This window comes from Eutrigla gurnardus, assembly GCF_963514095.1.
Source record: "Eutrigla gurnardus genome assembly, chromosome: 1".
Classification (NCBI taxonomy): Eukaryota; Metazoa; Chordata; class Actinopteri; order Perciformes; family Triglidae; genus Eutrigla; species Eutrigla gurnardus.
In genome coordinates, this window is record NC_139915.1 from 23,367,591 (window position 1) to 23,511,769 (window position 144,179).

At 41.7% G+C, this 144,179-nt stretch overlaps 7 protein-coding genes across 7 annotated transcripts in view; 2 read left to right on the forward strand and 5 right to left on the reverse strand.

Annotated features, from left to right (window-relative positions):
- The window catches only part of LOC311016538 (alpha-protein kinase 3-like), a 10,207-nt gene extending 1,101 nt beyond the window's left edge, over positions 1 to 9,106 (reverse strand). Inside the window, exons 1-12 of the mRNA XM_084014286.1 lie at positions 9,040 to 9,106; positions 8,619 to 8,854; positions 7,099 to 7,220; positions 6,669 to 6,786; positions 5,127 to 6,375; positions 1,528 to 3,577; positions 1,232 to 1,379; positions 1,020 to 1,147; positions 881 to 916; positions 521 to 795; positions 266 to 354; positions 1 to 168 (exon numbers count right to left, since the gene is read on the reverse strand). The exon at positions 1 to 168 is cut by the window's left edge and continues 50 nt beyond it. Coding sequence (XP_083870412.1) covers positions 1 to 168; positions 266 to 354; positions 521 to 795; positions 881 to 916; positions 1,020 to 1,147; positions 1,232 to 1,379; positions 1,528 to 3,577; positions 5,127 to 6,375; positions 6,669 to 6,786; positions 7,099 to 7,220; positions 8,619 to 8,746 — 4,511 coding nt within the window. The 5' untranslated portion in view covers positions 8,747 to 8,854; positions 9,040 to 9,106. The remainder of the gene's footprint in view (positions 169 to 265; positions 355 to 520; positions 796 to 880; positions 917 to 1,019; positions 1,148 to 1,231; positions 1,380 to 1,527; positions 3,578 to 5,126; positions 6,376 to 6,668; positions 6,787 to 7,098; positions 7,221 to 8,618; positions 8,855 to 9,039) is intronic.
- A 4,129-nt stretch (positions 9,107 to 13,235) lies between these two features.
- On the reverse strand, positions 13,236 to 17,953 carry cry5 (cryptochrome circadian regulator 5). The gene is made up of 12 exons (XM_084011841.1): positions 17,881 to 17,953; positions 17,338 to 17,562; positions 17,044 to 17,238; positions 16,819 to 16,937; positions 16,557 to 16,711; positions 16,244 to 16,384; positions 15,834 to 16,001; positions 15,586 to 15,726; positions 15,009 to 15,160; positions 14,810 to 14,920; positions 13,586 to 13,707; positions 13,236 to 13,484 (listed from the first exon to the last, which is right to left on the reverse strand). The coding sequence occupies exons 2-12, from the start codon at positions 17,550 to 17,552 to the stop codon at positions 13,423 to 13,425; spliced, it is 1,581 nt and encodes a 526-aa protein (XP_083867967.1). The 5' UTR covers positions 17,553 to 17,562; positions 17,881 to 17,953; the 3' UTR covers positions 13,236 to 13,422.
- A 1,818-nt stretch (positions 17,954 to 19,771) lies between these two features.
- Positions 19,772 to 73,737, forward strand: LOC311015445 (FERM domain-containing protein 5-like; the record flags this gene model as incomplete). The annotated part of the gene is made up of 14 exons (XM_084012686.1): positions 19,772 to 20,141; positions 58,833 to 58,937; positions 60,047 to 60,089; positions 60,457 to 60,535; positions 63,736 to 63,833; positions 66,250 to 66,373; positions 68,673 to 68,760; positions 68,976 to 69,064; positions 69,507 to 69,570; positions 69,739 to 69,830; positions 69,927 to 70,001; positions 70,172 to 70,240; positions 70,330 to 70,436; positions 73,133 to 73,737. Exons 1-14 carry the CDS (start codon positions 20,040 to 20,042, stop codon positions 73,735 to 73,737), a joined length of 1,740 nt encoding a protein of 579 aa, XP_083868812.1. The 5' UTR covers positions 19,772 to 20,039.
- A 3,805-nt stretch (positions 73,738 to 77,542) lies between these two features.
- Positions 77,543 to 87,356, reverse strand: ctsh (cathepsin H; the record flags this gene model as incomplete). Its single annotated transcript, XM_084012204.1, has 26 exons — positions 86,857 to 87,356; positions 86,055 to 86,086; positions 85,826 to 85,931; positions 85,630 to 85,700; positions 85,429 to 85,533; positions 84,878 to 84,964; positions 84,602 to 84,657; positions 84,399 to 84,480; positions 84,238 to 84,306; positions 83,931 to 84,037; positions 83,080 to 83,208; positions 82,918 to 82,987; positions 81,496 to 81,582; positions 80,998 to 81,066; positions 80,757 to 80,843; positions 80,246 to 80,304; positions 79,836 to 79,959; positions 79,628 to 79,729; positions 79,457 to 79,497; positions 79,153 to 79,306; positions 78,707 to 78,865; positions 78,475 to 78,590; positions 78,286 to 78,384; positions 78,029 to 78,181; positions 77,882 to 77,935; positions 77,543 to 77,798 (listed from the first exon to the last, which is right to left on the reverse strand). Exons 1-26 carry the CDS (start codon positions 86,927 to 86,929, stop codon positions 77,543 to 77,545), a joined length of 2,547 nt encoding a protein of 848 aa, XP_083868330.1. The 5' UTR covers positions 86,930 to 87,356.
- Positions 87,357 to 88,313: 957 nt separating this feature from the next.
- LOC311016058 (ras-specific guanine nucleotide-releasing factor 1-like) lies at positions 88,314 to 118,077 on the reverse strand. Its single transcript, XM_084013547.1, has 27 exons — positions 117,508 to 118,077; positions 111,957 to 112,063; positions 108,315 to 108,462; positions 107,448 to 107,540; positions 106,256 to 106,509; positions 106,047 to 106,126; positions 105,311 to 105,504; positions 104,257 to 104,366; positions 103,934 to 104,052; positions 103,145 to 103,305; positions 102,776 to 102,839; positions 101,803 to 101,945; positions 101,450 to 101,532; positions 98,909 to 99,157; positions 96,497 to 96,870; positions 95,930 to 96,046; positions 94,131 to 94,301; positions 93,538 to 93,644; positions 93,312 to 93,424; positions 92,767 to 92,827; positions 92,535 to 92,641; positions 92,344 to 92,428; positions 92,065 to 92,262; positions 91,434 to 91,513; positions 91,218 to 91,335; positions 91,062 to 91,130; positions 88,314 to 90,638 (listed from the first exon to the last, which is right to left on the reverse strand). The coding sequence occupies exons 1-27, from the start codon at positions 117,781 to 117,783 to the stop codon at positions 90,546 to 90,548; spliced, it is 3,774 nt and encodes a 1,257-aa protein (XP_083869673.1). The 5' UTR covers positions 117,784 to 118,077; the 3' UTR covers positions 88,314 to 90,545.
- Positions 118,078 to 139,667: 21,590 nt separating this feature from the next.
- Positions 139,668 to 143,439, reverse strand: LOC311012894 (retinol dehydrogenase 13-like). Its single transcript, XM_084008697.1, has 7 exons — positions 143,171 to 143,439; positions 142,812 to 142,952; positions 142,459 to 142,650; positions 142,003 to 142,164; positions 141,718 to 141,834; positions 141,247 to 141,451; positions 139,668 to 141,044 (listed from the first exon to the last, which is right to left on the reverse strand). The coding sequence occupies exons 1-7, from the start codon at positions 143,244 to 143,246 to the stop codon at positions 140,948 to 140,950; spliced, it is 990 nt and encodes a 329-aa protein (XP_083864823.1). The 5' UTR covers positions 143,247 to 143,439; the 3' UTR covers positions 139,668 to 140,947.
- Positions 143,440 to 143,960: 521 nt separating this feature from the next.
- tmed3 (transmembrane p24 trafficking protein 3) overlaps positions 143,961 to 144,179 on the forward strand; it is a 2,636-nt gene continuing 2,417 nt past the window's right edge. The window contains exon 1 of the mRNA XM_084008344.1: positions 143,961 to 144,167. Coding sequence (XP_083864470.1) covers positions 144,024 to 144,167 — 144 coding nt within the window. The 5' untranslated portion in view covers positions 143,961 to 144,023. The remainder of the gene's footprint in view (positions 144,168 to 144,179) is intronic.

Genomic DNA, 144,179 nt, shown 5'->3' on the forward strand with positions numbered 1-144,179 from the left:
TGCTGCAGGGCACAGCACTTCTGCTCCACCTCAGATCCAGACCTCGTGTCCATTCTGCCTTTATCATCCAGGACGGAGTATTTCTGATAGACTCCCGTCAGATCCGTCTCCACTGTCGCATAAGGGACAGTGTTTGCAGGTCGGTACATCAGGTAGACGGGGATCACCCTGTGGGACAAATATCATGTGATTGACGAGGCTGAGTTGTCCGTGCACTGTAAATGATACTCAAGAGAACGTTTGAAGGGGGAGTGATTGTACTCACTCGAGTGAGGGGCCAAAGTTTTCGATCCCTCTTGCTTCCGCAGAGAAGATTTTGCAGTATTCACGAGCCAAGTTCTGAATTTTACACTCCTGTGTGCAGAACATTGGAGTATAGCCAATAAAGATAAGCTCAACCTACGTCAGTCTTCATTTGATTAGTGCCTCAGTAATCTCACGTGGGTGGCAAAAATTGACTTTTTCATTTATTGAATAATATGTATAAATATAATTACAAAATCAAACCTTTCTGACGTACCTGCTTGACAATTTCCAGGTTCCTGTCTATAAGACAGCTGTCCGCTTTGCCTCCATAGGCGATCGGGTTGCGTGCTTTGATAATACACATGTTTCCAGACTCGAACACAGGCTCCAGACCATAGATGACCTTTGCCCTCCAGACCTTATGAGAACAGCCATCGCCAATATGAGATTCCTGTATCATTATACGGCCAAAGAATGCGTTGCCCCAGACGCCAGAATCGGCCACGCCCTTATTGAAGATCAGGGGTGTCATTTCAATTTCTTCTCCAACTGCAGACAGAAGAATGCAAGAATGGCAGTCAGAAAAACATGTTAAAAAACAAACATGATATCAACATGTAAAGCACCATCTCACCACCAAGGTCCTCGCGTATGGACATTCCAGCCAAGACTGCAACACAGTGAGAGAGAAGACAAGATGAGACTTGTTGAGGCCCATTCAAAAAAGGAAACATGTTGATTTTATGCCAAAAATAAGGTCAAAGAGTACATACTATCTGCACTAAGAAGACAGTCTGTTGAGTCACTCCCATATTCATTGGTGATCGTGCATCCGTAAACACCGGCGTCTTTACACGACGCCTGAACAACGGCGAGGTTGACCTGAGTTTCATCCCCTGCACTGAAAGATGAACAAATAACAAACGCTATTTTTCTTGCAACAATTTATGGGAAGTTTTTTGTGAGAGTCACTTCGGTAACTTACTTTCTTTGAATCTGAGCGATCCCCTCTGCATTTCTGTACCATTTGATTGTCGAGTCACTAAGAACGTTGAAGAACTGGCACCACAGTTTCAGGTGTCCTGAGGTGTCCGCAAAGTTTTCAGCCCTGATCTTACGAATAACCTGAGGAGCTGGAGGGAAAGAGACGCAATGCAGACAACATGGAGAAGACACTTTTCAATGTTATTCTCTATGAACTGCCAAGCAACCTTGATGTTGGTATACTGTAATATATGCCACAAACGGATTAATTTAAAAAGACTATTCAGGCGGTTTTACCTTTGAATGGGTCATGCTTGTCCTTCTCTACGGGTTTATCCTCAGTTTTGGGGGTGGGGATCTTATCAACAGGCGGCTGGCTTGGTGGTTGAGTCTCAGGCACCATCTTCCTCCTGCTAAAGAGTGGAGAACGCCGCCTTTCGGCAGGAGAGGTTTGCTCAGCAGGGGGCTGAAGCAGAGGTGCCCGTCGTGAGGGGCTCGGAGACGTAGATAGGGAAGCAGGACTTGCTGAAAGCTTGCTGCTGTCAATAGGAACCTCCTTTTTCTGAGTTTCAACCGGCGATGTGACCTCTGAGGCCTCCTCAGGTTTGGCCTTGGGTACTAGGATTTTGCGTCGGGCCCCAGAGGCCAGCTCTTGCGGAGTAGCGGAGGGAATGGGAGAAACACAGTCTCTTTTATTTAACAAAAGACTAGCTCCAGTACTTGGATTGCTTAAGGTTTCAGTCCTTGAAAATTCCTCAACCATTGAGCTGTCCTGCTGAATAATGTGAAGATTATTCCCTTGTGTTTCTGTTCCAAGTATACTTTTAGTGGGAACCTTTTCTACACTCTGCAAGGAACTGTTTTTTGTGTCGTTCTCATCCATTTTGGCTTGATCTAGTGTTTCTAGTGAATTCATTTCAGTCTTGTGGTTGAGTTTAGTTTCTGAGGTTAACGTTTCTATAAGTCCCATGTCTTTGCCTTGAACAGGATCACCTTCATGCTCCAAAACTGTTATATCTGACTCTTGACTGCTGGCCTTTATAGCTGTCAGTGGGGTCCCAGGTTCTCGAGTGAGTACCTCAGATGTGAGTCTTTTTTCCAGTCTGTCCTCAGAATCCAAAGTAGGAACATTGTATTCGACATTTTCACTCTCAGAAAGAGGAACATCGGGGCAATCTTTCCGAGGAACCAGAGTTGATGCTCCAGTTCCCTGGCAAACGTACATGACACCCTTGTTATAAGTTTTGTCACGGCCATGAAGTCCTGCAGTTTGTTGAGTGGTGCCGGTGTCTATGACAGTGATAGGTGGGATGACAGGAGGGATTTGTAAAGCCCCAACAGGTGGTGAAGTTGCACCTTGAGGTCGACAAACCTCAATAAAGGTTTCCTTTATGTTTCTGGGAGGAGTAATGCTCATCTCGGTTTTCCTCTCTGACATTGACTTCTTCACTTCTTCACTTCCGCTATGTACCTCTTTTAGCTCCTCACATGTTTCTGCCACATTTGTAGTCAGGTCTTGTACAAAGCCAGCATGGACTGGTATGTCTACCACTGAATTTGCTTGCGTGGATTCAAGCGACTTTATTTGTGATCTCAAAAGCTCAGCTACGGAAATTACTTTTGTTACAGGTTTTTGGATTTCCTGGAACTCTTTAATCTGGGGTTCGGATATGTTTGTGTTTTCTGGCGTTTTTGGTTTGCGTGGGATCGCGGGTTCAAGTTTAGATGACTTTAGGTTCTGTAATGTTGAACTACACTCCTCTGCCATTTTAAATATATGCTCATTCTTCTCCGTTTCTATATTAGATGCAACCACAATGATGACTTCGGCGTCTTTATCTGCTGGACCTTCTTTTTCTTCTGTTTCAGCGTGTTCACATGTACGTAGGGCAACACTTTCGGTGTCCATCTCAACTATCTTCTCATTTGGAGCAGAGTTGTCAGATAACTTACCTAAATCGTTACTTTCTACCTTCTCATCAACTTGTACTTCTGTCCCTTCGACTGTTTTTAAAGCTGTATTCATTTTGCTTTGCTGGGCGCCGTTACATTCTCGGGAGTTCTCACCACCACCGGGGCTTTGACGGGGGTGTGTTGACTTCTGTATATCTGTAAAAAGGACTGTATGGCTTTCATTTGATCCCCTGGAATGATCACATGTGTCCTGGGTAAATTTGTCAATTGCCACTTGAAGACCACGATGTATAGAAGGGGTCCGGTTATCATCTGTAGGTTTCTTGCCCTCTATTGTGGTCTTTCGTGGTGGTGGTGCACCCATCTGGTTGGGTGTAAGCTCAAGGTTGACAGGTGCTCCATTCCTGTTCATCTTTGCATGGGCCTGTGTAACCTTGGAGCAAAATACAAGCAGAGGTTTCCATGCAGTAAATACTTATTCCCTTATCCCTGGCTATGCAGAACATGGACAAACACATGTCATTTTATAAACAGCAACAGTGTAACCAGCAACAAACAGAGAATGGAATGGAAAGCAAAAATGTAATGATAACAAGAAACCTTTCCTTAACTTGTTGTACTTGCGTTTTGCCATGACAGTGAAAAACTGCATGTGAAATATCTGGGATATCTTTTTACCTGGTCTATAAACTTAAGCATGGTGCACTGCTCTCCTTCATACGTCTCTGCCAAACAAGCCTGTTTCTTGAGCTTTAAATCCTCATTTAGTCTGTAACTGAGCTGAATTCCTTTTTAAATTAGCACGAGAGGTTCCCTGTGTCATGTGTCATGATATGGCTATGGGTCAGACTCTTTTTGTCCCTATTTTCCTTTATAAAGCGAATGCAAAACCTCAAATTACTGAAATCATGTTCAATGACATTTTGAAATGCATGAAAATTCTGCAGCTCTGCTCATTTCTGGTTTACTTTCCTTCCCTTCGGTCTAATTCTGACACTGTGAGACCTATGCATAAGTGAGGTGGCTATTTAACATTTAAGTGTGGCCAGAGAGGAATGCGAATCATTTTAAGAGGTACTTCAGCTGTGCAGTGTTTTGTCTCAGCTCTCAATGCCGTCAGTATTCAGCCCTGCAGTTGGAGTCGGGACGATTGCATAAGCAGTGGACAATAAAGATATGCAATCGTATTTCGCCATATAGGCCTAACATCATCAATCAGGTCACCATCACAACACCTTCCATTCACTTCCACTTTTAAAAGAATACGTTGGACCTTTGGCGAAATGCACAAAAAGCAATGCCACTCTCACGGATGTCTGTGTATGTCCACCTGTAATTACATTTTTTTTTTAAACATTTGTTTTGTCCGCATAGATTACATATTTATTCTAATGATAGGCTACATCCAGCATCAGCTAGCTTGCCTTTGTACAAAGTTAAAATCTATCTTCCAGCACCTCTAAATTTCACTTAGTAACATCCTATATCTAATTTGTTTAATCCATATAAAAGTGTAAAAACAAAAATCACCTTATGACCAGCCAGACTAGCTGTTTCCAGCCTTTGTGCTGAGCTAAGCTAACAGCTGTTGGCTACTTCTTTAGGTTTAACAGACAGACAGCGAGAGTGGTATCAAACTTCTTCTGACATGAGTCAAGAAAACATATTTCCCAAAATGTCTAAATTTTACTTCAGGGAAACTATAATAAAATAATGAATGTACTAATGTACTTTCAGAGTGCCAAAGTACAAATCCAAATTTATATCATGAGAAATACCAAAACATTCCAACCTTTGACCTAACGATATCGAATGCATGAATCTACCTGCTGCATCTGTCAACATGTGCGTCATTTCATTCTTGTCACACAGTGGGGCATACTTGTAAACGCTATAAATAGCTGTGGGATGCTTGTGTTAGTGATGAGGCCTGCGTTGGCAGCACACGCACTCATGAGCTCATGCAAAGACGGTTCGCTCACCTGATTCGGCAGCACTGGCCGAGACACAGACACATTTCCTTGGCAGGCCCTTGTTTCCTTTGCAGACAGCTGATCCCCGGCCTGTTCACATGGACTCTGAGATAAAGCAGTCCTGCTTTCACGTGGTCCGTTCACCGTCTCGACATCTCTGTGTGCTAAAGAGCTATCAGTGGAGGTATTTGCCTTCTCGTCAACATCCATGGCTGTGACACGTCCTGTTTTAGCAACGCTCTCCTTCGCGGTGCTGCGGGGCTGTCGGGCCGCCGCTGCAGCACTCGACTGTCGCTGTGTCGAGGTCATGTGAGGACTTTTGTTCTGCGTCTCCACATTTCTTTCAGTATCTTTGCGTCCGGCTTTCTTCTCATGCTTTGCAGCCTTTTTGACTTCAGTCCCTGACAAAGTGTGACTTGTAGATGTTCGAGAGGCGGCGGGTGCTGAGGCAGCGAGTCGTTCTTTCTCTGAAGGCACAGCCGCCTCGACACATGTGTTTTCATACTTTGAAGACCTTTCAGCAAGCATCGCTTCCCCCGTTTCTAATTTCTGATGTCGTTCTGTCACCTTTCTGGGCTCTAAATCCACAACCGATGAACCAACAGTGTTCTCTACTTCCATAGACTCTTCTGAAATCCCCTCAGACTGCACTGACTGTGTGCAGGCCAGAGCTGAAGAGGCTAAGATCTCATTTTTTGCCCTTCTTTCCTCAGATACCCGCTCTCCTGGTGTATTGTTTGAAATTTTAATCTTCTTTTTAACAAAGGGAGTTTTGGGTTGGTGCGCAGTAAAAATCTTCTGGGCAGTGTCATATGTGTACGTCCCGCTCCTGTTACCATTTTCAGTGATGGTCTGTCCGTTTATTACAGTAGACACAGCTTCGTTAGTGATGGGGACCGGCTTTTCCTCCACCTCTTCCACAGTTGCCTCCTGTAACCTGGCTTCAGTCTCTATAGCCTGATGGCTCTCCCCATTGCCTTCGTCCTCCATGGAGCTTGGCGTGCTGAGGAAGGCCTCCATTGTGGAGCGGCGCTTCCTCTGTGTGCGGTCCGGACTGATGGTTCGTAGCGGCTCCTGGTTCTCTTTGCCTTCCGCTTCCCTGCGTTTGTTCTCTGCCTTTTGTTTTAGCTTGCCAAAGTAGCGCTGGTGGATCTTGAACTCGTTCATTTCGCCCACCTCCAGAACCCCAGAGCAGGACACAATGCCTTTGCTGTTACTGGCTGAGGCCTGGTATATAGCTGCATCCTCCACAGTGCAACTGCAAAGAAAATACAATTTAAGTTTCCCTTATAAAAATTTGAAAATGTATCCCTGACAAAAAAATCAAACATTGCTGACAAGAAAAAAAAATGACTGCGTAAGCTTAACTCTGATCAGCAGGTATGCTCTTTGTTAAGAGCTTACTTAATTTGGGCAAGAATGTCAACTGCTTCACAGCAGAAATATTAAGATAATACACTCTGGGTATTTTTCCTCCATCGGATAAAGAAAGTTAAAGAAAGTTTTGAAAGTTTGTAGAGGCTAATACAGTTTTGGTAGAAGCATACTTACTTGTAAATGTGCAGGGAATGATTTTTTCCGTTGCGGAATATTTCATATTTAGGCAGTCCACAGTATCTGTCTAACTGCATATCATCCTTATACCAAGTAAGTTGAGGAATAGGGTATCCTGAGAAAGAAAAAAATCTGGTCATCATGGCAAACAATTTATGTATCAACTAAAAAGGTAGCAATTTAGATTAGAATTGCGTCTGCAGTATAAATAGAGAACATGGTCTATCCTATAGATTTACACTAAAGATGCTCAAAATCAGTTGGATATTGACATTAACTTTGTGTGTCCTTTAAGTTGTTACATTCTTGTAAACATGCCACAGAGATCGATTTTTCATCAAGTACAAATTATTATTGTATTTTTCTGTCATATTTCCATGATGTAACAAACATCTGGTGTAAAGTGTTACGGTGAAGCCGTGTTTACCTGTAACCACACATGAGAACTTCACATTGCAATTCTCAGACACAGCTTTTGACTTGAGGGTTGTTTCGAAGGACGGCTGCGTTTCCTCCGTTAGCTGTGCCATCACGCTGCAGAGTGTGCTCCTGTGCAAGAGATGGGGAGCTGCTCAGTCAAGTGTTTAAGTTGGTTTTGTAATTCAAGCAGTATTTCATACATACTGCATTATTGCTTTGTACAGATGAGCAGTTTTCAGTCACAAAAGTGTTGGCTGGAAGGATTTTTAAGGTTGGACTTCGATGGGTCACTTTTACTTATACAAACACATTGTCAATACAATTGAGCAATTTTCGAGCTGAATACTGTAATTTAAATATTAACATCTGAAATAAAAATATCATACGTGTTATTTTTCTCAGAAAAAAGAATTTAGGCTTTCAACCACATACATAATTCTTTAGTAATAATTCTTTAATATTCTTGAGTGCAGTTTTACAGGCCGCATAAAAAAATCAACAAAATACATTTTTCTTGTGATGTTTGATGCCTGAAGTTCAGTATGAGTATATGTTGTGTTCAGAGGTCCAATTATTCTATATACAGTATATTAATTATGAAAATGAAACACATTAACATAAATATAATGGTTCAATAAAGTCAACACGCGGTTGCATGTGAAAATATGGGTGAAACATCCCATATAATTTTATAAATTAATATTGGCTTACACACATATGTTTGTGTACAAACGTGCAGTTGATCTTTGTCTGGTGTTAACATCAATTTCAGTGTTGGGTCAGTGCACAGTCACTGTTACACTTCACTGCATGTTACTCGTAATTAAGCAAACAATACAAGACAGTAAGAATAAGTGCAGTCCCACTTAAACTGTGCATTTACATCGTTCTGCCGTTTATGTTGTTGGCGATTCAGTGTTGACAATAAAGATTAGACAGTAATTTGCCTATGGCAAAATTACACATTTCCTGTCAATCATTTCAGAATATCCTTTTTTCTTATTATTATTTTTGTGTGCTTAATCCAGTTCCTGCTGGAAACACTACTCAAGTCTGTTCCCACAAAACTATCTTAATTTTCATCACTACACAGTTTTGTGGAGTGAATCACAACAGCAATAGTCTTGTTAAGGCCAACAAAGGATGACAGTGAATCTTCATATTCCCAGAAGCTAATCGTGCTGCATGTCATTCTTATATTAAATAACTTGAAGGGCAGATTATAAGAAAGAAAAAAATCAGGGAAGTAGCTTTCAACAATTTCAGTATCTGTATTAAACCAAAACTTGTTCCATGAACGGATCTTTCCATGCAGAAGCTGTTGCTAGTGAATTGCTTGACATGAAATGGGGCCCATGGTGCATAACTGAGATGCTGTTCTTAATCAACAGTTTATTTAAACTCTGGTGACCATGGCAACAAACAAAGTAATAATATGCCACACGCATCATCCCAGGTGTGAAGTATTAAAGTTGGACTAACAGGGTCCCTGTAGGGATTTTCCACAGGTAACCCAGCACACCGTACCTGTTCTCTGGCCTCACGTTAGACAGGTAGCTGCAACCATTCGGCCGGCTACTCCCACCCATATCTTCCCCACTGCTGGATCTTCCATTGCCAAAAGAGGAGCGTGCTGTCGTCCTCCGTGAATCCATTTTCAACCAGAGAAATACACACTCGGGGACAAAGGTTCTCCAGCAGAAAAAAAAAAGTTTGTGTCGTCACAAATTTTGGGGGCTTTTTCCCAGAAAGATGAACAAGACCTGAAAGAGAAAACATGAACACTGATGACGAGAACAGAACGTTATATTACATTTAGTTGTAAAAAAAAGTTTGAGATTAAAAACAAGTGAGAGATGCTCTATAAATACACACCTCTTTTACATGCTGTCCTGTTCATGATTCACATAAACAACATTGAGCGGACAATTGTATGCGGCTAACTCACCATTTAAAAGTTTCTCTCCCTCCTTTGACAGATACCCCACAGCACTGACTGGAGGCACTGCGATTTCCAATCAAACATGAGCATGCGTAGGCTGCTGGACTATTTATAGTCGGCCTGCAAATAGGCACAAGAGCACATCACCCTTTCCAAAACGTATCTATGGACCATTTTATCATAAAAAAATACCAATATGCCAGCACAAAACACTACAAGTCATGTAGAAGGTGGGTACACAAACAAGAAAGATCCTTTTGAAGAAGACGACTCCATAATGACTCCATGTCAAACACAAGGTCATCACAGATTTGGCAGTTCCCCGAATAGGAGGAGAGGATTTAAAAAAAAATACTGTGTGAAGAGTTTTTTCTATTTTGTTTCCAATGGATTACATGCGCAAGAGAGGGACCACTAGCGTGGTCAGCAGCTGGCTGCTCTTCACCTCAAATGTTTTAGCTCAGTGTAGAGACTGTAGCAAAGAATGACAGGACTCAATCGGGAGAATGACACCTTCAATTTGAAGTCCATTAAAATAAGCAGTACAGTCTATCATCTAGCCTTACGGGGTTACTTTCCAAACATAAAAGTGTGGAGTTACAATGTGGTTTGGCTGAATTGGCACCTTTTCTTACAAAGTGCATTTGTATAATGTAATTTAACATAGTGTAGCCTGCCAGGCTGTCTGGCATTCATTGTCCAGTGAGTGACAATTGCTTTGGATCCCTAGAGAAAAAGCAGTAGGAATAGAACAGCCTTATATAGGCAGATCCCACTGACTGCCAACAAGCTATGAGTCCTTATCTTTATCAAAGCACGCACGCACGCACGTGTGTACAAACACACACACACACAGTTTCTCACACACACAATCAGCCACTGAAAATTCAGAAGTGAATTAACCTGTAAGCATGAAAGAAAGAAAGTTTTTTAAAAACACCCTTTACTAATGTTTTATTTTCAACGTTAACTTATTTGTTTGCATGGTAAGCAAACTGTAAACCCCGCCAGATCCTCTTTGAACTGATTGTAACTGACACTGGTATATGAATTACAGCTTCCTGACTCCCTAAATCAAGTTCAAAGGTATCAATCCCAAGTTTCTCTCACGTTACCACATACTCTCATCATAACAGGCGTGGCGATATGCCTTCTGTCTAGCTATTGAAATGTTTTGTTCCAGCCATTCGGCACGGTCCTCGGCAATGCTCACACTTTCCACGTTTCTTGCCAGGGAGGTGACATACTGACTCGACTAAACAACCAAGATTAACAGGAGAATTTGTATTTCAAACTAAGAGAACATTTTAGAAGATACGACGAGATGTAATAACAAGGTGAAGTTGGACAGGCACATATGTAAGGGACTTCAGAATGGATTCCTGTAAACAATAACACCCTACACACAGATACACACTGCAGTGACAGACATGTATAGGCAGCAGAGCCTCGTGTGTGTGACTGGGACTCTGTGTAGCGGCTGGAAAACACAGTTGCCACACCATGGTCTGAATATTCTGGGTGGGGTGTGTACAGAGAGATCAAAGCACAGTGGGGGTGTGGAAACGCTATGGAGGCAGGGATACTAAGCATGTTACCCAACTTCCGATAGCCGAAGAGGGATTTCCTAACGCTGAATATGAAGATACAGTAAAATATGCAATGTAGGCAGATGGAAAGCAATCTTGTGTAGAATAGGACCAATGAAAAATAAAACATCCAAATGTCACTTTTCCAGAAAGTTTTGCTTCCACGCATTTCGGCCAACCACGTATTTTCCCTAAAACAAACGATTACGTCAGTGTTTTAACAATTCCTCTCCCAATCTGAATTGCGTTCAGGGGGCAATGAACATTGCATGCTCATTGCCTCATGCTTTGCTATGTATAGCGCTTCTCAAAACCCTGTTGTGGCTTACCCTGGCAGATTTATAGATGGGGCTGCCGATGATGCTCCCTGAGATCACTACCTCTGGCTTTGTTGATACCATCATCTGTCTTTCGCATGCATAATTGTGCCGTGTCAGGAATAGAAGGAAAGGAGGTCCCCGTGGGGAAAATGTAAATTGTTATAATCAGTCATTAGAACCAGAGTGGTAATGGACGAGCCCAGGTCTAGAGGGGACTGTTGTTGTTCGGATGTCAGGAGGAGATAGGGATAGACCAAAAAGGTATGAAGCAGGTTGGACAACTGTCAGCTCTACAGTTTCACTGTGGTATTTATTTACCAGCTCTACAGACGTCTAATAAATAGTGACCTTTCGGCGTGTGCTCGTGAACTCTTCACTCACAACTTCCCCCTGTCCCATGTCCTAGACTAAAAGAGATAAGTCTGCAGAAAATAGGCTTTTGTTTTTTGTTGTTAGTTTAGTCACTTGTCATCGGAGAACACCTGCATTCAGTCACAAGCAAATCATTATGCCCTTGCTGCACGCACAATGTCAGCCGAAACGAATGTCAACATAGTTTAATGTTTCTGGGCAATTAAACAGCTGCATTGGTTTTGTTATGAACAGATGCTGTCTGTGATGTCTCACCAGGTAGAAAGGTCTCTATCATTTGTTTTGGCTGACACGGAAAAATTAAACAAGAATGGGTAACATGGGCGTAGCCAATGGTGTTCTTCAGATTATCTTTTATGAGGTGACGAAACCCAGCTCCTGCTTTAGTAAAGGAGTTTTATATTGTAATAAGTCAATATTGGATGTTTATTCTTGTTTGGTTCTGTTGGCCAATAGAGTGGTTGAGTGCATTCCTATTATTTAGTAATGTGAGTTGATGAAAAACATTTCTTACAAAACGTTAAAGAGCCCATGGCCGACGGTATGTCAAACACAATAAATAAACAAAGACCAGATATTCTCCCATTTTTCAAAATAGCAAATTTGGTGTTGCCGAAATTGAGAATTAACTGTTTGATGCTGCTGCCAGTGGAGCAAATAAACTCCTGAGATAAATCACCACTATTTAAGCTCCATGAAACGCCAGCTGCATGGGAACATGCTGTTCTAATCCAACTGGGATATAACAGCAGTCAGATCCAAGATGGTTTGAGCGGTGAGGTGTCGACACAGACAGAAGCTGAGAGGGGCAAACCGTTGGACAAACGCCGGTGGAGGCAGATATAAATGGGATTTAGATCGCAGATTAATGAATCAGCCGATGACTCTTGGAGCCAGAGCCAATTTAACATGTTTAAAGGGGACAGAAGTGCAGAAAACAGACTGACCATCTCTCATAACATACAGCGTTAGAGAAAAATATCAGATAAATCCATGATCAACTGAGGTTTATTGGCCTGGCGCCAAGTGGACCCTCCCTCATGCACAGTTGGGACGGCAGAGTGTTTTGATGTTTGACAGGTCTCTGTGGAAACCGAGCTTGGCTTTGTACAGCCGTCTGGCCCGCTGCTGAGGTTGTGACATCATCTTCTGGATATTCACACCATGTCAGCTCCAAGGAAGCAGAAACAGGAGAAGACTTGGCCTCCAAGGACAGCTGTGCGCCCCACACACTTACACACAATGACCACTCACACTGCCTTTAGCCAATCACAGGCACAGATCGTCAACGTACAATATGTTGTTGGCAAATGGGCCTTAACTAATGTTGCAGCATGCTCAAATTAGACAGCGGTTGATGGCCATCATGATGAATGGGATCAATTAAGTTTTTTTCCATTTATAATTCAACATTTCAGGAATTAAGTCACTGAAAATATATTTGTTTGGAAACCCTGCGGATAAACACCCACATATATATGCTTTGATATGTATATCTCTATATTAGAAAAAGAGAGCGACTGATTTGATTGCATTAGAATCTTACAGGCGTCGTATATCATTTCATGTCTTCCCTTTCTGCACACAGTTAAGTATAACATGTCTGTTGTGTGCACTAAATCTTCCTACTCAACAATTCTATTTACATTCTGCTGACAAATGTGTGCACCAATATTTTAAAATGCTGATTAAATCCCATTAAATTGACCAATTCACTCAATAAACAGTATTTAGTACAACAACATCAAAGTGATGTTTTTCTGCAGGTGGAGTTACAGCGCCCTCTAGTGGCGATAGTGAGAACGCCAAAATATAAACCGTGTACTAGCTCCAGTTGAATTTAGCCGTTTGCTGCTCCAAGATGCTAAAAGGTTACAAACCGTAGCATTCAATCTTTATAAATTTTAATTTAATCTGCATACAAGAAACATTCTTCAAGTATCACATAAACACTCATAAACGGTGATATAAAATCTAAAAAGTCAAAACAGTACCAATATAAAAATGGTCATTACTGAGAGGTGTAATAAAGAAAGTAGACACATACATGAGACAGTAAGAGTCATAGATTACAAGAGCTCCATTACTTCACTTCATTGTGTGTACCATTACTTTCTTCTGCCTTTCTTCTTCAACATCTCAACGACAGACGGAGCCTGCCGTTTTACACCTTGAAGGAAAACGAAGTATTAAGGAAGCAGATTTTTACGTAGACATAAATAAAAATTGAAAAGATGATTCTCTCACACAAGCAGACATTTCCTGCAATACCTTGCTTTTTGCCTGGTGATGTGCTGGGCGATGCAGCAGAGTCTCCTGATCTCCGGGCGTAAGCCAACTTCATCCTCTGGACGTTCTTCTTGCTGATCACTTCATGCTGTACAATGGGATGCGGGTAGTCCAGTGTTTCCCCTACCATTGTACAGGCCTGGCGGCCCGCCAGGCCAAGGAGACCTGCCGCCAGGCCAAAAAAAAAAATCAATATACCAAAAATAAGCCACCTATCAATTCATTCATAAATCAATAATCATTTACATTAGGAGCGCCTCCGCGCAGCACAGCAGACTTGCTCCGCAAGACGCGCGGCCGCAACAATCCTCGCCGCGCGCTCCCGCTACTTTTTTCTTCCGTGTACTTTACGCGCTCTTGATGTTGTTCTGATGCCGTTCCGCCTCGTTAAACCACCACGATGTCGCTTTCTACTTTGAAAACACGGAACGTTGACACTGTATTTTGATAAGCTGTTGCACTCTTCAGACTCGTGGTGTGAGCGGAACCGGTCCATAGGGTCCATAATATTTATTTTATTACATTACATTATTATTTATTTTTACATAATAAAAATGCCGCTGTGTGTCTCCGTCCAAAACCCGCTGCGCTCGCGCTGTCTGCTCGCACAGATCCGCTCGTGCGCACATGCGCTGATGCAGGTCGAGTGTTGTCGAGAAATATAAGCAGAGACGGCGCTCCTTAAAAATAACATCACGCCATGTGTGTGTAGTATTAGGACGTGATGACGTATGTACAACCGGCCAAAGCCCGTTTGCCCCCCCTCCCCGGGGGGGAGGATTGTTTTTGATAAGATGTGGAACTTTGAGTTAACTGCTGTTGAGTAAACCTATAACTTATATTTTACTTGATAAAATAAGACAATATATGCACTCATATGTCGTTGTAGTGTTTTACAGTATCTGTAGCTATTAATGTGATGCTCATCATTTTCCAGCCATATTTTTCCGGCCCCTAATTTTGCATAATTTCCATCAACCAGCACCTTAATAAGTCACTCTCCCCTTGAATCCTTGAAAACCTTGAATACACTCTGGTTGAACAAAAATGTTGAATGCAAATATAATAATTGCAGAATTGCAGACTGCTTGCTGTGCCACCTGACTTAATCCAACTGCACCAATACACCATCCCACGCGTCTCGTCTGTTTAGGGTTTTTTCGGTGGGTACCACCGGGCCTGAAAAAAATTCTAGGGGAAACACTGGGGTAGTCTTCACCCACAATGCATCCTGCTGCCTGCTGGACACTGCGTGGAGCTTTCCAAGGCTCATAGATATACTGGGCTGGGAACTTCTTCAGCAGAGGAAGGTACTTTCTATAAAGTAACATTTTTTAAGACTTAGATTTGATTTCATAAAATAAATGTACAATGTGTGACAACTTGAGCTGGTTAGGTTACTTACTTGATGTAGTCTCCGTTTTTGTCTGTCTTCTTGCCAAACGCGACGGGGGAGTAGACTCTGAAGAACTGGTGGAAGAAGGCACTTGCCGAGAGCCACTGCCAGTTTCCAGCATTCAGAGCCCAGTCGCCGTCCAATAAAAGCTCTTCAAACACCTTCAAGGGCAAGCTTGGTGAGTTCACTTCTATCTAACTCCACACCAAAATTACTTTTATTGTTTTCAGATTTGTAGGCTTCACCTTCAACCGATCCTCCTCAAAAGGTTTTTACAAATAATTTCCCCATGTGTAGTAGTACTATGACCGATGAACAGACTTTGATGTGCAAAATTGGTGCAGTTCACCTTTAAAATAGGTTGAAAATACCTGTTTGAAATTTGAAATGATAAAATCCTGTAGACACCAAACGTAATTCGATGAGTTCAAGCGTTAGTGGTTTATATCAGTACTTTGTAGCGTAGATAATGAGGTGTTATTTTGCAGCCGTCTCTCATGCATTGTAAACTGCTCATGGAACCACATGGGTAATGGACTGCGTACTTCATTTAGAGGTGCAACAGAGGCAATCTCATTTTACACACCTTCTGCCCTTCTTCCCAGCTGATCCACATGTCTCCCCTGGTGAGAAAACAGGCAACAGCATGCCTGGCGAGGTGGTGGATCCAGCCCTCCTGCCTCAGCTGAGTCATGATGGCATCGATGAAGGGGAAACCAGTCCGAGCCTTAAGTGAGATACAGAACAGCCACGATAATTAATTAGCGATTCTACTGAATTATCATGAAAACTCCAAATTGTAGAATTTCCCTTCACATTCATTAAAATTTTTACCTCACTCCACGCAGCCAGATATTCGGGATTTGTGTCCCAGTCCACTTGGGTACATACAGGGTTTCCCTCCATTGTGTTAAAGTTAGGGATGCCCACACTCGCTGTGTAGAAGAACTCTCTCCACAGCAGCTGGCCGTGCAGGGAAACTGGAGGATCGGAGTGCTTCTTCTGCAAATGAAAACAGTCAAAGTAAGTCAAACTGAAACAGAATTTCAAAAGTTAAGACTACACATCAATAGCTAAATTATATAGCTTAAAGAAAACATCTCGCAGATTTTTTTGTTAACTGTTGAAATGGATTAAACACTGAGGAAAGTTAAGTGACATTGCCATTAAAGAGCATCAGTTGTGAGGCCTCATTTCTTAAAATAATATACCTACAAAAGTTGTGCTGCGATGGAGACACTCACCCCCTGATAGACATTAGTCAGTCTCCACCAGAACGTGCGAGCAGACAGGCAGCCGAAGGTGACATATGGACTGAGGACCGTGGTGCTGGGGCTCAAGGAGTTCGGAGAAGTCTGTGGCTTCTCAAAGCCACACACCCATCCCTGAGGTAAGAAAACAGATGATGTAGAAGCAAACATTGCATAAGAAATATGGATGAGTTCATGTATACGTTTATATAAAGCCGTGGAGAGGGAGGGAATTTCTCCAGGCGGTGAATTTCAGTGGCAAAACCCCTTCAGTCGTGTAGGGATAAAGAAAACCTGTGTGAATTACCGTTCGTTTCATATGTTCATCTAGTCTCCTGAGAGCCTCCCGTTCTCCTCCGGGGAACTGCTCCTCTCCAAGAGCTGCAGCATCCAGGCCGAGCTCCTCCAGTGTAGGGAAACCGTATTTCTCCTCATGGTTTTCTGAACAGGGAGTTTTCACATCTGTGAGGAAGACAGATATGTGAATATTTCAATTAAGCACTGATTAATGTTTATACTTTCCATAAAGTCTTATTTTAGGTGTGGGCATGATCCGGTGTTTGTCGTACCGGTCGTATCCTCCATGGTTGGAGCAGGTATGGGTTTCTTCGGGGGGCCAAGAGTTTTCATTAGTGCCTGCATGCGATTATAAGTAAGCGGAGCCTTTCCATTGTTTTCCTCTATAATCCTACAAGAGAGACAAAACGAACTGTATGACGCAGTGGTCAACAACCCTTAAATTTAATATTTCACATGTAACAGATGCAAAGGTGTCCAGCATGAGTTAGTAATACCTGTCTATATCGTAAAGAGTGTGGGAGATCTTGTAGATGACTTCAACGCTGTGTTCTTGGGCCAGTGTGGTCACCGTCGTGTCACGGCTCAGACTGTAGGGCTCTGTGTCGTACTCATAGGTCAGCTTTGTTACTTTCCACTTGTCAAACAGCTCGGGGAACACTTCCTCAGGCTTCCCTCTCACAACAAACAGCCTGAAGGTGTCCAACACATCACACATATATATATATATATATATTAATAATAATTATAATAAAATTAAATTTTCCTGAACGTCGTCCTCGCGTCTCTACCTGGAGTTGAGTACCCTGAGGCTGCGGTCCAGGTCTTTGAGGGCACCGATGAGGAACCTCCAGCGGTTGATGCACATGCGGGTGACGTTGTGGAGCTGAGGGTCCAGGATGAAGACTGGGTACAGCTCCTTGCAGTCCCTAAGAGCAGCCATCAGTGCTGGGTTGTCGTGCAGCCTGAGTCCCTTGCGGAACCAGTGAATACATGCATGAGTCATGCCTGTGAACCTGTGAACACATTGATGTCAGACATTTCTTTATTGCACATGATCCCTGAAAGAGGTCGGGGGGGGGGTAAAGTGAACTGGGTGAAAGTTGGAAGATTTCCAGTGAAGTCTAAGACAAAGTGCAGTGTAATATGCATGCTCAAACAGTGGCAAATGTAATAATAGCTTGGAGTGGATGGGCGTTTTGGGGGCGACGATTAAAATTCGTGCGCCTATATTTTGGAGCGACCCAATACAACAACGAACCAACAATATGATAAACGACACTGAGTTACATCCATAAGTAAAACCCAAACTATGCACAGCACCGAAACTTTACCTTAAACTGTGCCTCAAAACTGTCGCGCTGCGTCTCTGTCGAGAGGTTTTGTTTGGTAACCGGCACGCTGATTTGTGTTACAAAACGGGAAGCTCCGTGCAGCAAAATAAGCCAACCAGAGAAGTGGAGAAGCCCCACGTGTAGCCACACCCCCCGACCCCCCATGCAGTTTGACGTTTGTCCACCAGATGGCACTAGTCTGCAAACTAGGCTGCAAGTTTAAACAATATAAATATATATCTTAAAAATGCTCGTGGGCAGATTTGTGAATGAAAACGTGAAGGCTGCGTGTCCTCCACGTTCACTCTGCCCACACGAGGGAAACAACAACAACAACCACATACGGGATTCTTCGCTTAGTCCAACGACTCATGACGTCACACAGCCCGCCGAGGTTGCTCATTCAACATACGACGTTATCGCCTTGCAGCAGCCACCAGCTCATCGTAGCTCGCCGTGATCGTATAGTGGTTAGTACTCTGCGTTGTGGCCGCAGCAACCCCGGTTCGAATCCGGGTCACGGCATTGCGGGACAATGTCACGGCAGATGAGCTGTCTTTTGCTTTGGGTTGTACGTTGCAAAAACCCGATAACTAGTCCTAAACAACAGTTTTTTCCCCGGAAGGAAAGGGTTTTTGTTTTTCCGTTAAAGCACTCGTGCAGTGGTTCTCTTTGGTGGAATTTGGTGATTTTGAGTGTGAATTATTTTCATAGATCGGAAAAAAAACAGGGTTGTTTTCCGATCTAATGAAGAGTAGATTATTTTTTTGTGAGATACATGGTTCTGTAAACATATGATGATGTTTAGAAAAGTATACACTGCCGTAGATTAAACTACCCAGCAGTGTATGAGTTTAAAACGACAACAATCAAACATCTACAGCAGGAAAATGCAACACACATTAATGCCGCACGAATAATAACTACAATAGTAAAACCCCGGAAGTCTGGATACTTCTTCCCCCGTTTAACATGTAGCCCTAAATGTATTAAGTTCCCCCCCACTTCCTTGTCCTTACCGTGAAGCACCACCAGAGGGAGACACAGCCAAGGAAACCGGCAGACTGTTAACAGGTCGGCTCCTCGCTCAAGGCGGTTCTTTACTGCAGTGGGATTTTGATGGGAGCCTACTCGTGACGGCAAGTGCTCTCAGGTTAAAGAAAGATGGCCTGTCGAGGAAGCCATACAATCTCAATTGGTTTTAATAAAGCTCAATCAGTCTCTGTTATGTGGGTCTCTGGTGCAAACTCAAGAATGTGAAGGAACATGCCCCCTTTATCGATTTAGGCTACATATGTATTTATATTATACTTCATTAAATATGCAAAGTAACACTTTATGACACTTATTCGTTTGACTCATTTTTAATGAGACACACGAGAGCCATAGTTTAATAGCATCATCGGACAAAAAACATGAGAAAAACATCTAATGAAACAAGGCGATGAATGGGGAAATCTGACTCATGCTAGTTTAAGTTTAATTAAATAATATTAAGGTGACGCTTTAAACCTACACTGAATGCAATGTCGATGTGTAGCCTATGTTAAGTGTGTCTCTAGTTTTACATTGTTGTGTTTACTAAGCTATATTTGTCTCGTGTTGAATATCAGTGATGAGTTCACCAACTTCCCCGGCAGCACAGAGGGCCTGTCCACTGTTTGACCACTGTTTTAACTGTTATTATTCCCGACCATGTGGCTGTAGTCACGACGAACACCGGCCTATCGGAATGTCTTCCCCGCTCGTTGGATCCGAGGACGCAGCGTCTCAGCAGTGGCTGCCGGAGCCGTCACTCAACGGCCTCGGCCCGCCCAGCAGCATCGGAGCGGCATGGCAACGGCGGGGAGACGGAGGGGAGGGGTGGTGGTGTGGGGGGTGACAGCCTAACCGGACCAGAGAGAGTGCGGCAGGCGGCTGTAGCACTATTTCCACTCCTTTCACTGAGTGGAGAAACGCACCGTGCGGCTCCTCGGCCAGCCCGCGCTCACACACGCTGAGAAAACGATGCGCCACCGCCGCCGCTGCTGCGCTCAGTCGCTGCCGCTCACCCGGTACTGGACTAAACAACAGGGACGTCCGTAACGCGACAGAAGATCCCCTCCAAAAAACTTGTAGCCTATGTGTGCGCCCGGTCCCGCACGCAAACCACCGAGAAGATGCTGAGCCGCCTGGTGAGCAGCAGCATCCGGAGCCTGGACAGGGAATGCAACTGCACCGTGAGGCTGCTGGACGACTCGGAGTACACCTGCACGATTCAGGTCAGTGGGGGTTCAACGTTAGCCCGTCTCTCTGATCACCTTGTTGTGGAGGACGTGCCGTTAATGGGGCGGCGATCAGGTAAAACAACCCCCCCTCCCCAGCACATCGCCTCTCTCAATCTGCTGCAAAGGATGTGTCATCAACCTTTAACTCCGAGCAATGTCACACACACACACACACACACACACACACACACACACACACATGGATGTTGCTATGTGTTCATGGCCAGACGTCTGCTGATCAGTGGACTGCAGACACCGCTGTTGTCGGAGACCATCAACTGTGTTGGACACTATGACGTGCATTGCGTCAAGGATTATTAATTAGCGTCGCCTTGACAGAATACAACATAAAACAAAATCAAATATCTCTTTAGGCCGTTCTCGTTTTGGCAGCTTTGCTCATTCACTGATTTCTAAGCGTTATAGATACAAAAAAGTCTGGATAATCTAATCTTGAATGATTTTTTTGGAGAGGATTTCTGGATCCTCTACGTGATGCACAAGAGGTTTAACATTGTCTAGATTCCAATTCTAAACAGAGGGTGGGCATGTGTTCATTTGTATTAACAAGGCAGGTGTCAGACCCCCAAGCTACCAGTATGCCCTTCAGCCCGACCCTGGGTTTGACCATGAGCGTCACTCTGCTATGATTTTGGACTTACGTTTAGGTGAGGCCACAGGGATTCATTGTTTGCTACTAAAACCTACAGATCAAGGCGTTTTAAGCAGATGCTAAGTCCTACCTGACTCCTCTCCCTCCTTCTAAAACACCTGATATAGTATAAAAGGCCATACATGAATCAGTTTTGCTCCTACTCTGGGATGCATTAATGAAAGCTGAACGGTTTAAACAGTTAAAGCTCCTCTGGTCTAATGCTGTTGGGTCGCGCTATGGTTTTACTTTTCTCACCTTGTGGCTATTTGTTTCACTCCATCAATGATCTTTTTAATATATTGTTGCTATAGTTGCAGAGAAGCATTGATTCTACTTTATGGTGACTGAGGGGTTTTAGTGCTGCTGTGGAGGAAGAACAGATGAAATCCTGTTTGCTCTGTGTAGATTAGTGTCTTTTTCTCCTTTGGCAGGTTTATTGGTCTCCCATGTACTCCGGTGATATCGATTCATTCTGCACATTGGATTAGTCAGTCGTCAGTCAGTCCCTCGCTCAGCGACTCCCCCCCCCCACACACACACACACTTGTTTGATGCATTTCCCTTTATTTCTCTCACTTTCTTGAAGCGTCTCGAAAAATCAATTGTATTGACATGGACGAAGGTGAGACATGACCAGAGTCAGAAAACAGACTCTGCTTGTTTATACGGAGAGAGCGGAGGAGTAAGAGCAAGTGATTCTTGTCCAATACTTCATTTTTAGATCATGTGTGTGTTTCCCTGCAACAGTCCTTAGAGCGGCTGCACCATCAAAAAGCACGTGTGCATCGTCTAACTTGGTTTGAGTTGCCGGAGCTGCGTTTGAAGCTTGTTTCTTGAAGGGATTGCTGCTGAATCGGAGACGACAGCATACGAAGACCATCACAGCACCTGAGAGGATCAGCCAGGCAAAGGCAAAGCAAGCCTTTCAACATCTAACAGCTTGAAGTGGGAGGGCTCAGGGGGGACGGAAGAGAAGTGATTTCATGTCAGTCTCGGGGTCCCTGCTTGTACTCGGCCTGTCTCTAACTAAATAATACATAACGCCAACAAGTGGTAGGCTGCAGGGCCGTGATTGGTTCTCATACATTTAGTCATTGATGCAACGTCCCCACTTGAAGTTCAGCTTTAAAGTTCATGTTTTGCATGTAACTTTTTGCTTCTGACTGCATGGTGTGTTTTTGTTTTGATGAATGGTGTTCGCCAGAGTAACAGCCCGTTCCCCCCTTGACTTTCGAGCAGCTCCATTCGTCCCTATCGTGATTCAAAGTGTTTGGCTGTCAAGATACGCTGATCTCACCCTTTTAGCAACTGAAAGCACAGAGCAGGGAGCGAAGGCTTAATTTTTTTTAATAGCGGAGCTCTCTATTGAGAGATTAGCTCTCTATTGGCGTATTTCATTATTTCCACCATGGGAAATAATGAAACACGTTATTGTTTCACGCTGTGGGGCTCTTGATGAAACAGCCTAAATGAAAACATAAATAGGATCATCGGCTTAATCAATTGTCTGTCGTTTACAGCAACAACGTCACCGTTTGTTTGTATTAGAATGCTTAAATGCGACATTTAGGGAGTTGCACTGATTGTGTTAAACACGATGCCTCCGTGCGGCTAAATAAGCCCGAGTGAACGTGTTCATGAAGGACGTTACTGTGACCTCACTGGTGTTTGACAACGCTGTTGACTCGCTGAAAATGGGAGCGGATGGCTGCTGTCCTTTTCCTGCACAACCCTAGAGATGTGGCCCACAATGAAGGTCCCTCGTGGGGCTCAACAAGCGGTCACGCTTTCCATTTAGCTCAATTAGCCCACACCTCGAGCCGTTATATACTGTTATCCCATCAGGGTGAAATGATGGTTGATATGACCTTCACAAATGGAAAAAAAATATATTACTGTGAAGGAAGCATGGAGTGTAAGAGGAAGGAAGCCAGGCAAAGATGAAGAGAACAAGTCCTGTTTTTTTTTAAAAACATGGACAGACACGGGGCCCCAGACTCCCTTCGCTCGTCACTTTACCAGATTTACCTGCCAGCTGCCTCAGATTGCACCACCACCTCCCGTTTAGCTCATCCATACTGTGCGTCTGTCCGCCTCTCCTGCTGATGACGTTGTTGCTGATTAGATTACAACCCTGGAAGCACGGGAAGGCTTGAGTTTATCGATTCCTCCTGTTCTTTCAACGCCATTCATTCCTTTAGGATATTCAAAGGCTTCTCACAGTCAAAATACACTCCCTTGAAGCCTCAATCCAGGATTAATTGGTTGGGTAAAAGGTGGAAAAGTGCTGTGTTTGTGATGCCGCTCGGCACCTAATAGCAATACACGAGGCACTCTTTATGAGATGCTCTGGACTTTCAAGTAACTACAATGTAAGCCCTTACACCTTATTATTAGACAGTAGGTGGGGTGGAGGGGAGTTGGTCAAACAAACCAATTTTACAGCTATTTTGAGATTCCATTAGTTGTGTTTGTGACACCTTGTCCATGCGTTGATCCAACAATTATCTTTTAATGAAACATAAGCGAGAGTTTTTGTTTGTTTGTGTTACTGCGACCCAGTGTGTTAGAAAGGGACGCCAAGGTGTCTGACGAAGTATCAGCATGTGATGAGTTGGGAGCATCATTATGTGACGAATAAATGAGTCTTTGGGAGAGATGGGCACTCAAAGGCACCATAGAAGCATGAGGAAGCCCTGGACAAGAACTTGGAGGCCCCGAGCAGCCCCAAAAACAGGATCAGGAGCAAAAATATGTTGTTGGTGAACATCAGTAAAAATGTCACATCGCCTAACTCCTTGGTCCATAATTAGCCGACACAGTTAAAGGACAAGGCTGAGGAAATGTTTTTCTTTTGTTTTGTTGTCAAAAACAACATTTAACTGATCCTACTAACAAGTGTTGTTTGTGAAGTCGAAGCCTGACCTTTTTTCTCTTCACCATAGAAACACTGGGATTATTTAGATATATGTTGTGTTTTGGCCGTTATACCCTGGAAGGCTTTGAATTGCGGTTAAGGAGCCACAGCCTATCACTGCTAATCAGCCGTATCTCGTTAGATAACACTCGTCAATGCCCCACATTCCACATAGTTACATTTAATGAGTTTAGTTATGCAAGTTATGCGATTCAAATCAAGATTCATAGCAGTGAAGATGTGGAACGCACACTCAATCTCACATTTTTTATTTAATAGCAGTAAACAAAAGGCGGAACAAGCTTTGCAATCAGGGTAAAAAATCATGGCAGATATTCTGGACCATTTTCTCTAAATTAATATTCCTACCGTGAACCGAAAGATGCACATCAGAGATGGAGAGCCAGACGAATGATGGTCTCTCATTGATCCGGAGGGATGTACCTTATCACCGTGAGGGAGCGGTTTGGTCACCTGGCACCAACTCGGATCCCGTGGAGTCCACTAATGAAATTAGGGCCGCTCTTCCCAAGCCAAATGCAGAAATTGGAAGGAGCTCCGCTTGTTTTGCGTTGTGAATGCATTATTGAAATAGGTTGCTCTCGTCTCCTAAGTGGTCTCTCTGCACTCATATTGTTTTTTTCTCAGCGTGCTCTGCTAAAATTGGAATAGAGGTTGTAACATATTTTGTTTTCAAACATGCTTGTGTTGCCTTCACCTTCTTACTGAAATAGTGATAATGGCTCACATGTCGCCCCTAAAAAACAAAAGTTCAAACATGACCGTAGACAAATATTAATGTGCAAATGCTTTTTTATCAAATGCATCTTTTTTTTAGTTCAGAAGAGGAACCCAGAGATCTCTTTTAGAAGCTTTTAGATTAACATACAAAGTGTTGTGTTCTTTACTGTGGCTGCGTATTGAAATGGTTGCACCCAACTACAGAACCCAGATATATTACAAGGCATTTCACCTTCACGCCCGAGAGGATTTGAGAGGCTTGAAATGGTTCGACGACGTTGATGCTTGCGTCCTTTATCATACTTCAGTGTGATTGGCTGAGCTGTTGAAGCAGCGACGTGACTGGCTGAGTGTGTTTATTAGGCACTACACCCTCTTATGCGTATTTCAATTTTAGCCGCCAACTCACCTTGCTGATCATACATGAACCAAAATAGCAGTTGCGGTTTGAGATGCCCACGCAATCTAATTCACTTAGTCTATAAATACTGAATACTTTAATCCTGTCGAATGTGAGGATGTTGTTCACTTGTTTTCCATTTCAGATTTTTGTGTATGAAAATAATTACGGCGTTTAATTGACTACAGAAAAAAATCATTCAAACAAATAAATAATCAAAAGGTTCAACTTTGGGAACCTGACGTCCAAGACTGGAACTTGATGCAAGCGGACAACCAGCCAACATGTGATTGTTGGATTGTTCCATTCTGGGCACGTGTTTGAGTCTTGGGTACACTGGGACATGCATGAATGCTCTCACTTCACTCAGAAACTGCTGTCAGAATGTCTTTGATCACGACTCTCAGTCTCTTCTCTCGTGGATCTGCTCGGCAGCTGATAACAGAAACGTACTTGGATCGGGAAGCTCATTGAGGCTAACGGATCAAATGAAATAAGGATGTTCTGTTTGTATGTTGGAAATAATAAGTTCATCATTGAGTCTGTTGGCGGCCTCTCCCTCACGGTTAAAACACTGTGTATGAACAGAGCATGCATTGCCGTAAACCTTTCTCCATAAAGGTTTATCATACAGTATTCAGCATGTAGTTATTGGATACATAAATCTGAATGTCGTGACGTGGCTCACAAGCATGGGATTGGAGAGCTTTTTGCCCATAATAATCGTCAGACTGGGAATGCTGGATCAGTTTGTCTAACCTGTGCAGGTATAGTATAAAAGTAGGAAGTGCTTCGGACAGAGCTCCTGCATATCAGCCTCGCTTCGTCCTGCTGAAATCTGTGAGAGAGACGTCTTTCTGATGTGAAGGCACCCGGCTAAATAACATGTTAATCCATAATGTGGGGAAATGGTGAGATAAACCCCTCAAGGCTTTGGTGTGCTCTGAGATTAGGATATTCGGCTGTTGGCCATGACAGTAATATCTACGGCTCCAGTAATGTCAGGGCCTCCAATACACTCGCCACACTGAGTGATTGTTTCGTGTACTACAGTGAGTGTTGGCTACCTCGTGGTAATGAGCAATCACTGAGGATTACTGTCAGTCTATACCAACTCCTATTAATGTTAAATTAGCAAATTGAAGCTGTCATTTACAGTCTTGAAATTTCCATAGTGTCATACTTAAAAAGACACATGGAATATATTGGCTGGAATATTGCTTAACTGTAAGTTCATTTTTATTTTATTGATCTTTATTTCAACTTAAGTTAATTTGCTGAATATATCATTCAGGTCAGTTCTCCGGCTTCCTCCCACAGTCCAAAGACATGCAGGATGGGGGTTGATTCATGACTGTAAAGGCCCGTAGGTGTGAATGTGAGTGTGAATGCTTGTCTGCCTCTACATGTCAGCCCCGTAATAGTCTGGCGTCCTATCCAGGGTGCACCCTGCCTTCGCCTGTCAGCTGGGATCGGCTACAGCCCCCCCCCCCCCCCCCCCCCCCGCGACCCTGAACAGGGTGATTGATGATGGAGGGATGGATGGATGGATTATTCAGTTCAGTCTTGAACATAACATTTAATTCACTACTCGCCTGCCAGATGCATCGATATTGAAACACCTAAAAATGGTTAGAAACATATTTTAAGTGTTTATGACTTTGCTAGGGAAATGCAAATCTGTTGGTGAATAAAATGATATGACGTGCACAAATTTCCATATGGATTCTGAATTATCTTCATTCATCTTCATCTGCAGGAGGATTTTCAGTCAGTTGTGAATGGGGGGGCGGGGGTATTTAGTCAGGGGCTCATGTGCCTCCATGTTCTGTCAAAGGTTTTCATTCAGCAATCAAGGCAGCGAGGACGACTTCAATCTTGGATTAAAGGTTGAGGTTGCTGGGTTGTCAGCTTTCCAAATCTGTGTGTGACGAGAGTGAATATTTAATGTTGGTTATCTCTGAAGCACATGTTTCTGGAGGTGTTTGATGAAGTCAGCCTTGTGATGCAAACAGCGGCAGTGATAGGAGAACCCGCCGGTATACTTAAAGCATTTGGTTTAGTGATGTCACTGCATTTGCTAAGCATCTCAAGGAGCCACAGTTTATAGTGAAACTCTCTCTTTCTCTCCAGCTCAATGTGTCTTTTGTGCTTCTTCTATTTATTTAATTTTTTTTGCCCTTTCTCCTGGCTAGCCCCTAAATTCCACAAAATCCCCCCTTTGTACTTTTTCACTTTGATTTCTCCTCTTCTCCTCCCTGTCTTTGTCTTTCTCCTCTCCCCGTCAGTAGCTCTGCAGCTGAACAGATTAATGAGCTCGCCCCGACTGAACCTGACACCGGTAGACAACACAGCAAAGACATGCTATACGTGACAAAGCAATAAAGGATGCTGGAGGCGTTTCACTGGAGGCTATAAGCATCACAACCATTGTTAGCCACTCAAAAGGCTTACGTTTGCAACTTAATGGACACTTTGCATATACGGGGGTTCCTTGGCTTTTAGCCAACCTGGTGCCATGTGTCCAGGGATTGCAGCGTTGTTGTAAAATAGATTTCTATGTATTTTGATGTCAATCTCCAATCATCTGTTCTTCATGTAAAACAAAATATGCCATGTGCTTACATAGGTTAGTACCAACCAATTTCAACCAATTCAAGGGAGGTGTGTGTGAATCCCTGCTGTACAAAACATCCTGTTTCACTGGAGAATACATCACAACACAGATGCTAAGACGCTCTAACCGTTTCACTGGGGCTTTAAGTAATAGCACTGCTGTAGGCCCGACTCTGGTGAGATAATTTATTATTTATTTAAAATAAGCCATATTGTCTGTTTCTTCCAGTCATCTAAACCCCTATATTATTATTTTTCCTGTAATGCCCCAGATGACGGCTTCTGACTTCTTGTAGTTATTTTTCTCTCAAACCAAAGTTTCATAGCAAGGAAATTAATGAAAGCCAACAAATAACATACAATATTCATTCTCTGCCTCTTTTCACATTGATGAATTATGTCTCTACGGGAGGTGGTGTGTCTTTTCAGTTGCCTTTGATGCCTGTAGAAAAAAAAAAACTCTGATGAATGTAGAAAACAATTTATTGTCTAAAGGCACCGAAGACCAGTCTGTCTACAGCCTGCTGACACGCCAGGGTGCTCCAGTCCAAACAAACTCATGAGAAAGACGAAGACGTGATTGCAGAAGAGTAGGTCAAGAGCACGTCGAGTCGAGCTGAGCCTCATCAGTTTAATTAAAATGGTAACGATAAGTGTCGCGGATTTTATGCACTGCATAGTGTGAACTAAGTCCTCTGTATGGATGGTTTTAATTTTGTAGCTGAAACATAATTAAGTAATTTTCCTGTCATATTTGTGAGGCATCAAGGAGATTGCAGTTTTAATGTGAGGAGTCGAGCAGCAGCCAGACTGCATGCAGTCATACTACATCAGCCCAGTATGAGAGCATTTATATCTCGGGGATTGTGTAGTAATTGATAGACTAGATTGTAGTAGATTGGGGAGCTCAAAAGGGAAGGAAAAGGCCTGCAACTGAATGTTCTTTTGTTTTGTAATTCGCTGTCTTCCTTACATCTTTTCACACAACTCTCAATTAGCACATAGCACCACTAAACCGTCCACAACGTTTGGGCCAGCTGCAGTAAGGTGTCGGAGGTGCACCATCTCTGAAGAGAGCTGCAGTGGGGCTTTTAAGGTTAGCAGGATGAATGTGTATTAGCCTCTCAAGGCTGGCTGACATCAGACCGGAGGAGAACCCCCCCCCCCCCCAGCACAGGTTTTCCAGCAGGGAAATCTTTCAGGCATTAAAGAAATAAGAGAGTGGTTTCTTGTCCTCATTGGAGCCTTCCCAGCCGCTCCTATTCCTCTTCTTTTATGTCGAACTTGAAAGGAGAGACGGGGCTTATTTGGGAGGAAGGCAGGAAGCTTGCTGTGGAGTTGAGGACGTCACCGGAGAGGAAGAGTTCAGGCGCAGCGCCGATTCTGTAGCAGACCAACTTGGAAATCATTGTGCCGTGATTTTTTTTTTTTTTTGCTCAGACATGGGCCTCATGCGTTATTCATAATTCACTTCCTTCTGGTTCCATTAGTTGATATTTAATCACCATACTAATGATGTTTTCAGCAAAGTGCTCTGTGTGTGTGTGTGTGAGTGTGTATGTGTGTGTGTGTGTGTGTGTGTGTGTGTGGGGGGGGGGGGGGTCTACCCATGTACCTTTGTGTTGCAAAAAGATCTGATTTTGTGAATTCATGCACGAATAAAAGATGGCACCGTCATTTATGTATCCACCGTGTGTGTGTGTGTGTGTACAGGGTGCTTTGTAAAGCAAAGGCAAAAAGCTTATTACACACGGATGCTGACGTCCTGTTGGGCTGCCTGCTGGCGTGGCACATTACGACAACAGTATCCTCTGAGTGTGAATGCTTGTGTGTGTGTGTCTCTGTGTGTGTGTGTGTGTGTGTGTGTGTGTGTGCACGTGTCAGCAGGTGCTTTAGAAAGGAAGGCTTACATTGGTCAAAATGGAGACGACTGTATTGTTTTTTGTGATAGTCAATAGTTTAAACATATGAAGTGCCACAGCTCCACTCATGTGTTCGCTGTCTTTCATGTGTTACACCATATATTAATGTAGTGCCTTCGTCTGTGTGGTCAGTCCAGGCTGTGTATTGCGGTCTGTGGTGTGTGTGTGTGTGTGTTTATGTTGTAGTTGCCTTGTTTGCCGTCTCCTGGGAGTGCGCCGGGGAATGAAGATGCACTCTTCTTGTTTGAGCCACAGAGCCAAGGTCATGTGCAAAACTATTATTTGTTTAACAAAGTCAACACAGACGGTGTGAAAGACGTGTTCGTTGCTGCTAGAGTCCCTTTGACTGCACAAATGGCTAAGAGGTTCAAGGTAAGAAATGCAATGCATTAATCAGCCAATCAGCAGTGCACTTATCCAGATCACACAATCAGCGCCAGCGAAGCCTCAGTTGTTTACCTTTAAAACGTTTCATTTTTGGTAATGTCTTCCTTCCGGATAATGTTCTATATTAGATTGTTTTTCATATACCTAAAAAGGTTCAGCTTTTAACTGCAGCGAAATAAAAACACAAAACCTCACAGTTTACTGTATGAAAGCGATGACAGTAAGATAAACAGTAGCCACCACCCCACCCCCGCACATAAATCACTGCACTGTGTAGTAGTCAGCAGGTCCGGAGGTCTCTCTCTCTCTCTCTCACACACACAAACACACACACACACACACACACACACACACACACACACACACACACACACACACACACACACACAGTTTCTACTAACTCACAGTCAGCAGTTTTCATTTCATCCCTTTCTGTTTTCATTCCAGATAAAATGCTGATATTTATTTGGACTTATTCGCTTGTATGAATTTAGAGCAATTTCCATTTCATTTCCTTTAGTTTATTTTGAAAGACAAAAAAACATGATGAGAAGTGGAGATGGTGCGACAGAGTTTTACCCACCACAGAGACACCAATCCACTCACTATTCCCCCATTAATAATAAGGCAACATGGCCCATACTCCTATTCTTAGTTTTATATAACAGTTATTTTCCATATCTTCCCTCAGCACATTCAAATAAAAGCCATTTACTAGCGAAGCACCTAAAGAGTTTTATTGCAAAGAGATGATAAATAAGTCATCGTTTGCTTAAAATGACATCAAGATGTTGAGACCTTTGTTGGCACCAGGTGATCTGGTCTGGGGTCAGCTACAGCCACATCTTTGCTGTGGAACAAAGTGCTTTATTGGTGGACTGACAGAGATGTTCCTGTTTCAGAATAACACATCTCCTAATTTGATTGTTTCCCTCGGTACAAAATGAAGACTCTACGTCTCTTTCTGTCTTTCAACCCTTGAACGCCAGATTCCCCCACAGCTCCAAATGCTAGTGTGACAACAAACTTTTAATTCCACCTAGTCTGCCAGGACGCGTTAGCTTTATTATGGTAGCCGAGCCATAGCCGAAGTACTCAGCGGTGAAGTCTTCTCTTGGGAAAATGTACAAAGTAAAACAAACCTCTCCAGTCTTTTAGACGGATGAGATCGGATTTTCATGACTTCAACCGGGAAACAAGCAAAACTGTGGCTGCAGTCTGCACTGAATCTGGGTTCATAAATGTTTCAGAGGACTTCAGGACGCTGTTGATATGCAGCTTTTTGTTAAATATCTGGTTAGTCCCATGTGTTTTATAAAGGAGCCAACCAGATATTTCTGCACTGTACTTCAATGTGTTATTTGATTCTTATTTGAATGTAGATTTTTGGCTTCTTATATGCTATTTTACATTTTTTTGATTCACACATCTGTATTTATATCTTCAGAAACATAATGAATGTAATCAAGCGTCTGGCACTTGCCGGGGGTGTGGTACAGTCTGTACAATGCCAAATATGAATTTTGTTTGAATGAGTAGTACTAAAGTTTGACAATTTGGGAAATACAGTTTTTGCTTTCTTGTCCAGATTTGGTTAGAAGTTTGATACCAATCTGGCCACGAGAGTATCTTCTCGTCTAACCCTCGGCAGGAACACCAAAAAGCATATTCTTCCAATAAGACAAACTCGCTGTTCCAGTCTAATGACATTTTATTCATGAAAGATGGTTCAGAGGGCTTGAATGAATGAAATGCATAGCTGGAGAACTTTGAGACTTAACACCAACATAACAGATGGTGAATTTTGGTGATTACAAGCAGATGACATAAGATGGCGTTTATGCAAACAATAATCATCATTACTGGGCAAAGCCATCCAACTGTCTCCCCTTCACATCCCTCAGAGCCGGCTGGATCCCCCCTCTCATCGTACGCGACTGCACACTCTTTTTTAGCTCGGCTCCTCAGTCCACAAGTCTGCTGCTGTCTATTTTTAAACTCTCTATAGCGGAGCAACGGTATGTGCATGGAATATTAAGCGCTCCTCCTCTAACTGGCTCTCGCTCATCCCCTTCTCTAACTGTGGGTAACTCTGTAGTCATCATCGGCTCACTTCCATACGCAGAGCCGTCACACACTTCAGTCAAGTGCCAGACCAAAGAGCCCTCGCCTCTTTTTCTTTAAACAGCTCTCTTGCTTTCCATCTCGCGCTCTCCCCATGCACACAAACACCCAATCACTCCGCTGTCTTCCCCCCCATGTCTCCCACGGTCTCTCCCTCTTTCTCTCATCGCCCCTCTAATATTCCTTTTGTCTCTTTTCCCCGAGCTTCTTTTCTCCATCCTCTCCTGGCATGCTAAACAGCATGATCAGTGAGCAGACTGGCTAACAGGCTACTTTGTAATCTTGTGACGTCTTGCAGGGAGCCGCTGCTCTAAAACGCAGGGCTGGTCGTCTGTGTTTTCTTAAAACTAGAAGAAGGCAGAACTGGTGCAATATGGGAGCTTCTCCCTCTCCTTCTTGTCTTTATCTTTCTCCAAGGCTCTCAGAGAGGTGGACAGCATGAGAATGACTCACTGAGAGGGATTGAATTCCCCGGGCCAGAGGTGCTCCTAGATATCAGCATTTACAACATGTAGCTGCTGACATTTTGTACAACATACGGGTCCAAGATGGATGTTTATGGACACAACTCCTCATTCAATTTATGAGCGTTTGAATTAGATTGAACAGAGATGTGGTCATGCAGGCACACAGTGAATCTTATTGTTAAGAAATCACTGTTACATAAAGTTAAATTTTGATTATTTTCAACTAATATCTAATTGGTCAGATTAGATCTCTGTGCCGTGCAAGAGAATGACTCGTTCATCAAAGAACAAGAGCGCTGCAGGGTATGAAAGTCAGTGCAGCAGCCTCAGGCCTTTTTGAAGCTTTTAAACTCACTGATTTTTATGGGAAAATTATAACATCTATTTCACAAAGTCTTGCTGGACTTGGGTTTTCCGGTATCCCTCAGCCTTTAAAACCTGGTTGAAAATCGTTCTCGTTTTAGTTCTACAAGTAAGCTAGCATGTCAGAATTTCATCACATTTGATGCCATCACAGTTCGCCTTGAGCCCCTTCCTCTTAGGAAAGCAAGGACAAAAACAGAAATACAAAAATATCTCATGAAATAACCACAAGTGCTCAAACTTTTGCAGACTATCACGTGTCCCTGTAGAATCCCCTCACTTATTAATATGTTTTACACAGCCTTTAACCCTTATGCAAAATATGCAAGGCAAGCAGATTGCATTTCCTCCATCTGATGATGCTATATGTTGGTCATTAATTAAGGAGTTAGATAACCAGAGGATGCTGATAGCCTTTAATGATAGCCTCAATGTTGCAAAAATACATTTTATTGCCACTTTAAAATGGCATGCTTAATCAGAAGTCTTCCTCTTAAGTGACATCTTCTACGATTTTCTGGCTGATTAAATGGATGAGAAGCATCATATTGCTGGGGACAAGACAATATTAAATTAATGAAATTATAGCTGGAGAGCTTCACTTGAGAAATCAATAGAAATAACAACCAAACGACTTTCAAATTGGTCAAGGGCAGCAGTTCAGTCTCACTTGATGCTTTATATTATGGACTCAACATGCTTTGCTGACCTGAGGACTTGCTGCACCTCAGTGCTTTGGAGATCAGTGGCTCGGGCTGGGCTGCTCCAAGGTGTGTGAATGTGAATAAATATGTGTACACATAACATGGGGTTTTCTTTATAGCTTGATATTATATATATTATATCATTTTTGGAAGCCAAAAGGATTTCACATGCTTCTTTTTTCTTACATAAACAAGCATCTAATTAGTCTCCTGAGCTTGGTTTCTGGGCCTTAGACATCAAGGCAAGGGAACCACTTCTTTTCTATCTTTTGAAACTGTACCTGATGATGAGATGCTACTGAGAGCTTCCTTTTTCTGTTGCTTTCTTTGTTTACTGCATTTTTTTACTTTTTTTTACTCGCTGTCTCAGCCGATTTTTCAAACCCATTTCTCTCTCTCTCTCCAGAGCCTCATCTGGATTTCGAATCATCTATATCAAAAGAAGGAAGAGGTTCTCTGCCTCAATTAAGGATGAGAAGTGACTCAGGGGAGCACATAATAGGCAGATTGCCGTCATGAGTTCACTGGGAAAACTTTGACATTCTCCCCTGCAACTAATGTGATGAATGACAATGGAGGCTTGTTTGCCAATGCAGGTTTTTTTTCTATTTTACTCGGCTGCTTTCCCCTAACCGAAGCCCAAGCATCTGTTTGACTGGAAGATTTACGTACTGACTTCTCTGGCAAAGGGCAATCCCAACACAGCTGTTTTGACAATGTTTGCTGACAAGGTCGTGGTGATTTAGCTTGAAGGGCTAAGTCTTGAAAATCCTTCTTGTGCCTTTGTTATGACGCGAAATACCCGTTTTCTGTTTTTTTAGCTTGAGGAGAGGTGAGTGAAGTCAGATGTCCCTGCCCTAGTGGCTCTGTATCTTCTTGTCACGGCAGCGTATGTCCCACCCAGCCAGCCCAGCGACTTTCCACCGCCCTTGGATTTTTTTTGGAGATGCTGGGGAACTAGAGGTCTCCATGGCAACAAGATTATTACATCACTACTCTCCAGCTGCTGTCGTCAGGCTGGTGTTTAGCCAAGCTCTGCGGCAGCCCAACAGTGACTCCACACACTCATCACACAAACACACACACACACACTGCTGCGCATGCCAGCCTCAGTCTGAACTCTTCCAAACAGAAGAATATCACCATATGTTCAAACGTATTAAGATTTTTGATAGGAGCGAGCTTGTTTCCATTTGGAATTTCTTGTGTAGAATCAAAACTTGAAATGTGTAATTTTCTTCTAAAGAAAAGTGTTTAAAGGCCTGGGTGCCCCTCAAGCAGCCTGTGTTTGTGTGTTTGAGGTATTACACTGCAGTAATATTTTAAAAGAGATTCATGCATTGTTAACAGTGTTAACCAGAGCTACAATGCAAAATGTTTAATGATTCCAGATTCTCAAATCTGACTTTGTCTCACATTATAGGACACTGAACATATCTAGATGTTGGGCTGTTGGTCACATTGGGCTTGAAGAAATTAATTTTAATATATATTATAGATCAAACACTAAATTGGTCTAATGAAGGAAGGGATTATTATTTGAAGCCCTACTTGAAATATGTTATGAAGAAGTCCAGAAAAAAAGGAGAATGGTAAGAAGGGGAAGGAAAATAAAGCGCTAGTGTTAAGCTTGGTTTTCTGAATGGAGATGCTGGCAGACGGGCAGGCAGAGGGTATGTCTTCCTGTCTTGATCCACTGGCTGAGAACATAGGAACAGTGAGCTGGGTTTGACAACTGAGAGAGGCAAACAGGAGACTGGCAATCCAGGGTAGTTGAAAGGCAGCTGGAGCTCAAAGCACATGAAAACAGGGTTCACCCAAATCTACTTTGGCCTAAGACCACAGCTACCATTGTAGACAGAATGATCTGCGGAAAACTGGGAGGAAATCCAGGGTTGATATACTGCAGCAGTCGATTAGGTGACGAGACTCAGGTGTGCCAGTTGCCAGGGCTCAGGAGTAGCCACGCCCACAAACACAGACAGACACGCGAGGAGCACAGGAGATAAGAGGGCAGGGGTCACACAGAAACACAAGGGCCGAATCTCAGTGTCCACACTCATGGACGACTTTGATGCGTGTTCCCATTATGTCCTTGAGGGCTTATGGCTGTCCCAGTCTGGCTCGCTCGCAGACTTTTGGAGCCCTTATAAGTCACACAAAAATACCAGATGACTGTGCCTGCCTTATCCACTTGTAGCCTCCTTTACCCCAGTTTGGTTTTCGCCTTGGGGAAGATTTGTTCTTAAAATGTTTGGCTCCGTGTAAATGGGGTTAACAGTCTCAGTTAGCCCAATTTTCCAAGGACTCGGTCCCTGTGGATGCCCGTGATAGATGGCCACATGGAAGCAACTTACCTCCATCTGTCTGTGATGTACATGCAGAGAACGTCACAAGGTTGTGATTGGTACAAAAAGGTCCAACAGCACCAGGCCTGACATTTTGCGACTGGCTCCCTTTTCCTAACCCTTGTCTCTGCCAGCGACCTTGTTTCAAGAAGAGTGAAAAAAACTCCACGGTGTCCCTCAGCTACATCATTCATCAAGTTGCCATTACTGCCAAAGACAGGACAGTGTATCCCAGAAGGCCTTATGTACTTCTTGCTTTGACAGAGGTCAGAGTGACCTTGCTGCCTGACTGAATGCTCCCCGCTCTGATGTTGGTCCCTCAGCTGCTGAACATTTATGTGTGCACCGTGTGCTGGAGGCCCTTGGCTCTCACTAAGAGGAGCGAGATGTGAACAGATGTATTAACGGGTGTTAGAAGGTTCCAGGTGAGACTCTGCAGCTGTGGTGCAGTTTTCCTAGAAACAACATTACTGTATTTATAAAGATGCAGTATCATTGACAAAAAGTTTAAATATACAATGCTTTCCTTTCATTTCCTTAAGGAGTGTTACACATTATCCTCCTACGTTTTAGAGCAAATCTAAAATAAGAATTATGACGTCAGCACATAAATCTGCATGGGTGGTGGAGATTAAAAATTCATAAATTGTCCGAATGTGGAGGATAATGCCGCAGAATGAGAGGTGAGGAGAGAAATAGAAGGGACAGAAAGAGGAAATGCAAGAAAGGATTAAATAATTACACCGTTTAGTGTAAAGATTGGCAGACGGGTTCCTTGTTGAGCAGAATTTTTGCTCAGAGTTTTACTTAAAGAAGAGATCATGGCCCACCTCTCAGCGTTGCTCAGCAGGATCACAGTCAAGAAGGTCAAATCAATTAAACTTCTGCTCGGCTCTCATCCCATACAGTCTGGGCCACTAGAGAGAAGCATCTACTTCACTGTAACTCTTGCGCTTTTATCAGAAAAGTACAACACCTTCGAAATCATTCATTGGCTTTGGGGTAAATGGTGTGTTAAAGTTACATGTGCACAGTCTCAGATAAAAAAAACAAAGAAACATTTTATTACAGATACATAATAACTGAAACAATTTTCAAAATTTCAAAACATTCAATCCGGAGTGAAATTTGGCCACTGATCAAATTCTATGAAGTTATATTATGTCCTAACGGAAAACATCAGCTTTACTGTATTCTCTGAAAAGTGTTCCTGCAGATTAATGAAGCCATGATTGGCATTATTAATGGTGACTTACTTCTATACACACGTAGTTTTACCCTGAAAACCTGTTCACACTGTGAACCTGTACAAATCATTTGTATTCACATCATACACAAGGCAATAACAGAGGCAGAGACATGTATTGAGTTGATTAATATGTACACTGGCATGTCTATTTTGGGACATGCATTGAAAGATCAGAGAACCACTTTAAAATCGTATGACATAGAGGGCTTAGAAAGAAAAGATTTATAGCAGTGATAAAGCTTATCAACGCAAAATAATTTAAATTTCTGGCATGTATCATATTTGATCATTTGACTGACTAATATTTACAGAATAGAAGAGTATATTTTGATGGGAGTATGTTTGTTTCAGAAATATGGAGGCTTACTGGAGGCAAGTTCATTTCAATTTCTTCCTTGACCCCTAAAAACAGTCCACTTGAGTAACACGTCTGAACAGGTGACATTGCTGTGCATGAAAAACTTCAAATTGCAATAATTTATTCACACTTTGTATGTTTGAAGTGCACTAAGCATTTCCCATGAAGCTCCCTGATAAAGGATCAATGTTTGCAGGTGACGTGGCTGAATGTGTTTGTTATCTGCATCTACTGTATATCTGATTACTTGACAAAAACTAGACACGTATTTGACTTTTACATAATTTACATTTTCCCTGTAGTGTATAGGTATGACTCAGCTGTTGTTACTCATTAATTAGTCTGTTTTCTGCTATCTGGACCATTAATTTCCTCTTGTGGGGATAAAGCACCATGAAAGTGCTTATCATGAGTTCTGGGTCATGTTGGAGAGGCCTGTTCTGTATGTGATTAACCAGCAACAGTATTCTCATCCAAGGGGCGTTATTTACTTTGTCCCTAAAAAGCCTTGTGTTATTGTCCCGCTGCTGGTGGACCGTTAGATAAAGAGTCAGTTTATTTCAGTCTGGACCAAAGTGCTGGATTGACTGACAGACAGTATGATCGTCTTCCATTGAGCCACTAGTGTGGTTAAAACTAATACTCTTGTCTTTTTCACAATGCTGCTTAAACTCTCTGACAGCGTTTTGTTTATTTTTAACCCACTTTCACACCAAGCAGCAGCTTTTAATGGCTATACATTACAAAGGCACAAGTTAATATGTTTCCTCTGTACTAAGACAATCTGTACGCCAGTCATGCTTGGCCTCCCCTCCACGTCCAGCCAGGCTAAAGACATTTAGAATGCTTCCGAAAGTCAATTACCAACCCAAAGGATCAATAATTGCTCTGATCTTTACAGAAAACAGAGTAAAATAATGATACCGGGACCTGAAAACCCAATTTTCTCTCCATGAATCTATGTTTTTTTCTAACTGACTGACTCAGTCTGGTGGGCTATTTACGCCATACATAATTTGTTCTTTTGACATTTGTTCAATAGTGTAGCAGGGCAGCAATGATGACTGCAAGCCTGACTATTACCAAGAAACACAGCTGTACCCTAAAGATCTCACAGGATGTTTGAGTGCACTCAGTTTACAGGATGCTGGACAGCTCAACCTCTGTATTAAACATTAACAATCATGCTCTTGATACCACGGACATCTGGCTTTAAGAAGGCTTCTATGTGTCAGTCATCCTCCTTAATGCATTGCATGCAGAGAAATTAGGCTTGGTGTGTTAAGTCAAGTTCACACTCTTTCAGTCATCACCGGTGACTGATAGTTACACCTCACAACAAGTGTTCCTTGTCGTTCCTCCCTACATCTGTTAGACTGTACAACAAGCACTGCTCTCAGTAGACCACACATAACCAGGCTCCTCATCCCATGTGCAATATATTGTTATTTTACAGAGCAATACAAACATAACATCCCATGCTCAATCTCTGTCTATAATGTAAATATCTAGTCCATTCTGTGTATATTCTGGAAATTGTCTATTATGTACATTATACATTATACTTTATTTAACTTTCTTTATATAGTCTTAGTGTTAATATCTTTTTTATATTGTACTTTTCTTGTCAATGCATGTTTATTATTTATTATCCTTATTTTTTTACTGTCTTGCTGCTGTAACGCTGTAAATTTCCCCACTGCGGGACGAATAAAGGACTATCTTAATTTATCTTATCTTATCTTATTAACTCCCCGACAGCTGAAGATATTTAGCGAGACATCTTGCATGTTTCTGCAATGCATCAAGGCTCGGCTTGCTCAAGCGCCGATTTGCAAACTCTGAGGCCGATTTTCCTCCTGATCTGGGGCTTTTGTCGAGGAGCTCCAAAAACTGCAAGTGGAAAATTAGGGTCAAAGTCATAATGTGTGAACTAGTCATTGAGGGTTAGGTGACACATGGAAGACCTCACCAGTCAGCTGCTATGTAAAGCTCCCTCCCTCTTCTCCTTAGTGCGCAGTGAGACTGACGCTGAAGTGTTGGTACTGGAGCTTTTAATTGAAAGACTTGTACTGGAGGTATCTCTTTCGTCTCAATGGGATGTTCACTCTTCCTCCTTAACCAGGTACACGAGCTCAGCTGCAACTCTTCTTAATTGGGTTCAACACAGAGACACGGCGATGGGAATCATTCAAGTTTTTCATTTATCATGCAACAGGATGGAAAAGTTAGGTCTCCTCCAACTCCTGAAGGAAACATAGGTAGTTTAGTTACTAACTGGCCCACTATGCTAGCAAGCTAATTGCTAACTTTGTCTGTGTGCTGTTTGGTGCTGGGCGTAGTGTACAGTGGGTTTTTTAGAGCATGTTTTTGCTGAAAACAGCAGCTTGGTGTGACCAAAAATAACTCTTATGATAACAGCAAGAGTGCCACTGAAAGATGCTACAAAGCTCCGCAGATCTGAGGGAAATTATAGTTGGGTAATAATTATCCCCCTTCATGTTGTCATTTGATCAATAATGAATATAAAAACCTTGATAGCTTGAAGGGTATACCAGATGCACTGAGTTGAATTGAATGTGTAATCAGTTGACATTAAATATGGTGAGTACAGCGCTGAAAGGCATCTCCTGACCATCGAGTACCATTTTATACTTAAGTGCCAATTCAACTGCATACTAAAAACAGCCTTCATTTTAATGGTCCACAGCACGAAAAGATTGGGAAGCGTTGCAAGAAAGCACAGATGGTGTGTCTGCCTCTTGAACCACATTCAAGTCCATTTGTATTACCGATGCAAACGCTATCGAGCCATCACTCCGTCTCTTAAAGCCCCTTTAAAGCGCCTGCTCTGCTTTTTTATCCTTCAGACTTTCCCTCCATCCTCGGTCAAGTCAAATATCGAGAGGAGTGAATTGCTCACTCCACTGTTGCGTTGGACATTATGTTGGCTGAGGTTGCCTGTGCTGTGCTGTTTGGATGCTAGGGCTGCATACAATGCCTCATGAGGGGAAGCTGGTGTGGATGCTGCAGGGTTTTACTCTCAGAGGAGGCTTAGCTCATACCGGGCTAGCGGGCGGCGCCCTGTGAAATAAGCCAGCTCGGCGCTTGTGTCTTTAAATGCTGCCCCAAATGAAACAGCCGGCTCTGTCTAACCTCCAGCATCGACCTGCGCTCTTGTCGTCTTGCAAATTGTCAGCCAGGTGAATGACAAATAAAACATTTACAAGGTTGAGAGCTAAGCTGCAACATCAGGAAAGCAAAATAATTAGTCATACAGACAGTCAATGGCTGGGATCGGCTCCAGCCCCCCCGCGACCCTGAATACAGGATAAGCAGTAGACAATGGATGGATGGATGGATGGATGGACAGTCAATGGACAGCAGACCTCATAGAAACATGCTGCTGCAGCTTCTTTTTTTGAAAGCATCTCCTCCTTGACGTGTCTGTGTTATTGGACCTTACATCTGAATCACGGCTCTACCTATTTTTCCTCTCCGCCCGTGTGGTTGATGTGTGAGGAGTGTGTTGTTGGGCTGTGTGACAGGAATAAGAACGACTCCTGCTCGTGAATCTGTTGCTAATTGTCCCTCTGCCGCCGTGTGTCAGCATTCTGTGTGCTGCAGCAACATTGCTCGTTAGGATTTTGACGGCAGGTGATATTAAAAAAAGTAATTCCTTTATAGAATTTAAGCATTTTTCTTTATTTCCAAGAAAGGAAACCATTCACCTCCCAGTCACTTCAACAAACTGTTTATGCATTTGTTTGTCTGTGTCAGTGTATGCATGAATCAATCTTTATGTCTCTCTCTCTCTCTCTCTCTCTCTCTCTCTCTCTCTCTCTCTCTCTCTCTCTCTCTCTCTCTCTCTCTCTCTCTCTGTCTCTCTCTCTCCAGCTCCCCTGTCGTTAAATGAGAGCAGTGTTATTCCTATTACCCTTGCACCTTAGAACTGACCAGCCCAGAGAGCATGATGATTGGAGGAAAAATGTGTTGCAATCCATGTGAGACCTCTTGCCAGCTTAATTTGGTTATTTGCCGACAGTGGTAAACCTTTAGCTTAAACGATAATTCAAGAAAAAGCCTGCAGGTTATTATCGCGAAGACTGGGCAGATGTTTTGTCAATTAATGCGATCAGCCCCGCCTGTCAGCTGAAATAATTGTGTGCATCACCCTCTTATTCGCATACTTCTGCAAAACATATGGTGGAAATACATCAAGGCATCTTTGAATCAAAGTATCCAGCCTGCGAGCTAACGTTAGCAGTAGACTTTTTATTAGTGAATGTTTGTTTGGTGGCTCGGTCAACAAGCCACGGTGTATTTATGGGTGTGAGTTAGATAAGAAGGAGACTTTAGCTGGAAACCTAATGTGGGTTTCATGCTATTTCCTTTACCCTCTGCTTTTGGCATTTCTGTCTGACAGCTCCAATTGTCATTTGCCAATTATTATTATTAACCACCAATATTCACCCACAATTAAACCATAATTGAAAAGTGAACTGATTCAAGTTTCAGCTTGAGTTCTCAGTTTTTCTAAACACCATCATCTTTACCTTCCACCTGCAGTTAGCTGCAAAAACTAATAGAATTTCAAGCTTGGTGTTTTTTTTTCTTTTTTTTCTTAAATGCACTTCTGGACATATAATTCAACATGTATTCATTATCAAACAACCAGATATTTTCTATTAAAGTTATTCATCTTTTCATGAATTGACCGTGACAGTTTCATGCTGACCTAAGCTGTAGAAGAGCCCTGACTATGAGTCTTCAGTCATCAGTCTGTATGGGACCTTTTACAGAGCTGATAGGAGAGAAAAAAAGAAGAAAAAAGAAGCATTTGGACTAGCAGTCATGTATTAGCAGATGATGTTTAGTCACAGTCCTTGCTTCTGACTGACAGGTGTAATATGCTGGCTTTTATTAATTTGTCAGTGCATTGCAGTGAATCAGCGGAACGCTACAGAATATATCTGTGTTTATTTCTGGCACGCTCACTGTGTTGCAATTGAATTGCATTTGAATGACTCAGCGAAGCTCATTTTCTGGCTTCCTTTACATCCCTTTTGGTATTTTGCAGACCAACTGTGATTGTGTTGCACAGTCAGCAAACGCTGTCTTTGAAGTTGTCATTTACATGGCCTCCGGAGATGTGTTCCCCGGTCCACTGTCCATGAGAGTACGTGAGGCTGTGAAACTCCTCAGTAGTTTTTATGTCTTCGTTTTTATGTCTTCGGACCTGAAGATAAGGGAGAACTACACACCACTCGATTCAATTTTGAACACATTGTAAAACATTTGGATTAATTTCTAAACAGAAAACACACATATACAGTAATATGAAATAAAAGTCTCAAATGTATCAAATTGTAAAACTATGAGTCATTTTTTGTGCTTCAAGCCATGTTTGTGATGCTTGAATGCTCTGTGGTTATTGACTGTTTTTTACCAAGAAGAAATATTCCTCATATATTAATTGCTGCATATTTTCATTAAATCAGTATTCCTCTGTATGACTGCAGATTCGACACAAATGTTCACCTTTGAATGTGTGTACATTGTCCATAGACTATAAATATCAGTGTTATTGTTCTGTCGCATCTCTTGATTTGGCCTCCCTCATTGTTTCTGGACCTGTTCATTAGCATATCTCATATTAGTAGCTGATTAGATTCCTAACCTCACCTGTGTCCAATTAGAAATGTTATAACACAGCCTGAATCCTTGATGTAGATCTTGCATTTTTTTTAAAGAAATCTGACACTTTGTATGCACATTTCGGTGCTACATAAACTATTTTTAAATATGATTTTTGATGTTAATCAAACATGTTTTATCTAGATGGAAACATGGCATAGTAGTTCCCTTTCAGATTAAATTCATTCTCACAGATCTGCAAACATGCTTCTTTAAAGGAGTCATCACCTGGTTTTATACGTATCCAGCCCCCCTTGGATCGCTTTGGATCAATTCGTAAAACTTATTAGAAAAAAAAAAAAAAATTTTAATCAAACATTGAGCTTGTTCTGACCCTTTTTCGTACCGCGATTTTATCACGCGAGATTACGCGCGAGGTTTTGACTGGTCCGGATGTGCATTGTATAATATGTAATGAGGCGCGCGTTGATTCGCCGCAGGAAGGACAGAGCCGGGGGGGCTTGCCTGCATGCAGACTCCAAAACATAATGGCGGCGCTTCGGCGATTTCAGGTAGCGGACGGGGCGGGGTTGGGTGGTGAAAGAGGGGTGGGCTTATGCAAGTAGCCGCCACGGTGACGTCACCGAAGGCGCAGAATCAAAATCTCGTGCTTTAGGAATGCACACCCTTGTGTGCTATTCCTGTTCGGAAAAAGAGCAGAAGCGAAAAAACGGCGCCACTTTCAAACTCCAGCCTTTCAGGCAAGTTTCAACTGAGGTCAAACACAGATATGCATGTTTTAACAAGAGAAATTGCGATTTCCAGGTGATGACTCCTTTAAATAAAAAAGTTGAGTGAAATTCTAAACTTAACTTGCTAATTTCCTACGTTTGCAAGGCAGACGTGGTGAGTGCTCCTCAAAAGCTCTTCCACTGATGGAATTCAACAGAGTGAATATTGACATGATGTGACTGGACTGTATTCTAGTTATATGAGGTGGTTTGCAGAGATTCGTGGTTGTTTTAATCCTAATGCCCGAGATGCAATGTGACAGAGATGGAGGACGACTCGAGCGGCGAAGAAAGGCAATAAAAGACTACTGGACTCATCTCAGGGCGCTGGTGCAAATCTGAGAAATGAATATGCTTCGCCATCAATTCAAGTCAGTGGATGGCAATGTTGAATTCCAAACAGCAAAAGTAGTTTTGTGTCTGCACTTGCTAACACTTAAATGCAGTTTTGATGCGCTAGGTTCCTGTCACGCTGCACTGGGTGGCGTAATTGTACTGGGTGGCTACAAGACTGTGTCCCTGTTTTTGTTAAGTAGGAAAAGTTTGAAAAAAATTGCATCAATTCCTCGAATGTATGCAAAATGCCTTTTTTTCTCTCTTCGATTAGAACAAGTTAGGCAGAAGCATTGTACTTCTCCGACCCCAGTGCTCTGTATGCACTGGGGTCGGAAACACCTGACAGTGTTTGTGTGTTGTTCAAATAGATAATGATGGGAATAAATCCGGTACTCTGCAAGAAGAAAGTGCATCCTTCATCTTTCAATAGACCATTTGACAAACTACAACAGCCTGAAGAGGATATCCATTCAGAGAACGGCTCAGAAGGAGCCTTTGATAGCGCTTCTTCATCCTGGAGGCATCAGCTTTGACTCGGGAGCTTCCTCGTTCAAGACCTCGTGCTCTTTTGTCTCAGCCAGGTCCAAACTTTGAAACAAAAAAAAATCTCTTCTGTTTCCCAGCTTTTTGTAAAAGGTTATTGCAGTAATATTTATATTTCGAGCAAGGAGTCATTTTAACGTTTCTGCTGATTGCATCCAAACAGCCAGATCAGAGCCGATAATCATGCTGTTTTCAGATTTTAAATCTCCTCTTTGCTCATCTGCCTCCAGCTGTTCAGAACTTCTGCATGCGAGCCTCATAAAGTGAATTTCTTCAAAGTCTTGCAGTTAAAATGCCATCTTTCTTGTCGCAGGCATCGCTACAACACATTAGCATTTCCATGTTTATGAAATACCCTTTTAGTATTTTTACTTGAAGCGATGTGAGCCTGATGGAAAGGTGAGAGGGAAAGTGCAGATGTTGGTATTTTGGTGAAAATTGGGTGTTTGGCCCAAAATGTCAAGGTACCAAGTCTGATTTTGGCGTCGTCTAATTCAGTTGATTATTACTATTGATTGGGCCATTTAGTTATAATTAACTGGGGTAAATCAAATCCCACAACTCTGTGTGGATACTTACTGTACGTAGTCTGAAATAATATACGGAGCTGTTACTTTACGGAATCATCAAAGCATCTGAAATCACTAGTCTGTAACATCACATAATGGTTAATGCAACAAAATATATTTAAATACCATCTTTATATGTGGTAACCAGGCTTTCAATAAAATTACATTTTAACTTTCCAACCCGAGCAAGACCATCTTCATGGTGCGTTAAATAAAATGATCACACATATCTGAGGCTGTAGGAACAGAGGTTTCTTTGATGATTTACTACTTTTGTTATTCTCCACTCGCTGACTTTCTATTTCCAGGAAATCCACGAGGTTCACAATTTCATATCGAACGATACACTTCCAAGTTGTGTTTCTGCATCTGTGCGTATTCGGTGTGAAAGGTCGCGTGTGGGTGGTTAATCCCTGCTCGTGTGCTGAGGTTATATGGCTGAGATGAATCCAGCGGAGGGCTGTGCATGCCTGCAGGTTAAAACAATGGAAGATTCAGTAGTGTAGTAGAGCAGGGTTATAAAAGGAGACATTTAAAAAAGAAAGAGTTGATATAAATGTTTTTTTACAAACACATTTACATACAAATGTAAAACATAGCATTCTGGACAAAGATAAATTAATCACCTTACTGTAAAAATACTACTGCTGAGTAGATAATCTATTTCTGGAACCTTTATTGTAAATAAAGGTGTTTATATATAGATGGTTTGTTGTCCAGATGGCTATTTTCTCTGCACTTAAATGCAATTAATAAATTTACTCTAATTTGGTTTGTAGAAGTAATCAATATGGAAATGTATATGCAAGGAAGTTGTGATTAAGAGGAAATCAATTTATTTTCCTCCACAATGGGCAGTTTATGCAAATATGTGAGTGGAAATAGTTGTCATGTGAAGATATTCATTACTTTCCCCTAAGGTTTAATTAACAAGGGGAAGTCAGTGTGCATTCATTTAAACAAAGTGTATAAGTCCAGTGCTTGGAAATAAGGCTTGTTTGACATTGTCTTCCTTATTTGTGATTTGGCTTCAATCCTGTGAATCACATGATCCCTCAGTGGCATAAACACACACACACACAGACACACACACACACACACACACACACATAAAAAAGCACTTTCATCTCAGAAGCCAACATGATTCTTTTTGTAGTAGAAGGATGGGTTCGAGACATAATGAACCATTCTCAGCCCTTCCTCTCATCACACCCACACACAACAATGATCTGAACTGTAGGGGAGATGGCTGAGACATGTTGAGTTCAGCTGGTGTGAAGTTGCTTCAGTCTTCTTCTTTTTTTTCTTCTGAAAGCTTATTGTGCTCTTTTTCAGGTATAGCAGATGTTAAGATCAGCTGTGATTTAGGTGCTCCTTTCTTCCCCAACAATAAAAGAAGTACTTTGATTCGTCTCAGGTTTCCCTGCCCACGTCAGCCATACCAACAGCTCCCTTTATCAATGAGGGAAGCTGTTTTACTGCCACTCTAGCTCAGTGTTCTATTCACAAAACCAATCGGGGCAGCATCCTGACTGTTGGGACAGTGCACCAATGGTCACATTGTCCCCAAAAGGAAATAAGCCAATTCATCCAAGGCAGAACTATGAAAATTGTGGTGCATTCTGGGGAGTATGAGGAGAGACAATAAGGAAAAACCTTTTGTGTTGTGGACACATTGCCTCGACATTGTCTGAGAGCATGTCTGTCTGCGTGTGCATACCATCTGGTACTTTGATGAAATAAGATAATGATAAAGCCTTTGCATCCGTGTGTGTGTGTGTGTGTGTGTGTGTGTGTGTGTGTGTGTGTGTGTGTGTGTGTGTGTGTGAGCCTGGTTGTAAGGTAGCTCAGCCTAAGTGCCTGGTGTGTGTGAGCACTGAAACACAACAGCGTCCTTCCGAATCCTTGTCTGGATGCAAGCGCAGCAGATGCAGGGCGCCTCGTTCTATCAGTAACACGTTTGACCTGCTGTCTGCTCGGTCAGGGCAACAGTATCACCTCTGTTTTTTCAGAATGAACCGCTGTCTGTGGCGTTCGAGCGCTAAGCCTTTTGTTACAGTCCTGCCCTAAAGCTCTGCTTCTACACATGCTGCCAAAGTCTGTCCAGAGAGAAATATGTTACACACACAAATAAAACAATAACACTGTTTGTGGGGGTCATGTTAAATTGTATTTGGAGCATATTGTTTCCTTCTTTTTACAAAATAGTGTTTAACTGGGTCGCTCTCTCACTGATTCACTCACAATCTCACGCAGTAATTCTTTTCGTTTATTAGGTTTTGCAATTATTTCAACTATTCCTACAGCTGAGGTACTTTAATACTTTAACTCTATTTGCTGCTAATATTTCTATACTTAAGTAGGATTTTTCAATGCAGGACATTTATGTTTTTTTTTTTTTTTTTTTTTTGTATTTTGTATTTTAACATGTTATCATATAAAGTTCAACACATTATGCAAAAATCCAGTTCTAATACTCCCCTTATTTGTTTATTCCAATTCCCACCATCGCCCGTGTTCACCACATCTGGAATCTGTATGTATCCCTTCTTCTTTGTCCAAATGCCATCACCACAATAATGTACTTTTTTCTTATGAATGCCTCTATTTTCTACTCAATTTATTTGCCCATGTTCACACAATCATACCACAATGAATAACTCACCAGGCGCCGTACATTCCCGCTTTAGCAAAACCTTCTACTGCATAACGGCTTTTGATGCATGTATTTAAATTTTTTTCACCACTGTTACATAATGTCTGTCACAGAAGGCACAACGTATTACCAGATGCAAAGCGATTACACAACCTCAATGCTCCTCCTAGCATTAGTTTAGCTGAAAACATTGTGACAGATGGTATTCATTGTGGCATGTAGTGGCTCAACACCTTCATTATAATACCACACCCACATAGTAATACCAAGCTTTAGGTTCCTTAAGTGTTCTTGTTAATCTATTATAAAATTTTCAATTTGATGTTTTATATAACATTTTGTGAGCAGCCCTTCCGTACAAAGGTTTTTATTCTCCTTAATACATTTCTTCAGATTTCCTCTTGGTTTGTGATTTCCAGGAGAACTGCTTGGCCTTAGCTGAGCTCAAAGCTGTTAGACTCTACAGAGGAACATTTCTCACAGGCCTTTCTGTTCTGGGTCGAGGTTGTGTTGACTTGAAAAGGTGCAAATTCATTTTGACATTTTTTTGTGTCATAAAGAATCAAACTTTTCCGCATTGTGATGCTTTGAGCTGTATTTTTTCCCATCTGCCTTATTCTCCACTGGTGTGGTTCTCTCTGCTCTTGGGACGGCCAAGCAAACAAGTTGTTAGTATCCTTAATAATAGAACAGTATTAGCAGCTGGACCTTCCTACTCCTCCGTGTTTTAGGTTGTGGTATCAGGTCAAAGGTGAGATGAAGACGTCCTGTTAATGCCCAATGCCAATAATGGTCAAATTCATGCCGAAAAACTTTTAATCACGGTAACAGCAGGGAACTGTCAGTTTGGTCCGGCTGATTATCTCAACAACTATGGATTGCCATGAGATTCTGTACATTATTCTGTACATAGATTTGTGGTCCTAAGAGGATGAAACCTGCTTACTTTGGTGATTCTGTCTTTTCCAAATTTGTGTTTTTGAGTGAAATACCTGTCAACCCTTGGATGGATTGCCCTGAAAGTTGGTTCAGGCCGTCAGGATGAATTGTAATAAACTTGGTGGTCCCCTAACACTGCAATTAGTCCAATACTTTGGTTTATGACCAAATACCTGCAAAACTATAACATTCCCATTAAATAACTCAGTCTTTTTTTTTAAATAAAACATGGTTGCATGGTCTATTCAATTTAAATTTTATTTATAGTGTCATATCATAACAGAAGTAATCTCAGGACACTTAAGACATTTAGCAGGACTAGAATACGCTCCAAATTTCCAGAGAGTCAATAAAATTTCAAAGTCCCAACATCAGTCTAGTGGACCAACATATATTATGGAAGCTAACGCATTTAATGTTAATAATTCCCTTTGGATGAACTTGTTAATACTAATCCAAAGGTTTTAATCGACCATAAGCACCCACCTCAATAACTGCACTTAACTGATAAATGCATTATTTTAACACAGGTATGATAACAGTTACAACAAATGATACAATGTGGAACCTGAACCTGTGGCTGTAAAGTTCATATTAGTCATCTCATCTTCTCATCTCATATTTGTCACAATCACAGATGCACCTATTTGAGCCAATTTGCCTGATTTTTATTTGAGTGTGAGCCCTAATGAGTTTCTATTGGAGCTCTATTAGAGTTTACAGACACCGTGGTGCAGATGTAAAGCAGTGATGCTAAACTGCATTTGGGAGAATGATGATGATGATTGATGCAATTACAAAATACAGTGCGGTATGATGTCATTCATACAGTAAATCAAATTTGGTCAAACATGTATTTTGTCTCGGATCCACGTCCAACAGCCAATTGCTGAAATGGGTTTGTAAGTGCAGTTATATGTCTAACTGAGCTAAAGTAAGCAAGTCTAATATAGTAAGACTTAAAATGAAGGTCTAATGCAGAAAAGCTCAGACTAATAAAGGAAAGCGTGGAGAACATTACATTTCTATTTGCAGAACGTCTCCTGTGATCAGCAGCAATGTTCCAGATTTTTGGCACAGTTTAGTCAATCCAATTTAGAGTATCCCCCTCATTTCTTAAAAGGCTCAGTTCAGAGTGACATTAATAGTTTAATGTGAGAAAAATGTCAAGCATCCTTAATATCTTGAGGCCAGAGTCGACTCCAGTGACAATGACTTCACTGTTAATCCAAAGTATACATTCAATTACACTGTATATATTTATTTTCCCCAGAATGATAGGTTTAAAGTAATCCTGGCCTTGATGCCATCAGACTCATGGATGTAATAAGACTTTCATTTTGTTGTATACCCCGTAATACACTTTTGCTTTTTTACCCCAAAAAACCTATGTAGATGTGTCTGTTTGGTTATTATAAGATGAAATAAAATGAGGTGCAAATGAAAAAGAAGAAACTGTAACTTGTTGTTACTTGTTGTTGTTGTGCTGTCAGAACGTTCTGTGAGTTCTGTTCTTGGTGCATTTGTTGATTCTATACCAGTCATGTTGTACTGGTCAACAACAGCAGGAGTTTTAGACAAAAACAGAACTCTCAAATATCACAAGCTGGTCACATATTGGGAAAACAACACTTGCTCCACTACTAACACTTTGCTGCGCTCTAATAATGGGAGGACAACTAGGATGACAAACAGAGGGGACTGCGTGATACACCACAGATCCACCGAGTTTGGCAGATCAGTCTTCTCCATTAGAGCATCAAACCTTTGGAGCTCAATACCCAGTCATATAAGATATATAAGAGTGCTGCAGCTTTACTGATTTTAAATTCAAGATGAAATCATGGCTAAAACCAAATCAATCATGTACCCACCACACATAAATACAAACACTTGATGTGGCTTAATGTTGTGATATCTTGTTGTTGTGGTATCTCAATGTCATGATATCTGCTGTTGTAGTGCCTTAAATCTCGTCAAATCTCGTTGTTGTTGTTGTTGTTGCTGATGATGTTGTCTGCTGTTGTAAGTGAATATGTACTGTCTTGTAAATATGTTTTCATACAACAGTTTTAATTTTCCCAACAGAGATGGTATTCTTTGTTTCCTGCCCAGGGACTACAGATGTAAAGTAAGCTCATAGCTAACTCTGGTACAGCTAAGAAGCTGTGCACTGTTCTTGTTAAATAAACAAATAAAAAATAGAGCTGATAATGCTGTTACAGAAGCTAGCACATGATATGTGACTGTCTAGGATTTATATTTTCCCACCATGATCTTTATCAACGTGCACTCGTTAAGTTCTTTCTCTGTATCAAGCTGTGTTTCATACATTCAAAAATTCAATTTATCTAAGACCAACTGTCTTAACATAACTCCCATGTTCAAAATACCAGTTTGAAAAATGGTCATTTTTACTTGCTGTGTGCTTTTTAACATACTGTTCGACTGAGCATACTGAGAAAATGTGTTTGTTTAAATGTCAGACATGGCACCAGCATTTGTCTTTCTCTTAAGAGAGCTACCATTCAGCTGCATTGCCACTTGACTTATATTTCATGGCCATTGACTTAAAAGTTAAAAACTTGATTTTTTCTGATCATTTGTTTGGAGCTGCTTTCGCAAGATATGTATGAATCATAAAGTTTTTTCTTTTATACCTTATTGCTGTTGTCGGAGGGTTTAGTCTACTAGCAGCTACATGAGGACATACATTGTAACGGTACATGTGCTCATAATGACATTGATGACGAGTCCATGGACAGTTAACTTGACTAAGCTTCTTGCTGCCTAATGGCCTATTTTTCTAGTAGATGGACTTATCTTTTGTTTGAGAACATGGGAACCAGATTGAAAATGACCAGAGTAAAACCTAAAGCTTTAAAACTCTGCAAGGTCAAATTGTAAGTGCTCTGTCCCTCGAGCTGGAGGGTTAAAGGAAGGACAGAGAGAACAGGCGCTCAGTGGTTTGGTTTCTTTTTATGTCATGCACATGAATGCCCTTTTCCTGGAGAAAAGCCTGAGAGACTTCTCAACTGGGACAACCAGACACTTTGTGGCTGTTGTCTTTCTTGTGTTGCTCTCTCTTCTACTTAATTGTGTGTTCACCTTTCTTTCATCATTGTCCTCTCCCACTTACCTTCCCTTTTCCATTTTGTTGCTTTCTCTTCTGTCCAAGGCCCCTCTCTCCTCCTCTTCTCACCAACAAAAAAAGCAGTTATAGTGTTGAAGCCGTGGTGAGCACTCAGAGTATGGTTGCCCCTATAACTCTTATGCCTTTCCATCTCTCAGGGCCACTTACACACCGTGGCATCTCTTTAATGGTGCCACTGGGAGCCCGAGCCACTATCTAAACGGGAAAGGATTTACACAACTGAGCACTGATTGTAAAAACACAGTTCCAGCTATGCTGAACCCAGGGCAATAAGATGGCAGCCTGCTGATGGCGAACATCTTTTTAAGAGGGTCGCTGTCTTTCCGTCTTGCAGCTAAAAGGGGTTTGGAAAGGTGTGTGTGAGTGAACATAAAAAGCTATGTAGAGGTGTATTAGTAGGATCATGTCATACATGAAAGCATGTTGTTGTCTCTCTGCTTGGTATTGCATTGTACATTAAGTTTTTTTTTTTTTTCTGAAGGAGATGATTTAAATAAAATTTGCTAATGTGGTAGAGGACTGAAACTATCTTATTGTAATGTTAGAAACCAGCAAGATTTAAAGTAATAGTTAATTCTGTTAGTTGACACAAATATTCACTTTCTTGCAAAGAATTAGATGAAAGAATAGACATCACTCTCATGTCTGTGTGTTAGGAGAAGGAGATGAGCCTAGCATATAGACTGAAGTGAGATGCTTGGCTCCGTCCAAAGATCAACACTTTGTCTACCAACACATCTGAAGCTCACTGATTAACATATTGTATTGTACAGGCATGACAGATCGTCTTGCCTAACTCTCAGTAAGAAGGTGAATAAAAGCATGTTTCCCAAATTGTCACACAACTATTCCTTTAAGAAAATATGTTAATTCTATTTCATTGTCAGAGCTGGAATCTGACACCCGAGATGACTGTAATTATTGCACTCTAAAGTATAAAGAAATGTTTATTAAAATGCCGATGCCTTTAAGTTCTGCTCGTACTTCACTTGAAAGTAAAATGAAATCTTAAAGCAACTACAGTGTGAAGGTCCAAGCACATAAAACAAACATTCTCGCAGCATTGTTTCACTCACAGAGTTATGTTGAGGTTGAATAATGATACATATATCCTGAGCAATTTAAATAAGTGCCACTGTGTTGTGCAACGAGAATGAATCACCAGCATACAGCCAAATGTAAAGTAATGGATTCGCAGCCAAAAACAAACGATCCAATCTCATGCAGCTTTTTAGGGAATTTATATGGAGGGGAGTGAGTCTAATCTATGAGCAGAGATATGAGTCATCCTCAGAGAATAAGTTTATTCACAGTTTTTGAAAACACCAGAATTCAATGATTGATTTGTTTACTTGAAATACATTATATATCAACATATCAATATTTAAGAAGAAACAACATTGCATTCATAAAGAGAATGCCCTGCATATTCTGTTAATTTGTTCATTCATTTCAAAATGTGAACAAAACATTCCTGCATAACACTGAATAACACGCAGCCAGATGAGACTGTGGGCTAATACAACTGATTCATTGCTTCTATTAGATTGTCAGGAAAAGGCACGTTGAGTATAAATCTTCACACATTCAGCTGCTGACTGACAGGAGCATCTGCTACGGTCTGCCACTCATGTGCCTGCTCTCTCCAGAGTATGGAAAGTAGCCTACACATTACCATATCATAAGATTATAGCAAGCCATTTACAGGATTTGCTGCTCACATGCGTTGAAGGCAGCAACTTTAAGAACGGTGAAAATCAGCATAAAGATCATGCAGTGAGGCGCCGAGGTATCCTACCAACGCTGCAGTTGGGCCCCAAAGAAGCAGGCATTGTTCGAGCACCAGTGTTACCAGTCGCTTCCATAGAAGCAGGAACATTTCAGGACCATTTGCTTAGTTGATGCAATTTCCATCCTCTAGTTGAAAATGACACCATCATTTATTGATGTGGTGTTTCCCAAGCTGATATGGAACCCCTCTCAATAATTAATCTGACGCAAAGGCATGTCCAGGCCGAGAGAGGCGGCGTGCTGCTGCTGCACTAAAGACCACAGTGATGATTTGGCCCCGGTCTGGGTTATTTCCATCTCTCCATTTATCACTTTTATTATCGCTGTGATGAGTCGCCGTGCGTGCTGCCATAAAGCAGTTATGGCCTCTGCTGTTTAATACATTCCTCTCCCACTGACAGGCCTGCACTAATCTCGTATCTACCTACCAGCCACTGTGGCTAATATCACAGGCTGCCCGCTTACCATTACTAATCGTTAACATCACATTTCTCATAAGAAACGTACAGATTTACCATTCGCCGGCTTATCATGTCCTCTTGGACTTTGAGGAGCTCATTCTATTTGATTTCCACTCTGCTGAAAAATGCAGCTGCAGCACAGTGACCGACCCGAACACTCAGCTGCACCTTGAGATACTGTCCCTCAAACAAACAGCATCAACATCCACTGAGAATGTGTCTGATTGAAGCCCTGGCCTCTTCTTCCTGAGTTGTGGGAGCATCTTTGAGGACAAACCCACATCCGAGTCTCAGCGGCTGCAGTACCTCTGGCCTGCTGGTGGCTGATGGTCTGTCACCTGCTGTTAGTCTGCAAACGTGTCCAAGCCAACCAGATCTCACACCTGAACAAGCGCGCTTACAATAGCACGCAGAGAAGAGGGCCTCCAGGCCAGCCATTTGTCTTGACCAGTGAAATCAAATACCAGACCTCAATGACTTCCCCAAGAACTAGATGGAGGCTGACAGAATAATCACGGCCACAGCTCCCTCCCAGCATATATACTGGTCCATCATCACCTATCCATCATGTGTTTGTTTTATATATTTACATCACATTTTACAATGTGCATTGATGAACTGTGCCAAGCATAGTTTGTTTACTTATATATGGTGTATGTTATTGGTTGATATATATACGTACAGTATATCACCTCATGAATAATTTCATGGCTCAAAGAATATTATTGATGATAATAAACCTCAGCAGTATTTTTTTTAAAAACATATTTTCCATTATGAAGTGTACCACGTTAGGTAATTGTTGTTACAGGCTGTGTAGCTGAGGAAGCTATACTGAGTTTGGAAAGCAGGTGATGAATGGGGTTTAATTACTTTTGGAAACTACAACTACTGAAAATATGTTGCGGGGCAAATTTCACACATCCAACCTAATTAAACCGGTCCGTAATGGTAGAATACGTTTCAGATGTGCGGTTGAATAAGCACGTCAGGAAAAACCTCCAGTTCATTAAGTGGCTTAAGAGAGCGCTACATCTTTATCTTTGACTTGTAGCGAAGCACGACAACTGTCTACTACACATTATATGGAGGGAATAAACAGACATTCATGTCTATTCAGTTAGGTTGTTTTTCTTTTACAGAAATCTGTCAGTGACTGTCATTTCCAAAAGAACCCATTAGGGAAACACGCTGACATTAAGCTCATTAACCATTCCAATTCTCTGCAACGTGATGTGATGAGATGACAGCAGGCAATGTTTGAACCACGCTTTGTTTACTCTGAAATATGTAGCATTACTGATTAAAATTCAACTCAATAAATCTGTTTTTTTAAAGCCAAATTATTCCAACCTCATTGCACTCAGCTGTCACATGAAACCTTGACCCCCTTTTTTAAAAAAAGAAAAACAAAAAGACTATATGCTGCATCTTTTAAAGGTTTGTAATGAAAAGTCTAACACTTGCTCGTCTGAAATGTTAAGGTTCATGCAAGATGCCTGGTGATGGATCGGATAATTACATTTATGAAAGGTTACAGTTTACAGATTTGCACAAGGGGGTGCATCGTAATCTGCTGACAATGCGGTCCATGTGTTGAGTTTAATACAAAAATCGCTTCCACAGCAAACACATATTGTATAAGTTCTAACTGTAAAGCCATTTGTCTCAATAGCAGGTTATTTTATCTTCTGATTCCCTGATGTTTTGGGAATAAAGGGTTTTAATCTGAGGATGGCGTGGATCTAATTCCCCCCCCACACAGCAATAACAATCTAAGGGAGAAAATACTGTAGGGGGGGTAATTAAATTCCTACACTGAAATCACAAGACCACAAACCACATAAAAAAGATCTACAGTTTACCTTCTCCAAAACAATAAAGCAGAGCTTTAACTAGCAACATATAGTGTTCCCTCCTCCAGCCACCAGTGTATTGCATTTTAGCTCCGGGTTTAAATCACATAAGGATGCTGAAGAACACTTAACTTCAGATCAATAATGTTTCTGCCTCGGAGCCTGCCTCTGTGTCCCAGCGGAGCTGAAGTTCAGTGTGTCTCATCAGTATGCAACACAACACCGCATGTACATTAGAAGTGTTTGGTCAGCTGCTTGTAGGCGAGAGAGACTTTATTCTACTGCTGCCAGGCGGTGGAGCAAAGTGCAGAGTGTGCTTTGACCTCATCGTTACAACCTGCGTTCGAGTGCCGAGTCGGGTGTATGACCAGGTACGATGAGATTACCTGAGCTGCAACCGAACTGTCCAGAAGCTCTTTATTAAGTCGCACTATTTCTAATCTGTTGTAACAGCTGATAAATCCAGCGTAGAGTGTGTGTTTCTGTGTTTCTCTGTGTGTGTGTGTGTGTGTGTGTGTGTGTGTGTTTTGTGAAGGACTGCATGAGGAGTTCAGAATTTCCTTTTCATTTATTTGCTGAAGAGTTTGACGGAGATGAATCGCCCTGCCTGCCTCTCTGTTTCATAACTGAACTTGGACGTGGATCCAGCACTATCCTCTCTCTCTCACACACATACACACACACACACACACACACACACACACACACACACACACACACACACACACACACACACACATAGGCATGATTTGTACAAACACAGTGGTGCACACAATGAAGGAAACAGGCAGTCACAACATGATTAATTGGGAAGGATTTGTTTTTCGGGCATCGATGTAGTTTACACTACAGTGCACAGCAGGTTGAAAATGTGGAGCTAGAGGTTTCACAGGTGTACCAGAGACATTTAGAATAGAGCAAGACTGAGGCTCCGTGTGTGTGCATGCTTGAGACGGCACATCGATGTGTGTGTGTCTCTTATTTTCGCTGCTGGGCCAGTCAGCAGGCCTGTCCTGGTGAGTCAGGGTGTATGGGGTGACAGTGACATACAGACACACTGACAGAGGAGATGGAGGGTTAGCGCAGTGCATCCTGGGAAAGGTCTGGCAAGTTCATAGTTTGACACAAGTGGATCTGATAGGTTTTAGTTTGGTATATACTGTATATATGTACTCTTTAGATCCTTTTATCGTTGTATTATTTACACATTACAATTTCTACAAAGATTTTTGTTTTAATTTTAGTCACATTTTTGATTTATTCAACATATAAAGCAGATAAAAAAATACAAAAATAAATGTATATATACATATAAAATGTGACGCAAATTTGGCGTGTTCGGCATGAATTGACACAAAGACAATTTGTGGTAAAAAGTTTCAATCTGCATGAATGTACAAAGATCAGTGAAAGGAGAATGTGCTTAGAAAACAACATCCTTCTTATCTCCGCTCAGAATGTTATGGACGAGGACACATTTTACGCTGTTTCGGCTGACTGAGTTATTCAGGCATATTTATTTTACGGCAGAAGAAATGCAGAGAGGCTACGGCTCTGGCCTGCATTTCAGAAGCTTGTGTCTAATGCATCCTGGTACATGTAGGCACTGCTTCAGCAGCAGGAGAACTCTCAGTCAACGTAGCATGCACTGAAGAATGTCTTGCTTCAATCAACTACACATTTACCATCAACACACTGATTGGACATCCACACAAAAGGTGGCAAATTGTTTTCCTTGAAGCAACATGCGACCTGATGGGTGTTTGTTCTGCCATTTGATCGGATATTGAATGAAACAGAAGTGTGAACAGGCTTCATCACAGAGATTCTCACGTTGTCTTGAATGATATGTCTCAACAGGGAGATAGATGAATCAGTGTCAACTGGCCTGACTTGTTCTCTCACCCTTCTCAGTTCTCTCTCTCTTTATTTATTTGGTTTTGTCTTTCTCTTCTCGTTTCCCCTTCCGTTCTCAGATAGCTGCTTTTGTCCATCTCTGACTATGCAGTTTTGTGTCACTCATGTGATTGCAGTTTCTCCTCTAAAGGACACTGTGGGAAATTTTAGTTGACCAGCTTATTTTCTTATTTTTTTTTAACAATTACATTTTAACAACCTAACTAAACATGTAAACATTGTTTTTCCAGGCTCCTAAAATATTCACAAAGTATTCATTCATTTAGAAGGGTCCGGTTTTTGCACTGCTTCACATGAAAAGGGCTTCCTCTCCTTTTAAACCTGCCTTTCCTTTGCCCTGGTCTAGTCCACGCCTAGTCTCGCTGCCTCTCCAGGTCTTTTTCTGCTTCTTTCACAGGTGACGGCTGCCACGATATGAATATTTGATAGCCCTCATATATGTCCCTCGAGGGTCGTGAAATATTAAAACACTTTCTGGTGGCAGTTTTCACTTCTCGGAGGCTCCAAAAAATGGAATTCTTGATCACAGTGATGTGACACTCTCCGTGTGTTTTTAAAATGTCTCCTTTGCCGGATAATGTGTAATGTTATTTGTTGCTCTACCTGGGAAGTGTTCACAGTAACAGTTTATGCATCATTGATCTTCTGGGGGCTCAATAACGCTGTCTGTGAGTATATGCAAATATTAGAAATGGAGGGGATTGTGGCTGTGAATTTTTTCTCTTCACTTCTCTCTTTAGTGTCCCCAGCACATTATGTGACCGTCCTATTATTTCTCTTTCAGAGGGATGCCAAGGGACAGTATCTGTTCGACCTCATCTGCCACCATCTCAACCTGCTGGAGAAAGACTACTTCGGCATTAGATATGTTGACCCAGACAAGCAGAGGGTACGTTTTTATTTTTAATGATAAACCCAACTATATTTTATTGGATTAATTGCAGTTGTGTGACACCATTCAACTGAATGAAATCATAACTGGTGATTTGGTGTCCTTCTCTCTGTCCTCTCACCATATTTCTTTCTTTTGTTCTTTCTTTCATTTCAAGTCTCTCTATCTTGCTCTCTTCTTTTTTTTCTATCTGTCATCTGGAATGTTTCAAGTAATTTGTTCCGTTGAATAAAAAGTAGTTTACACATACTACATATTCATATTTCACTTCTGTGAATTATCTAATAATTTGGCCAAGTTCACTGAACGAATTATCCTGTAAAAAAAAAGAAGTTTATGTTGTCAAAGGTAATACAGCATTGTAACACGCTAGACAACACTGATGCTGGATAAGAAGCCTTCACGTTGTCTCAGTCGGCCTTTACCATCTCCACATTGTATGTTAGAGTCTGTAGAGAGGGTTTGGTTAGTAGTTAGACAGATGCATTATTAAATGTTTTAGGGAGAATGCCAGGCCTGACTGGTCTCATGGGTCCTTTTTTTCTCCTCTACATAAATATTCAGGACAGGTAGGTATGCCTGCAGGTCAATTATGCAAGCTGGCAAAAAGGCCAACCCCTTTGATTGATCACAGAAACTAACGGTTGTTGGTGAATTTCCAGGGCTTGGATGAGTATTTGTCATTGCATGAAATGGTATCATGCAGATTCTCTCTTTATTTTAGCTGAGAGATCATTTAAGAAAATACAAATGCAGATGTTGTTCAAAGTTAACGACTGGAAGACAACAGCATCACTGTGTTTTACAGTTACTGTATTGTGAGCCATGATTGTCAGCATGTCATCGTCTCACTGATTGGAGCCGCTTTAGTCTTGTAATGTTTCGCTCTCAGTCTCCTGATTATCTTGCAAACAGCTTTCCTTCATCTTCTGTCGGCATCGAGACAATGTTGGAGGCGGTCTCCACAAACAGAAGGCACGGAGTTGACAGTAATTCGACTGTGCCTTCCAGCTATGGATTACGAGTCATCATGCTCAGCTGCTGAGCAGACAGACTTCAGAATGACAGGTCTGGCATGTCTTTACTTTTCTTTTTCTCCCTTTCAGCATTGGTTGGAGTTTACGAAGTCAATTGCCAAACAAATTAAATGTAAGTATTTAATTAATAACATGCCTGATTAGTTGATTCAATAATAAACCTTCTGTGGGTCAGTGCTGTACTGCTGCTGTTACTTTGGTCTAAATTTGTGAAATAACTATGTCCCATTCATCTGAATATAAGAGACGGAAATTAAAGAGAGTGGTGGAATAAATGTAGGATTATGAAATGTAAGTCCACTGAAATAACTAAATGTATTTTTTTATTTATTTATTTATTGCCAAATTTATTTATTTGAGGATTTATTTGATAGGTATATTTCTATATCTATATTTATTTAATGCTTACATGGTATTCCATAGTCCAACCACGTTAGATACTTGACAATAGTTTTGACATGTTTGTCTTTCTGTCCCAGCCCAGCCTCCATTCACCATGTGTTTGCGTGTCAAGTTTTACCCCCCCGACCCCGCTGCCCTGAAGGAGGAAATCACCAGGTAAGATTTCCAGATGCCTTGATGGGCTGCAGCTGGGGACTCGTGGGTTGAGGGTTGGATGGAAGTAAACTGTTTGTCTGACAATCTTTGCCTCTCATGACTCACTTTTTCTCCCACTGATGACATTTCTAAAGTGGGAGTCGTGACATGTTTATACCTCCTCAGTGATTTGTTTTCCAATTGAGTTAAACCAATCATGCAATGCACATAAACTGTACAAATGGCAGCGACGTTTTAAAACAACACACCATCAATTTAGAATTCTTCTCCTGCAACATTGGACTTATTTTTAAGTTGAATAAAATCAATGCGGCTTAACTAGAAATGTCATCTTGTTTCCATGGAATCTTCTTTCTTGTTGAAACCAAGGAGGGTCAAAGCAACACTAAAGAGTTTTTATTGCCTGATTTTGTAGTTTTAATGAGACTACAAATTTGACCTGCTTTACGGCAAGCGTTACAAAAGCCGGTAGGTGGAGGCTCTGCGTGGAGATCAGTGGGAGAACACCTGGCAGGTGCGTGGAAGATACCTTGCAGCTAGGTAGTTTTTAAATTAGCGTCATGGCAGAGCCTGCAAAGAAAAGGAGGAGTATAATGTCCGATGAGGTGAAGAAAAGAAAACGGGAGCATGACAAAGAAAGAGCTTGAACAAGAGTGAATATCGGACCGGCTCACACTTGTTGCCGAGAGCTGAAGGAGGCTAGTGACTTGGCTTTGTTGCTGCTGGACTTAAATAATACCGGTACATTTTTTTCCAACAGTGTGCATCTGTGTACAATACATTGTCGATTATTTTATTGGCTCATGTTAGCTAAGGCGTTAACTATTGTGCTAATATATATGTAACTATAGCTATGGCTCATGTAAGCTAATCTTAGCTAAGGCGTCAGCTACTCTACCTTGTCACTGGACATTGTTCATCGTTTCCAGAGCCGGTTCTGCATACAAACAAATAACGTGCGTGCGACGTTAGGCTGCGGTAGGCTAAATTATTTACGACGGCAGTAATGGACAATTCCGCTTCCAACCTGTAGGGGGACCGAAGAGGAAAAAGTGTTGCTTTAAAAGAGGAAGTGCTACGCATCATATCATATAATAAGATACCAGAAACAAATGCTTTCTATTTTAAAAAGTTTTATTGTATATTGAGCCCTGTGATAGACTGGCGGCCTGACCAGGGTGTACCCTGCCTTTGCCCAATGACAGCTGGGATCGGCTCCAGGATGGATTGATGGATGGATGGTTGGATGGATGGATGGATGGATGGATGGATGGATGGATGGATGGATGGATGGATGGATGGATTGTATATTGGCAGCCAAAACCAAAGAGCGTCTGAGCAGACAGTATCTCTTTAACAGCAGCTGTCTATGTCAAACCTGGCGTCTGTCACCCACAATGCAACTTTAACCACAGACAATTCGGTCAGAGATTGGGTTATGTTATGCTAGTAGCAGCTAATGTAGCCTCTAATCGCAAACGATGAGAAGCGAGCTACAAACTATTTCTCAGACTAACTTTTTAAGTGCTAAAGGGCTCTCAAGTGCTCATGCATGGGTCACAAGTATTTCTTTTAATTCGAGTTATTAGCGCAACAGTAAGCACACAGTTTTCTGAATCCCATGTGTATATAACATCAACATATTTTTACAAACCTTTCCGCAGACAATCAGAACACCCTTACAAAACCTGATATCGTTTGTTCTCTGGTATCGTACCTCTGGTTATTCATAGCAGCTACCTGTTGGGTTTGTATGACCACTCACCCAGGGTTTAGCTCAGGAGGTAGAGCGTTTGGCTGGCAGCCGCAAGATTGCCGGTTCGATCCCCGGCTGCGTGGTTGACTCCGTCAGTGTGTGAATGTGTGATTCTATGTCAGTCATAACTGTAAAGCGCTATTCACTCACTCAAACTAATGTGGAAAAAGTGATGTCTACTTTAAAACAGAAATTCAAAAGAGGTGGCATATTAATATTCCTACACTCAACTTGGGACAATTGCATTATACAACCCTATTTTGAGGGGAGTCATAACCGCAATATAAAAATGCTGACACAGAGCAAACTGCGATATAGTAGCTTTAAAACTTTTTTTTTTTTTTACTCCACAGCACTTAGTGACTGGTTTTATGGAGCTAAAGGGGATGTTGGATGCCTTTCAATAAATTTTCTTGTCTCATAAAATTTGATCAAAAGAATTCTTATGTTATATAATTTTATAAATCTGCAGCCAGCATTTAGATAATTCAAAAACTGACAAAAGCACTGCAGAATAATATTTGCTTTTGTCTGAAAAGAGATTCCTTTCAGTACAGACATCTTTGGTGTGTAACCAACATTTTGCAACAACAAAAAAAGATAATTAAAATAAATAATTTATGATACAAGAGCAAAAATCTTTACCTTCTTCATAATGGAGTGAAAATTACTATCTTAGGCCATCTGAACTACAATTTTTAGCTTAATTTATTTTAAGTATTGTAAATACAATAAGAAAACCCACAATATTCCGAGCTAAGTGAGTCTGTGTGCAGGGGGATTTGAGTGTTCTCTTTCTTCATGCAGTAAGCCACAGAGTCATGGAGCACCGTGCCACTACTGTACTGTGTGTGGCCTCCTTGACAGCTGAACAAACTGCTGTAAGTAGTGAGGAGTGAAAGAGAGAGCTACCGAGCGCACAAATCCCTGTAAATCACATCCCTCGGCTGGTTGCCACGCAGTAAAATCTCTGAATTCGCAATCCAGCTCTCCTTGATTGAGCTGGAGCGCTGGCGAGGGACGGCTCCTCCATCCTTCGCCATCTGTTCTGACTGGAAGTGCTCACAGACACACAAATATGTAGACATGCATAGATATGAAGGCAACATTTTTGCATGGATTTTCACACTGCATTTAGTCTTTTAATTGTCTTTATACTTAATGTAATTTCACAACAAGGTGGTGGCAGGGTGCAAAAAAGACTCGATAATACATCCCAAGTGTACTTTGACATTTTTCATAGCAATGTTAGCTGAGCTGGAAAATTGACATACCAGTACTCTCTGGGTACGGCGGATGAGATCAGAAGACCAAGTTGCTCCCCGTAGACTTCAGTGCAAACCAGAAATCATATTTTAGATCACTGTCAAATATAACAGGAATATCAATATCGATCTTATCTAAATAATGACTCAAATCAGTCTCTCTGTGTTCAACTCCACAGATATCTCGTCTTCCTGCAGGTGAAGAGGGATCTCTACCATGGTCGCCTCCTGTGCAAGACATCAGATGCTGCTCTGTTGGCTGCCTATATATTACAAGGTATGACCAAAATAAAGAGTCATCACAGACTCAAACTCTTAAACGAGCACAAATGTCACTGCCTGATGGAGTACCTAGCTCCCACATTCACCCAAAGCACAACGGTGCTATGACCATATTTCCTCCGACAGAGGTGTCTCTGTCATATATCATTCATAACGTTTGTGAGCTACTGTAGAATTTATGATTCCCATATGACCGTGGCTTGTTAGGAAACACAAAAGTTCCATGTATGTGTGCCAAATACAATATGTACTTTACTGTGTGGGTGTGCAAATGTGCAAACCGAGCATGTTAGAGGTTGGAGGGTCACACTGTCGCTTTTTATGGGGACCCTGAGAGACTGCATGTTGTTTTTTGCTTTGAATTTAAAATAAACATTTTAATAACCCTAAGCAGCATTTTTTTTTTAAAGAAATCTGGACACCTTTTTACATAAAGAACACTCAAGCGATTCAGCAGAAAAAAAGTCTACATGTTTCTCTTTGGGATTGCACGGTAGTGGGTAGTGGGGTACTGTCGCCTCACAGCGAGAGGGTCCCGGATTTGATTCCCAGTTCGGCCCAGGCTCCTTCTGTGTGGAGTATGTATGTTCTCCCCGTGTAAGCGTGGGTTCTCTTCTGGTTCTCCGGCTTTCTCCCACAGTCCAAAGACATGCAGGATGGCGATAGGTTCATTGATGACTCTAAATTGCCCGTAGGTGTGAATGGTTGTTTGTTCTACATGTCGGCCCTGTGATGGACTGGTGTCCTGTCCAGGGTGTACCCTGCCTTCGCCTAATGACAGCTGGGATCAGCTCTAGCCCCCCTGTGACCCTGAATACAGGATAAGTGGTAGACAATGGATGGATGGATGTTTCTCTTTGATAGGATCCCAAACTGGCTATCAATCAATCTATCTATCAAACTAAGGTGAACTCGAATGACCAATGAGGTGTGCAGATTAGAAGTCAGTAACGAAAGACTTGCAAGAACGTGAAGCTCCAGAAACAGACAACCATGCAATGTGGATGTTTGCTGGAGCAAAGGAAAGAGACAATGAGCACATGGACCAGCTTTTATAGCCTGGAAGGCCCAGGTGAGCTTAATCACGTTGATGATTCTCCCTTGCCAGCTGACGACTTGCTGATGTTGGCCAGGAAAGCTTTCAAGACAGTATGAAAGGGCTTCATACAGTAGTTGAAGGATACGAGGGCTACATCCCGAGTCTCTATTTGATATTTCCTCTTTTAATGGTTCATGCACACCCTCATTGATATCAGTTATTGATTGCGGCTGATGGGACTGAGCTGATACATCTCAACATCACTGGAGTTTCGTACCAGAATGAAGACAGATCACAGTTTAAACTCAAGTGTATCACTTACAAGTTTGACATTTCATTTGTTTTCTGATTCACCATCTTGTTAAATGGCTCTGCTGATTGTAGGTCTGAACAACAAAACAATCACAAATAACTTGCTTCATTTATTAGAAAGATTTCTCTTGCCATTTTTCCCCCCACATTCACCTTTATTATGGCTATAATTAAAGTCAGATGGAGTCCATGTGCCTGTCAGCAAGAAACACTTATTACACTATTTCTCGTCATTCTTTTTACACTTAATATAGTATTACTTTAGCTCATATGGCTTCAAATTTCCTTTCTGCAAAGCATTTCTTTAGCCTGTGGCTCATATTATATCACTCTTAACATGTGAGAAAACGTGAATCCATAAAGTCTGTCACACAAATATAAACTGGAATGTCTTTGGCTGTCTAAAATGCAGTTTTCAACGGTAATGGCATGCCAGAGTGGTACAGAGCTCCCCAGAGAGCAGACAAGTAGCTAAACCCTTCGTGTGTTTCCTCCACCATCTGTAAACGTCTGTCAGCGGTTGGTAAACTAGGCTGCTGAAGCTGGATACAGCGATGCAGGGAACACTGGCAGGTATGTGCTACACCAATACATACTGCATGGACTCAAGGTTAACAATCAGCAGAGATTTCTTTCTAAGGTGAAATGGGTTTGTGTGTGTGTGGCTTTTTTGTGCATAGGTGGGTTTTTTAAGACCTTGACATGTTGGGCTTTGCTTTATCTGAAAAAAAAATGCATTGTGTGTTTCATGCTGAGGCATTATCTCTGTGCACCACATGCAACGATTTAATTGACTAAATGGCCTTGGTACAGTAATTGAACACAAGGCAAACATTTCATTTAACCCTATGAAATTATAGGAATATTTAATATAAAAAATGTTTGATATGAAAATGAGCTTGCAGTTACTTGCGTTATGACATGTTGTTTGCTGCCAGGGTCGGCCATGAGGTTTGTAAAGCAATTATATTTTTGAATTAAATAAGAGGATTTAAAAGTCATAATCCATCATGGAAGTTAACATTTCCTTTGCTGTTTATTTTTTCACCCCATTTTCCAGCTGAAATTGGCGACCACGACCCCGGGAAGCACCCAGAGGGCTACAGCTCCAAGTTCCAGTTTTTCCCCAAGCACTCAGAGAAGTTAGAGCGGCGGATAGCTGACATCCACAAGGCTGAGCTGATGTAAGGAGACACTTGTCCATGATCCAATTGCAATGTTCACACTCATGGACTCACACGGACTTTAAGGCAAAGTCGGTAGAGGCTTAGGGGCTCTCCCACTGTCAAGTCATCCAGTGCATGAAGTTCTTTCACAGACATTTTGAGTCCTTGCACACTTTCCGTAAGTCTGCATCTTTGCCTGAAGAAATTACCCACACTGTTAAACACTTTGTTAACAGGGGAACCCTGGACCGGTAAAAAAGAAGGTAAAATAGAGGGTGGTGCGTAAGTGTTCAGCCTGGCATAATTTATTAATTATAAGAAACATTAATATTAAGGATTCAAGGTGGTACATAAGACCTTAACTGTTATTGAAGCTGTCTTGACTAAAATTAGTAAACTGGTTGTTTGATAATTATCTCCCGTCTCGTAAGGCAAGAGCCTGGAATACATTCTACCTCAGGCCAGAAGCCAGTTTCTCTGGGAACCTTTAAGGGTCTGGTGAATTTGGATTTGTTCTGCTAGGTACAATATCTAGATCATTTTGGCTCCCACACACAGGTGATGACCAGTCTGCTGGACAGGTCTGAGGTGGAGATGTCACAGTCCCAAATCATTTTTCTACATAGTGTGAGACCTGACCAGTCTGCTGGACAGGTCTGAGGTGGAGATGTCACAGTCCCAAATCATTTTTCTACATAGTGTGAGACACTTTTGGTTGGCGAGAGGTATTGCATCATCAGCATACCTGATTGCTAATCCCTAAGATTTGTTGCGTTGGCAAAGGCTGACCACCTTTTGGATTTTGTGTCTTCAAGATGGACGGTGTTTTATTCTCCCGTAGGTTCACTGTTGATGCCGAGGGGCTGATACATTTGTAGTAGGTCAGTTAAGGTTTCTCGGCCTTAAAGTGGGAAGCTGCCAGATAGCGTGCGCCAAAATCCCAGTCATGTGTCACAGCAGGTTCACACGGCAACCCTGGCACTGTGAGCAGATGCATACACCTTGTCTTCTTGCTACTCCTCCAGTTGATTATTTCATGGTTGATGGGTTAGGGTGCAATAGCCAGCATAGGTTAGCAGGACTTCTTTAGGGATTCGATACTGTACGCATGTATTCTTACTCATATTCATAAAATGAATCCGATACAACTTCAGGAGATACCATTAAGACAACGTGATGATTACCTCTCATCAGTTGAGCCTTACAAGCCGCCCAGCTTCAACAATTACCTGAGGCCCAAACAAGCATCCATTATTTATCACCAGCTGCAGTATGTGTGTAAAACAGACCGTCCCTGGTAAATCTCCACCACATCAATTAATTCAGCCTAAGTTAATGTTAGCTAATGTCCGCTGCTGCTCCTCTGAGTTAATAATTAACGTCCCTCCTGCAAACTCTGCTCTGTTTGTATCAGGAAAACACAAAGTGTTACATTATCAGCAACAGCTTCATGTCATTTTAATGTGTTACATTCAGAAAGGGAGGATATGTGATGAAAATGAAACAGGTTTTCAAAGTTATAATTGAATGTTAGAATTGTAATGGTAGTACTCATATTGGTATTCTGTATCAGCAAGGACTGAAATGCAAATACTTGTACTTGGTCTGTAAAAAGTGGTATCGTGCATACCTAGACTTTTTTAATTAGCTGAACGATATGCACATTCAAGTACACAGACGTGTGCACTCATAGAACATTATAATACAAATGATGTTTAAGCTTTGTTGGATTTATGATCATTCTCTTCAATCACACACACACAATCACGTTTCCATGACTTTTGGGGACATTACATTAATTTCCTGGAGACTTACCCTAACCCTAACCTTACCCTAATCTTAAACTAAGTCTTCACCCTCAAATTAAATGATTCACGTTATGGAAATGTGCAACTGTCCCAATTTGGTCCAAAAAAGGTGAGTCCCCACAATGTGAGTGTGTTGTCAGATGTCCCTACATGATGGTAAAACATGAACACACACACAGCTTTACAACCCAGGTAGACACAGCAACTGGTTTGATCCCACACTGCCCTCTATCGCTCATTTACACCCTCTTGTTTGACAGCTCTATGAGATGCGTCTCCACATGACTGAGTGTCAGTGCAGAAAACATGTTGTATGGAAAAATACTCACAATACTGGCAAGATTCCAAAGATGGGGGATGGGGAAACATGTGCTACTATGTGTCTGAGAGTAAACAATCAAAATTTAAAATCAAATGATGATGGAATTAAAAGAATGTTACACGCTGTGAGAGTTAACATTTCATTGTGACAGAAGCCACTTAGCTGACTTACTGTTCTTTTCTCCCAGAGGTCAAAGTCCTGAAACCTCAGAGCTCAACTTCCTGCAGAAGGCTCAGATGCTGGAGACGTACGGCGTGGACCCTCATCCATGCAAGGTCATTCTTACAAAACAAGTTCATTGTTCTTAGTGTGCAGTTTGATGTGATGAGTCATTTTGGATGCTTTTTGACTTATATTGAGACAAACTATAAAATCAATCATACAGTTGAATTGTTATACTACTGTCTACATTTCTACCAAGATATAATCTCACTGTGACATAACATTCAGATTCTACATTAACAAAAAGATTGGTTTATGTGCCTGTCAGGATGTGTCTGGCAACCCAGCTTTTCTGGCTTTTACTCCTTTTGGATTCACTGTGCTGCAAGGAAACAGGAGGGTCCATTTCCTCAAATGGTGAGTTGAGATGAACAGTGAAAACAAGACACAATGCTCGATAATAACCATATTTTAATCAAAGGCCATGTGAATTTTATCACTCTAAACTAGTATTCCTTATAGCATATTATACTTTTTTATGGCATGACTTTTTACGACATACTTTAATATAACTTTTATGGCATAAAATACTATAATTGAGACTTTATAATACCGAAATGAAACACTGTTGGCCTTATTAATTTCCCTCAAGCCATATTAATATTTTAACACCTTTATGCATTTCTCCCTCTCCCTTCTGTCTGTCATTCTCCCTCCATCTCTGTCTTTGATCTGTTATTTGTTGCTCTTTCTTTCTACACTAGACTTTTTATGGCATACAAAACTATTGCTCATGTTCTCTTCTTCCTCTCTCTGTCCGTCTGTACTTTGTTGTGTACTGTCTGTATCTCAATCTCAGGGAGGAGGTGACCAAACTCAAGTTTGAAGCAAAGACATTCCATATATATGCAAATCAGATGGAGGTATGTGTGTGTATGCATTATTAAAACCCCTTTTCAAGCTCAGGAAGTTAAACAAGCGTGGCCTTTTTATGAAGGGGGTAGCCAATATAATCTATCCTATCTATGATGTAAACAGGCAATATACACCACATAATGTATGTATGACTCATGGTACTGGACATGTTACAGGACAAGAAGATCATACTGACATACTTTGCACCAACAATTGAGGCATGTAAGCATCTCTGGAAGTGTGGAGTTGAGAATCAGGCCTTCTACAAGTGAGTCACAAGAAGACCTGAAACAAAGTCATCTGCAGGAATGACGTAATGTTTATCATCATGTGAATCACGATTTCTCTTTCCGTTTCCTCGCAGGTTAGAGAAGTCGAGTCAAGTCCGCACTGTGTCCAGCAGTAATCTCTTCTTCAAGGGTAGTCGCTTTAGATATAGGTACTGAATTTCTCACAAAGTATTTGTACGACTTTATGGATGAACAACTTATGAATATTGAGTACAGCAAGCATTTGATAGAAAAGTTATGTCCTGTGTTGTTGCATTGCTTGTCTTAGCGCTTGTGTTTTGCATAAATCACAATAACAGATCCTTTTATGTATTCTCAGTGGTAAGGTTGCAAAAGAGGTGATGGAACAAAGTGCCAAAATTAAGAGAGACCCCCCTGAGATACACAGGTCAACATCTTAACTAAATATACAATCTAATTGGCTGATATGTGGATTATGTATATGTATGATGAATATGGCTGTGTGTCTTTGTCCAGGGCTGGCATGGTGCCAAGTAGGAGTTGTCCATCCATCACCCACGGCCCTCGTTTGACCAGTGTTCCCAGGACTAGACGGAGAGCTGTACACATCTCTATCATGGAAGGTAAAACACACACTCAAACCAATAGAGAAACACTGTAAAGAAAAAACAAACGTTAAATCCACCGTGGCTCACATCAACCCCAAAAAGCACTCGTCCACGTCTCCCACATAACCAGAATGCACAAGTTAATCACCAAACATGGTGCACCTGCCTACAAGTATCAGTCTCAACAAGCAGACCCAAACCACCACTACACACATCTAGAATCACCTTAGGTGAGCCCCCGTTTGTTCCGGACTGGGCCAAAGGCTGCAACAACAATAGGAGACCAGATGAACTAAAAGGAATAAATAGAGACATATATTTCTCAAAGTAACCAAAAAGAACAAAACAAAAGGCAGTGATCAGCCATGTATGGATGTGTGGAACCAAATAAAAACGGGAGAAGAGAGCAGGGGTCCATGTTCCTTTGGTGAGCTTTTATACCTGGAGCCACATCAGACTCAGGTGTCGCTCTTCAGCTTTTAATGCCCTGCAAGAGAAAGGATAAGAGGCACAGGTTGCAGTCGAATAGTCAAAAAATGAGGTCCTAACTCCTAGTCCTTGAAACGTCACAGGGTTAAGGAAAGGCGATAGGAGAACTCAAAAGGATTTAGGAAAAGACGGCCATGTTGCTCAGAGAATCCGACCGGACTTTCACCAATTGCGTCTATATAACGTGCCTGCTGATGATTGACAGCTGATGATCGACACCGTGATTGACGTGCGTCTGCGCTGAGAAACTACAATGGACTACAAAAAGCGCATCGTCCACTTCTCCCCATGTTGTTGGTTCTATAAACAGCTGGTTCACTGACCGGCTTCAGTTCCAGCAGCTCCTCCTTCCCGTTTGACCGTTTGCTCACATTTCATTTGTGGTTTTAGTTTTGTTTCTATCAAACATTTGTAACATGATTTAAATAAATAAAAAATACTTTTCAATTATTATCACTGCCCACACCCATTTATCAACACAATTCTAATTACTATATGTCTGCATGAAAGTAATTGTTAAATATGCAAATGCACATATCGTTTGTTTTTCATGAACAGCCGAATTGTGGGTCGGCGTGATCTCCTTTCCTGATTGGAGGGGTCCTCACAGTTGGCGGTCACTTCATTAGTCCATGTGACTTGATCTGCTATGGATTAAACCCCTGTACAGTATGTCTGGGTTTCTTTGTAAGGCTCTCACACAATTTTAATACACTCATGCTGTTCAGATCTTTCCATGCGACTAATTCCCCACTTGTGAGCGTCAATCATTTATTGTGTGATGCCTAGCCCTTTCTCTCTTGGTGTGCACTTTCTGAAACACACACACACAAACACACATAGGCTCTTGAGCCGGGAGCCTCAGGCAGTATTTTGACGTAAGAAAGTTATCCTGTCAGTTTATAAAGGGCACTTTCCAACCTATCTCTCCTCCAACAGGCTATTAACCTATTGCCAATCCTGCCACCGTGAGTAAGTTTGCTCTCCATTGACGAGCCTCGCTCACACAAAATACATTCATAGCAAAGTGTTTTCCACAAAGGGCGTTTTGTCAAACTCTTTCCACCGACAACATTCGCAGGCTCTGACATTGCGCCCCGCTGTTGCAACACTGAAACAAACCCCCTGTGTTTTGTCCCGTTGCTCTGTCTGCGCTGGCATTTCCACTGGTAATAATATCTCAGCCTGAAAATAGCTTCTGCTGTCAGGGGCCACGCCATGTGTGTCGCCCCGCGGGCAGGGGACGAGGTGAACTGTGGCACAAGTGAGCCACATTCCCGGGCCTTGTCTTTCACTCTCCTTCTTTCTTTCCATTCATCTGCCGCCGTCAGCCCGCCTGCCGGCATGTGGGAGCTCACTGTGGAGAAGGGAGGACCGCTTAGCTAGCCGGTCAGAGAAGGAGGCAGTCAGCAGGAAGAGCAGACCGAGATAAAGAAAGAAGGAGAGCATTGGACTGCTTAGGGTTAGATAGGTGCTTCTTTTGATCTCCGTGAACCATGGTGAAGTGTCTGATCCGGATCAAGACCAAGGTGAACGTGCAATTACGCATGATTAACCATTGCTATCGAGATGTGAATGTCCGCGTGCTGGCTCTGGGACCCAGGCTCTTGGGCAGGGCGATAGGGGTCCTACCTGTCCTTCCCGCACTCCCTGGGGGTTCCTCCACCTCGGGCTCTGGTCCTGGGTCAGGACAGAGCTCCAGGACCCCTTCCAGGCTAGCCGTCCCACCCCGACTTCATGGCTGCATCCCACCAGCCAACTGTACAGGTAAAACCCAGAGGCTGGTCACTGTCACATGTTATTATGGAGCAACACCATTATGTGCTCTTTTTGTGAACAATAAGGCAGATATTGCAGGGTTATGCTGTAAGTTTCTCTGATATCAATACCCAAATGAATCACATCAAATTGTGGAATCGTATAAGTTCTGATGCAGTGATTATCAAATTATAATTGTCATTATTTAGCTTCCAGGGAACACGAGGATCAGGGGAGGGCTGAGTTGTTCATGTTAACTTTAAGGTTGGCGTTATTTCATTTAGACAGATTTCAGGACTGGAGGCCTGGATCAGTCTCTTGAGCATACGTCATGACACCTGTTGGTACAGTGTTCAACACCAACCATTTGTCATGAGGCTTATAAGAGTTGATGTATAAGGAAGTCGTGTCAGAATCTCTCTTTTAAATATGTCAAGAATACCACCTGGTTATTGTGTTTCCAGGTCTGGAGTCCCTCCGAGACAGCGCCCACTCCACGCCTGTGCGCTCCGTCTCCCACGGCGACTCCTTCATGTGTTCCCGGGGCCACCACGCGGCGGACCGCGGCGAGGCGAGCACGTCCGCGGTCATCTCCGACGAGGCGTACAGCCCCTCGGACAGCGTGCTGCCCACGCCCGTCGCCGAACACGGAGTGGAGATGCCCCTGGCGCGTCACCTCAACGGCGCCCCGTGCAGCATCGACGACAGAGAGTCGGAGGCGCGCGCGTCGAAAGAAGGGCACGCGGCAGGAGAGTCGTCCTCCGGCAGGAGGGCGCTGCGCATGGTCCGGAGCAGGCCGTCACCACCCAGCGACGTGGAGGAGCTGAACAAGTTCGTCCTGAGCGTGTTGCGTCTGTTCCTGGTCACCATCGGACTGCTGTTCGTGCTGCTGCTGCTCCTCATCATGCTGACGGAGTCGGACCTGGACATCGCTTTCCTGAGAGACATCCGCAAGACACCCGAGTTCCAGCAGTTTCACTTTGAATATTTCTGCCCCCTGCGGCGCTGGTTCGCCTGTAAGCTGCGATGGATGGGAGGTTTCCTCGTCAGCAGTGAGGCAGGAGGCTGAGAGGCACAAGGGGGTGGGGTGCTGTGGGGTGTGGGGTATGGGGGGGGGGGGGGGGGGGGGGGGGTTATCAACTCTACCAGGAGGTTCCTGTCACAAGCCAAGGACTGCCGCCCCGCAGAGCCTTGTTTATTATGTTAGACCATCACTGCAAGGAGAGGAAATAATCACATTTTACTTTGGAAATTCAGGTCATTTCAAGGTATTTGATTTTGTACACGAAGCCACAATAACATGGTTTAAGTTAAACACTAAAAGGGGGACAAGCAGGTCCGACTGACTTCACTTATTCAACCACAGATAATAGTTGCCTTTATTTTTGTATTAATTTATATGTTGCGACATTACGGGATGAGCTGATGTTTTGGAGTGTGTGTCCTGAGAGTTAGCTTTTGAGAGAAGATGACACGGGAGCCATAGCTCATCCGATTTTCATATTTAAAAGCCAACCACATTCATGAGGATAAATGTTATTATAGTCACCGCTATGAGATTGAAGACTGCTGCTTTGAGTTGTGCTGGGGGTTAGAGAAAGTGTGAAATGGGGAAACGAGGCAGTGCTTACTGAATGTAGATCAGTCCTGAGTCAAATCATATTTGCAAATATTCTAATTTGTATTTTAATAATAATTTATACAATTAAATATACACAAACCAACATCTGGTATATTGAATTGAAACAAATGCTAAGAAGTAGCTGCGGCAGCTATTTGACCCAGGAGTGATGTTGGTGCTCAACTGTTAAATGGCTTGAATTATCTTTTTTGTAATAAGTGTGACTTGGATTATGGTCGGACGTCCATTAAGAGTGTGCTCACATTATCACTGTTGTCCAGCCACTAGACCTCCAATTAAGTTTTATTGTCCAATGACTATAAATTACAGATACATTGTAAGCCTATAAGTAAGTAATGGAGGTGGTGCGTTTACTGCATTTAATTAAAAAGAAAATAGCAGCTAAACAATTCTACTGTGTGTAAGGAGCAGTTGTCACTTTGCCGTAGTTACTTTTACAGTAGTTGTTAAGGTGATGGGACTATGTGAGCTATAGAGCCGTAGTGGTAGTGAAGTGTTTGGTTAGTTATTTGACTCCACACTCTGTAGAAGGAGGTTATCTTGATGTGCAATACTGTTTATTTAAAAATAAGGGAAATTTGACAGTATTTCACTTTTTGTAAAGTGCTAAATTTAGCGCCATCTCTCCCCACTGTATACAGAGAGCTTGTTTTGAGTTCATGTTGAGTGAAGGTCATATATCTTTGTTTGGCCCTGCTGTGTTCAAATGTATGTATTAATTTGTGAAGAATATATTCAAATCATGTTTCAATTTTTATACGATCTGATGTCTCATTAACACACAGAGATTTCCTCACATGGACTCGGTGGACTTTTGCATTGTTTTTTTGTTTGTTTGTTTTTTACAGTGGATGTAGTTTTCAACCCTGCTTACCAGAGAGCCTAAGATAAGTCATGTTTACGTCCCTACTGCAATCTTCATCATCACGCCTACCAAAGAAACCTCTGGTGTCTGATGTTTGTCAGTTTGCGTCAACAGATGGAAACGATGCAGTCTGCTGTCCTTCTCCAGCCTTATTATGTATACATTATTTATGGGTTAGCCTGCAGTGCATCTTTGCAGCTCAGAGCCAGTTGAAAACCACAGTTAAGTGGCGGCCCTCTCATCAAGCCACCAAATGGTTTATTGGGATGTATGTAGTTGTATATCCTGTATGTCAGTATAGACTGGTCTGCAGGTATCATTATACCTAAAATAAAATGGATGTATTATGGACGCAACGCGAGGAATGGTTTAGGATGCTGATTGACTGAGGGGTTTAGGATATGCAGGTGCCGAAAAAAAAAATCAGCAGGAAGTTAACACCAAAACACTTTGATGACCCCTGCAGTACTAAATACGTGGCTTTAAGTGTTGATTTTATTTTTGTACAGCATTGATATTTTGAGATTCGGTAATGGTGAAATAACAAGGAATATAATTCTGTGATTGGATTGACTCAGACAGAAATATTGACCCGATATATTTATATTTAATAGGAAAAAAACTCATTTTGTGGCTGGTTTTCAGACTCCATAAATTACTTAAGTGTTTGCTTTGACTCGGACGTTGCTCGCTGGTTTTTAATTGATTGCTTAGCTGACCAGTTGAGGCAGAAAATGTTCTTTTTAGTATCTTTAAAGGAATCTTTAAAGTCTCATTTAATGTTTATGTGTATGAAAAACTTAACATAATTTGAGCAATAAATATAACAGATAATGTAATGAATACTAATAACCATGAACTGCAAAGGAATGTTTGTCTTTCTGCTAGACAATCAAACTGTCGCATCAGAAGGTACAACGGCCTGTAGATGCATGTGTGAAGGAAACGGTGCTCACTGTCCCCAATTATCCACAGTGGTAGGTAACATTCTCATGTAAATCCTGTTTGTTTGTGTCTTAATCCTAATCCTTGACGGCTCTTCCTTAACTCATTTTAGAGAGTGAATGGTTTTCTTGTAAAAGTACATGCAAATGAACTGAACACCCGACCGTAGACTCATTTTCACTAGGCTCTGAACAGCTTTTACCTTGGAAGTGGAGCAGTTTGTATTTATTAGCCTGTTTAAAAAACAGCAAAAGTAGCATATTCAACTACCTGAATTTATTTTTGCAATGCAGTTCAATTAATTGATATGTTTTTATTGTATTGTTAAATCTGTTTCACATCACTTGAACTGATTAAGAAGGGTGACAGTTCCGTTGTTCAAGCAACTCTTGCATTCGTTTTACTGAATCATGTAAACAGGAATAAGGCCTCCGACGCAATCTTACTGTAAGCTTCCTTCCTGTACCATAGCCTTGCACATGGAAATGTCTCTGTAAGCATGTGTTCTGCATTTATTACCTCCAAACAAGACTGCTTATTTCCCAATCACTGACTTAAGACTTGTGTAATTAATTTATGAATAAATATAATCTATTCTTAACATCTGGCAGCTAGAGAGGCTACAAATTGAATCTCAAATTCACAGAAGAAACAACCATCAACCCAAATCAGCAGTCTCAAGTTTTCCTGCTTGGAAACAGTTGTTGATGCTAGCACACACTATTATGTCACAATACTGCCACCTTATGGTGACAATGGGACTACCACTGCTAAATGAATTGCATTCACCCTAAAAATACAGTATTTTCTGTAAAAAAAATGTAAACATTAATTTTATTTCCACAGCAAGAAAAGGCACAAAACAAACAATAAAAATGGAGCCTGAATATTATATATTGTTCTCTATGACATTTGGAGTATAAACGCATTGAAAATAGAAACAGAAAGTAAACAGTAATGTTTCCAGTAAGACAACAAACCCAAACGTAGCTTTTTTTAGCAGTAGCTTCAAAGATCCAGACCCCAATTCAGTCCAGATTCTATGGCAGGACCCTGCTGCTTATTCAGTCCCATGCACTTTGACAGAGTTTGAGCAGTACTACAAAATTTGGAGAATGCATTGTCCTCAGGTGGAAAGTTAATACAGTCCCATCCATTATAGACTCAAGGTGGTAGAGAGGGAATAAAGTTGTTTTACAATTGTAATTCATGTGAGAATTATGTTATTGTATTAAAGCTATATGGAGATCCAGTGAGGACAACAAACAATAGACGACAGTTATGACTAGTTGCCAGTACTGAAATATCCATCGACACTGTAAGAGATGATCACTTCAACTGTGACAAAAATCTCTTATTTGTTCTTCCCAACCAACTGAAGGAAACCAACCAGTATTTATATATATATATTTTACTCTTCACCTAATCAGAGAACACATGCAGGCGCCCCGACGCATTGCCACCCAGTAAGGCATTCCTAGTGGGATGGAAAGCAGTGACGGACTGCACTGTTTTAAGATTATTGGCATCACTAAAGCAGTGCTGGATCTTGCCGCTTTCGTGGATCACCTGCACCATCCGGGGCTTCGACATGCTCCCCACAACAAAGCAGTCTTCCCGTTTGGGATCCCACACTGCTGATATATCGGTAAGACACTGGCCTGTTTGCATGTCACGTCTGAAAATAAAGATTGATGAAACAGATTGTGAGTACCTTTTAGTTACACATTGTCTCTGTAAAAAAAAAAAAACTGGATGAACCTGATGGATGTCAGCAGGGGAGACTCTATGGTCATTGAGGATGTGTCATATATCCTGTCAAAAGAGATCAGGGTCAACATTAAGCTGGGGTTGAAAAATAAACTACAATGAGTAAGACAATTATTCAAAGTGCTGAATAAACTTCACCTTATGCGGTTATCGAGACAGGTAGTGAGAACTCGGTTGCCTGTATGAGGGGAGAAATAAGCGCTGGATATGTGTGAAGAGTGGCCATGGAGCTGCGAGACTGCCTGGCTATTAGTCTTCTTCAGATGTCTGCTGTCATAAATATTCACTACCCTGCAGTCAAGACCAAAACATTCATTTAGTTCATTCAAAAAGACAAAGTGAGAAATGTGGATCAAATGATCTGATCTTTCTAAAAATTCAACAATAAGACATACTTGGCTTCTGCAACAGCAAAGTACTGCTTCTGTGAAGGGTGGACACTAACGCAGCGCAGAATCTTAGAGTCCAGTGAGTAGAGGGACTTGTGGGAGTTTCTGTAGAGAAAGAAAATACCAGTGTAGCATGTTTATGAAATGGTCATTTAGACCCCCCACCCCCACATCATCACCAACATTATTCTTTACCCTGGGATCCGCCGGTCAACGATGGCAACTTCTCCAAACCAGTTCCCAACCACTAGTGTTAGACAGTCATGGGACATGAAGTCAAATGTTTTCAGGCCATCTTCAATGTCATATACCTAGAACAATGTACAAGCAGATTGATGTCAAATGGTAAAAAAAAAAAAAAAAGGCACAGATATTTTAAGCTCTTAATATCAAATCAGTCAATTGCGTGGAACAAAAATTATCTCACATCATCAAACACCGCCTTCTCTAAATCCATGCAGCGTAAAGACCCGTCATAGCTGAGGCTTAGCAGGTGGGAGGGATGAGCCTTGGAGAACGCCAAGCAGGATACCGAATCAGTGTGGGGCTCGAACAGTAGCACACCATGATCACCCCAATCACCACCCTGAGGGAAAAGAAAATTCAGGAGAAAAAAGCTTGTGCATTTTCTTAATGCAGATTTCATATGATAAAGAAGGAGCGGCTTTAAAAAACAAAAAGGGGGTATGTGACATTGTTAAGAGGCTGAATATCAGCCTCAAAAACTGCAAATAAAACAAAGGCGTTTTCAGGTACCTCTGTTGGTTATTAACCGTGGGATTTTCCCAGCTAATCTAGTACGACGAAATCCTGCCCTCCAGTGATCAAATAGCAATTTATGTCATCATTAAGAACAGAGCAAAGAAAAAGTACCATCTTCCAGAGGCCAACGTGCCCCAGTTTGTCGCCTATGGCCATTAACAGGCTGCTGGTGCAAGGGTGGAAGGCGGCAGAGGAGATGCGATCCTTCACTACTTTGGCCACTCTGTCTTCAGTAATCCTCATGCTCTTAAGGGCTGAGCGGTACCTGCGTTAAGACATCAGTGTACAACTGTTTGCAAAATCATGAAGATGCATGTAATGGCCAAACAGAAACTAGTTTGTCCTCAGTGGTCGAGTAGTCACTTATTTAAAAGCGATAGGTTGAAAGAATAACAATCAAAACTTAAAATCTTACTCTTCCAGATCAAGAGCCATCTTTCTTTCTTCTGTTGAATCCTATCAAAAGAAAAGTAATTTTAATTTACTAATTGATTCAAGAGCAGCATAAGCAAACCAAATAAGGAAAAACAAATACAATGAAATGACAACATGAAGCATCCTAATAACGAAGAAAGGAGAGTCCTACCTCGGAGCAGAGCTCAAGAAGTTGCGGAGGCAGCTTGCTTCCCTCTTCCATGTTGACTGGATCCATGGGCAGAGGGCCAGGAGGATTCTTCAGTCGCAAAGACTTTAAAGCAAGCAAAATAAATCAAAGAAAAAGAAAAATAAGTGCTGTGCATATATGTTTGTATGTATATGTATATATAAAATTTGGTTGTTAAATATGTAGCTACCTCCTGCATAATCAGCTTCACCCGGGGTTCAGCAGGAAGTGTTAAGGTCTCTGGCTCTTTTTGTTGAAGACGACGGGATTTGCGAGCTGGCAGCACTACTACTTTTACTACAGCAGCCTTTGACCTACCACCACAGAAAGTGAGCATTGTAGTTAACTAAAAAAATACAGCCATTTGTCTGACTAGACTTTTGAAAGCTTATCCTTGAAGCTAAAACTAAACAACAAACAGTCTAAATGGATGTCTAAGCAATCAATTTTCAGTGGTATGAAATGGAAAATAATAATAATATATTTACTTAGAGACAACTTTATTTTAGCCGTTATAAATATAAAAACGGGCTGTTGTCCCTGCCACCTGCCACCAGACCAAGCGGTTGAACATGAGATGAGATTAATTAAGTACTGTACCTCATGAGACCCCTCTGTGACGGTTTTGGTTGTGTCAACTGCTTCAACTCTTCAGTTGCCTTTTGACAAGGAAAACAACAATAAATACCCATCCTGCCTGTTCAGAGACATCAGGCCAAAAATATCTACTTCATGTGGACTGCTGAAGGTGTTTACAGTAGTACCGAAAATTAAAGCTTGTACAGCATTCTACAATTGATATGTATGCTGATTCAATGCGCTTTATAAAAAAAAGCATAACTTGAATAAATCAAGAGCTCAGCTTTATGACCTAAAAATGTAAATTCCAACACTAGTCGGTTTTAGATAACATTTATCTTCTTGTGCTATCAATGTTTGGTTTTTAACTGGATTAATTAAATTTTGACCAGTTGGGATGAGAACAAATTTTGTTTGTTAGTGATTCATGGTGTCAGTAAATATCATCTGACCTTAAAGCAAAGTGTCCGTTGAATCAAAAGGGAGAAAGTTCAACTCAAGCGACTGGGAATAGTCCACCTGGTTCACCTACCTGGAATAAGTTGATGTCAGACAGAAATGCTTGGTTCTGTCTGATGTTCTCCAGACGCTCCAGTTCGTATAATGACAGTCCTCCAGCCTGTGTTACACAAAGATACAGCAGCACTGTCATTCTGGAGAACCATGTTATTCTATGTAATTTGACATGCACACAATTGTGTTACACCCTGCAATAATAAATTCACAGACGTCTAGTGAATAAAAGCACAATGTGCAGGGTTGTTCATACTTACTTGCTCCATATCACAATTTCCAACATCCTTTCTGTCATCTTGGCTGTGTTGGTCTTTGTGCGGTGTCCTCTATCGAAACAATATGGGCATATTTAAAAAAAACTATTAAAAACTCGCAACATAACGTTTCGCCATAAAATGCTTGCTGTTGTTTACCGTTACGTTACTAACTAGTTTTAAATGATCTTAAATTAGTTTAACGTTATCTCCGCTAAAATTAGCATCTGCGTTCATGTTAGCTAGCTTATCACAGAGATTTTTTTTTTTAAATAACGTCATCTAAACCAGATTAAAAAACTTCCAACAACTCACCAACTGTAACTTCACAATAGCTTCGTGTTTTGTTCGTCTCGTTTCCATATTATATTATATATATTTATAACGATACGTACGAGCTATTTCTCTGAGATAAGTACGAGACGGCGTTTAGAACACACAACACCGGTAACAAATGATGTTAATTGCAACGAAGAGAGGAAGATAATTCGCGCCACTCACAAAACATGTTTTGTAATTAGCCCCGCCCCTCTGTGTTGTGAAACAGCAGCCTCGCAGTAGAGTCCTTAGAGTCTTAAGGCCCCTACACACCGCCCAGACGTCCAACTGCCTTATCCGACCACTCTCCGCCCACTCTGTTGCCTCTCGTCTGACCCGTTCGGCAGAAAAGTTGCGTTGTACACACCGCTTCGACGTGCTTCCGACACCACAGCAGCGTGTACGTTCTGCGCTTGCGCGAGATGCAATAAGCCTCCTTAAACAGCGGGTGGCGCTAGTCTCGTGCCAGTACTCCAAAACAGGAAAACAGGAAATGACGGAACGGAGTGCAGATAAAAACAATGCACACACATCTTGGTTCAGTATTCGTTCGACTCGAGAAGACCTTTGTGGACTAAATACTTGGCATTTCTGGAAAGATGACTCTGGCTAGGGTGACACTCGCGTTGTGTGCTCTCGGGCTCATTATTTTACGAAGACGTCGTCTCAGTAGGGAACGAGTAATACGGAGTTTACCATCGTCACTTCCGCCCCGCCCACACACCGCCATTGGATACTCTGATTCGCTAGCACACCGCCAATCAGAGTATCCAATGGCTCAGACGTCCAACAGCCCACCTCCTCAGACTTCGCATGCTCAGTCTGATCAGACAACGTCCGCGCGGCTCCGAAAGCTTCCGACGCAGCTGTACACACCAAACATATGTGTTCCCGACCTCGTCCGAGCCTCTCCAAACGCTTCAGACGTCCAACGGTTGGGCCGGTGTGTTCCTGCCTTTAAGGACTCTACCTCGCAGTCTTAAATCTCCACGTCATTGCCGTCGAAACTCTTGCTTCCGGCTTCAGCTTCCACAGAGCAGAGTGATGTCGCCACCTTATGGCGGATGTTAGCAAAAGGAAGCAGGCAGATGTAATAACGGCGCCGATATCGATCATTTCGGGTTGTTTATGAATGGAAAACAGGTTCACAAGTTACCTTTAAAACGTGAAACAATAGACTGACGTACACTGCCAGCAATTCCTCACGCTGAGTTTAAAAAGAAGAATCAGTTACTCACACCGGTGCACACAGAAAGATGGCAATAATATAATGAAAGACCCATATGCATGAAGGGGGAATGTCTATTATCATAATATATAAACATGAAAAACAAAAACAACAATTGCTTCACATCTGAGCTGAGAAACAAAAATATTCAATGTGAAACGTCCAACCTTAAAATGAAATGCACCAAAGGCAAAAGTTAAGAGTGTGACACACAAAGATTTAATTTTTGCAACAGTTTAATATTGATGGCATGTACATATGACAAATAAAACATCTACATAAAACACTTCAGGGAAACATGAAAGCACCTTCATGTTGTCTCACATGTTCCTGAGTTTGATCAGCTCTCCCCTTTGTTACCATGTTGCTTGTTAGACTAAAGGTAGCGGGTAGGACGAACATGCAGCCAGTCCGCACATGTTTTTTCCCCGCTGGATCAAAAAATATCTGAGGAAATAAAAAAAGAAAGGTGTCCTTGATCACTGGAAGCTGCAACAATTCATCAGACTAAAACGCAGACAGACACAGGCTATATTTACCCATCTGTTCCCCAGTTTGGGCCCCAAGAGTTCTTCACAATCCAATATGGTGTGCCGTTATCTTCGGTGCCGTAGCCCACAGCCAGGACTGCATGATTCACCATGTCTGTTGTGTTCTTACACTGGGTGCTAAACAGACAACACAGATGCTTTTAGATCGATAGAGTACATGTCTTTTGTAGGGGGAGTGGGCTGCATCCTGCCTATGCAAAGATGTCATTTGTTTTGTAGCCGTTTCTGTAGATATTTGTATGCCTATTAAAGAAAGAGCCACAAAACGGAGAAACACAGCCTAATATTAGAACAGCAAGGATAGAGAGGACAGAATGTTGAGTAAAATGAATCACAAGCGCTCATAACTGTAGGCACCGTAACAAATGAGCCATCAGATCTTCACAGTGGTCAAGTTATGAATAGCTCCTTATTAGGGACGGACATATTCCAAGCCAGCAGGCAGTACACTGAGATGAAAGGCTTGGAAACAGAGTACTTTTATTTAGTCATGTGGTCTAACACCGACCTCAACAAAAGTCTGAAATATGTGTAATATTCTAATTGTAGGTGCAAACAGGATCCGTCACATCCTTCTAACAGCCATCAACTCAGATTAAGCAGATTTCAATGGTCGCCTTGTTCGTTCCATAATTCTCTCTCATGATTAAATCTCTTCTGTGTTGGTGGATTACTAGACAAAAATCCGGCTATTGTAGTATTAATATCTCCATAATGCAAAAGAGAAAGAGCAACATGGCTGCTGCTGCACAGTCCTTTGAATATTTCTAACCACACGTTATTTCTGAGCAACAGGAAACACATAAGTGCTTGATGACTTATTGACATCCTTTGCTCACCTAGTGTAAACACCTTCTTTGTAGTGCATAAAATCAGACGTGACTTCAAAGGCGAGGGACACAGGGTTGAGCCGCGCCACAGCATCAACCATGGCTTTTTCATCGTACTGTGGATGGACAAACGTACATAGAAGGTTAAGTTATTATAGTGTAAGTAAAATGTTATAAAAAGGTGAGTAAAATGTAAAAGGTGATATAATGTGATGTAATCACAACAGTAGCACAATGTCATGCAGTCTCTTCCTCCAACAGGTCAACAGCAAAGACATGGTCAATTTTGCCTTTGTGACCCAGCTCGTTCACTTACACTTGTTATGTTGACAACATCCAGGACAAAAGCAGCTGCAAGTGCAGACTCAAAATGGCAGGTGTCATCCTAACAGAAAGGATAAAAGTTCATATATTGAGAATGTTTTATGGTTAAAAAATAAAGAAATACAATGAAACATTTATTCAGAAAAGTCACACATGGCCTTTGTAGGGATAGTCCTCCTCTGTCATAAGTCCTTTGTTGTATTTGATGTACTCGAACGCCTGGCTGGGGAGGCCACTGAAACAAACCAGGAAGTGTTTAACGAGAAGAAGCCATATACAGTACTGTACACAAACTCTTGTTGGTACCATAATACAAAGTGTCTAAAAACTCTTGACAAAATAAACATGTTACTTACCCCATGCATCCATGATTGTTGAAGTCTTGGGCACAGTCTATCAGCTGCTGCTCGGACTGAAACACAAAGCAAACTGCATTATGCTTTTATACAGAGCAATAACAATGTGCTACTAGCTCGAATCATTCAAAGAGGAAAAAACACAGATCAAACTGTAAAACAGAGATTTCTTCTACAAGTACATCTTCTAAATTATCCTTGTGAGAAAGTGCCACGTGTGAGATCTATTAGATTAATGAGTTGAGTTGTACTGAATAATAGTCGGACAGAACCCACCAGAGGTATCAGCTTCCCGGTAGCAATAGCATTCACTGACTCCAAACAGCCGGTAGTAGAGAAGGTCCAGCAGCTTCCACAGGGACCCTAAAGACACAAACAATATAACACACAATGTAATTCACTTATGCAAAAGGGGAAACCCAGCTTGTAAAAACACAATAATGTCACCATCATGCTCACTTGGTCTTAATTTAGTTAAGCCACATAAATAAGTCATATAACTACATGTTTGATTAATGTAGTCACTGTACTTGTGAATGTACAATCCTTGATTTTACCCTTTCAATGGTTGGATTTCAAATCTAAGTAGTTTAAACATAAAACAATGAACGTGTCTGTCCTGCTTAATAAAGGCATTATGATGGCTATGATGCTTTTTTTCTTTGAAAAAAACATTATCATATAAAGTCCAACGCTTTGAGGATGTGCTGCAACACCCAGTTCCGCTCAAAATGAGCAGGGACATTAATGATTAATATGCTTGGATTAACTTCCTTGTCCAAATCTGTGTCATTATTTGTTGGCTGTTGAGCACCATATTAGGTTACCTGGTTCTTCACTGGAGTCACAATGTTGCCCTTCATCCTCCAGTCTACAAAGTCAGGCTGAGGACCAGTGCTGCTGACATGCCCCCCTTTTGTAGCTGAGCAGTTCTACAAGAGACCCCGGAGATTGTTATAATAATAATAAAAAAACAACATACAAATAAAAGCCTCATAAAGTGCGTTGGATTATAAAATGTATCCTACCTGAGGCTCTGTCAAAAGGAAGGATTTCCTGAATTCCTCAAATGTCAGGTCTGAGAACTGATTCAAGGCCACTAGATTTGAAAATGAAAAACATCCATGCCTTTCATAACATGATACAATATTGCATTTTTAAAGGAAAGCTGACAGTGCAGTCTGTGGTAATTGTTACGAGACAGGATGAGAAGCTGTGCTGTACTTTTGAACGAGTGATTCCCAGCATTATGATGATCAATTCTCCTCTTATTCTCGGTGAATATGCTGAGTCGGTGGAAATATTCCTCAGTGTCATAAACGTTGTTGTACTGCACGTGAACAAGAGAAATGGAAAGGCACACAAAGGACAGAAATTAAGTTTTTAAAAACTTCTTCAACAAACATTAAAAGAATAAAACAATTCATGAGTGAAGTATTTTCAGTAGGCCTACCTTTAACATCCACTCTTTGAATTGATATTCCTCTAATAGGACACAGAATGAAGCAGTCGGTTAAAAAACAGCCTAAGTATGTAAAACTTTCAAATTTAGTCGAAATTGTCTTTACTTTGGCAACTCCACAAGTTCAGGGGGGGATTTTCTATTTCCACTCTACTGCATTTATCCGCCAGTTTACAGATTTACAGATTAAGATTTCACATACAAAACATCGGATGATTTCATAAAATATTATGTTAAACTACCAAACAGTATAGCCTATATTAAATAGTAAAAATAGCTTCACACAGACCAAGTACAACAGTAAAATGATATTAACACATGAATGCATCAGTAGCCTAATGCTCTTAATAATATCTAACATATTATAAAGCAATATTGTAATAGGCTACAGGACGTGCAGCCTAATGGGATGTTTTATATTGCATAACTGAATCAAAATCGAATTGTCGAATTATAATTAAATAACGATTAGGAACAAGCGCAACACAACTGGACGGATTAAGAACTGTTATTATTAGGTGAGAAAATAGTGTTTCTTATATATTATATGCAATTATGACCAACAATGAAACAAAATCAAGTGTAAGGGGTCATGATAGAAAAGCCCTCTCTCATTATAGACATTCATATTCTGGCTGCAATGTGTGTTGGAGTTGTTGCATATATGTGTCGACACTTGTTTATCTGCCATTAAAGTAGTTTTTCAACGAGTCAAAAGTAACATTTAACTAAAAGAACTAAAATAAACGTATGGTTAACAACCACCGGTTCCGCTTGATGCGCGTTTACTTACCTCCGGGTAAAAAGAACGGCGTTAAATGAGCTAAACCAACGGTGGTGAGGAACCACACGACACCGAGCGCCATTCTTCCCCCGAGGACTATACAACCTGTGCACACGGAAAAGTTGTTTGTGTGTAAATGCAGAAGTCTTGTGCGCTTGGGCCGATCGTCGATTCGGTGCCTGAAAACGCACTTTTTTGAAACCGGGGGTGCAGTCAAATAGTCAAAAAATAAGGTCCTAACTCCTATTCCTTGACCTCTGGGGAAAACGTCACGGGGTTAAGGAAAGGCGATAGGAGAACAAAAAAGGACTTAGGAAAAGTCTACCGTGGTGCTCAGAGAATCCGACCGGACTTTCCCTAAGCTACGTCATTATAACGCGGCCGCTGATGATTGACAGCTGATGATCGGCACCGGCGATTGACGTGCGTCTGCGCTGGATAAACTACAATAATGGACTACAAAAAGCGCATCGTCCACTTCTCCACATGTTGGTTTTATAAACAGCTCGTTCACTGACCGGCTTCAGGTCCAGCAGCTCCTCCTTCCTGTTTGACGGTTGCTTTATTTAGCCTACGTTTCATTTGTGGTTTTAGTTTCGTTTTTGTCAAGTTTGTAACATGATTGAAATAAATAAAAAAAAAACATTCAATTATTATCACTGTCCACACACATTTATCATCACTATTCCAATTACTATATGTCTGCATGAAAGTAATTGTTAAATATGCAAATGCACATATCGTTTGTTTTCATGAACGGCCGGGATGTGCGGCACTTTAAATGTTGCTCTCGCAACGAATTGTGGGTCGGCGTGATCTCCTTTCCTTTCATATAGGAAGGTCCGTTGTGTGTCCCTCCTGATTGGAGGGGTCCTCACAGTTGGCGGTCACTTCATTAGTCCATGTGACTTGATCTGCTATGGATTAAACCCCCTGTACAGTATGTCTGGGTTTCTTTGTGATAGTGCGGCAGCAGATATCACAACGTGTGACAACGCCTCGTTAAGATCCATAGGGTGATGGCTGTTGATGGTTTTATTTATATGGGCCAAATTGTCATCTAATGGGTGTTTATTGATCGGGTGGGTAGCCGTAGCTTTCACTTGTTGCAATAGCAACGGCAAACATGTCAAGCAACGCGTTTACTTCCCCATGCTCCGTCTCTTCTTCTGCGTTGTTGGTGTATTTGTGTAGCAGAAACAGCTCTACATATAGGCCTGGAATATGCAGTACAGCACGCTGAGCCTTTTACAGTGGATTCGTGTGGAAGCCGATTTTCTTGGAACGACGCCAAGGAAAAACGGAGAAAAAAAGATTTAGTCACATGAGTCGGATTCTTTTAAATGTACCCTCCTCCCCCACCCAACCCCCACTCTCCCCCCAGTAAAGCCACAACCACAGTGTCTTGACTAACGCAGCGAGTCTCAGGTATCAAACAAACGTGGCAGGCTTGAACACACTTCTCCCCCTGAGAAAGAATAGATTTATTAACAAGAGGTAATCAGGAAAGAATACACTTTTATACAAAACTGGAAATACTACTCAAGCTGTTGAAATAGACTCAAAGATAATTCTCATACCACTGGGTATTGCTCACTGCAAACATCTGATGTGCCTGTTTGAGGGTAAAGATTCATGTGCAAGGGTGGGGTTGAAATACAGTACACATACTGTTCTATATAGATTTGATTTGAACACGTGAAAGTGGTACATGCCTGCCACTTAAGCGTTAGGTGTTTTTCTATACAAAGCCTGTAAAAAATACCTATAAATATTCCAAGAATAAGCACAATATGACTACTGTATAGTTCCTGCTAACACATCGGAATAGACAGGATACAGAATGTGTTACACTTATAAGTTGTTTTCAACATTTGCTTTAAAGTATCGTACGCAGAAAAGTTATTACAGAGTTGAATGATCATAAGGATAACACATTTCAAGGGATATGTTTTTCTTTTTGAAACACGTTGCACATTAGGAAATGCATCAGACTGCCTGTACACAGTATTGTACACAGCAAATATTTCTGCTTCATTGGCAAATCGTAGAACAAAATAGTTTACATACTTTTGTATATAATCCATTTCATGATTAAGGCAAAACCATAATGCACTGGCCAAAGAGGATTAACCATAAAAACTATGCTCTTGCTGTCTGAAGTGAAGCTGGGAATTTAACTTCCTGAAGTGGCTCAATATTGGTTACATCTGCTACATACACTGCCTGGTGCTTATACTGTATATACATCATGTTGCCCACCAGGGGAATAAGGTGATGACAAGCAAAGCATAAAAACCCACCGCTCCAAACTGAAAATGCGTGTCCCAGCCCAATTAGAAATCAGCAGGTGATTTTTGTTGCGGTTTGACCCCCAACGCTTCCAGATCTCTAGTCTCCGTCATTCAGTGGCTACAGAAAACATCGGAGCACATGGTTCAACTTCAGCTGCCGTAGCAGTCCCACTTTTCACACCCTTTATTTCTCTGCAAAGAAAAGTATATTTAAATGTATTTTGTTTTTTTAAAGTTTATGATTAGTGGTCGGCAATGGCATTGTTTCTGCGATAGCCATTCCACATGTTTACATTCAATAATTAAGAGTCAGTGGAAGTGAAGTAATCGGTATGTGGATTACCAGATGTATTCATTTTAACTTTTAAGATCTACACTTGAGGATAAATAGGCTGAAGATATGACTTGTGTGATCAGAATGTGGGTGCAGATCTCTCTTTGATTTTGACATCCGAGCAGAAAAGTGGGAGTTGATCATCATGTGACCACAATCTCTCATGAATGAGAGCCCTTTTTTTTTGTCATACTGCACATTCCCAATAGGATATGTCTTAATATCTTGCCTGTATACTCTCTCATCTGTGTATTCTGTGGTTGAAAATAACTTTGTCATATAAATGGTATTTAAGACGAGAAATAACATATAAATACTCTGTAACTATATAAATAAAACCTCTCTGGGCTTCTACTCAGTCTCTAATAACGATTATACACAACGAGTCCATTGGGGAGCACATACTAGAAGGGCACAGCCTACTGTGTCTAATACAAATAATAGTGAATGTACATTATGATATATTCGTCGCTGTACACTCCACTCGACCGCCTGGTGTGGCAGTTGCGCCGCCCTCAACCAGAAAGCATGACAGAGGGTCGTGAAAGCTGCTCAGCACATCACTAGGACGGAGTTGCAATCGATGGAGGACCTCTACACCCATCGGTGCAGGAAAAAAGCCAACAGGGACCCGAACCAGCCCGGGGCCACAAATCATACGCTGTATATTTATTCCTTCTCATTATGCATACACACATTTACTTGATCCCTGTTTACATCACGGCTTATTTATTTTTGCAATTTGTCTACCACAAATAGATATACTTTTATTTTAGAATGTATATATGTTCGATTTTATCCCTATATTTAAACTTCTGCAATGTATTGATCCTGTTTTGTTTGCGTGGTTTTCTTTTTATACATATTTAACGAGCATTGGGGGAGAGAGCCTGAGATCTAAGATTTTCATTGCCAACGACTACTTCTCTGTAATTGTTTTGCACATGATAATAAATAACTGGCAACTTGATCCATGTGAGGGTAGAGAGAGAGAGAGAGAGAGAGAGAGAGAGAGAGAGAGAGAGAGAGAGAGAGAGAGAGGGAGAGAGAGAGAGAGAGAGATAGCCTCTTCATGATGAAGTTTTGGGCTCAATTCTCAGAGATGCGTCATACAGGCTCTCCTCATCCAGCGCTGTGCTGCTGTCCAGCAAGTACTTTGCAACCTAAAGCAATAATGAACAGAGACAAAACTTAAAATGAGTGTCGCATGATGCCATGCATACCTGGAAGAAACAGAAATGTAAGCCGTACACTGACTGAATTATACATGTGATGAAAATAACTCCCACTGAGCAAACACATGATTACTTTGTGCTTCATGGGTAATCATTGATTAGAAATAAAAGATTCACATTATTCCAAGTAGCTTTTAGATAGTACATTTTAATCTCACTGCTGCTACTTTATTCAGGTTAAACCTAAAAAAGACAAAATGAAATGGCTGATTTTTACAATTTAAATTTGAAAAAGACAAATTTGGCCAACATTGGCTAGTGATAAGGAAAATACCTTTTGCTGAACAACACAGACTAAAAACTAAGATTGATATTAAACCACAAAACCATGGAGACAGGAAATAACCTCACCTTTGGTTGATAATCAATCTTGTACGCCGTTTGCTGAAACTGCCGTATTTCTCTGATAATGTGAGATATCTGGAGATGAACGAAATGAAAACAACATGAGCCAGAAACTAGTGAATTCATTAGTATTGTGTACTTCAGCATACTGGTGTTCTTTACCATTCTCATCTTGGAGAAGTTAACCAGGTTGTCCTCGGTGTAGTTGGGCGTTCCCTCCTCGATGGAGGCCAGGTCAGTCAGGTACATTCCCAGGTAGGGAACACAAGGAGGGTCGCAGCTGAAGACAAGAGGGTCACATATAGCAAATACTGTACAAACATCAAGAGGAATGCATCAAATGTCTCCACCACAACAGGAAAAAGCTTAGATACTTACTTCTTGAGAGCTTCTCTCAGGTTTTTGAACCTCCCCTCTGATGACACCAGCTTCTGTAACTTGTCGATCACAGTCTTTGTCTAGAAAGTGGATCATAGCAAAACTGTTACGAAACTGTTTTATGAACTGAGGACGATGCTTTACTATGGCTGACGTTTTGGGAAACGCTTATTCACATTCTTGTCAAGTTAGATCAGAAGATCAATACTACTTTCACACGTGTATGCTAAATATACAACTCGAGCTAGGGGGCTATTAGCTTAGCTTAGCATAACAATTGGAAAAGGGTTAACTGGAAAATTGAAAGAAAAATGTGTCCATCATCACCTCCCTAAAGCTCAATTATTAACAAGCTATATCTTGTTTGTTTCACCCATAAAAAAGCAAAGTGCAAAAACGAGTTTTACAGGGAGTTGTGTGCTGGTTCGATTCCTTATCCGCAGCAGTGACAGCAGGACAAAAACTCCTCAAAACCCATCCAGAGAGCCTAGTATGTAGTTTCCAAACATGAGAGTGGTATCGATCACAAAGCGTATTTCGAGTGATTATTTGAAAAAGTAAAGCTAAAACCGGAAAATCTTGCACCCAGTTAAGTTTGCGGCTGGAAGACAAGATCAGAAAGGCCCGATACCTGCTTGGAGACCTTGAGCCAGGTCTTCTTGAGGCGGAAGACGGAGCTGCGGTTGAGAGAGGACGTGATCTCCAGCATGGCGTTGTAGTTGTGGAGACAGCGGCAGATGTCAGCCACTGCCACCCATTTCTCAATCACCGCCACTCGCATGTTGACATCGTCCCACTGCAAGATCTCTGTGGCAATCCTGTTGCTGATCTGACAAAATAGAGAGAAACATACATGGAGATAATGTATCTATAATTCACATTTCATTAGCTAAACAGAGTGCACACATACATCGTTGAAATGCTTGGTTGTCTTCATAATGTAGGGAGTTCTCTCGTTCTTGTCGTTCTTCATCCAGCCTTGACCGAAGAACTCCCTGCAGAAGAAAATAAAAACACTTTTGATCATTCTTATCATATAGACCAAGTGCCTAAATTTGTGCGTGTGCATGCACATACACATGCAAATGCATGAGCACTCACTCGTACGGGATGACCTTGAAGACCAGGTGGTCGAGCAGTGTGAGTTGCTCAGCTATCTCCAGGGCAGAGTGGCTCTCAAACGGCTCAGTCTTACTGTCCTCCATGGCCTGACACAGACAGAAAAAAACACACACATGCACAGTGGAAAGCATTATCACAACTAAATTGCAAATAATTCATTTCAAGAAGTTCAGAGTTTTGTTATACTGAAAAGGCTTTTCGTTTCTCTCACCATCTGTGTGATCTCTTCCAGCGTTACCTGGTTGTCTCCAGGGTCCTCCTGAGTGAGAGTCCTACATACAAACACAGAAAAGTGACATTATTTGACAGTATTTTCCACAATTGCCCTGATCTGAGCAGACATAATGGATTCGACCTCTCGTTTCCAACTTGACCCAGCATACTGGGTATTCATTTCTTCTTTTGTTCGGTTTGGGTAACAGCACCTTTGACTTCAGCTCTCAGGTTGATACTGTTAGTAGCAATAGAGCATGCTGACAGGTTGGATGGATCACACTCCATACTGGGGTTTCACTCTAGTTTCCCCATGCTGTACCAATGTACAGTGTAAAACACACAAGAATAGATGAAAGGATTCTACTTCCTGCAGCTTCCAGGGTCAAGGGACATTTTGTGGAGTTCCATCCTCGGGTATACTGTAACCCCAGTTGCAGGTTTCAGAATTTTTTTTGAAGAAGCATTGTTTTTTACAGCGAGCAAACAAATGTGTCTATATACGACTGTATGTGCAATCAAGCGTTTAAACAGAAAACCAACCTGATGATGTTGGCAGCTGCCTTTCTTTCCTGTGTCAGGAGCTCTGGGTCATGCATCACCTCCTCCAGGAAGCCAATTACCCGCATCTTCAGCTCTGTGTTCAGCTCAAAGTCCTGAGGACAAACACAGGCACAACAGCAGAGTCATTATAGAGCTGTTGTTTTTCTTCTGCATTGAATGACAGCTTGAAACAAAAAGAAAATTACAGAAGAAAGGTGAACTATACCTGCGAGTGTTTGGAGACCCAGTGACGCAGCACGTTCAGGACTCTGTTTGTGGCCGCTCTTCTGATTACAAACTCTTTGTCCCCATTCCTCTGGTCTGTAGGAAAACCTGGGACCAAGTTCAACAAAGTCACAGTCAAACTGAATCCACACAATCAGATGACCTTTACATTTACCTGCTGGTTATTCCAGATGTAAAAAAGGCAGTTTATTTGGATATTTAAAGACTATTGAACACCTGGTTGAACACTGTTTAAACATAAATAATGAAAGTATGAAAACATAAATTCATACTGTATATCCCCCCCATTCCTCTTGCTGTGCAGTGTTTGGAGTTACAGTCTAAATGACACATGACATTTCTAATTAGTTTGGACGCCCCCTTGTGGTGATGACATAAAAATGCTGATACTTTTGCTTATCTATTGTATGTCACTATAGCTAAATAGACCAACGACTGACCAACTGATTTATCAAGTCATGTGTTGTTTTTTTGTGGTGATCATACTGGATTTAATTTAATTTAATTCCATAACAGTCCTCAACAAAGCCTCTCTATTGGTCACCAGAAGTAGCATCCCCTCATGTGACTGACCTGTACTGGCGAGCGACATGCGACGGTACTTCTCCTTGGTTGGCGTGCCTTCATTGGCACCGGCGGTGGCGATGGCGAAGGCCGAGGCAGCAGAAAGGGCACTGCGGTTATTGTCCAGCTCCCGGCAAGATGACACCACCATGCCATTGTTAAAGGAAAACAGGGAAAACTCTACAGGGAGGGCAACAAAACAGAGAGACTTTTCTAAGATAAGAAACCCTTAATTTACTCTTCATTGTTGTTATAAACCAATGACAGACTACTTCCACTTTATTACAAATACCAATATTAAATTCCTCTCAGTGAATATTTATGAGCATCATAGATGAGGCTGAAATGGAAATTGAGGATGGCTCATCTGTTAGGTGATAAAAAGTGATTTGATTCCTTCCGTGAAATGGATTTACTACTTGTGTATACTCAAACTAAGTTGTCGACCAGAGGAGGGCAACAGAGAGCTAAAACAGACCCGGTGCAGTGTGTCCTGCAGTTCATGGCAGTGACGGCGTACACTCCGCTGTGTCTGCCTCTCTGCCTCCCTCCTTCACTCCCTCCCTTCCTCCGTTAAGCCGGGGGCGGTATAGAAGAACATGCACATCGTTGCTAAGGTACAAGGTTTCCTTCCACCTACTCACACAAGGCACTGGCTTCCCTTGTATCCAACACCGTGGGAAGAGAACACACTGGGGATGAATTGTGCCTGACTACCTACGGGGTGGATGCTCCCTCTCTGTGCGGTACGGGGAGGGCCGGGAGGCTGTGGGTGGTTTTTATCAAGACCTTATTTGGCTGTAGTTACGCTTGTCATTTCCCTGAGAAAAAAAGTTTGCTATACAGTTCACTGCAGCAGGCTTTATTGAACTCGATGAATTACTCTTCTCAACTCAACCTCTCACATGCACAATGTGACTCTGCTGTCTGGTAAAAATGGATCTGATCGTAAAAATTACACTGAAACGTTGCCTTTGATGTTATTGATTTCCACTGATTTTTCCTTAAAATGTACCTGTTTCTACTATTCTGAGATAGCTGCCAGTTACCCATGCTTTGTTGACACGTTTAAAGATTAAGTCAAACTCTAAAAGTTACTTTGTAGACGTAAAGTCCTAATGACAGTTCATAGAAATATTTGTAAGTAAGCAAAGTATTTGAAATGTTTACTCTTCAAATTCTGTGTTATTCAGAGAAATGTGTAAAGTCGAATGTTTCAAATGTATTAAAGCAATAGTTTGACATCAAAATCGACTAAATAAAGCTACCGATATGATATGTATGCCATCTGGCGTTACTTCCACTGCAGGTCTTTTGAGTACTGTTCCACTAGAAAATTGCTCTTTTTTAAAACTGATTTCATTTCATTTTAACTGCTCATTTGATAGGATCTGTTTTTCTGACAAGTTAAATCATGTAATCTCCCAGTTGGTTATTAATTTAAGTGCTCTTGGAGGACATCACATAAAAAATGCAGATCTGTTAAATGTGCATCATGTTACTTATTGTTCTTGTGAATGACATGATCTATTATTAATGATTTTATTTAGTCATATTCTAATTCACCAAGACCCTCCACTGACAAGTACTCTATGTCACTAGCACTCAGTGCTATGCTACTGTACTTTGCCAGCCCCTACATTCTTGCCAAGTTACTCAACATTGTTGCCAACTCGTTTGTTTTTTAACTGGTGGGTTGGAATTCAAAAGTAGTTAACGAGATGTTCTAAATGGGTCTCACGCATAAAACCCCTTAAGCAGAGCACTGTGTCACAACACAATGGCGGAGATACAAAATAATACTGCACCAGAGTTTTTTGACTTGACGTTCTTGGGTGTTGATGGTGATTTGGGAGGAGACATTTCTGCTTCTGTTTCGTCACTCTGACTTGGGTCCTCATCACCTTCCTCTCTCACAGACAGATCTGGACAGAAAAGGTGTTAGACATTTAAAAAAAAGGCAGCTAAGAAGGAGAAGTATACGTACAGGCATAACTGCTGGGCGGAGCTACGTGGTAGCTGGAAATAATGAGATTGGGGCAGGGAAGATAGCAAAGGTTTAGACTAAGGAAACTTGTAGGACCATTTGTTTGAAAAAGAAAAAAACAAACAGACATGGCCCGGATGTACTGCTGCTCTTTTGCATATCAATCTCAAAGAACACTGAAGCTGATTATTTTAGATTCTACCCCTTTTACATATGCAAAATATAGTCAGTAGTACAAATTTTACTTTAATTGGATGGATTGTAAAATTGGCTCCAGTAGGAGTAGAGGATACATACAAGATATGAGTGTGACAATGGGCTTGTAAAAATGCTACCACACTACTACATGAACCTCATTAATACTGATCCCTTGGACAGTGATTCTGACCTTGCTTGTTGAGGACAGACTCCTCAGCCTTGCCTTCGCCTTTGGTCTCCCCCTCATCAGGGATTTTGCTGGCCATGGTGCTGGACACATAGAGCTTGTTGATGTCGAGGGTGGTCTTACTGAAGGGTGACATGGTGGAGTGCATGCTTGCATAGCCATTGGGAGAACAGGTGAGTGCAGCCAGGTCTAGGGCTTTGCCCCCTGTGATGATGGGGATGTTGAGCGAAAGCTTGCGACGGCGGTTGGGTGAGGACGTTTTGGTGATGGAGAGAGGAGGAGGGGAGGAGAACTTGCGGCTGGCACGTGGCGACGTGGGTGGCTCGCCGTAGAGGAGTTTGTTGTTCTGGCTGCTGGCAAAGAAAAGCTCCAAAGAACTGCAGGAGAGGAGAGGATGAAAAGGGGAGAAAAAGACAGAAGAATGAACATATTTCACTACTACGAACAACACTTTGGGGATTTGGGGTAATTATTCCCAGTGACCTGAATAGGAGGGAGAAGAAAGGGGAGAAATTGTGATAATGGGGGTGCATGGTTCACTTGGTGTCGGTACACAGAAGCAGAGGGAACACATTAACCACAGGGCTCTTCGGGAGTTCCTGCCTCTTTTATTTAAGCTACATTGTTTAAGACAGCATCCTCCTTGCACTGAGAGCCACCCCCTCTGAAGGCCTATAAATAGCATGTCAAGTGACAGTGTGGGAGGCACGGGTGCTGCCAACAGCAACCAGCCCAGGGGAGGCCCACAGAGACATGGGGAGAGAGAAACCGCGAGAAAAGGGGAGCCAGATAGAGACAGAGGGAGGGAAAGTGGGAGAAAGAGACAGAGGTGCAGTGCAAAAAAAGCAGGAGGGGGCGAAAGAGGAGCATCATAGTGGATATGGATTCCACCACAGCGAAGGCTGCTGGCTGGCAGTGGGCGAATGGGAAGCCTCCAGCCCTGTATGGTATTAGCTGCAGCCATGTTGTGTCTCCTCGCCTAAATTTGCAAAATAGAAAGGAGATGCAAATGGCAAAGATGAGAATGGGGGAGGCTGGGAGGACAGAGGAAAGTACAGGGAGAGAAGGGGGAGTTGAAAAGAAAATGAGATTGGCACAAAAAGTGGAGAGTCAAGAGAGGACACAAGTAAAACAGGAAAGAAGAAAAACAGAGGAGATAATTAAGCAGGACAAGAGAGGAGTAAGACAAAAAGACAGGAGGAGGAGGAGAGAGGAGAGCAAGGTCTGGGTGCAAAACACTACCATCAATATTTAATACTGGAGAGCTGCTGCAGATGATGGGAGAAAGGGAAATAGAGAGGGAGGGAGAGAGGGAGAAGACGAGGAGGGAGGGAGAGAGGGAGAGGGTGGGGTCCTGCAGCAGAGTGAAGGGTTGCCATGGTGACAGCGCAGCAGAGAGAGGAATGGTCAGACTTGCGTAAAGAAAAATAAAAGTGAGAGAACTGAAAAGGGTAAAAGAGAGGAATGAGAAAGAAGAGGAGGGGTTCGGGGGAGGTGGGTGGACACAGGACCCAATTAACTGTGATGGTGGACAGAAGACAAGAAGAGTGGATGTGTTGGTGTGACCTCTCACTGCCTCTCCTCTAGTTCCTTCTCACCTGGACAGGGCGTGTTAGTATGATGGGCTGCTTACAGACAGTCCGTGTGAGAGCAAAGACAAATCCAGACACAGGGGAGGTCCCACCTTTTCACTGCGTCATTACAGCACTGTGCTTTGGAGAAAAACTTTGTTCCTTTTCAGTTGCCACAAGGTACATGAATTGGCCCTTGCACTGAGGTGCTTGGAGGAGTTCAATGTAACAAATCTCTCTCTCTTTATCTCTCCTGCTTAAAGAGGTAACCTAATGAGGATGGACTACATAGGAAACTTGATCACAATTGCAAGCACTGCTACAGATGTGCAGGCCCTCTGTTTTAGCTTCTGCAGGTTGAGACACTTTTCCTGTGATTGGTTGATGTCGTCATCTATTTCAAGTCTGTCATATTTACTGCATATTGATTTGCATCGTTGTTGAAAGGTGGTATACAAATAAAACTTCCACATCTTCACATTCTCAATTCTGCAGTTTTTTTTGGACTGATGCACCCAGAGTTGGATCACATTTTATTTGACCTCGGATCTTGTTAGCTAGTTGTCCCATGTTGGTTTACCGTAACAAGACCAAGAGTCGAAGTAACAGCCATGCTCATTGACCTGTGAGGGTATTAAAACCCACCTCCGAAGCAGTGTTCCTACGATCCAGATGTGTAATCAAAACAATGCATACTGTAAAAATGAGGACAAGAACAATAGCAAGGTGGCATCTGCGAAATTAGCCTGCAATTAAAACATGATTGGTTTGGACGGTTTCATACCAGTGAGCTCATGAAATCCCATAAACCTCTTGGAATCACCTCAATCAGGGGATCACTCACCGTGCGGGGATGGCGCTGATGGGCTTCTTGTAGATGGTGATGAGTTTGTCTAGCACTACGTCGGCGCTGGTGAAGACGCGGTAGGAGTGGAGGAAGGTGTTCAGGAAGTCGATGGAGAGGAAGCGCAAGTCGGTCAGCCTCTCCAACAGACGCTCCACGCTGGCGTAGCGGATCTGCAACACCTTGCAAGAGTTCATCATCTTGCTGAAGCGGATGTCAACATCGTCACAGTACAAGCTGGTGTCCGACCTGCATCGAGGTTTAACTGAGGTTAGGAATGTGACTCACAGGGATTTAGCTTCCAGTACTTATGCGGCCCACCTCCAGTTAGTACACTTTTCTGGTCACGTGTGGGTCAGTGGGTACAGCATTAACATTGCTGTGGGTTGGGTGGTTTCCCAACTGGGGAAAAAACACTTTCTATACTATTATCAGAAAATATAATTTTCTACAGACTGTAAATCATTTTGGGAACTCCAGGCTGGAAAGAGCCTACAGAATCATTCAGCTGTGTGTGTATACAACAGTTGGAGACTTCAGCTATAACACTAATGTTTGAGTGTGTTTGCGTGTGTGCTCTAGTAATATTTGATTTTTTTAAAAACATGTCTGGTTTTCACTTGTTTGAGAGGCTTTTCCAGGGTTATGGGTAAAAAGAGGTTAAGGTTGGGGTTAGCTAGTAAGTAAGTAAGTAAGTACAAATTATTTATAAAGCGCATTTATAACAGGTCACACCTGACACCATTTGTGATGTACAAAGTGCATGAAGAAGGTCAACAAGTAAAAATACCAATGCTGAAAAAAAATGGCATAAAACACAAACGTCCACATACTAACAGACAAAGGTGTGCAGAGGTAAGATAATTAAGGGGGAGAGAAAGCAAGGGTGTAAAGATTGATTTAATCTTTGATTGATTTAAAGGCAGAAATGGAGGGGGCATCGCGTTTGTGTGGTGGCAGTTAGTTCCACAAGCGTGGAGCCGCAACTGCAAAGGCCCAGTCACCTTTTTGTTTCAGTCTGGAGCGGGGGATGTGGAGAAGACCCTTATTACAGGATCTTAAGGACCTAGTGGCTGAGTGGGGGTGTAGGAGGTCTGAGATGTAATGGGGCCTGACCGTTGAGGGCTTTGAACACCATCAGTGCAATCTTAAAATGGGTCCTTTGGTGTACTGGCAGCCATTGAAGGGATGCAAGGACAGGTGTGATATGATCCCAATTTTATGACCCAGTCAACAGTCTTGCTGCTGCATTCTGAGCCATTTGTAGGTGTGATATGAATGACTGGGGGAGACCAAGGTAGAGAGAGTTACAGTAATCCAACCGTGATGTTATGAAGGCATGAACAACTTTTTCCAGATTGTGATATGATAGGGAGTGTTTTATTTTAGAGAGATGATTCTGAGCTGGTAGAAGCTGTTTTTTACAACGGAGGAGATTTGCTTATTAAAGCAAAGCTCAGAATCAAAAATGACACCCAGATTTCTAGCAAATGGTTTTGTGAATGGGGTCAGACTACCCAGGTCAGTTAAAGTGTAAGACCGGCGAAAGGGGACCCCATAGTCTTTTTCGCCATGAAGAAACATCAAATAAGCCATTCAGACATTTTTTTTCAGTGATCACCCATGTATCGAGAAAGCCTTAGATTGGATTAGATTGGGGCGATGAGCCTAACGCATCCACAACGGCATATTCTAACCACTAATATTGCTCAAAATAGCACCAAACCTCTTCAGTAGCATGATAAGGGTCCTTACACATAAAACTAAGCACCAACAACGTAGTTAGCGAACCCGGAGTTTATTAAAAAAGACTAGTTTACAAGTCTGTGCCTTACCAGTAGGTCCATGTTGACAGGTAGTCCATACAAGTTGATTACCGAATGCACTGGAGTTCAGTTCAATGAGGAAAGTCTTGGCATTTATAATTCCATGGAAAATGCATTACTTGGCTGTTTGTGATGATGTCTATCGAGTGTTGACGCGGAAATGAAAGGAAATGAAACCACAACGTTTACGTGTTTTGCTGGAACAAATCATCTCCTGTTGCATTGCATTCGATAATCGACTTGTACGGACTATACTACGAGAGTACCTGGAAGTTGGGCAGTGAGTAAGTCTTTCAAAACAGTCCTTTTTAATAAACTCCGGGTTCGCTAACTACGTTGTTGGTGTTGGTTTTATGTGTAAGGACCCTTATCATGCTACTGAAGAGGTTTGGTGCTATTTTGAGCAATATTAGTGGTTAGAATATGCCGTTGTGAATGCGTTAGGCTCATCGCCCCAATCTAATCAGTGTTAGTGCTATGGGGCTGTTAGCGTCTTTCGAGGCTCTCGATACATGGGTGATCACTCAAAAAAAATGTCTGGATGGCTTATTTTATGTTTTTTCATGGCGAAAAAGACTATGGGGTCCATTTTCGCCGGTCTTACACTTTAATAGTGTGTGTGTGTGGGGGGGGGGGAATACATGAAATACATCTTTCATGTATTTGTGTAATGCATAAACTGTAAATGCATTTACGCTTAGTGTCAGACACTCACTTAATCATCTGCGGCACGGTGACTTTACTGTTTTCCTCGAAGGCGTTCATCATCAGACCATTGCAGCGGATGTTGTCAATGCACTGTAAGATAAACAGACAGATAGAGAAAAGGCTCTCCATGAGGATAACAATGCAAGAGGGTGAGTGACTTAACAAACCAGTGGACGACATAAGTTTCTTCCCCTAAGGACCACAAGAATGCTGTTTCAAACTTTGTTCTTATGTACTGTGCCAAAATGTATATCTATAGAGCTTTTATTGATTTATTTGAATGTAAATTCTCCCTCATCTAATGATGTGGGTTTGTTTGGAACACATTCTTTCTGGAATCGCGCAGGTGAGGACATGTACCTGGCTGATGTCGCTTGTCCATGCTGACTTCTCCTGTCGAGATGAAGCCACGAGGATGATGGTGTAGGGCTGGACGTCTTTGGGCTCCACCATCACTTTAAAGTCTAGGTGCTCTGTGTCCTGGCCACTACGCTCCCCTTTGGCTGCAAGGCACAAATTCAATAACCTTCATTTTACAGTGACAGGGAAAATAAAATATACTACGAGCAAACACTGTAAGAAGAAAGAGGAACTTAAGGGATGATAGAAATGACAAAATTTGATTTTTAAAAAGTACACGTTTAGCAAAGTACAGTAAGTTTATTTCTATTTGTGACTGAGTGTAGGTCAAATTCTCAGACACGTATTGAGGTCAACATTGTAAGTTATACATAACGTCAGTGAAGCTTTCCACACTGAGCTACAGATGCCTGATTCTTAACCAGAATAAACCTGCCTTTACACCGTACGAAAGCCTTCTCTCCTTCGGAAGTTGAAATCTCTACATTTATCTAAAGAAAGCAGATGACATGCGTTTTCCATCTACAGTCTCCAATTTAGAAAGAGTGGCATTACACTATTATTCTCAATGATCCAATACGTGCTAAATGATGTGCAACCAACACTGTTTCAACCTGGTTCGACCATTGTGGATGCGTTTATGTTACATTTGATGGTGGTTAGTCAAGAAACAATATCTTATCTTTGTAGAAAAACAGTCTCCAGCTCTCTCTGGCTAGTCATGTAAACAGGATTATTGTGTATCCAAAGGGCTAAACTACTTAACTCATCAGAAAGAAATGAAACATGTTATTTATCTGCATTTTTATTGTACTGATTTGTTGTAACTGCTCACATCTTACAATTCCCAACACAACAGTTACTGTGGGGTGAAGGTAAGATTGATGCAAATGGAGTCAAGGGTAACAACTTCAACTAGTACATACATTACGTATACACTTATATAGCTTATCTATTTGACATAGTAACTTACATTCATCATCCGTCCCCTCTGGCTCCTCCATCAGTGTGCAGTCTATGAGAGAGACCACTCCATTCTGTGACAGGGTTGGAATGTCACAAGGTCACATACAGTTTGTTACTAGCTAAAAGATTTAAGAAATCTTAACAACTGCTGCAGAAAAAGGTACAGGCTTTGTAAATGTCTCCACCAGGGCCATTAAAACTCTGGGTCAATGTTATGATTTGATTGATAAATAATGACTATTACATTATACATATATTATAATTACCAATTGATAGTTGATAATTGATAATTACCAATTTAAGTTATATCAGGTGTCATTTATGTACAACACATTTTTTTTAGTGTCAGGTCCTCTTGAGAACTTTCCTTATGCACCTTAGTGATGTGAAGTTTTCCCCCGGAGCCACGGGTGCAGATGATAAGATGCTTGGAGAAGAGGAAACACTGTCTCTCGCCTTCTTTCTTCAGAGACAGAGACCCCAGTCGGCCTCTTGTTATCTTCCCTTTCTCACTCATCGGTATCTGGATCAGGGAACCTGTGAAAAGAAAACACATGAAATTTGCTGCTGTTGCAATTACTTCCAGTATTTCATATATTTTACAGTAATGCCCCCCGTTACTACTCCGTTACTGACATTTGGGCAGCAGCTTGTTCGCTGACCAGGAGTGAGATGGCGGGTTAATTACCAGTTTGGCCTCTCTGTGTTCAGTGGAGAAACTGGTCTGTGGAGGTGTTCAGTGCATTTACAAACAAATCTTTAAACAGTTAATCTTTATACTGAACTGACTACACTGAATCACCACTGTCACTGAACGAATCAGTAGCATTTTAGCAGTGTAACTCCCCTCACCGGCAGAAGAGAGCACCATTGTCAGCTCAGCTGTGATACATGGTACGTTACTCCCTCATAAAAAGCCTATTAAAAGTCTGAAAAATCCACAGAAACAGTCGTAATCTGATAACTCTGTTATCAATAACAGGCTGCCGAGCTTTAAACCTTTGTTTTGAACTGAACATGACAGCTTGGACCAGAAATCAAACTGAACATACTGAAGACAGTCAGAATCAGCGATGACCATCCCAGTGGTATGAACGGTGATGCATTCATTAACTGACATGTGTATGGTCGTGATTTCGACCATATGCTTGTATGACCATATTACCTTGCCTGACGAATGTCTGACTGGTGTCCAGAAGCACTTCACAACCCTCCACAATCATCCGCTCAATAGCGAGGTTCTTCCTGATGTTCTCCGTCTCACTCACCTCATCATGCATGATTCTGAAAAGACACGGAAGGATTCAGGCACTCCACAATTCAAACTGTATGTTCGAATCACTGATAATGTAGTATTCCTCAACAAAAATCACTGTATGAATCCGACAGACATCTCTGTATCCATTCATTCACACCGAGTGAGTTGTAACGTTTACAATGTACAATATGTTTTCAATTGCTTGATTGACCGTCCGACAGTAGACTTACCTGGAAAGTTCCTCCAGTTTTGACTTGGCGTAGTCCAAACTGTTTCTCTCCACGTGCTCATGGGGGGTGTGAGCCAGCAACTCATGCAGCGTCAGGATGTAACGAGGGATCTGAAAGAGAGGTGGTTGGACCTTTTATTGAAGTGGGTATCTTTGATGTTTTAGCTTTTAAAATGTACACTTCAAACTTTTAAAGGTCAAGAGATTTCAAGTTTTTCAGAAATCAGTGTCAAACATCTTGACTCTCATGGCCTTGGAATGGTAATTAGCAGGTCACAAAGTCCATCAAGGGTTTGCTTTGAAAGGCAAAAAGATCATCTTTTTTTTTCCCAGAGAGGTAATAATGCTTTTGTTCACTTTCTCCATGAAACATTATATTTCCTTCATCACCACAACATCCGATGTCTTCACTTCAAACATGACTCTCAGCATCATTGTTCCGCTGTTGAACTTTAAAAATCGTAGTTCATTTGAACACAAATTGTTGAGCAAAAGCGCTTCAGATCATGATTTTATTTTTCTTATAATGGCCATAACTGCTGCATTACTGATGTGACTTTGATGAAAATTTGAAAGATAATGCATCCATGAACTTTGGTGTTTACATTTTTCACCTGTTGCCCTGATGGGAGAGCCACGATTAACAGTCAAGATTTTAAAACTTAAATGGCATCTTCCAGGAATCACGGGTTCTGTTAAGGCCAAGCCAGAATGACTGAAAGAAAGACTGTCAAATTTCATGTGTTTAACCGAATGCAAGTGCTAAAAATAAGAAAAACATACAAAAATACTGTGCAGGTACCTGGCATTTTGGCATTGTACAATGTTTAAAACATTACACTTGTTGGTTTAACGTAGACTGAATTCAAAATCAGAAAAGTGATTAGCATCAGATACTACATATGAATATATTTGACCACAGTGTAATGCAATTTTATTTGTATGCACTACCATACTTGTACTGGCTTAATACGTGCCAAAGAATACTCTATAAAACAGTATGTGGATTATGCAATAATACTGCTGTTATCCACACTGAAACTCTGAAATCTTACCTGAAACATGGGGTAAGTGAGGAAGGTTTCCAGTGTCCTCTCCTCACAGTCTGGCTTGGCCTCGTACTGTTTCAGCAGCTTGTCGAAGTCTCGGTTCTGTTTGCAGTGGGCTAGGATCTGCAGACTGTACTGGTGGTTCCTCACAAACTCCTGGTAGATGTTGAGCATGGGCAGCAAGATGTCAAACAGGTCCGCTGTAAAGAGAGACATAAGTCTTCATGAATATATACAATATGGTTTTGTTTGTTTCGTTCATACAGTACATCACAAGCAAGAGCTATTTCTTTTGGATCATTCTTCATGAAAATTCAGATGCTCTATATTTGTAAAAACCTTTTGCGAACAGCTAAATTCAGAAAGTGGTCTGTATTGAGCTGAATTGAGTCTGATCTCTGCTATGATTAAATCTTAATTTGAATAATGAAACAGGTTGTACCAAAACATTCTGAGTTATGTTGTTTACAGTGTGAATCATGTAAGGGCAGAAGAGGGCATTGTTTCTAGAAAAATACATTTGTTCAGTTTTAATTATATGATTTTTGGATGCTGTGAGTGCCACCAGCCATATTCATTATACTAGATTGGGACAAAAGTATCATAGGTAGATACCTCAAAAACCTGCAATATCTTTTTTAATGTGTGATTTGGTAGATACCTCAAAAACCTGCAATATCTTTTTTAATGTGTGATTTGACCTAATGTCAAACTGTGTGGGGGTTGTCTCTGTGTTTCTTACCCAGCACCAGTGTTGGCCAGCTGGCTATCCGGGCCTTCAGGCCCTGGTAGAAGATCTGATGGAGGAACATGATGGTCTCACTGATAAAAACAAATGAGCAAAACGGTGGTCATGAGCTATTATTTCTCCCTCTCTTGTTCACAACTCTTGGCAGCTCCCACTGTGCCAAGTCACACCACTATCACAACCACTGTCTCACCACCAGCCACCTGTTAAGGAAGATGCTGCTGACGTCATCGTGAGTGATGGGCGGCTTCTTGGAGCTGGCGGCCATGCGGAGCGGCCGCAGGAAGTTGTTGACCAGGATGTGGAGTTGCTGGACGTATTCGGCCTCGGCCTCCAGCATGCTGAACACCACCTGGTTCCTCTTCCTCATGCTTTCAGCGTGGGGTGAACGGATGTAGTCCTGGATGATGGTCTTCCACTTCCTGCGGCAAATCCAACCTCGCAGGAAGCTCTGGACCTGTGATGAAAAAAGGGGAGCACACAAACCTTAAGTCACCTTTGTTTGTTCTCAGATACAAATCTTGAAGCTTATGTTCAGCGACACTATGAAGAGAAGCTGAGCTAGCTCTGGGGCATCACTGAATTCTTAGCGTTTGTACTGAAACCAGCATTCATTGATTTTTTGTAGTCACTTGGGGCACACACCACTTACACATTATTACCATATAAAGTTGTCATGGAGAATGTGCTAGGTAAACAAATTAAATATCCTGCAAACATTAGCATTTATTTTGGAGTCACGTTTTTGTTTTCTGCTGACCTGACACATCAGTCCTATATTTATTCTGCTTTAAATTCAGATTTGGTCTTCACCAACTCCTGAGAACAATATTGGTAACTAGTTCCTAATTTTGCACTGTTTTTTTTTACTTGGTGTGATGTGAATACAGCTACTTTGCTGCGGCTGGAAACAGTTGTTGACGAAAATGAACCAAAGCAGAAAAGTTGTGGGCCGGCAAAAACCAAAGCACTGAGCTCAAAGACACTAAAATGCTCTGCAGAGCTGCGGGGAACTGCGGAATCATGTGATAATTATCTTCAGGTTTGTCGCCTCAGCTTTTGCAGCTTGAAAGTAAGTGGCTTTCCAAAACTTTCCAAACTCTCCAGCTTCATTAAGGAGCAGGCAGCTGCTTCAGTCGAGCTGAAGACAGAAGCCGTTGGTTGTAGCGGATAAGGAGCTCCCTGCTGTGAATGCAAGAGTGAGCTTCCCTGAATAAATGAAGGTTAAAAATAAAACCTGTTTCAGAAACCATACATATATCCCTGCTGGAACAGATCAAACTTACCCTCCCTCCTTTCCCGCTTCCCACTTGCTTTTCCTCCTTTCCTCCACTACTTTATGTTTTTTACATTTCTCCTTTAAAATGCCACAGCACTAAAGCCGTTGGATCTCACCTTTTTGATCTTCTTGATCTCGGTGTCATCCTCATTGGGAGGAACCTCTGGATTTGATTGGATCTTTTCATTGTCCTTGAGCAGTCCAGCGATCTGAAATCCAACACATATCAAACATTGCACTGGCTCACACTGCATGCAGCCATATTCCTCGTGATCTAGGTTATATCATAATCTTTCATTGGACCCTGTGTTGTTATTATGATTCTGAATGCTTTGTTCAGTATTTTTTTTACTTGTTTTGTTACTTTCAATGTCGTTACTGTCCATTAGCTGGTTTCAAAGAATTAACATCTGAACAAACTGTACCAGTTGCATCTAAATGTATTTTATTTTATTCATTTCATTCACTCCCATCGACATGCGGACAGCTTTTAATCATGGACTGAAATGAAACAAAACAACCCAAATCTACACACATTTTAGCCATGAAAAGTGAAACAGTTGATAATCACGCTGCTGTGCAGTCTGCAGTACCAGGTACAATACAAGCTGAATCATGCATATTGAAAACATTCAATTCAAATGAAGCCCTCCATTAGCACATTAAAGTGAGTAGCATTTGATGTAGTTTCGACTGAATAATACAAAACACTCAACAGTACTGCAGTGTCCGAACAAGGACACCCCGCTGGCGATGCAAGCTGCGACACTTGCCTTGAACTCACAACATTATGGTTCGGAATCTGGGTCTTGACCTTTGTCCATTGCCCTTTCCGTCTTTATACTCTTTGCATGACTAAATTTACTTCCATCTCTTCTGCCTCTCTATATGCCACACAGCAACACAAAACACACACACACACACATACACACACACACACACACACACAGGTATTACTAGCATGAAATTACAAGACAAGTTACCTCTGATTTTAGCCGCTCTATCTCGATTTCCCCATCCTCTATCTGTTGTCGAAGTTGCTTGGCAACCGTTTTCTCCGTCTCCACTATTTGGAGTAGATGGAGATACTTCTGCATGAGGGTCTCATGCTCTGTAGCCAGGTTCCTGTAACTATACAGACACACATAGAGACATTGTAAGGAGCTCATTAATGTGTGTTTCATAGGCTCTCCATAGATTTATCAAAGCAGAAACAGACCTTTGATCAGCATATATTTGAATCACAGACCTTAGGTCTGCACCGAGCACAGCCACTTACGCAACCAATTCCTCAAATACTTGTGGGCTTAGCAAACCACGTGTAAAGCCTGCTTCTGCATTAGCAATAATTCTGAGCATTACGCAGTTCAACAAAGAGTTTCATTTTAAATTTGATTCAACCTCACAAAACGGCTTGTTAGAGAAGGAATGTGCTGCAATTAATAAGTAGCAAACATGAAAATTAAAGCATTAGGATATGGCAGACATCAGAAACCTTTATAAAAGCATTATAATGATATGTGAATACAGATCTTCATTGCCCTGCTGTGCATAACATGCTTACAGGCCAACTTACCCCTGTACATTGTGTGCTGCTGCCTTGACTGAGCACTAATCAATGTAATCTTCAATAAATCCAATCAATTGACCTTTCGCCATACAAATTCACACCACTGACATTTACAGTTACTGCATCACTTGGCTTTCACCCTCTTTTGTTTATGAATCTAAAAGGGCCATTTTGCTGCAAAGTTTACAGTAGTCTTTCAATTCACAAACATTTCACAATCTGTAACTATCTCCAATACTACCGGGACTTGAGTGACAATCTGAAGGTAGAATATATTGGAGAGAATACACTAGATTATCAACTTGATATTGTGGTTGTTTACATTCTGTGTATGCAATCGCCAGTAGTAAAAAGTTCACTCAGCCAGGTAGTTAGTTAAACTACATCACATTTGTATTTGTGAGAGTAATGAGGCTGGAAAGATGGACTAATCAGTGTAATGATGTTTACATTTATATTAAGCCAATCATCAGCAACCGCCTTTTTAAAAACACAGCTTAAAAAGTCATGAGTGGGATATGTACTAACGTATTATATATCATAGAACAAAGCGGTAAAACCTCTTAAAGCTCTAGTCTACGATTTTTCACTTGAGCCAAACTTTAGCCAATAGTAGCCATCCAGTCCGCATGGCTACTATTGGCTAAATGTTCCGATCCAATCCTCGCTCACTCTCCTGCTCCTGCTCACATATCGTCCCGACTCACTTCCGCGTTTGAATCTATGAGCGGACAAGACGCTTGTTGCCCTGAGAAGTTCAGGTATGGAGCAGGGCTCTCACGTGATTTTGGCTGAGACTGCGGCGTCAGCGGGAAGGGGAGGGGGGGATTGTGGCGAGCGATCGCCGAGCAGTTTGGGATCGGGAACGTACTGCAGTCGGGGTGAGAGAGAAATCCGACCGGCACCCGCTGCATTTACACCGATAATGTTTCATCATTCGTGGCCGTAATAAACATTTTTACTGCTTTGTACATGTTGTGGAAGTCCCGGACACACCGGGAAACTAAACGGCGTCCTGCCTGAGTTCATAAGCGGAGGGAATGTTCCCATTCATTGTCTATGTAAGAAGCCGCGCAATGCCATTGCGGAGTGGCGAGTTTCGAGAGATGGCGCCGCCCGCAAGCTCTCGATAATCTTTTAAACTGACCGTTGTCAATCTAAAATAAAGACAGATTCAGCAACTGCATAGCTCATCCATCCATCCATTTTCTACCGCTTATCCTGTATTTTAGGGTCACGGGGGGGCTGGAGCCGATCCCAGCTGTCATTGGGCGAAGGCAGGGCACACCCTGGACAGGACGCCAGTCCATCACAGGGCCTGCATAGCTCATTTCTCGCCTAAAATGTTTTCAGGAACACATTTTGGTGAACTACTTTCGTAAAATAAGAGAGAGGTGGGAGGCTGCGAGGGGAGAACGATACGAGCTCGGAGGAGCACGGAGGGGAGGGGTGTGTGTGTGTGTGTGTGTGTGGGGGATGCTTTTTTAAAACCTTTCAAATCATAGACTAGAGCTTTAAGCTTGTGTTAAGCACAGACCTGGTTAAAACACTTTCGAGACGAGAGAACCGAAAGTTCAAACATGCTAACCCATTCGGGTTTTTAGGACTTATTCCTGCAGCAGTCTATAAAAATTAAACATTAAAATACTAAACAAAATGATGACCTCGATGAACAGCATAGTAGCATTGTCATTGTGAACACATTAGCATACTGAATTTAGCGTTTAGCTCAAATAACTACTGTCTCACATTTGATTCTAAGTCCAACCATCACATTTATTCATCCCTTTTCTGTAGTCGAACATAGCATCAACATGTTTTTTCAATGCATGGGGAATCGTATTTAATTTCATTTAAATAATGAAAAGGGAAGGAAAAGGTGACATTTGCTGCCAGAAGTGAAAAGTGCAAAGTGACATTTGCAGATATGTTTACATGCTGTTTAATGTCCTGCAGCTGAGCGGCTAATTACCTAGCTAGCATGCAAACTTGCATTTACGATGCATGAATCCCCAGTGAATGTTTGTTCGTTCGCTCAGTCAACAAGGTAAGGTGTAGGACAAGACTGTTCATGAGTTAGATAAGGAGGAAGACTGCAGCAGGAAAGCTAATGTGGTTGTTGTTCTGTGGCTTTTGTGTTGTTTCGCAGGCTGCTGCCTGGCACAGTGTTACCCTCTGCTCTACTTTATGCAAGATTTGATTGGCTGTATCGAAATAAGATATCATATATTCTATAGCATGAATGAAAACTAGGGCGCGCCATCATGAAACCCAAAGATATACATTTCTCCCTTTTGGTTTGGGATTTTTTTTCCCTCAAAAGAAACATATGTATGATGTAGCACAGAGGTCTTCAACGTTTTTCAGGTCAAGGACCCCGAAGGCCTATAAAGACTTATTAAGGCAGGCCAATAATAATGTGTAGTGCAGCCTTGTGCTGCCATGTATAACAGTACTTTGTAATGATGTATGTATACAATGCTAAGACATTAAAGTAATAATTATAATAATAATCCATCCATCCATCCATTTTCTACCGCTTATCCTGTATTCAGGGTCACGGGGGGGCTGGAGCCGATCCCAGCTGTCATTGGGCGAAGGCAGGGTACACCCTGGACAGGACGCCAGTCTATCACAGGGCCTAATTATAATAATAATTATAATAATAATAATTCTATTTTGGCATTTTTACATCACATTTTCTCAACATAATACTAAACAAACAGAAAGATTTATATTTGCTTAATATAGGTTGGATTCATGTTCAGGTGGACATATTTACATTTTTGGAAAAGGTTCAAATCATTTCGGGGACCACTGCAGTAACTCTGCGGACCCCCTAGGGGTCCTGGACCCCCTGTTTAAGATCTTTGATGTACCAGATTTAAAAAGAAGCAATTTAATTTTAAGTTAAAATATCAGGCTGTAAAAAGTTAATAGTCTACCATAATTAACCTTGTATCTACAGTTTTGGCACACGCACACACACACACACACACACTTCATCCTCAGCTGAATGTGTGTATGTAGGTGAGAGGTCATGTGTGAGACGTACCTGGCCTGTGTGATGGAAGCCACCCACTCATCACAGTCCTTGACGTCCTCCGTGCGCAGCTCCAAAGCCTTCTGGTTGTCATGACTGAACGTGACGGTAAAGTAGTACTGGAAAACAACACCAGAGAAAGAGTCAAATATTTGCTCAGTGTGTAATAAGATCATCAGTGTATATAAAATGGGTTCAGTGAAAGCTGTATAATGTTTCCTTGATGATCTGCAGGAAAACGTGAAAAACTTGCATGATCCGTCATCACTGACAGGCTTTTTTTCTTCTTAAACCTACATTTGGTTGAAATCAAACTTGCATGTCTACACACATGCATGCCTGTGTCTGTGTGAATGAGTGGGAGAGAGCAATCCTGAGGGAAACGTCTTGAGAGATTCATTATAAAGCCTCTGTGCATTCTGCCTGTCACCTGGCAACTCACCTCTGAATTGGTGGAAGCCTCTCGCCTGACACCATGTTTTGTTTTGCTTTGTCCCAGTGATTTGGCTGCGTTTTAGTGACACAAACACCTCAGCGTCCTCGTCCGTTTTAATCCCTTCGCCAATTATCTCCACTGACCCTACAGCCTTAAAGGTTCAGAAATGGAAATTATGGCAAATGCATGTGGGATCGTTTTCTAATAGGCTTATCAGATAAAACCTTCAAATCAACAAAGTGGTGGTCATTGCAAAAATAGTACAGACAGCCTCTCTGTTGTGGAAACGCATCAGATTATATAACAATAATGCATTGAAAATAGACCCCTGCAAATCCAATATATTGAATTTTTTTTATCCATCCCAAATGCCAAGAGCAAACCATTTGTGAAGGGGAGTAATGTTGCATATTTCCTGATTCGCAGCAGAATGGGCCTTGTCAATAATGTGCTTCCCATCTCCCGCTTCCGATGAGCTGGTGTGTCATGCCTTTTATTTGCCACTTATTTTCTCGATAAGAAAGCGTAGCTTGTAGTAAATCCTTGTTTACATAATGTCTATGTACAAAAGAAAATATAAAAGCAAATTTGCTTATGTAATTATTATGATAATGGTGGTCTCCAATTACTAAGCATTCAAGTTATTTATCTTTAAAAAACCTTTTTATCCTTTATATTTTTATGAAAAATGTTTTTTCAAGTAAACCGAGACCTTAAAAGCCTGTCACTTTTCAAAAGTGTTTTGCTATTATAGATATATACATTTACAGCTACCCTCATTTTCCACCTGCAGTAAACTGTAAGTATAATTGAAATATAGATCATTAAATAAGAAAGAAACTGCATTACCACATATTTAAAATCAATTGGAAATATATTTGGACTATTGATACTCCCAGCTGCAAAATATATAATAGACCACATTGATGTATGGGAACATTAATTTAGTCCATACATTGGACATTGACCCACTTGCTCTAGTATTGTCCTTTGGTACCTCTTTCCTGGACACAGATGTGGTTGAGAATTACTACGATTAATTGACATTGACCACAGTCATGCATTTTGTAGAGTAAAAAAATCGGTTTAACCTAGATTTTACTACAAATTCATGAACTGTTCATTATTTAAAAGTTCTAAAAGAAGATTAATTTAAAAATCAGTCAAAACAATAGTTAAGTGACAAAACATGATGGCATGTTTTTATGTGAAACAAATAAAACAGTAAAAACAAAAATCCTATCATGCATTTCCTCTTCACCTCCCCTCACATTTAGCCCATATTTTCTGCACTTGCTAAGCGAGGCAATGCTGAGGCATGTTGTTGCACATTTCGTTGGCCCCTTCAAATGCACTTTTTCAGATGCAAATAGGGGTTGCCATAGTAACTGTGGGCTTAAACGTAACTCGCCTTCTAAATGGGGAATAAGAACATTTAAAAAGTAGAACACTCCAAAGGATACAATGAGAACGGAGAGACAGACGGAGAGGGAGGGAGAGAAAGATCTTTTTCCTTCTTGAGGAGTGAGAGCTATAAAAAGCGCCGTAGCCCTGCAAGGTGGCAGTTGGCTTGGCATCTATTCGCTGCATTGTCCCTCTCCCTGTCACACACAGATAAGATCCAGCACTCGCCCGGCCATTCCTCCTGCAGCTCTGACACACACACACACACACACACACGCCACTGACGCGCTCAACAGAAAACTGGTGTAATCTGCATATGTACCAGATTTAATGTCAGAAATCTACAGTAGCATTGCCTCAGATGACCTCTACAGTCTGCTCATTGACTTGAGTGTCATTCTTTGTTTTTCCCAGAGTGGGGAAGGTCAAAAGGAAATCTGTATGCCATCCGACACCTGGATGGCATTGATTAGTCTTTCTGTCCTCATTTCCCCTTTGAGAGATCAACATTGTTGTACGGCAGGAGGTCGCAGCAAGGCAGACACAGACTTTGAGTCCCACAAGATGTACAGGTATGCACTGCTATGACTGATTGGCCACTACAAAGTGTGCTGTTCTCACACACACAGAAAAGCACATATTTGTGCAAATGCACGTCCAAATTGTATACGTGTGCGCAAACTTTCACACCCCGACACAAATAACACAAATCTGAGAGAATTTATTCCTGACACATATTATGTAAAGGGACACGTGCTCAACAGAAGACTGGGTTATGCTAATTGAAGGCTTTCAAATTCATTTAATTCACTGTTGAAATAAATTCACTGGAGCAGCCTGCATGAACAGCTGTCATCATAGATGTCACTCAGTCCACATTTCATCGCCAGAACAGAGCTTGTGTCCTGACGGGGTTTGGGCTTGACGGTCAGCAAAGTTTAATAGTTCATATGCGTTATGAGAGTGACCAACAAGCTCTCATTACTAAATGACAGAGTAGGTTGTTAGTCAGTGCCTTCCAAAACAACCCACATGACCAATGATCTTTTTATGATCTGCTACCTTTAAAGTGGCAGTCGGCAAGTCTGGCGGATCGAGTTGACTCAGTCGAATTCCGAATGTTTACAACACTCACGCCCCTCTACCACTGAGCTCCTCCGCTCACTCCCAGTGCTCGTCAGTGCGTGTGCACCAGATTTCTGTGAACGCGCCCATGTCTTCTCTCATCGATAAACAGCATGGAGTACACGCTACACAGAGGTTGGCTGGCTAACTTACTCGTAGATAGCAACTGCTAACATCATTTAGCGTATGCCTAGCTTGAGGCGTGTGCCTGTGATATTGTAACATGCGTGAGGGGGGGGGGATCTGTGCGTGATCTCGGTGTGTGCACGAACTGTGAACTGCGCTGAGTGGACAGGATGATACGGGTGCGGTGGATTTTTGCAAAACAAACAACAAGCTTTACGTGCACGTAGTGGCACGTTTTTTTCCCTTCTAAAACCGGATGATTTATGTTGTTCTATCGGAGCATATGTGTCGGTTTCAGTGAAGATGATAAAAAAAAATTTGCAGACTGGGACTTTAAGGTGACTAAAACCAAAACTGCAGACTCAAAGTGACTCAAAGTGAGTCAAAGTTCACATGACTGCAAAATCTTGCTTCTTCAGAAAATTACTAACAACCAGACTGTGAACCAAAAACTTAAATTTGGATCTGTTACAGGAAAGAAAAAAAATATCTTAGCTAAAATGTATGTGAATTTGCTGGTTGTGAATCTTGCTGGTGCTCTATTGTTGACACTAATCCTGACAGCTCTGCCAACAAAGAGCAGAGGGCAAGTGTTTGAAGAACATGACGCGACAGCTGAGTTCAGTTCAATGGGCAGTGACACCAGGTACAGCTAATTAAAGCAGCCACATACAGAAGCTGTAGGAGCCACCGCACAATAGCCACTCATCATGAATCTGTCCTTTATTTGTCATTTACACAACCTGATGTACGATAGTAGATTATCAGGACTGAGAAGCTGAATAATTTAAGTTTAAATTTTAAATGTTTTATAGTGGATATAATAAAAAAAAAAAGGAATTTGAGTCAGTATAGCATCAAGATGTAAATACTCCAGTTTTGGATACTTTAGCTATATACTGTATGAGAACTACCACCACAAGGTGCATATTTAGTCAATTATTATTAGTATTATTCATACCTGTACAGTTTTTTTTTTATTTGGTGTTATTTTAAACAGTTTTTTGAACAATAATCTGCTGTGATCACCTGCAAGTCGAGAATAATGTGGACGTCCGTATTAGTTTGTTTGTCTTTTCAGATCTATCAACTGAAAAATATGATACATGTTAAATTCCCACGATGAACTCCAACATCCCTGTGATTTCTGTACAGCCGAAGTCGTTTGTTGCATCCATAAAATGTGCAAACTTGGTTGCCTTTCATTTGCTCTATCAGTTTTTTTGTCCAAACCTGCTATATAGTGAACGTGAAACATGTCTAGGAGGCCTCTAGGTTTTCCAAGTGAAACTTTCATGCACACACTCAGCACACAGCGACATCATAAAATGATGACCGAAGATATAAAATTTTGACATTTAATTATTTATCGGCTCTGCTGCAGGGGAAGCAGAAACGCTGCAGCTGGCGGAACAGATTTCAAAAGGTGACTGCAGTCACAGCTCACAGCTGCTTGACCACTTCTCTGGCTCTCAAATGCTTTTATGCCACAAGGTTTATTCTTCCCAGCAGCCGCCTTCCTAACCCTTCAAAAGTGCTTTGCTAGAGGCAACCATGCTTTCCCTGAGATTATTTCTGACCATGTCACACTGGCATAAAAAATTAACAGTGGAAATTGTGTAGTCCTCACACATGTTAATCCACGGCACTAAATGCCAGCGGAATTAAAAGGAATGGGGATGTACTGAGAAACAAAAGCGTGCCTGGGACATGGTTTGTTTCATTCATGACTCGTCGTTAACAACCCCATGATAACGAGAGTGAGAGAGAAAGCTATCAAATGAACTAAGCTGCTATGAACCGGGGAGACGCAGTTGCCAAGGTAGGATGCTATTAATATCAAGACAAGGAATTAAATCAATACGTCAAAACGACAGGGAAGGGGCAGCTCTCCTCCGCAAGATGGCAACCTGCAAAGTTTGGATGCTGTTTTAAGTTTACTCCCCACATAGGAGCTGCGATCTCACGTCTAAAAATACAGCCTGTTACATAAAAATAAATGCTGTAAAGATAACGGGAAAGGAGGTGGAAGAAGGTAAACCAGCCCCCTTGTTTGCAAAACTTGCATTAATCCTGTCAACTTTGTATCTTTATTTTGTTGCATTTTTGACTCGTTCCCTTTGAGGCAGGCTGTGAAGCTATTTTAGAGACAATCAATCAGTTAGAATGACGCCATTACGTAACAGCGAACGTCAAGTGAACATCTCTGGGACATTGTTTGCGTGATAAATATCTGTTGGGGTTATAAAAAAACTGCTGTTTGCGATTTTTTTTTTTTTTTTTTTTTTTTTTGCTGCATATACCTCGTGTTGTGAACGGTCGCTTTCGCGCTGGTGGAAGCAAGTTTCTCCCGTCAGGAGAAAAACACAGCGAGCAGCAGTAAACGAGAGCAGCCAGTTCAGCGAGACGGATCGCGTTGACAGTGTCAGTCAGTCGGACTTATGGGGGAGCTCCGCGTGATCGATACCTTACCTGCTTCTCTAAGCATTCCTTCGCTGAGAGCGATGGTTTCGGCGACGGCGCCCTGTCACAGACGCATCCCTCCAACAGGTACAGTCCGGAGGGGCGTGAGCTGGAGTCGTTCTCGAAATAAAACAGCATGTTCTGCAACAGCGCGAACCACTTTGAATGCCATTTTGTATTGTCGGAGCTTTTTTTGCTCAGGCAACCTCGCCTCGTCCCATCCTTCTTCGCCAGCAGAGCCAGATAGGTGATGTGGCCGTCATTTAGTCGCATCCCTTTCTGCATTTTTTGCCCGTGAATCCGAGAGGGATCCGCGGACTCTTACATGTTCTTCTTCTTCTCCTCTTCAGCACCTCCGAAACCCTGTCAGACTTGGTGGGCAGCAGCCCACTCCCGTGTACCCATCATCTACAGTTGCCACACTTAATGTCTGCAACAGCTAAAGATTTTTCTTTTAAAAGAAGAAGAAGAAAGGGATGCACATAGAGTTAAAGTTACGCATTCAACTGCACTAATTCCACGCGGCGAGCACAGCGCAGCGCAGAGCAGCTCCCCCCGACGCCGTCTTTAGAAAAGCCTCTCTCGTGAGCCCGAATCGCTCATGATGAGGACTGGTGTCCCCGTGTATAGCCTACACGCGCACAAAAGCAGGCGAGCGCGCGCACACACTGCATCCCGTCCTCGCAGAGGGAAGAAAGCGCAGTCACGTGACCCGTCCCCCGAGCAGCAGATTTCAGCACCTTGGACAGAAACTCCGAGCAACAACACGAAGGAGAGAGAGACGCAGCTTCTTCATGTGGAGAATCCCGAAGAAGATAAGGCCTACACCGGGCCCCGTAGACCGACAAAACACGCGCACACGCGCACGCGCGCACACACACACACACACGCACACGCACACACACACACACACACACACACACACACACACACACACACACACCTGAGAGGAGTGTTTTCCTTTCTCACAATTTGAACCACATGTGGAAAAAAGTCAGATTTCTAATCAAGCTAAGCAATAATAATATACACTGTCTAGCCATATCACATGTATTACTTTTGATACTTTTGTTGCTACCTCTGTACTTCATTTCAAATTAATTTACTTATAATTGAGTCTTAATTGGTGACTCTAAATTGCCCGTAGGTGTGAATGTGAGTGTGAATGGTTGTTTGTCTCTACATGTCAGCCCTGTGATAAACTGGCGTCCTGTCCAGGGTGTACCCTGCCTTCGCCCAATGACAGCTGGGATCGGCTCCAGCCCCCCCGTGACCCTGAATACAGGATAAGCGGTAGACAATGGATGGGTGGATGGATAATTGAGTCTTTTTAAAAAATATATATTTTTGAATTGGTATTTTTACATAAATGCTGTAAAGAATTTTAAAATGTCACTTTCTCAAGGTGTTTGCCTTTCAGTAATCCTTAGTTTTAATAACTTTGGCAAATTGACCTGCATAGCAGCCTTTCTAGTCTTCAGACCACTCAAAGTGCTTTACATGTCAACGTTCACCAATTCATACTGATGGCAGAGGCTGCCCTGAGATGTGCTATCAGCATCAGGATCCAATCTAATTTAATTTTACATTCATGCCAATCACCAATGCTACAATTTGGGGTTCAATATCATTGCGAAGGACACTTCAGCGACCTGTTTCCGGTCTCTCTGGGCCGCGGTTGCCTACTGCATTAATACATATGTTCCTGGCATCAGCTACAATACAATACAATGCGATCTTAATGGCCCATTTTTTCATTTGCATAAACGTCTGACTGTTTGCCAGAAAATCTTTCCACACTGCCACCACAGATTCTCCCCCACCTCCTCCTCTCTCATTCTCCTTGTCCCTCACCTCTCAAGTAAAGAGGATGAAAGTGTTACAAGAGCACACTTCCTCTGGCTCTGCCCATATTAACACTTCCTGTCTAATTAAGCATGGATGGAGAAGCAATTCACCACCCATACTGTCAAGGAGACAGGTAACCACTGATGGTGAACAGTCCAGCAACAGCCATAAATGGGTGCAGGTTAGTTAATCATAACTTGTGGAGTGTGTCTTAATATTTTTTTAATATCATCTCTGGTCTTGGCAGGTTTCGGTGAAATAATTTAGTTGAAGTATACACTGATTTCTAGGCTTCACTACAAATTTACTCCAGTGAACCAGTGAGAATATATCTGGTTTCTTTCCAGCAATGATACAATTTAAAATAATCTACAGTCACTAAACCTTTATCCTTGTGTCGTATCCTGCCTCTCTTAAAAAACACAGAGCACAGAGTTAACATAAGCCTCTCAACGCTGTCCACTGCTGGTACATTTACATATCTAAGGGAGCGAGAGAGATACTCATTAGGGTTGGCCCATAATTAATCCTGGATTAACATATTGGGGCGAGGACACACACAATGGTTTATTTCATCACAGGGTGTTTCACAGTGGGATCACAGTGTTTTGTCTGTGTGGGATCATTAAAAGGATCCAGGGAGGTAACAGGGCATAATTGAGTGAGATTCGACTGCTTGTTGCTAGATTCTACCACTTTTTTGGACTTTTTAACTAAAAAAGCAGAGAGGACAATCCACCATTGTTCAGTATTTAATTTGTTTGGTACAGTGAAAAGTGGCATGGACGCAAAGAGAGAGCGATGCAACAGGGTCGAATGAGCTGCACATCAACCCCATGCAGCCATTAGTAGACTGAGCCACCAAGACGCCCCAGGCTCAGCTATATTGCCAGGCTCCTTCCATCCCATAATCAGCCCCCCAGATAGGGGTGGTAATGAAGTGGTGATTCTCCTCTCTGACTGGCACTGATAGTAAAGATTATTTTTATGGCTTCCTGTTATGGATGGTATAAAATAGAAAGTGAGGCAGAAGATTGCAGAGACAGGGCAGTGATGACATTTGACAAAGGTCATGAAGGGGATTCAAACCCATGAAACTGTGGCCAATCAAATAGCAGCTTCCAGAGGGCGGAGCCCACAGCTGGAGGTGATTTTAGACATATTGTGCAACAGGATTTCCAGGCATTCTTTCTGGGTTTCTGGGTTGCGGTGCATCAATAAACGAGAGTTCATCAACAAAGCTGGGATGAAAGGGGGGGTTAATGTAAGGGCATTAACTTGGTGCGAAAAAAACCCCATCACAAGCTGACAATCTCACAGCAGACATATTAATGCCTTATCAAATCATGTTATGTAATGGCATGACTAAAAACTGTTGCAATATACATTACTCAAACAAAGAAAAGTGTTCATTTCTTTGGTGTAGTGTTTTTGACCACCTGACACTTGACAACCCATGACAAAAAAATGCCAAGCAATTTAACTGCTAGACTTTCTTTACCAGCTAATATCTGAATTCCTTTTATGTATGTTGGTGGCAAAGGTCGTGCCACACAACTTTTAACTGATTCTTTAAATCCGTTTCATATTTGATTTTTGTTGGTGTATATTGCAGCCGCAAAGTTGATTGTTAATGGATATTCACAGACTACAGCTTTAGGCTTTAGTAATTATTATAAAGTTATCACTATTTTTCATTGGCGGCTGATAATAATCAATATTGCATTACAAGATTACCTCTGGCCCCTGTAGGCTGACATGCAGCCCTCTGCTGGGTGTCATCCTCTCTCTCTCCCAGCTTTCTTGTTATTCTCCAGCTGCTCGAACAAAGGCAATAAAGCCCTAAAGATAATCTTTTTTAAAAGTGTCCTAAATATGGGTCTTAAAATGCTTATTCAGGCCACATTTTTTATGTAAACTATCAAATCTATGTATACTAAAGTATCTCAATTCCTGTGTGCGCTTGCTTTTTGTCAATGTCTTGCGAGTCACTTTGGGGACAGCAAAGACCACGAATCCGCTCACGCCTCGCATTGATTCAACCACAGTGATTGCCTGAAGTCACATCCCATTCGTGATGCTGTCAATCTTCACGGGACATTGAAGTAATGCAAAGACTTGCTGGATTAGGGAAGCAGCCTTGACACACAACTAACATTTGTCAATGAAATGCCAATTTACAGTGCATGCGTGTTTAGATGAGCAAATTTCATACACATTTATAATATGGTTTGACAACTGAAAATCATGATCAATTACCAAATGTAGAAAAGGGTGAGATTCGTCAAGTGGATTAATTAATTGTGTTTGTAGGATGTTGTTTACTGAGACTACACAATACACCAGATGTAGGCCCAGTCCAGTCTGTCTGACTGGAGCATGGAACATTACAATTCAGATCCTTTAAAAAACACTATTAACAAGGTCAAAGGATAGAAGAATAAACTGGATTAAAGAGAAAAAAAAGAAAAAAATGAGTTTTTTCTTTAAAAGGTGCTAACTACAATATTGGGAGCATTTTATTTTGCCTCCACACGGCTCTATGGCGACGGTAATGACAGGGGTAACAGTGTTTACCTGAGGGGGAACTGGAGGATGGGCACTTTGTTTCCGTGACAAGGCTGTTGGTGAGGACGACATTATCAGCAGTAACCACCGTTTGAGCGCAGTGCAAAGCGGTGGCTGTGAACTAGCCAGTGGAGCACGCTCACATGCAAGCCCATGTGGCCAGTCGAACTTTGTCAACAAAGCAGGGAGCAGCTCGGATTACAACACAAACGGGAGGAGAGCTACTTCAATCTCTGTTCAGGCAGACATTACTACCATATCTTTACATTGCAAATAGGTTTGCTGCTATATTAATACTCTAATGACTAACGAATTTAGCAATTTTAAGCTTGTATTTTTACTATAACTGTGATGACATTTGTTTTGACTTTTCTAATCAGTAGGTGATGCCATAACTTGGGAATTCTAATATAAATAGTTAAATAGTTATAATATATAAAGGCAATATCATGCATCGAAAAGGAGCTTTTTATATCCCTGCCAGAGTGTTTTATAAGTGACTGTGTCTACTGCTCATTCTCTCTGATGGCAGATTGGCCAGTGTGGGCAGCTCTCAGACTCAGGGATTTGGCCGCAGCTCCATGCACTCTGCTGCATGCCAGGTACTGCATGCAGGGTCACCACCTGGCTGCAGCATCCTCAGGCCAAGCCTCATCAGAACTGACCAAAAGCATTAGACAGGGACGAACACAACCTACAGATCTCACTGACGGAGACATAACATTAGAACATTACAGAAGCAACATTACAGAAGAGCAATCTATCCCCATCCTTGCTCTTATATGATTATTAGTGCTTGTGCGGTGTAGTTTGAGGTTGACTTGTGTTTTTTTTTTTAAAGATATAAACACCCTTAAACAGAAGATTAAAGTTTGTTAATCCCTCAGTGCCCTGCCATTGCTGTCCCTTTGTTTATACAATGAGACATTATTTCAGATGTTGGGGTAGTAGCAGGAGCAGATTTGGTTATCAACAGCTAATTATTAATGTCAATATGATTATTGACATCAATAATTATATTTAATATTATCATGATATAATCATGAATAAACGGGGCACCACCCTGGGATCAGGGAAAAGATAACCTAAAACTGTATTCAGTCTCAATATAAAAGGTTTTATACTCACATGCCAATCATCGTGATCATTGGCATAGAAGTATAAAAACAATTGAACAATTAAAAAGGCGTGAAATTCGAGCACTAGCCTTCACAACCTGCTGTTATCCAGTGACATATACACAACAGCACAAGAGACCGCTAGTTATAATATAATAAGATTTATTAAAATCAGTAATTATGATCACAATCAATAACACTGCAATAAACAAAGCCTTATTACCTAACTACCTAACACACAAAGCTAAGCTAAACAAAGGAAGAGACACACGTGGAGTGTGTGTGTGCGTGCGTGTGCGTGTGTGTGTGGAGAGAGCGAGACGGAGAGAGAGAGAGAGAGATGGCCGGGCACGGCCACCAAGTGGAGCTATTCCTCACAGCGTTCAGGGGCGGAGCCACTGACGTCAGATAGAATAGCGAGAGAGAGAGAGAGAGAGAGAGAGAGAGAGAGAGAGAGAGAGAGAGAGAGAGAGAGATGGCCGGGTGCAGCTATTTCCCTAGCGTTCAGGGGCGGAGCCGCTGACGCCAGATAGAATAGCCAGAGAGGGAGAGAGAGAGAGAGAGAGAGAGATGGCCGGGTGCAGCCACCAGATGGAGCTATTTCCCTAGCGTTCAGGGGCGGAGCCGCTGACGCCAGATAGAATAGCCAGAGAGGGAGAGAGAGAGAGAGATGGCCGGGTGCAGCCACCAGATGGAGCTATTTCCCTAGCGTTCAGGGGTGGAGCCGCTGACGCCAGATAGAATAGCCAGAGAGGGAGAGAGAGAGAGAGAGAGAGATAGCCGGGTACAGCCACCAGATGGAGCTATTTCCATAGCGCCCGGGGATGGAAACAGCTGGCGTAGGATACGTGTGAGGGCGGTGTATGTGTGTGCACATGTGTGTTAGCCGGAACAAAGAGAGAGAGAATGTGCGCATAATGCACAAAGGATCAGTAAGCGATTACCATCACACGGGAGCTCGTGAATGAACTGGCGTTCGTTCGGCGGGACCCCGGTCCTTTAACTGATGGTAGATCACTTACTGAGCTCGTGAATGTGTCTGAGGTTGGCGCTTCTTGACACGGCGGCGGCGGCTTGTGGTTCGCGGGTCCTCGGTGGCAGCGGGGGACGCGACGAGTCGGTTGAGTCCAGACGAGAGCGGGGCGTAGCAGTTATCCTTCCCGTTTGTGTTCCTTCCTTCCCGGGTAACAATAGAATCGCAGGGCTTGGCGATTTAGTCAGCTGACTTCAGACAGGAGGGTAACGCAGAGGTTATCCTTCCTGTTGGTCGCTGAAATAAAGGAACCTTTCGTTCCCTCTTCTGCAGGCAAACAAAGAATCGTCTTATTGTCTTTTTGTATAAATGTATCAGACGTACTGTATGGCGCAGAACAATTTTCCGCAAGGACAAATAAATCTCTATCTCTATCTATCTATCAGCTTCACCTGCATTTAGGCCTTTTAGCACATCTGAATAGTTTCTATAATATTTTGCTGCAGCAGTTTCTGTTCTGCTGCAGCAAGTTGGCATAACATTTTGGGAAGCAGTACTCAAAAACTCTGGATAAACAGATCTCTTCCAAGCTTCTAAAAAATGGCTTTATGCAAGCTGTCAATATTTAAGAAAACTGCATCCAGATCGGCAATTTGAAAATATTTTGGATAAGACTTTAAAAAACTGAGATTGGAGAAACTAAAGCAGAACTACAAACATCCAAAGGAAAATAACAGTGAAGTGAACTACACGGTAACAAATAGAGCTTCCACTGCCAGAGCAGCATCTGCCTCTCTGTGTAACAGGTGTCATTCCCACAAGCTCCGCACATTGCAGCGCCAAACGGCTGGCCCACAGATATATGCTAATATGATGCAAATGCCATATAGCAAATCTGAAGGTGAGGCATATTAATGAAAGGCAAAGCATCATCATCAGCCAGAGAAGCGCACTGTCCTTGACAAGCGGGCTGCCGCATCTTGAAATGTTACTGAAGGTCAGCGGACAGCACATCGCTGGAGACACTGTCGAGGCTTTAGGCAACATCTGCTGTGAGACATGGCTGCAGGGACACGCGCGTGGGGTCATATTAGCTCGTGAACATATACGCCTTTGCACGTACAGACACCGTCCACCCATCGCATTGCACACAGAGTCCTGGCTGTACGATGAAGGAGGCTGACTCATGAAGACGTGTTCATTATTATAATATAGTCAGCGTGGAAGCATAAGTCATAATTTGGATCAGTTGAAATATGGAAATGAGTGGTCGATTTTTAGAGACTGTCGCTGCTTCTTTAACGTGAGGTCTGTTGATCCGTTGTTGATTCCCAAGTTGTGAAAGGCTCGACTGTTCCACATACTCAGTGCCCACAGTGTATGAAACAAAGTCAGTGCAAAGGGTCAACTGCAGGTCAGTATAGCGCAATGCAGCACTGCAGCATGTAAGGAACCAACAGGAGGTTCCTCACCCAGTTTAGCAGACAAAATGTCATGAATTCACTAACCCCCCCCTCCCCTTGTAACACTTGCTCAAACTCCAAAATAAATGTATGTATACTGATGTGAGACTGTGAGACTAAATGTGGAGCTTTGAAGCACCTCTAATCAATATCACCATGTATCATATGTCTATTTGTATATGAAAGGGTTGCTCACGGTTATGCCACGGTGGAAATCTCACAGCCTATATAAATTCTGCATTATGATTATTATGACACAATATTTATCTGAGAGCTGCAGGCCAAGCTGTAGCCTCACATGCGCAGATGACTGCACAGTAACTGCAGATACACACAGGTGCAAGTAGACACATGCCCACAGTAACAGACATATTCCAACAGAAAGTGTCATCAGCCATTCAACCTCTCTTATGTCTTGGTCCTTGTATAGAAGCTGTTTGGTGGAGAGGCCCTAAATTCGATCATGCATTTTCTCTTGACTGAGGCCTTCCATATTTAGAGAGTCTATTTGTGGCAATGTCTCTCCACAGTTGCATTTGCCATGCCCTGAGGAGAGAGAGAGGGGGGTGGGACGACGACTAATAAGAGTATTGCCAGAGTATGCCTCGCTTAGTTTCAAAACTGCAGCAGAACTGGCACTCACTGCCTACAGAAACGTTGCATGAACACACTGATAACTACACTGTTCAAAAAAATCAAAGAAACATTTAAATCACACATTAGATCTTTAAGAAATACTTATGAAAAGCTTTACTGATCAACATTTTGTAATGTGTTGAGAATGATAACAACAGTCAATGGAAACCAAAATAATCAACCCAGGGGTGGATTCAAAATCACACCAAAAATCTGCCAAAAAGTAAAATATCACAGGCTGACCCAACTTTCTTGAAATTCGTCACGGAAATTACAAAAAAAAATCCCCGATTTGTTTCCCAGATCTGATTTTCGATTTTAATCTAATATTTAAAAAACTACTAAGGAGGAACCCAGGGCCCACTGCACCAGTCAGAAACACATTTGAAATACACTGGTTCTATTAAGCTTCCAGTTGGCTATACACTCCTGTTGTAACATCAGTGTGTCCAGCATCCATGTGACATTTGCAAGCTTTGTCCATCATCCAGTAGCAAAAGGAATGTAAAGCCTGCGGCGGACGACATGCTGGCACCCTGAAGCCCCACCCCTGCAGCTGCACAGAGCACAGTGTGCTTGTTTAGTCGAATAAACTATGAACGGCTCTCGAGATATGCAGAGGACAAACCAGCATACAGACAGACAGAAATTCCTTGCATTAGTTTAAATATTCAATTGTGTGAAACTTTTTTGGCAAATATTTTATTCCCCACAGACATATATAAAACCATCCCATAAACATCATCATCTGTTGTTGTCACTATATAATTAATATGCTTATGACTAATACTTACAATAGTGTAAACAATGCATAACCACTTTGGAGCTATAATTAGATTACTTCTGGGGGCATGCTAAATGAATCTTTCATATCGCTCTCCTGCTTCAGGGTCATTTTTCTACTGAGAGAGTGAATTGCACAAGCTATAAAGAGCACTGGATGTATAACAATCCAGGTTCTTCAATATGCTGAGGAGGAACATAATCCAGCATTCACTGGTCAAGAATAACCTTTTGACTTTTGGCAGGACATATTGCCTTAGCTACAGCCATGTCAAACTAGTTAGTAAAGTAAAGTAAAGACAGCCAGTCGCTGACAATTGACATTGACAATCTCTACACAACACAGATCAGTATCTAGTCCCAACAGACAGTGGTGGACAGTAATGGAGTAAATTTACTTAAGTACTGTACTTAAGTACATATCCAGAGGATTTGTACTTTACTTGAGTGTTAGATTTCTTTGGTACTTATTACTCTTACTTGAATACATTTCCAAGATAGATACTTTTACTCAAGTTAATTCCTAGAAAGGCTGAAAAGTACTTGTTACTTTCAGGTCTGGTCTTTTTTTTTTTTTTTTTAAGTACTATTGGACACAAGCTGTGTTTGTCAAAGAAGGAAACCTATCACAGTGCACGCTCTCCACTGGGATCTACGTAAAAGCGGAAATACATAATCCCTCCCCATAAGGATACATGGGGAGACAGAGTTTGTTGTGCTCCTATATTGTCCTTCCTGTAAAGACAAGTGACCTCAACATTGAGTTATTGAAAGCAGAGATGTAGTTTTTTGTAAAACAGTGATTCTCAACCAGTGGTGTGGGGACAACATTGGTCTTTGAGGGGGTTCCAGTTCCCAATGATAGAGTGTTAGTTGGACGGTGCAGGTTCATATGGTTACAATTTCAATGATCGTTAATAAACATCTGCATCTGCAACATCTGCTGTAGTCCTGTGATCCCATTCATTTTATTTGAAATTTACTCTTACTCTTACTTTTACTTAAAGTAAATTTAAAAGCATGTACTTTTGGATACTTAAGTACCTTTAAAAGCAAGTACTTTTTTACTCTTACTTGAGTACCATGTGGACTGAGCTACTTTTACTTGTAGTTGTAACGGAGTAAATTTTGACCAGTAGTATTTGTACTCTTACTCAAGTACTGGGGTCGATTACTCGGTCCATCTCTGCCAACAGATCAACACGTAGTTAGACCAGACCGACTGAAGGCAAGGCAGCACATATAGCAGTGGAGGTGAACAGGCCGAGGATCAAGCTGGATAAGACAAAACAAAATAGCTCAAGACTTGTGGGGAAACGTACAGCTGTGTCCTCAATCTGTATCTAACATGCAGGTTTGGTTTGCCCTATTCATCTGTTGTGCATTGTAGAAATTACGACTGCCACTAGAGGTCACTGTTTATACGTTTGAGCGTGCAGTGAAATTAGTTATGGTTTAGTATGATGAAAGTCACTCATATACAAATTAATACATTTCCAATTTTGGGGGTGAAATTACATTATGAATATATTTAAATATTTGAACACATACTTACTATTAATATAATTTAGGACACAATTAAAATGAAGAAAAGAGAGACCCGGTTAGAGGACAGACTACATGTACACACAGAAAACAGAACTCAAGGACATTCACACAAAGAGAAGAAGGGACATGGGGTGCCGAGAGAGGATGAAGCAAAACACATGATTCAAGGACAGTTATGAAAAATTGGAGGTGAATGGAACTTTTTGTGTGCCACACTAAAGAAATAAATAAAAGTGCACTGTCTTTCCAGACAGTGTACCCAATACTGCCTGGGTTAACCACAGAATACACAGTCTGACATTTTTGTTCCTGATTTTTTAAATACTGCAAGCCCCACTAACAAAATTCCATTCACACACGCACTGTATTAGGATGGATGCAGAAATTTCAGAGACATGTCAAACAATTTGTAAATTAAACCAAACCATATGAAGCAGCAGGAAAACTGACTGGGGGGCCAAGTGATTTCTTTGTATTTTGGGTAAGGCAAAATATTAAATAAATAAATAAAAAATCAGGAAAGTTAGAAAGATTTACTCATATATTGACATTTTTTAGATTTTTTATAAAATGTGATTTTAATATATAATTGTTTAGAGAAAACATATTGAAACCATTAAAATAGCTACAAACAAGTAGTCAACAAAGTCATGTTCATTCTTTTTAAATACTGATTTGATGTGTGCAATTACACATTTAATTTGAAAGGGTCACTACTTATATTCCTGACAAGTAAAAATGTATTTTGCAAGAAATACTGAGTCTTCAGTTAAAGTATCGTATCTCAGTGTCGGGTGGTTGATTTATGCATTATACATCTGATCAAATTCAAAAGTTTGTTAATCATTTGTTCCAATCTTTTAGGTCATTTGAGGTCTGTGGGATGTTTTCTTATTCACTTTTCTTGCAAAAATGTGTATTATAAAATAAATTAGTATTCAAAGATATGTAATATTTGTAACAAGTTTCAACCTTTTAGCATCTAAAAGGGTCATTTTACAAATATGAAAAACATGCTTATAAAATATGTAGGCCCTACATTTAATCTGTCATGTAATCTAATCAAATATTATATACTTAATTCATGTGTCATTCATAGGAATAACAACTTAAGTATTTAGATGAATGTTGAGTTTACATGAGTTTTCATCACATTTCACATAAAAACATGAGCAACATTTTTTTCTTGCCTCTAACCTTGGTTGAAGCCTTGCCTTCCTGTCTGCCTCTTCCTGCCACAAACAAAAAAACAAACACACGAGACTAGTCTTTAATGAAGAGGGATTGCACACATATTTCTTTTTTTAATTTCACCCCCCTCTTTTTGTAATGTATGGAATTTCACTGCAAGTGCACACAATACAGTCTTGACGTCTGGAAACCACTTTGGAAAGCCTAGCTCAGCTGTCCCGGATGGACCTACAATGAGAGTACGGTGCCGTGCTGCGGCCCGACGTCTCACCGAACTCCACTCACTTCCGGTATGGACGGCGGACTGCTGCGAGTGCGGGGCTGCTACAACAAGCTAACTGGTTGGCTAAGCTAACGCAAGTACCTAAAGGCTAGCTACTCCTCGATAAAGGGAAAACGGGACTCAGTTGTAAAGGGTTAACTAGAGTACAATTAAAACAAAAGTAAGTACATTTCGTATCTAATATGCTATGGCTTTACCTTTGGCTTTAGGCTTTACTGCCAGTTGCGTACATTGGCAGAGAAAGGGCGACTGGTCTACCCGGAGCCTCACTTATTTACGTATGTTTAGCCAATCAGCATTCTCCTCTGCCCCAGACCACCACTTCCTTGCCCGTCCTGTAGGTGTCGCTGTTGAAGCATTACAATCAAAATTTCAATCTTGTATTTTATTCCAAAAAATAAAACAATTTTTAGATATTATACCGAGATTTTTTTTAAATATATTTTAGTATTTTATATTTTCCTCTTGCATCTCAAGCATAGAGCTGTAACCAGCCTCTGGTCTTGACTGATTATGTTTATTCTTACGATACAAGTGAGAATTGTAGACGCTCTGCAGTGGCCTTAAAACCATTCTGTACTTGTTGACTCTTGTGGAGGCTTTTTTTACCACTTAGAAAGTCGGACTTTAAGAACGGAAAATTACTGAATTCTGATTTTCCAGTATTTTTATACAAGATGAAAGTGTTTTGGTAGGGCAGACAGACAGTGTCCATTATCAACGGCAGTGCTTGCCCTCTAGTGTTCAGAGGTTGAAAGTGGCAGTAGAGACGATTTAGATCTCAGTTCGCTGGCCTTGCCGTTTCAACTGCCAGGTCCTGATGTGTGCTGGCAGCCCTCCATGATCACATTTCACTCTCCAGTGAGCAGCAGGGGTGTAGCACACCACAACAACAGCAACAGCAGCAGCAGCAACAGCTCTGGAAGCTCCATGTTGTTGCGTCTCATCTGCTCAGGTCCCAGTGAGGTTGATCAGTTACAGATCACTTTCTCTGGAACTTAAACCACGTTGTTTTCTCCCACACAGGAAATTATGCCTGATAATTTAGTATCCTGGGAATTAACCTGCTATCTTGCTACCAAGGTGTCTGATTGTTATTATCTTTATAGAATCAGAGATGGGGGGGAGGGTTGCGGTGCACACAGAGTATTTCTGCCTAAAGTGTTGAACTGGCTCACACTCACCTGTGGCTTAATCCTGTTATATGAGTTATGAGTCACAGGAGTGCACACACAGATGCACCAACAAACCACTATACTTCCTCCAAACAGGTACAGTAGGCACATACACAACGCACAAACAGAAAGCTGTAGTTCGTTGTCAAGGACACATTAGTTCATACCCCACATGATGTGTGTCCATGGCAACTGAGTGCTATGTTTCCCGTCAAAACGACATGAGGACGTTCTGGAAGTGCTAAGAAAGGATCGCATATTGTGAATACAGGTGTGGAATCAGCGACGTAATTATAACATTTCAGCTGAGAAAATATATTAAGTGCAACTCCGCTGGTTGAAGTGTCATCATGATCTCCTGTATGAGAGCTGCATGCTGAATGATGTGTGCTTGTTATATCTGAACATGAACTGAACTATGGCTTCTTGTTTCAGGTGGTGATAAAACATTTTCAGATAGAAATAACAATATCTCTATCTACCCTGAGATCAGCACCAACTGTACCGGACCACAATCACAGAATGTGCGTTTGTGTACTTTAATCTGTGGTTGTGGGTGTGTTTCTGTGTGTCTTTGGACAAACCCAAAGCAAATATAAATCCCTATTCAACATACTACAGTTTGCTGAGATGCCTGACAAAGCTAAAGCAATCCAATATTCTCTGAATATCAGCTGTTTAAACTGAAAATTTTAAATCAATCCGTTAAAATATCATCGGGGGCATCAGGTGGATCTCATCAGTTTTGCAGATTATGACAGATATTGTTTTTGGTGCTGTGGTGGGGTATTTTTGCCAACAATATTACCAATCTTGATTTTCCACTTTTATTTATTTTTATTTATTAATTTTTTTTTCATTTAAAAGTCATTTCGTCTGCTGTGTCAGTTTGCACTTTTCCCACTAGAGGGTATTGCACCCACGGAGATGGACCAAGTGGTGTGATGCCTATTTACTCGCTCTCTCTTTGTAAAGCACAAAAAGAAGATTTTAGTGAGTTTGAGACCATGAGAATGTGACCAGGTGACAAAGAGCATAACTTTTGTACCAATGCACTAAATAATTAGCAATTCTGAACATCACAGACAGAAAGCAGCACTGACTGTTTCTTACATTAGACACACAAGTTCAAGAAAGAAATTTCTTGCAGTCATTGGGAAAATACTTGTGCAAAACATAGCCAACATGCCAAATCATGGGTCCACTCTCTTTTTGATGTCTTTTATGCCCTTTTGTGTTTTATGCTTGAAGTCCACATTTTTGCAGCCTTTGCCTTAGGGGATTACCCACAAATCATAGCATTGTGACATTAATTACGGGGATAACAGGGGAAGCCCAGAGGCGTAAAAAAAAAAAGAAGGTAAACAAAGAACGTCACATGGGTGTTCAGCCTGTCATATGAAATTAACACAGACATATTAACATCAACACAAGGATTTAAGATGGTAAGAAAGAACAAACCATTTATTGAAGCTATTTTGACACATTTTTGAAAATGATGTTTGTTTTGTAAGGCAAGAGACTGGAAGATATAGTAAAACAAATGTAAAATAAAAACCTGCAATGTACATAACATGTATTGGTGTCATTAATGTGATATGTCGCCACAAAGTGCTCTCCTTGTACCATCTTTAAGCCCTCGCAGACTCTCACACTCAACCATTTACCAGGTGACGTCAGTCAAGTCCCTGAGGGTTCAGGGTTTAAGTGGTTAGGGGGGGACATTGGGATTGGAACCTGGAATTGTCAACACTAATTGAACACCAATCAGTTTTAGGTAAGCTCACCTCTTTTGTGAGAGGAAGAGGAAGAGAGGAGGTCGAGGATGGAACAAAGAAGGAGACCAAGCATGGTAATGTTTGTGATGTGGTGATGTGGCCAGACCTGACAGAACTTTTTAGTGTTTTTATTGAAAAACCTGCAATGGGAAAAACTTAGCTGTCTTTCTTTTTTTTCCAGAAGGCTTTCTATTTGCATTCATGGAAATGTATGAATAAATTGCAGTATGTTGTTGCTGCCTTGAAATAGTCCTTCAAATGGTGCATTTTTGTTGCAAAAATACCATTTTGGAAAAAGGAATGCTCAAGTTGTTGTTCACTTTGTCATAGAAGTGCTAATCTTCATCTCCAAGTGCTCTGTCTTATTTGGCTTGTGTGTCGAGTTTTGACACAATGAGCCAAATTCCACGACAAGTGTGTAACTAAACAAACGAGAACCTGCAAAACAGATTTGATGACCAGAATTCTCAAATCGTTTAAGCGACCATAATAATGCCAATTCCCCAAAAGTTTGATGTTCCATTCCCAACCAGATTAATTCAATCGTTTGTGCAGAATTCTGAACATTAGACATTGTTTTCACAGCAGACTATTCATAGTGGGAAAAAGCACAGGAAAAACACATGAATGATTAAGTCAAGACTCCTGACTTAACCTTCTCTAAGTGTTCTAGTAAGTTATGGTACAGTGAGCCAGAAATACCATCTAAATGGACCTGTTGTAATATTTAAACCACAGCTTTTCCAACAGTGACATGTCCCAAATGTCTTCCATGACAAAGAGCCCATGCCTTCATAAACACAGGTTGCAGTTTAATGTCTTTATCCAGGGAGCGCTATTTAGGTCAATTAACTGCCATCAACTCAATGAACAGTCCATTCTAAACAGCAAACAATTACACTAAACAGCAATTAGAATGTCTGGATCAATAATTTTTTAGTTTTTGTATTTTTGGCCCTGGGGGAAGGTGTTCGGAGTCCATATAAGCGGGAAAAAACGTCCACAATGCTGGAGGAAATATGTGGCGACATTCCACTGGAGTCCATCCAGGGTAGCATTGGACGAGCCGGGGGGTTACTTCCCCTGCTGCCCGGCCTAACATCGCGTGTGATGGGTGAATGACACATTATGGCCTCATGTATAGCCAGAACCATGACGCTGAGAGAATGTGAATTCATATTTACAGTCTGGTTTACAGTACTGCAGTAAAGTACTTTGCACTTGATTGGCGTATTCTCTCATTAACTACATGTTATCACCCAACATCACTGCAGTCATCAAATATCTTCTGAAATCTGAGTGATCCATAGGGTTTTTGTGTGTTATGCTATGCTTGCATGTTTGCAGAAATGTACGATGACAACATTTTTTCTGGTAACTGGGTTGTGTAATTTGTATTTATTGCAGTCTTCCAAAGCATATATGTTGTTTTTTTCTGGTTTATTATAGTAACATGCTTTTATGTGTTTTGAATGGAGCTTCTTAGCATGCAACAGCTAAATGTGTTTTTCTGATGGAGGTTTGTACATATTAGCCAGATTGTATTACTATTTGGATTGGTAATGAATGCTGCTATGGCTATTTAAATGATGTCAGGTTGAATTAAGAATTACAAGTCATTATTTGTGTCTTTACTCATGTTCGTGCGATGTGTGAATTCACACACACACACGTGGACATTCGCACACACACACGTGAACAGCGTGAGGCGGAGTGGTGGGAGCTGCAGAGCAGAGGGGCCAGGAATGCGTCGACTCTAATCCCACTGAGGGACAGAAGATGTTTTAGCAGATCTCCTCTGGTCCACATGAGTGGCCCCAGCGACTGATGTGCCCACAAACTCCGGAACTGGATAAAGAGGGCTGACGCCTGTTTGGTTTGCACCAGACTTTCACACTGACGAGAGGAACTCAACTAAATAATCGACAACAATGCCAGCAGAGATGGCTACAGCCCTTCCTCTCCGGATGGTATGCTAAGACATCACAAAATATCAAGAGCAGAACGTCAAGCCATGCGTAAAGAGGGCTGCACAGCAACCAGTTGGAGAAATACTTAAGGAAAAGATGTACAACTTTACATGGTGGTGAGCCAAACTTAAATATTAAATCAAAATCTCATTAGTTTCCCTTTTCGTTATAAACGAAATTGATGTCGTGCTTCGACTCTTAAAATATTAGATGTTCTAAAGCAGTTATCTTTTTTAATCACTTAATCGCTTTTTAAAAGCCTAATCTGTGCCTATAGAAGTGAAATAAATTGAAACGTTAAATTGAATGCAACCTTATTAAACTTGATTTATTCAAAAGACACTTTCTTTTTTCAAAAGACAAACTTCACAATAGCCGACAATTCAAATCTTTCCCATCATGCGTTTGTATTTTAATTGTAAGATACTGTATGGAACATATGTCTTTTAAATGTGCCGGTTTAAAAAAACAGTCAGAATATTTTAATTTGCCAATTTGAACAGGAACATGGGAGTCTTGACTCCAGACTTCCGGAGCAGCGCAGCGTGTGCTAAGCCAGTAGGACAGCTGACTCAGCAGCTCCCCTGTTGTTTGTGTGCTTACTCGACAATGTCTTTATCCCTGGCGACAGAATACAGCCTCAGGCCCCGAACAGCCCCCGCAACCTCATGAAATTCGTCCTCCTAGCCCGGGCCCTGGAATTCTTACAGACACCCCTGATCCTGATGCACCCTCTCTATCTCTCTCTCCCTCTCGTTTACCACAAACACAAGCAGAATCATGAATGAGGTTGTGGTGTCAATCAACCATATCATATAGTTGTTTTATTTCCCTACTATAGGTATGTGTAGACAGAATCATTTGTATCACAGAGGTGTTGCTTATACAGGTGAAGTTTAACAACCACGATCAAGTTTCATTTCTTACAAATCGTTTGTGCCATCCACATCCATTGTGTCCGTGTGGTAACTCCTGCTGAATCAGCGGCCCTCATATTAACCCATTGTGTTTTTATTGATCCCATTGAGCACACTTCTGTGTATGCAAAAATAATAATAATAATTTAAAAAATCATTCATTTTTTCAAATATATCTTGCTGTTGGACCAACTCAAGATGCAGTTTGGAGAAAAGTATTAACTCTTTGATAAAGATTATTTTTAGTTTAGGTTTAAGTTATAGGTTATATGTGAACAAATGTATTTTCTTTGCCAAGCCAAACAAATATTCATGTTCTCCTACAGAGTAAAACCCAGAGGGATCTGCCTCCCTGTTAGACCTCTTTTTAACAAACGTATACAACACCAATGACAATTTGTGAATTGGGAGAGAGAGAGAGAGAGAGAGAGAGAGAGAGAGAGAGAGAGAGAGAGAGAGAGAGAGAGAGAGGGGGGGAGATAAAGACGTTATTATCAACACACAGAACAACACACAATTGAGATTCTTGTTAACGTAGGAAAAGACCTGATGTATCAGGCTGATGAAACTATGTTAGGTATGTCTTTTCAGCTGTTACAGAGGCCCTGTGGCAGAAATCTTTGAGTTCAATGAAAAAATATAGTCAAATTAAAAGAATATAATGCAGTCCAACAGCACCCTGATCGAGGACCTTAAAAATGACAGTAGGGTGGAATCAACACATCTCTCATTAAGTATTCATTTACATTTAAGCTTTACCTATGTAACATTTATTAAAGGCTATTGAAGGGAATTGCTTCAAATGATACCGTACACCCTGCTGTTGGCTATCTCTCGTCTTTTTCATGTTTAGTCACCTTTTTCTTTACTGCACCATGCAGACCAATTCCAACCACAAAACTATACTTTGGTTCTGTCAGATGAATGTAACACAGAGAATAATGAAAGATAACATGGGACGTGTCAGCATAAATAAAAAGAAAACATCAGTGACAAACAGAAGGTACGACTGGCGAGTATTTCACGTTTAGAAAAAAACATGATATTTTACTTTCTAACTGTCTGATGGCACAAACTTGGTTACTGGAGTGTTTCTGAGTTGAGGACATTCTTTAAAAATAAAACAGGCTGAAATGTTCTGTGAGCTACAGCTATATTACACTGCGATCGGCGACACAGAGGAGCTTAGTCACTGTGGCTGCTGTGATTCAGCTCAACACATGCACAGACTCGTCCGAAGGTAATCACGGCATGGGTTGAACTGCCCTGCTCTGCTTTAGGCCTGCGAATGCTGCAAACCCGCATTCTCACACCTGCCCGAGGCACAGAAAGTAGTCTGGGAGAGAACTGAGAGAGGGAGATAGAGGGATCCACTGCCAGATGAAGAGAGAGAGAGAGAGATGAAGACGGGAGAATGGCATATTGAAAATGACTGGATTGAGAAAGAGAGAGAGAAGCCAGCATACCTGAGGAAGGCAGAAAACACAACCCTCCACTTCACACACACATTCAGGTTAAGACTTTACGATCTCCAGAGGCAGAAAACAGGAGAAGAACTGATGTTCTTCTGTTAGGGGGGGGGGGGGCACATGCCACTGCCTGCACCTGTACGCTAACTGACATATCAGCATATGATGAAATGAGATACATCTAGTTAGTCCTTGGTTCCTGGAAGACTCTGCATTGTGTAAGAAAACACAGTGCTGCCTTTATTTACCATCTTGTGCTCACATAACTCACAGGTTGCTTGTAGTGACTCCCATGTGTTTACGCTCCAAACAGCCTTTGAGGCACAATGCAAGCCTTTACCGTCCCGTGCAATGTTGCCCGTGAGCAAAGAGAGGTTTGGGACATCATAACTTTGAGGAAGTGGTACGCTTCGAGAAAGAATTGAGGAAACACACCGCATGGGGCGAAAAAATTGCTTGTTTGTGCAACTGAAACGGGAGCTATTTCCTTCTCCCTCTGCACGGGCCCCGCGAGGAGGCAAGGGGAGAGCGAATGGTCAACAGAGGTCTTTCTAGGAGCCGCAGAATACCAGAGGAGCTGACAGGTATGTACATATTGGAATGTGCTTCTCAGCCACACCTGTGGGGAACGCACCCGCCAAAGCCTGGCCTCTCTCATCCCACTGGCTGATCTCCCCGTGATTGACAGCTGGAAGAACTATTTGGCTCCGGTCCACAAGAGCTAGGGGGCAGGTATGGTGAGTTCTGAATGTGAACCAATGGGTGTAGAGAAATCCCTGCGAGCCAGGCGGGGCTGCAGTGAAATAAAACTCATCAATGGGGTGTGTCTCAAAAGTTTGTCAGCAGTCAAACAGCGAGGGGCCACTGCTGCAAGAACCCACTCTGAGCTTAACCAGTTCCCCGCTGCGTGAGGATCTGAGCAGCTTTTAGCTGACAGAAAAAGATAGAGAGGGGCTTCTTTTTTCCCGGTCCATGACAGGTTGGCCTCTCTCTGCGACTGAGTAATGGAAATGAAACAACAGATCTCATCGGCTCCGACTTCGAGAACTCCTCTCTCCGGGACCAGGACTCCGAGGGACGGGATGGCGGCTTCAGGTGGTCCACGGATGGGGACTTTTTGAACCTCTCAGGGACTCTCACAACAAGAGGTCCGCCATAACAGTGTGACAGAGCCTGTAGCAGCTGTTGGGCTACTGTGGTCGCTCACATCTCCTTATCACTTTTCCAGCCCAGCTATAGATTGTGCATCCGTTGGACGGAGAACTGATAAGGGCATGTGCATGACATTACCTACAGACACTGCAGGGACAACATCTGAGTCTCGGGGTAATCCAGTCATTCAATTCATAATGCCGACAGTGTTGAAGGCTTCAATTAGGATTTGTGCTATCGATTCATTGTTTGCTTTTGCTACTGATTCATTCTTAGAGGGATGAATACAACCATAATTTATTGTTTTTTTAAGACCTAAGAGTTGAAAATAAGAGCATTATGACATTTTGAAATGTAAACTTTGTAAAGTGGTGCCAGCACAACGATTTAGGTTGCGTTATGATCTATCTCGCTTTGTATCAAATGAAATTATATTTTTAGATGATTTAGTGCCATATACACTGAGTTGTACTGAAACATGTAAAGTTTTCTCTTTGCACATCTGTCATTTAAATCAAAGGGCAACGGAATATTAACTGAGACATATTGTAGATTCCCTTCAGGCGGCTCGGAGCACACCTGGTTTTAAGTCATATTTCCCTGAAATGACAGAAAGCAACAATCTTTGTCAGGTGCGGCTTCAGGCAAGTATTTCTGTAAAACCGAACCACAGTTTTTATGTCAGGGGGGAGCATGTAGTGTATGTAGTTCAGGTGAGTTTAAAAAGAAAAATCTGTTCTCCTGATATTACATTTAGAAACCAGCTGCCTAAAAGCAAAGTCGGACACCCTGACATGATACAGCATGACTGACTAAAATTCATGACGCATGACTTGCTGGCATGATTTTCACACCTACATACACGTAGACTTGGGATAATTAATTACAGCTCACTGAATGGACAATTTCAGAGATGAGAATAGATCTTGTCAAACTGAGGGATAATGACGACTGAAAGCTAGAAAACAGGAGACTGAAAATTAATGGGAAGCAATAAGAAAATCCTGATATGAAACACAAAATAGCATCCACCCAAATTTGGTGATTCATAAAGAATAAAACGCTAATTCTCTTTTATATCATTTATATTTCTGTCTGGCTTCCACTCTTTTAACGTTTAACCTGGTGGAAAAGCCTGGAAGCGACATTCGTTTCTACAAGTCACAATGTGACTAACAGACTATGTTTCAGTTGCCGTGGATATCTTTTCCTTATTTACAGCCAACGATCTTCTATAAATGTACATTGAAGAGCTGCTGCACCTGTTATTTAATAACTGCCAGAAAAAAGAAAGCACTGTTAATCAGATATTTATTGCACAATGTGTTACAATGCTGATGGTTCCCTTGTTGTACAATTTGTTCATTTTGACTACGTTCATTTAGCAAAGGCACGCAATTTTATTTATAGTGTCACATAACAACAGCAGTTATCTCAGGACACTTTACACATAGAGCAGGACTAGAGCACGCTCATGATTTCCAAAGTCACCTCAAAGAATAAAAGCAGCAACTCCTAATACAAGTTAAACCGCAAACGCGCACACACACACACACACACACACACACACACACACACACACACACACACACACACACACACACACACACACACACACACACACACACACACACACACACACACACACACACACACACACACACACAGGGCACTCAGCAAGCTTACAAGGCTTCTGGATCTACTGGCTGCTTCCTAACTGCTCTCTGGCCCTGAGGCGTCCACTCCCTTCCTACACCCGGTGGCGGATCCTCTCTCCTCTGAAGGGCAACTATCTTTACATCCCCGCCAACACGTAAGGTCACTTTCCTGCCTTCACCCAACACCTCGGCACGCAGTCTACGGCTTCCACATATATAATCTGTCATCTCCCTTTCCGTTCTTGGAAAAAGTAGCATTGCTTTGCATCTTTATGAATGTTCTGCACCGAGTTTAATTGATTATACAAACTATACATTCATTTTACTGTATGTTGGCAATTATTGTTATATGCCGTGAATAAAAGCAGCAGTTTGAGGTCTTAAAAAAGTATCTTCTTCATATGATGACAAATAACAAACAAGATAACAAAGCTCTCAGAGAAAATTAGTTGCTCATTAAAATGGTATTCAGACTGCATTTATGCCTTACGCCTTACCGGACAAACTCACTCTCCCTCCTGAGCCATAGCTTCCCCAAAATGCAAACAATCAGCCAAGATGGTTGATTAAAGCAACTATGGCCTCATTTTGATAAGTATATAGCAGCACACCATAGACATACAATACAGCTTAAAATAATGAATCAGAATCTGCATGATATAAAGATGAAGCAAAACACATAAGTAATATTAATTCATTAATAGATATGTACTCAACCGACTGGAGTCTGAAATGAAATAGTGCAAATAGTAGTCATTGGCAAATCTTTTAGGCCTTAAACAGGTGAAATGATCACGAATGCAAGTCCCTTACCCATGAGACAATACAACTTGTTTGCCGAGGTTGATTCGCCCGTGTATGTAGGGCAGCTGACTCCAGCAGGAAGAGTAGTTGGTATAAGCGGGACAGGCCGCTGTGTTTAAGCCAGACCAACCATGGAAGCACTGAGCTCCCACAGCTTCTTGGCTGCATCGTCATCCAGGGCCTGAGGTGCCGGCATTTTGGGAGCACAGTCACTGTGTGAGATAATAAAATAAGGCGGAGAAGATCACAAAAATACCAATAAAGTGTTGTTATATTTGAATGCAATATGGCACGATTGCTAATTGCCATAAATGATTATTTAATTGGCACCCAAGCAAAATGAAAACATGCAGTGCAAATATTAACTCAAGTTTGTCTTCATGGTCCGGTGAGTTTTGTTGCCAGCGTACTTGCCTGTAATAGAGTCCACTGGCGTCAGCCTGGCTCTCGTCCACAGCGCAGTAGATGCTGGTCTGAGCTCCTGCCTCGGGGCTTTTGATCAGCATGATAAACGGCATGGCTATGATCCTCTGCCACAGGGCTAAAGTAGGGAACAAGTGGCGGCCGAGTTCGGTGCGGATGACGCCAGGGTGAAGACTGTACACCGTCACACCAGTGCCTGATGAGAGGGAGAGAGATCCATCAGATCAAAATGTTACAAAACCTCATAGGACCATTAAGACAGGAAGATCAAGGCGAAAACAAAAGATGGAGAGATGTATTTTTTTACATTAGAGTTGATGATAATTTAAGAAATTAAATGCTGTGAAAATGTGAGGTGATAATGCCTCGTCAACTTTACCCTGACATTGTATCGGATTAATAATAACTCCCATTACACATTTTTTTTAACAATGCTGCATTAATAGGACGCATGAAAACTACCTTGAAGTCTTGAAGCCAGTTCTCGGCCGAAGAGCACATTGGCCAGCTTGCTTTGGCGGTAGCTCTTATTGCGTTCATAATCTTTGTCAAGGTTGATGTCATCAAAGTGCATGTGGCCTGCAAGAAACAATTCAGTGTAGCTAAAGCAAAGCTAAGCAAAATATAACATTTTCATGTAAGTTGTATCGATCATAGTGAACCAACATTTAATATCATTGTAAGTGAAATAAAACTTTTTAAGAAGTAGATTTGATTTGTACCAAAATGACAAAACATTGTCGTTACCTTTCTCGTGGGCTATACTGGAGACGATGACGACGCGACTCGGAGCTGATTTCTTCAGCAGGTCAAGAAGAGAGTTGGTGAGGAGAAAATGTCCCAGGTGGTTGACACCAAACTGCATTTCAAAGCCATCCTGAGTCTTCCACTTAGGACACATCATAACACCTAAAAATCAGCAAATACACTTAAAATTGGTCCACCATAACTTGACCTCAAACCGATATCTTTTTTGCCCTATAAACATTGTTAGAGTTATTAGTACAGCCATCTTAATTTCTTCTGTGTTATTGTGCTCCATCACAATGTACTGTATGTCACAAAGTCTGTTTGATGCACTTCTGCCAGCCCAGAAATTCTGCTTGCACCTACAATATATATGTATTATTATTGCATTATTGTTCCTACAGTGAAACATGTTCACTACTACTGGCTGAGTCAGGAATAAGCACGGCAATGTACCTGCATTATTGATGAGGATGTCCAAACGGTCCTCATTCTGCTGGACATCTTTGGCCAAGTCCCTGACAGACTGCAGGGAGGCGAGGTCCAGGTTCTTTACCACCACATTGCCATTTCCACTTGTCTGCCGGATCTCGTCAGCTGCAATGCGGGCTCTGGTCATGTCTCTGCAGGCTAGGATCACTCTAGCACCTTGAAAAAAAATAAGTGTGTTTAAGGTTTAAACAGTAATAATGGAAGCAGGAGTGAATTAGTCAAGGCAGCAGTTTCGGTAAGTCCCAAGCCACTACAGATAATAACAAAGTGCTCCACAAAAAACAACTGATAACATTAATAGAAAGTGAGGTTCTCGCCTCGCTTGGCCATATCCAAGGCTGTCTCCTTCCCAATGCCAGTGTTGGCTCCTGTGATTAGTACTGTTTTCCCATCCAGCCTGACCTTGCTCCGACACACTCCCCCAGCCAGCCACCTGTGCAAGGCCAGTACTCCTGCCCCTGCCAGAAAAAGACAAGTTAACATGAATATCAAATACTATTATATCAATATGTATTTCTTTAAACTGTATATATTTGTCCTTGGTAATGTGACATAATACACTCTTGTTAAAACAAATTCCCTGATATGAGAACAATTCTAGTGAATAAATATATTGAACTGAAATGCAGAAAAACATAGAATACACAACATCCGTATGACAAAATAATGTATTTACCTGCGACAAAAGCAACAGTGAGACCGGTCGCGTGCTTCTCTACAAAGTCCCTCATTGTCTCTGCGTAGTTTTGCATAATTATAAGCTGGTAATTATAGTCCTACTTAAATAGCAATAAAATTCAGTGTAAAGATGATCACAAACGAAAGTAAAACATCAGCGCGTTGATAATATGAATACCGATATAAATGAATTAGTTGTAACCACATCAAATGCTGTCAAAATCTGTACAATACGGGGTTTTCTCTGCTCTCTGAAGACGACTCCCTGTGCGGGGGTGGGGGCGTGGTGTTCACCGGCTGGGATTTTCAGAATAAGACTACTGTTTAATGTGTACCCGCCGTGGCCATGGCAACCTTTTGTAGCAAATGACCGATAGACTGACATAATCTGTTGCTGCTATTTTGTTCGCGTCTGCGATACAATTAGATATATTGTTGTGATGCTAAAGTGTCAATTGGGCTTACTTTATTAAACGTGTGATTTTTGTGTAGGTAAATGTTTTATTTTAATAAATGTTGCCATTTATTTTGAAAAATAAAGTTCATGACCGTTGGTGCGTCTGTGTTCTTATTGGCTTAGAGGGGAGTGTGGATGAATCCCAGCATTTTGTCGCCTCTTGTCTTTAGCTGGTAAAAATAGGTTCTCTCACATTTAAAAGTTATAGCATATGTTTGTTTAACGATATTCTATGTTTAATAACATTTAGCCTTTTTATTTATTTTTCTACCAAAAAATAAACAAACCTGCCCCGGAAGTGATTTGTGCTCGTGCCACGTCAGAGTTACAAACTCGTCATCATCACCGTCCACTGCAGTCTGTAGCTTTTCAGCGGTTCCTTCTTGTTCTCACCATGCTGTGGCTGGGACTGAGCTGTTTGTTGCTGCATCTGTTTGTGGTGTTTGGGACTGAGCTCACATTTGAGCTCCCCGACAACGAGAAGCAATGTTTCTACGAGGAACTAGAGAAAGACGTGAAGTTTGAAGTAGACTTCCAAGTAAGTTACTCT

Excerpts from the sequence above, each read along its gene's own strand:
- cry5 (XM_084011841.1), bottom strand. The coding sequence starts at position 17,552 with ATGACTCATGCATGTATTCACTGGTTCCGCAAGGGACTCAGGCTGCAC. Across the intron at positions 17,239-17,337 it reads CTCAGGGTACTCAACTCCAG|GCTGTTTGTTGTGAGAGGGA; the intron begins GTAGAGACGCGA and ends GGACACCTTCAG. Across the intron at positions 14,921-15,008 it reads AAAAACGGAGACTACATCAA|AAAGTACCTTCCTCTGCTGA; the intron begins GTAAGTAACCTA and ends GTTACTTTATAG.
- LOC311016058 (XM_084013547.1), bottom strand. The coding sequence starts at position 117,783 with ATGCAGAAAGGGATGCGACTAAATGACGGCCACATCACCTATCTGGCT. Across the intron at positions 106,127-106,255 it reads AGCAGCATCTTCCTTAACAG|TGAGACCATCATGTTCCTCC; the intron begins GTGGCTGGTGGT and ends TGTTTTTATCAG. Across the intron at positions 101,533-101,802 it reads GGACAAGCGACATCAGCCAG|TGCATTGACAACATCCGCTG; the intron begins GTACATGTCCTC and ends TTTATCTTACAG.
- LOC311012894 (XM_084008697.1), bottom strand. The coding sequence starts at position 143,246 with ATGCAAAACTACGCAGAGACAATGAGGGACTTTGTAGAGAAGCACGCG. Across the intron at positions 141,835-142,002 it reads CAGTATAGCCCACGAGAAAG|GCCACATGCACTTTGATGAC; the intron begins GTAACGACAATG and ends TGTTTCTTGCAG. Across the intron at positions 141,452-141,717 it reads ACTGGCTTCAAGACTTCAAG|GCACTGGTGTGACGGTGTAC; the intron begins GTAGTTTTCATG and ends CCCTCTCATCAG.